Source organism: Manis pentadactyla, chromosome X (genome assembly GCF_030020395.1).
Source record: "Manis pentadactyla isolate mManPen7 chromosome X, mManPen7.hap1, whole genome shotgun sequence".
Taxonomy (NCBI): Eukaryota; Metazoa; Chordata; class Mammalia; order Pholidota; family Manidae; genus Manis; species Manis pentadactyla.
Genome location: NC_080038.1, coordinates 58000179 through 58144357, shown reverse-complemented (window position 1 = coordinate 58144357; position 144179 = coordinate 58000179). Strand labels below are relative to the sequence as shown.

At 37.8% G+C, this 144179-nt stretch overlaps 1 protein-coding gene across 1 annotated transcript; it reads right to left on the bottom strand.

Moving 5' to 3' along the window:
- Positions 1-91233: 91233 nt before the first annotated feature.
- Positions 91234-129981, bottom strand: EDA2R (ectodysplasin A2 receptor). Its single transcript, XM_036892715.2, is given in 8 exon segments — positions 91234-91567; positions 91569-91617; positions 116260-116424; positions 117979-118064; positions 118594-118642; positions 118645-118771; positions 120582-120779; positions 129910-129981. Coding segments are annotated over 8 exon segments (1080 nt in total).
- Positions 129982-144179: the final 14198 nt, after the last annotated feature.

Here is a 144179-nt window from a genome sequence, read left to right as displayed (position 1 = left end):
TGGCATTATCTTTGTAGAAAAATCTCAGAGAATTGCCGGAAACTGCTTAGAATTAATATGTGATTATAGCAAGGTTTCAAAATACAAGGTTAATATATAAATGCCAATCACTTTGCTATATACTAGCAATGAACAAGTGGAAATTTAACTTAAAAACTGATTACCATTAGAATCCTCCAAAATGAAATACTTTGGTATAAATTTCATGAAATATGTATGAGGTCAATATAAAGACAACAAAACTCAAAAAAAAATAAAATAAATAAATGAGGAGAAATCCCATGTACATGGATAGGAAGACTCAATATTGTCAAGATGTCAGTTCTTTCTATCTATACATTGCAACTCCAGTCAAAATTTTAGCAAATAATTTGTAGATACTGATAAATTGATTATAAAACTTAAATGGAGAGTCAAAAAGCCAAGAAAAGCCAATGCAATATTGAAAATAACAAAGTTATGGGACTGACATTATTTGAATTCAAGACTTACTATAAAATTACAGTAATCAAGACAGTACAGTATTGGTGAAAGAATAGACAAGTTAGTGGAACAGGAAGTAGAGCCCCAAAATAAACCCTCACAAATATAGTCAACTGATCATTAACAAAGGAGCAAAAGAAATACAAAGGAAAAATGACAGATTTTTTAGCAAATGATGCTAGAACAACTGGACATCTGCATTCAAGAATTTTAATCTATACAGAACTTAAACCCTACACAAAAATTAATTGGATCAACAGAAATTTAAAATGCAAAGCCACATATGCCAACACACTGGATAACATAAAGGAAATGGGTAAATTCCTAGAAACACACAGCATATGAAGACTGAATCGTTAACAAATAGAAAATCTGCACAGACCAATTACTAGTAAGGAGAATGAAATAGTAATCAAAGACCTCACATCAATTAAAAGTCCAGGGACAGATGGCTTTACTGGTGAATTCTAACACAAAATTGAACAATAATTAATACTAATGCTTCTTTAACTCTTTGAAAAAAATTTGAGAGGGAACACTTCCAAACTCAATTTATAATGTCAATATTACCTTAATACAAAAACCTAAGAAACCATAAGAAAAAAAAGTACATGACAATATCCCTGGTGCATATAGACACAAAAATCCTCAGTAAAATATTAGCAAACTGAATACAATAACATATAAAAGAATCAAACACCATGATTAAGTAGGAATTATTGCAGGGATGCAAGGATAGTCCGACATTCACAAATCAGTGTAACATAACAAGTTAATAATGACATGAAGGATACAAATCATATAATCATCTCAAAAGATGCAGAATAAAACATTTGGCAAAACTCAACATTCACTTATGATAAAAATTATCTGTATAAAGTGGGTATAGATGGAATGTATTTCAATATAGTAAAGGCATATACGAAAAGCCCACAGCTAAAATCATACTCAATAGTAAAAAGCTGAAAGTTTTTCCTCTAAGATCAGGAACAAGACAAGGATGCTCACTTTCATTGTTTTTATTCAAGAAGGTATTGGAAGTCCTATCTTGAACAATTAAACAAGAAAAATAAACAAAAGACATTCAAATTGGAAAATAGTGAAACTGTCACTATTTGCAGATGGCATGCTACTATAAAAAACCCTAAACACTCCTCCAAAACCTATTACATCTAGAAAGTGAATTCAGTAAGTTTCAGGATACAAAACCAAAATAAAAATTCTGTTGTATTTCTACACATTGATAACAAATTATAAAATAGAATAATTAAGAAACGAATCCCATTTACAATTGCATCTAAAGAATGAAATATCTAAGAATAAATTTAGCAAAAGAGATGAGAGATCTGTACACTCAAAACTATAAGACATTAAGGAAAAAATTGAGGAAGTCACATATAAATGGAAGTTAATATCATTAAAATGTCCATAATACCCAAAGCAATCTACAAATTAAATGAAATCTCTCAAAATTCCAAAGGCATTTGTCACATAAATAGAAAAAATGACCTTAAAATTTATAAGGAACCATGAAAGACTCCCAAATAGCCAAAGCAATTTTGAGGAAGAAGAACAAACCTGGAGGCATGACACTTCCTGATTTCAAGCTATATTACAGAGCTATGGTAATCAAGAGTAGGTATATTGGCATAAGAAAAAGGCACATAGATTAATGGAACAGAATGTAGAGTTCAGAAATAATCCCATGTATTTATGGTCGACCAATATAATACAAAGAAGGCAAGAATATACAATGGAGGAAAGAGAGTCTCTTCCATAAATGGTGCTGGAAAAACTGGGCAGTGTCACATAAAATAATGAAATTGGACAACTATTTTATACCATACAAAAAATTAACTCATAGTGGATCATAGATTTGAATGTAAGAACTGAAACCATAAAACGCCTCAAAGAAAATAGTAAACTTCTTCACAGTGATCATGGCAATGTTTTATTTAGTTGTTTTTTTTTTTGGATGTTACACTTAAAGCAAAGACAACAAAATTAAAAATAAGCAATTGGGACCATATCAATGCTCATGCCCCATCCAAGTGGGGTAACCTACCAATCTTGGAATTAATCCTTTCTGCCTCATGATGTTGTTTCAAACAGCATTATTCATCAGTCTCCATCTCCTTTGTTTTGGTCTGGGTTCTTGGTTGCAAGCAACGGAAACTTTTATCTTGTTAACATCATAACATAATTTATTCACAGGATACTGGATAGCTCAAAGTATCAATGAAAAGTGTTGCTTTATGCACGTAACTAGATGTTATTTTTGCTACCACCTATGGAATGAATTACTATTTCCTGCTTCTTTGCCATCTTTCCATTTTTATATTCTTGGGTATGAAGATCCAATTAGTCAATCCTTCCTACTTTCCACCAAGACCCACACAATGATGGATTATCTACACATAGGAAAGAAGTTTTGACGCTATGCAGTTAAAAAAGTAAAATAAAGATGAATATCTATACAAACTTCCTAATGCTTTCCCTACTGTTTCTCAATATTTTCATGCTTCTTTTTTATTGTGTTCTCTCCTAAAGTGCCCCACATTTCAAATGCACTCTGTCCTGTTCATTAGATTTTTCCAAAAAGTTTTAAAAAGATCTCAGATCTGTTTAAACAAACCAAATTAAGAAAAAAAATTTTGGTACCAACAATGTATGGAATACATTTTTCTACAAAAGAAGTTGTATTTCTTGTTATTAGAAAAATATGATTACAAATAAAATTCACCAAAAACGATTTCATGATTGTATTAGACTTTGTTTCACATAATAAAATACAACTGTCAGAAAGTTTAATGTACCAGGAATTTTATGTTCTTTATCAGAAATTGACAAATGTTAAGGAACAAAAGCCCAATATTATCTACATCTGTAAACATTACAGAGGTGATTTTTATTCACAATGTCACATATGATTCTGCCTTCTGAACTTTGAATTATGTTGCTTAAAATTTAGTCCAATGTATCTTGAAGTATTATGGGCAATTTGTCATCTTTGAATGTGTACCATCTTTGAAAGTATATCTTTAGAATTCTTATTACTTCAAGACATTAATCTTTCCTATAAGATTAATAATTCACAATTTACAACTAATGACTGTTGGTAGCTGAAGGCTTAATCTGATTCAAAATTCCAATGGCACTTTTCGCAATAACAGAAAAAAATCCTAAAATTTATATGGAGTCACTAAAGACCCCAAATGGCTAATTCGAATTTGAGAAATAATAACAAAGTTGGAGGCATCACATTTCATGATTTCAAATATATTACAAAATTATAGTAATCAAAACATTATGGTGCTGACACAAAAATGGACACCTAGACCAATGAAATAGAACATAGAGCCCAGAAATAAACCCATGCATATAATATTTGACAAAGATGCTGGGAATACACAATGTGGAAAACTATCTATCCACAAGCAAAGAAAGAAACTAGACCCCTATCTTATGCCACTCACAAAAATTAACTCAAAATGAAGTAAAAGACCTGAAACCATAAAATTTTAAGAGTTATCAGTAACATTTTGGATATGGCACCAAAGTACGGGCAAAAAAAGCTAAAATGAACAAGTGGAACTATATGAAATTATTTGTACACGCAAAAGGCACAATCAGTAAATTAAAAGAAGACCTATGAACTGACAGGAAATATTTGTAAACCATACATCTGATAAAGGGTTAATATCTAAAATATGTAAGGAACTCATACAAATCAATAAAAACAAACAAATGCCCCCAATTAAGTCCTGAGCAAAGGAACTGAATAGACATTTCACCAATGAAGATATACAAATGGTGAATAGGTACATAAAAAGGTGCTCAGTATCACTAATCATCAGGGAAATTGACATCCAATCCATGAGATATCACCTCACACCATGTAGGATGGTTATTACAAAAAAGATAATAAATAACAAGTGATAGAAAGGATGTGGAGAAAGGTGAACCCTTGTGCATTGATGGTGGGGTTAAATATTGGAACATTCATTATGGAGGACATTATGGTGGATCCTAAAAAATAAAAATAGAGATACCATGTGATTCAACAATCCCATTACTGGGTATATAGCCAAAGGAAATGAAATCAGTGTCTTAACTAAATATCTGCACCCCAATGTCCATTTTAACATTACTCTCCATAGCCAAGATGTAGAAATAATTGAAGTTTCCATTGATGGATGAATAAAGAAGACTATATAAAATATATATATTATATATAATCTCGAGAGAGAGAGAGATAAAGAAACCATGAGAAATAAGGAAATCCTAACATTAGTGAGATCGTGTATGGACCTGGACAGTATAATGCTAAGTGGAATAAGCCAGATAGAGAAAGACAAATACTCTGTAATATCACTTACATGTTGAATCTGAAAAGAAAAAGCTTATTTCATAGAAAGAGAATAGAATGGTGGTATTTGTCAGGAGCTGGTGGGTGGGGGAAATGGAGTAATGAAGGCTAAAGTGTGTACATTTTCAGTTATAAGGTGAAAAATTTCTGAGAATCTAATATCTAGTACGAATTTTATATTGTTGTATACTTGAAACAGAGTAGATCTTAAGCATTCTTTTCAAAGAAAGAAAAAAGTTAACTATGTGATGTGATAAATATGTTAATTAATTTCATCATGCTAATCATTTTACACTGTATATGTATATCAAATCACCAGTTTCTACAACCTGATGTGTCAATATAAATGATTTTGTAATTTATTCTTCAATAAAGCAGGAAAAAATTAGTATTTGCTATTTTGAAAATTTATAGCTTGGTTTCATAATATTATAATCTAAAGGAATGGAATACTAAAAATGACACGGAAGTGGCATAAAAATATTTTTTTCTTTTATTTATTTATTTTATTTTATTTTGGGATCATTAATCTACAATTACATAAAGAACATTATGTTTACTAGGCTCCCCCCTTCACCAAGTCCCCCCAAAATACCCTTTCAAAGTCACTGTCCATCTGTGTAGTAAGATGCTGTAAAATCACTACTTGTCTTCTCTGTGTTGCACAGCCCTCCATGTGCCCCCCACACACTATACATGCTAATCGTAAAGCCACCTTTCTTTTTCCCCAGCCTTATCCCTCCCTTCCCACCCTTCCATCCTCCCCAGTTCCTTTCCCTTTGGTACCTGTTAGTCCATTCTTGGGTTCTGTGATTCTGCTGCTTTGTTCCTTCAGTTTTCCTTTATTCTTATACTCCACATATGAGTGAAATCATTTGGTACTTGTCTTTCTCCTCCTGGCTTATTTCACTGAGCATAATAACCTCTAGCTCCATCCATGTTGTTGCGAATGGTAGGATCTGTTTTTTTATGGCTGAGTAATATTACATTGTGTATATGTACCACATCTTCTTTATCCATTCATCTACTGATGGACATTTAGGTTGCTTCCATATCTTGGCTATTTCAAACAGTGCAGTGATAAACATAGGGGTGCATCTGTCTTTTTCAAACTCGAGTGCTGCATTCTTAGGGTAAATTCCTAGAAGTGGAATTCCTGGGTCAAATGGTATTTCTATTTTAAGCATTCTGAGAATCTCCATACTGCTTTCCACAATGGTTGAACTAATTTACATTCCCACCAGCAGTGTAGGAGGGTTCCGCTTTCTCCACAACCTTGCCAACATTTCTTGTTGTTTGTCTTTTGGATGATGGCGATCCTTACTGGTGTGAGGTGATATCATATTGTTGTTTTAATTTGCATTTCTCTGATGATTAGTGATGTGGAGCATCTTTTCATGTGCCTGTTGGCCATCTGGATTTCTTCTTTAGAGAACTGTCTATTCAGGTCCTCTGCCCATTTTTTAATTGGATTATTTGCTTTTTGTTTGTTGAGGCATGTGAGCTCTTTGTATATTTTGGATGTCAATCCTTTATAGGATCTGTCATTTATGAATATGTTCTCCCATACTGTAGGATACCTTTTTGTTCTATTGATGGTGTCCTTTGCTGTAAAGAAACTTTTTAGCTTGATATAGTCCCACTTGTTCATTTTTGCCTTTTTTTCACTTGCCCGGGGAGATATGTTCATGAAGAAGTCACTCATGTTTATGTCCATGAGATTTTTGCATACATTTTTCTCTAAGAGTTTAATGGTTTCATGACTTACATTCAGGTCTTTGATACATTTGGAGTTTACTTTTGTGCAGGGGGTTAGACAGTGATCCAGTTTCATTCTCTTACATGTAGCTGTTCAGTTTTGCCGGCACCATCTGCTGAAGAGACTGTCATTTCCCCATTGTATGTCCATGACTTTTTACCGTATATTAATTGGCCATTTTTTTTTCAGTTAATGTCTGGAGTCTGTATTATGTTCCACAGGTCTGTGGCTCTATACTTGTGCCAGTACCAAACTGTCCTGATTACTGTGGCTTGTAGTAGTGCTTGAAGTTGGGGAGCGAGATGCCCCCCACTTTATTCTTCCTTCTCAGGATTGCTTTGGCTATTCGGGGTGTTTGGCGGTTCCATATGAACTTTTGTACTATTTGTTCCAGTTCATTGAAGAATGCTGTTGGTAATTTGATAGGGATTGCATCAAATCTGTGTATTGCTTTGGGCAGGATGGCCAGTTTGATGATATTAATTCTTCCTAGCCAGGAGCATTGGATGATTTTCCATTTGTTAGTGACATCTTTAATTTTTCTTATGAGTTTCTTGCAGTTTTCAGTGTATAGGTTTCTCACTTCCTTGGTTAGGTTTATTCCTAGGTATTTTATACTTTATGATGTTATTGTAAATGGAATTGTTTTCCTGATTTCTCTTTCCATTAGATCTTTGTTAGTGTATAGGAAAGCCACAGATTTCTGTGTGATAATTTTGTATCCTGTAACATTGCTAATTTCTGATACTAGTTCTAGTAGTTTTGCAGTGGAGTCTTTAGGGTTTTTAAGTACAATATCATGTCATCTGCAAATAGTGACATTTTGAATTCTTCTTTACCTATCTGGATTCCTTGTATTTCTTTGTTTTGTCTGACAGCCCTGGCTAGGACCTCTAGTACTACGTTGAATAGCAGTGGGGAGAGTGGGCATCCCTGCCTTGTTCCTTATCTCAGATGAAATGTTTCAGCCTCTCGCTGTTCCGTATGATGTTAGTTGTGGGTTTATCATATATGGTCTTTATTATGTTGAGGTACTTGCCCTCTATGCCCATTTTGTTGTGAGTTCTTATCATGAATGGATGTTGAGTTTTATCAAATGCTTTTTCACCATCTATGAAGATGATAATGTGGTTTTAGTCTTTCTTTTTGTAAATGTGGTAGATGATGTTGATGGATTTTCAAATGTTATACCATCCTCGCATCCCTGGGGTGAATCCCACTTGGTCATGGTGTATGATCCTCTTGATGTAGTTTTGAATTGGTTTTGCTAATATTTTTTGTGTAGTTTGCATCTACGTTCATGAGAGATATTTGACTGTAGTTTTCTTTTTTTGGAGGGGTCTTTGCCTGATTTTGGTATTAGGGTGATGTTGGCCCATAGAATGAGTTTGGGAGTATTCCCTGGTCTTCTATTTTTTGGGAAACTTTAAGGAGAATGGGTGTTATGTCTTCTCTGTATGTCTGAAAAAATTCCAAGGTAAATCCATTTGGCCTGGGGGTTTTGTTTTTGCATAGTTTTTTGACTACCAATTCAATTTCATTACTGGTAATTGGTCTGTTCAGATTTTCTGTTTCTTTCTGGGTCTTGGAAGGTTGTATTTTTCTAGGAAGTTGTCCATTTCTCCTAGGTTTTCCAGCTTGTTAGCATATAGGTTTTCATAGTATTCTCTAATAATTCTTTGTATTTCTGTGGGGTCTGTCGTGATTTTTCCTTTCCCGTTTCTGATTCTGTTGATGTGTGTTGACTCTCTTTTTCTCTTAATAAGTCTGGCTAGAGGCTTATCTATTTTGTTTACTTTCTCAAAGAACCAGCTCTGGGTTTCATTGATTTTTTCTATTGTTTTATACTTCACAATTTTATTTATTTCTTCTCTGATCTTTATTATGTCCCTCTGTCTGCTAACCTTAGGCCTCATTTGTTCTTCTTTTTCCAATTTCGATTATTGTGACATTAGACTATTCATTTGGGATTGTTCTTCCTTCTTTTAATATGCCTGGATTGCTATATACTTTCCTCTTAAGACTGCTTTCGCTGCGTCCCACAGAAGTTGGGGTTTTGGGTTGTTGTCATTTGTTTCCATATATTGCTGGATCTCCATTTTAATTTGGTCATTGATCCATTGATTATTTTGGAACATGTTGTTAAGCCTCCATATGTTTGTGAGTATTTTTGCTTTCTTCGTACAATTTATTTCTAGTTTTATACCTTTGTGGTCTGAAAAGTGGGTTGGCAGGATTTCAATCTTTTGGAATTTACTGAGGCTCTTTTTGTGGCCTAGTGTGTGGTCTATTCTGGAGAATGTTCCACGTGCACTTGAGAAGAATGTGTATCCTTTTGGTTTTGGATGTAGAGCTCTATACGTGTCTATTAGGTCCATCTGTTCTAGTGTGTTGTCCAGTGCATCTGTGTCCTTACTTATTTTCTGTCTGTTGGATCTGTCCTTTGGAGTGAGTGGTGTGTTGAAGTCTCCCAAAAGGAATGCGTTGCATTCTATTTCCTCCTTTAATTCTGTTAGTAGTTGTTTAACATATGCTGGTGCTCCTGTATTGTGTGCATATATGTTTATAATGGTTATATCTTCTTGTTGGACTGAGCCTTTTATCATTATGTAGTGTCTTTCTTTATCTCTTGTTACTTTCTTTGTTTTAAAGTCTATTTTGTCTGACACTATTATTGCAACACCTGCTTTTTTTCTCTCTGTTGTTTGCATGAAGTATCTTTCTCCATCCCATGACTTTTAATCTGTGCATGTCTTTGGGTTTGAGGTGAGTCTCTTGTAAGCAGCATATAGATGGCTCTTGCTTTTTTATCCATTCTATTATTCTGTGTCTTTTGATTGGTGCATTCAGTCCATTTACATTTAGGGTAATTATTGAATGACATATACTTATTGCCATTGCAGGCTTTTGGTTTCTGGTTACCAAAGGTTTAAGGTTAGCTTCTTTACTACCTTACTGTCTGACCTCACTCGCTTATTGAGCTGTTATAAACACAGTCTGATGATTATTTCTTTCCTTTCTTTTTCCTCCTCCTCCATTCTTCATATGTTGAGTGTTTTGTTATGTGCTGTTTTTAGGAGTGCTCCTATCTAGAGCATTCCCTCTAAGATACCCTGTAGAGGTGGTTTATGGGAGGCAAATTCCCTCAACTTTTGCTTGTCTGGAAATTGTTTAATACCTCCTTCATATTTAAATTATTATCATGCTGGATACAGTATCCTTGCTTCCAGGCCCTTCTGTTTCATTGCATTAAATATATCATGCCATTCTCTTCTGGCCTGTAAGGTTTCTGTTGAGAAGTCTGATGATAGCCTGATGGGTTTTCTTTTGTAGCGGACCTTTTTTCACTCTCTCCCTGCCTTTAATGCTCTGTCCTTGTCCTTGATCTTTGCCATTTTAATTATTATGTGTCTTGGTGTTGTCCTCTTTGGTTCCCGTCTCTCGGGAGTTCTGTGTGCCTCCATAGTCTGAGCAACTATTTCCTCCCACAGTTTGGGGATATTCTCAGCAATTATTTCTTCAAGGACACTTTCTATCCCTTTTTCTTTTCTTCCTCTGGTACCCCTATAATGCTGATATTGTTCATTTTTGATTGGTCACACAGTTCTCTTAATATTGTTTCATTTCGGGAGATCCTTTTATCTCTCTCTGCATCTGCTTCTATGTATTCCTGTTCTCTGGTTTCTATTCCATCAATGGCCTCTTGCATCTAATCCATTCTGCTTATAAATCCTTCCAGAGTTTGTTTCATTTCTGTAATCTCCCTCCAGACATCTGTAATCTCCCCTGGATGTCTGTAATCTCCCTCCAGACTTCATCCCTTAGCTCTTGCATATTTCTCTGCAGCTCTGTCAGCATGTTTATGTTTTTTATTTTGAATTCTTTTTCAGGGAGACTGGTTAGGTCTACCTCTGCAGATCCTTTCACAGGTGTTGTTTGATATCTTGAACTGGACTAAATTTGTTTGCCTTTTCATGGTGATAGTGGTGGTTGTAGGCAGGTTGCAGGTGTGTCAGCTGGGAGAGGAAAATCCTTTCCTGCTTGCTGGATGCCTTGCCCTTCTCCACTGCCTGTGATGGTTATCCGCACTACTTTAGCAGCCACTGGGTTAGTCCCCTAAGCTGCTGTGGGCGGGGTCTCTATCAGAGCAGCACAAAGCCCTGCCGGGAGTGGCAGCAATGCCATGTGTGCTCCTCCGGGCTAGCGGCGCCCCTGCTGGGAAGCTCTGTGCCATCAGCAGCCTTTGGGTCTGGCCCCCACAGCTGTGCCTTGGGCTGGGATTCCGGTCGGCCGCTGGGAGTGCTCCTGCTCCCTATGGCTCCACTGCAGATGCACGTGGGCCTCTACTGGGCTCCTCTGTCTCCACTGCCACCGGTGCACCCGAGCCATGCCCGGGCTGTTTGGTCACGCCGCTGTGGGTTCGCACAATCCTCTACTGGTCCCCTCCTGTGCCATTGGTGCACAGATCTCCTCCCGGTCCCTTCCGTCGCTGCCATCCCCGACATGCGCTTCCACTCTCCCACTACTGGGCTGGTGTGTCGGGGTCCATGCCAGTTGGAGGAATGACTGGCAGGCTGCTTAGGGCCATGAGATGCTTCAGAGCTGCACTGCCTCCCTGGGGTTTAGGGTGCCTAAGTTTCCCCATAATTCCCAGTTGCTGGCTAAGTGTGCTGTGACAACTTTGTCCAGCTATGGGGTCCCTGTCTCTTTAAGACTTTCAAAAATCACTCACTTTTCTTTTGTCTCAGGGGCACCAGTTATGGGGAACTTCCCAAAGGTTTTGCTTTTCCTTTTCTCTAATATCCAGCACCCCTTGCACCTTGTGTCTGCATTCCAGGTGCAGATTTCTACAGCTGGTTATTTAGCAGTCCTGGGCTTTCACTCCCTCCCCATTCTGACTCCTTTTTTCCAGCTGGGTTTTGGGGTGGGAAAGCGTTTGGGTCCTACCAGACTGTGGCTTGTATATTACCCCCTTCATGTGATGTTGAGTTCTCACAGATGTAGATGTATTCTGGCTGCTGTACTGCATCCACTGGTGTCTCTTTTAGGAATAGTTGTATTTATTGTATTTTCATAAATATATATGTTTTGGGGAGGAGATTTCCTCTTCACTACTCATGCCGCCATCTTCCTGTGATTCCCCCTTTTGTTATTTTCTATTATCTCACTTCCCCATGACTCCCTGCTCTTCTATATCCTGAAATAGGGGTATTGTGTCTTAGTATGGGTCTAAGGGTTGAGATTGAGCCAGAGTATATGAAGTTTTGGGAATGGTAATATGAGACAAGGCTGAGAATCATAAAATAATGCCAGGCCCTATGATTTGACAGCGGTGCAGGCCAGATGGACAAATTGAGGAATTCTAGCCCCAGTATGACTATGAGTATTTTTAGAGAGAATTTATAACAGCAATGTCCACAACAATCAATGAACTTTTTCCATATATGCAAGATTTTGATCCCTGCCCAGAGAATTTCAAAAAGAATGATTGTATTGCCTTTTTAAAAATGTTTTCAGTTTTTTTATTTTGGTAGTATTATTGTACATTTACATGAGCAACATTATAGTTACTAGACTTCCCCAACATCAAGTCTCCACCACATACCCCATTACAGTCACTGTCCATCAGATTAGTAAGATGCTATGGGATCACTACTTGTCTTCTCTGTGTTGCACTACCCTCCCCATGCACACACAGCTACACCATGTGTGCTAATCATAATGCCCCTTTTCCCTCTTATCCCTCCCATCCCACATATCCTACCCAGTGCCCCTCCCTTTGATAACTGTAAGTCTATTCTTGCGTTCTGTGACTCTGCTGCTTTTTTGTTCCTTCAGTTTTTTCTTTGTTCTTATGCTCCACAGATGAGTGAAATTATTTGATACTTGTCTTTCTCCATCTGGCTTATTTCACTGAGCATAATACCCTCTAGCTCCATCCATGTTGCAAATGGTAGGATTTGTTTTCTTCTTATGGCTGAATAATATTCCATTGCGTATATGTACCACATCTTCTTTAACCATTCATCTACTGATGGACACTTAGATTGTTTCCATTTTATGACTATTGTAAATAGTGCTGTGATAAACATAGGGGGCATCTGTCCTCCTTGGGTCTCTTTTGTTGTTAGTTCTGTGCACTTCCATGGTCTGAGAGACTATTTCCTCCCCCAGTTTGGGGAAGTTCTCAGCAATTATTTCTTCAAAGACACTTTCTATCCCTTTTTCTCTCTCTTCTTCTTCTGGTACCTCTATTATGTGAATATTGTTCCATTTGGTTTGGTCACACAGTTCTCCTAATAATGTTTCATTCCTGGAAATCCTTTTATCTCTCTCCACCTCAGCTTCTCTGTGTTCCTGTTCTCTGATTTCTATTGCATTAACAGTTTCTTGCACCTCATCGAGTCTGCTCTTAAGTCTTTCCATTGATTGTTTCATTTCTGTTATCTACCTCTGGACTTCATCCCTTAGCTATTGTGTATTTCGCTGCAGTCCATCAGCATAATTATGACTTTTATTTTTAATTCTTTTTCAGGAATATTGCTTATATGTACCTCACCAGACCTTTTCTGGCATTGTTTGAGTGATTTTGGACTGGACCAGGTTCTTCTGCCTTTTCATGGTGATATAAATGATCACTGGCAAGTGCTGTGTGTGTCAGCTGGGAGAACAAAGTCCCTTCCTGCTTACTGGTCTCCTTGCCCTTCTCAGAAGCCTATACCAGTTAACCACCCACAAGGAGCAGCCTCTGGGTTAATCCCCTGAGCTTCTGTGAGTGGGACAACTCTCAGGAGAGCCTTAGGCACTGCCAGGGGTTGCAGGCCCACAGAGGGTGTTCTCCTGTGAGAATGGCACCCCTTTGTGCCTTCTGGATTTTGCGTTGGCTTCCTCTGTCTGTGCTGGGCAGCTGTGTGCTGACAGCAGCCTCTGGGTGTGGCCCAGTTAGCTGTGTGCTGGAAGAAGACTCTGTGTGGTTGCTGTGTGTAGGGCTGCTCCCCATATGGTCCACAGTAAAGGCGGGTCATCTGGCTTGCTTGCAGTGCTGGCAGGGGGAATTAACTACAGGGTGCTTATCACCATGAAGGCCTTCAGAGCTGCATTGCCACCCAGGAGGTTAGGGCCCATGAAGTCCCAGCCTGCTGGGCTGAGTGTGCCCAGACAATTTTGTCCAACTGTTAAACCCTTGTCCCTTTAAGACTTTTAAAGCGCCACTTTTCTTTTGTCCCAGGGGAGCTGGCTTTGGGGACCAGATTGCAGTGTCAGTCTCAGATTTTACTTTTCCATTTCTCTAATATCCAGTACACTGAGCAATGTGTGTCTGTGCTCCTGGTGCTGATTACTATGGCTGTTTGTTTATCAGTCCTGTGCTTCCACTGCCTTCTCACTCTCATTCTTTTCCTCCTGCCAGTGAGCTGGGGTGGTGGGAGTGCTTGGTTCCCACCAGGTCATTGCTGTGTATCTTACCCTTTTCCTGGAATGCTGAGCTCTCACAGATATAGATGTATCCTGGGTGTTGTACTATATCTTCTGGTCTCTCTTTTAGGAATAGTTGTATTTGCTGTATTTTCAAAATATATATGGTTTTGGGAGGAGATTTCTACTGCCCTACTCATTAGGCCATCTTGAGTGCTTCCTTCATTGCCTTTTGCTATATGGAATATACCAGGTCTAACACTAATGTTCCTTTAGTGTTAATAGTAGGCTTTTATTTAGTTATTAGTTGAAAATCAGATATTTGGTTTCATGGAACTAAGGGATAAGGGCTTCTTTGAGAAATGATTGGGACCCATGAAAGAGCGTTGGCCTGAGGACAGAAGCTAATCATGCCTATTTTGTTAATGCACCTTCTATCACATGAAATGCCCTGTTATTATCTTTTGCCTATGAGCATCACACCGTCCTTGGAAGAGCCTTTTCTGATAACACCATCCTTTACCTATCTTTCTCTTCCTTACTACAAGGAATCTGTACCATGTCACATATTACTTAGTCTACAGTATTGTGTACTATTTATAAATTGCATCCAGATGTTATAGAATAATGGTCAAGATTGTGAGAGTTATATTCAGGCTGATGTGTATGAATTCCTACCATACATTAACCAGTAGTTTCAGTTAGGGTTGCATTTGGATGTAAGATAAAATTCATCTATATAGTAGCTTAAACAAATAGAAGTTTTTCTCAAATAACAAGAAACACGAAATGGTTGCTAGTAGCTTAGTAACTCAATAACATCAGTGTGAACTTACTATGATACTCTTGACTTTTTCCTCATAATCACAAAATGGTTACTGCTGCTCCAACCATTATAACTATTTAAGGCAGGAAGAAGTGGAACGTGGCAGTACTTATCCATCTGTTTTTTTTTAAATAAGCAAATGCATAAGTTTTTCCAGAATCCTCAGAACTCTTTCTTTCAGGTCCCATTAGTCAGAACTATAACACATAGCACCTTTAGTTGACAGAGAGCCTTAGAAATTAGGTTTATATTTCTAGCCTCTACATAGAGAGAAAGGAGTGGAGAATGGGTGTGTTCACCTTTATGTTCACCACAGTTGACTTTTTTCCAGCCCAGCCTTCTCCCTATTTTTCTCTATATCTCCATCTTTCAAACATACATAAGCAATGAGCTAGAATTACCTTTCCTAATCCTTCATTTCTCAGGTGGGCCCTGATGACTCATCTAAGAAACTGCCTGTTTACATGCCTATAACAAACTGACTGGAAAGCCCAGATTATACTCAATTTTTATTAAACCTTCAGACGAATGATGTCCCAAAGTCTCTCCTGATGCCACATGCATTAGGCTTGCAGTGGTCTAAATACCTTGAGGCACTTAGTGTTTTTATTATCAATCCTCTTCCCTTTTCTCTGTTTAGGTCATTCCTTGCCACCTTTTTCCTGAAGTTTCAGTTTTCATGAAGTTTCTTGTAGTCTCAGTTTTGAGAATGAAATCAATATTGAACTCTGAAAATAGATAATGATAAGACAATGGGTTTTTATTTTTGCTTTATTGTGAAAAATTACAGGAGGTTTGCAGCACAGAATGAATGGCAGAAAAAAGAAGATGGAGTAAAATATCTTTCCATTGAAATATAAGATTTATATAAACAAATTTTTATTTGATATCTCTATATAGGTCTAATATACATTACAAAACAAAACAAAACTATGTATTCCTTTACCAATCTTACCCATCTTAATGAAATCTCCATCATAACCTCACTTGTTTAGGCCAGATACCTAGGGGACATACTACTACTTAATTTACCAAACTTACTTAAAAATCACTCATTTGCACAGTATATCTATATTCAGCCTCTTTCTTCAATCTTTAACACTGCTGCAATTATTTCTCCCTTGGACTATTGCAATAGCCTCTAAACTTGTGTTTTGTTGCTGTTTTTGCCACTATTACACAACAGTAAAAGCCATTGCAAAAATGGAAGCAGATTAAAAAATCACATTCCTGCTTAATATACTCCAACAACTTTCCATTATATTTATTGCCTTGGTTTACAATACGGTGCATGAATTGTTCTATGCCAATATCTCCAACTTCACATCCTAACTCTTTTACCCTCACTTAGTCTTCTCCAATATCACTGGCCTTTTTTTTTCCTTCAACATGCCAAGCTCATTATTGCTTTGGGCTTTGCATTATTTATTCCCTTTGATTAGAATCATCTGCCCTCCAATATCCACATGGATGTTTCATTGAAATGCTCAGGTCTCAGGTAAAATATCAGCTACACAGAGAAGCCTTCTTCAATGATTTATTCTCTAGTGGAATTCTCAGGCTGGCAAAACAATATATCGCACTCTGAGAAGTTCAATATCAGGATGCTAGCATTGTTGGTTTCTGATGAGAGCTCTCTTCCTGGCTTGCAGATGTTTAACATCTAATTGTGTCTTCACACGACCTTTCTCTGACCATACTTGGAGAGAGAAAGAAGAACATCTAGTATTTCGTCTTTTAAGAGCACTAATCCCATTGAATGAGGGCCCCACTCTTGTGACCTCATCTAACACTAGTTATCTCATAAAGGACCTATCTCCAAACATGATCATATTATGAGTTAGGGTTTCAACATAGGGATTTGGGGGGAACACAAACATTTAGTCCATGGTACTCCAAGGTAGCTCCTGTGTTACCAGCCTACTTTTTCTCATATATGCCATATTGTTCATAGTACTTCATGTTATTTCTTCAATGATCTAGCTTCCATATTTGGTTACTTGTTAATTATGTTTTCCTCTACTAGAATGCAAGTTATGTTAGAGTAGGAAATATCACTGTTTTCTTATATCAGTGACATACCCCCAGCACTGTGAATACTACTTGATACATGGTAAGGCATAAAAAATAATTGTTGAAAAATGAATAAATGACTTGTCTCTAAGCTCCATCTCCATTGTTACATACCTTCCATTATGATGACCATAAGTCCAGCAAAGGGAACTGAATACATTTCAAAGTGTCTTTTTTCAGTGTTTGGGCTTAGGGACACAAACAAAAGTATCCTCAGAAACCCAAATACACTCTATTCCTTCCAGGCATCCTGGTGTTCTCAAACTTCTATTATAGTTATTTGGGAATTAATCTTACCCTGCTGCACCTCCTGCTCAGGCTAACCCTACTCCTCTAATTCATTTTTAAAAATATGTAGAACCCACTAGAGAGGGGGGAAAAGATGGTGTCATTGAGAAGTGATGCAAAAACATCCTCCCAAACCACATATAACACAAAACTACAGCAAATACAATTAATCATGAAAGCGACCAGAAGACTGCAGAACAGAATGTATACATCTGGGGAAAAGAGAAGACCTCACAGAAAAGGGTGGGAGGAAGAGAAACAGAGTGGGAAAGGAGTAGAATCCAAGGACTGCTAAATACTCAGCCCTGGCGATCTACTCCAGGAGCATGAACCCACATTGCATGGTGCTCTGGAGATTAGAGGGGTTGGAAAGTAAAGACAGGCGGAATACTCAGAGAGACTGAGATTCCAGTTGCTTGTGGAGAACAGGTACACAATTGGCTGCTCCAGTACAAAAGAAAGGCAGGCACTTTGGAAGACTTCCCAGGCATGGGAAAAATCAACATGGCACACTCAGCTCAGCAGGTTGGGAAATTTCAAGAGATTCAGATATTCCATACACCTGGCTGGCAATGCAGCACTGAGGACCCCCACTGTGATATGCAGCATGCTGCTACTGCTTCCCAGCTGACAGAAGTCTGCACACCTGCTGCCCCACCCACCATATTCCCAGGCCAGGTGGAGGGGGGCCCCACCTATGACAGCTACAGGGGAATAATGCAAAGTCTCCTCTTGCTCACTCAGCTCACTGGACCTGGCAGTGTAGACAGGCACTGAATCCAGGAAGTAGGAAAGAGCTCTTTCCTCTCATCAGATGATGGTGGCATGTGCTTTTGAACCCCTGCCATCACTCCAGGATCTGGGAAGCTCCAGAGAGTACAACTTCTGGGCACTCACTTGAAGTCACTGTCTACACAAAGTTATTATTCCATAGTAATCATTAGAACTATGAAATGGCAAAAGAATTGTGCACAAACAAAAACACCACAAACACCAGAAGGAGGGCTAGCTGAAACTAAAATAACCAATCTTTTCAATAAAGATTTCAAAATAAAACTCATAAGCATGCTTGTTACAGAAAAAATATTGACGATCTCAGGGAAAAATTCACGAAAGAGACAGAAACTTTGAAAAATACAGTATCTGACATTAAACATACAATGGAGGGACTTAAAAACAGATAACATGAGGTAGAGGAGGCAGTAAATGAAATAGAAATTGGAGAACATGTAAACAAAGAAACTGAAGCACATAGAAAAAAGGACCTCTAGAAATGAAAAAAAAAAAACAGAACTGTGCTGCCAATTCTCATTATAGGGACACCAAAAAACGAAGACAATAAAAGGGATAGAAAGTCTCTTTGAGGATATAAATGCTGAAAACTATCCCAATCTGGGAAAGGAAATAGTCTCCCGGGCCATGGAAGTGCACAGATCTCCCAACACGAGGAAACCAAGGAAGACAAAAAGAAGACATATAATAATTAAAATGGCAAAGATCAAGGACAAGGAGAGACTATTAAAAGCAGCCAGGGAGAGAAAAAATATCACATACAAAGGAAAGCCCATCAAGCTACCAGCTGACTCTCAGCAGAACCTTACATGCCAGAAAGGAGTGGTATGGTATATATTTAATGCAATGAAACAGAAGGGCCTCCAACCAAGAGTACACTACCTGGCAAGATTATCATTTTAATATTGAGCAGGGGTTAAATAATTTCAAAATAAGCAAAAGTTGATGGAATTTACTTACAACAAACCATCTGTACAATGTATTTTAAAGGGATTTCTATAGATAGAAGTGCTCCTAAGCTACATAGCTGTTACCATAGAAAATAAAACCACAGTAAATTAAGTAAACTATAGTAAAATTAACCACACTAAACCACAATTAATTACTAATAAAATGCAAAATTAAATCAACTACCCACAAAGTCAGTCAAGGGATACACAAGGAGTACAGAATATGACACCTAATATACGAAGAGTGGAAGAGGAATAAAAATAATGGACAAGGAAAGAACATTTAGATTGTGCTTGAAATAGTGTACTAAGCTATTTAAGTTAGGCTGTTAGATAGTAAAGCACCTGCCCTTGCTCCTTTGGTAAAATGAATCTAAAGCCTACAATGACAATAAGTACATATCTACAGATAATCACTGTAAATGTAAATGAACTGAATGCACCAATCAAAAGACAAAGAGTTACAGAACGGATTAAAAAAAGACCCATATATATAATGCCTGCAAGAGACTCACTTCAAACCCAAAAACATACAAAGACTGAAAGTGAAGGGATAGAAAAAGACATTTCATACAAATAATGGGGAGAAAAAAGGAGGAGTTGCAGTACTTGTATCAGACCAAATAAATATCAAAACAAAGAAAGTAATAAGAAGCAAAGAAGGACATTACATAATGATAAAGGAGTAACTCCAACAAGAGGATATAACCAGTACAAATATATATGCAAAAAATATAGGAGCACCGAAATAAGTGAAACAAATACTAACAGAATTAAGGGAAGATATAGAATACAATGCACTCATTTTAGGAGACTTCAAGACACCACTCACTCCAGAGGACGTTGGAGAAAATACAAAAAATAGATAAACCCCAAGCCAGACTTATCAAGAAAAGAGTGTACACACATAAACAGAATCAGAAATGAGAAAGGAAAATCGCTACATCAACCACCAAAATACAAAGAATTAGTAGAGATTACTATGAAAAATCATATGCAAGCAAACTAGATAACCTAGAAGAAATGGACAACTTTCTAGAAAAATACAACCTTCCAAGGCTAACCTAGGAAGAAACAGAAAGTATGAACAGAACAATTAGCAAAAATGAAATTGAACTGGTAATCAAAAACCTCCTGGGCCAGATGGTTTCACTGCTGAATTTATCAAACATTTTGTGAAGAACTAATACCCATCCTCCTTAAAGTTCTATAAAAAGTAGAAGAGGAGGCATCAGCAAGGGGCGGAGCCAAGATGGCGAAATGAGTAGGACAGTGGGAACCTCCTCCCAAAAACATATATATTTTTGAAAATACAACAAATACAACTAATCCTAAAAGAGAGACCAGAAGACACAGGACAACAGCCAGACTACAGCCACACCTGTGAGAACCCAGTGACTGGTGAAAGGGGTAAGATACAAGCCTGGCGGGACCCGAGTCCCTCACCCCAGCACCCAGCGGGAGGAGAGGAGTCAGAGCGGGGGGGAAGAGGGAGCCCAGGACTGCTAAACACCCAGCCACAGCCATCCGCACCAGAGCATACACGCAGGGAATGCGTGGGGTGCTGGATTCTAGGAAAACAGGACAGTAAGACCTTTGAGTAGGTCCTGAAGCCAGAGCCCCTGTGACAAAGAAAAGCGAGTGCTTCTTGAAAGTCTTAAAGGGACAGGGACCCCACAACTGGATGGAAGCATCCCGGGTCACAGTCCAGCATATGGAAATTCCAGGGAACTCCGGGTCCACTAACCCCCTGGGCAACAGCTCTGAGACCCCTCATGGAGGTAAACAGTCAAACAGGTCCCTCATCCATTAACCCTCTGGGGCCCCACCATAGCAGAGGAGCAGCATGAGGCTGGCCACGCCCACAGCAAGGGAGCTTCTTCCATACAGGCTGGGCAAGATACAGAGAACCAATGTACACACAATTGCCCAACACAAGCCACTAGGGGTCGCAGTTGTCCCAATAAAGAAAGGCCAGGAGCAAATGGAAAGTCTTGGCTCTCCCAGCAGACAGACAAGTCAATAGCTCACCATTGCACCTATCAACATGAAAAGGCAAAAATATTTGATCCAGACAAGACTAACCCAGACAGCTTTGGCATCCACTACATCTTCCTCTGAGAAGGAACTTGGGGAGATAGATTTAACCAGTCCTCCTGAAAAAGAATTCAAAACAAAACTCATAACCATGCTGATGGACATGCAGAGAAATGTGCAAAAACTAAGGAGGGAGAATAGAAAAATAGAACAAGCTCTGGAAGGATTTCAAAACAGAATGGAAGAGATGCAAGAGACCATTAATGAACTAGAAAACAGAGAACAGGAACGCAGAGAAGCTGATGCAGAGAGAGATAAAAGGATATCCAGGAATGAAAGAATTTTAAGAGAACTGTGGGACCAATCGAAACAGAACAATATCCACATTATATGGGTACCAGAAGAAGAGGAGAGATAAAAAGGCATAGAAAGTGTCTTTGAAAAAATAATTGCTGAAAACTTCCCCAAAATAGGGGAGGAAATGACCTCTCAGACCACAGAGGTACAAAGAACTCCCATGACAAGGGATCCAAGGAGGGCAACACCAAGACACATAATAATTAAAATGTAAAAGATCAAAGACAAGGACAAAGTATTAAAGGCAGCCAGAGAGAAAAAAAGGTCACCTACAAAGGAAAACCCATCAGGCTATTATCAGACTTCTCAACAGAAACCCTAAAGTTAAGAAGAGAATGGCATGATATACTTAATGCAATGAAACAGAAGGGCCTCGAACCAAGAATTCTGTATCCAGCATGATTATCATTTAAATATGAAGGAGGTATAAAATAATTCCCAGACAAGCAAAGGTTGAGAGAATTTGCCTCCCACAAACCACCTCTACAGGGCATCTTACAGGGACTACTCTAGATGGGAGCACTCCTAAAAAGAGCACAGAACAAAACACCAAACATATGAAAAGGGAGGAGGAGGAATAAGAAGAGAGAGAAATAAAGAATCATCAGACCATGTTTATAATAGATCAATAAGCGAGTTAAGTTACACAGTAAGATAGTAAAGAAGCTAACGCTGAACCTTTGGTAACCACAAACTTAAAGCCTGCAATGGCAATAAGTACATACACTTCAAAAATCCCCCTAAATGTAAATGGACTGAATGCACCAATCCCAAGACACAGAGTAATAGAAGGATGAAAAAGCAAGACCCATCCATATGCTGCTTAAAAGAGACTCACCTCAAACCAAAAGACATGCACAGACATAAAGTCAAGGGATGGAAAAGATATTTCATGCAAACAACAGACAGAAAAAAAGCAGGTGTTGCAATACTACTATCACACAAAAGAGACTTCAAAATAAAGAAATTAACAAAATATAAAGAAGGACATTACATAATGATAATGGGCTCAGTCCAACAAGAAGATATAACCATTATAAATATATATGCACCCAATACATGAGTACCAACACATGTGCAACAAATACTAACAGAATTAAAGGAGTAAATAGAATGCAATGCATTCATTTTGGGAGACTTCAACACACCACTCACCCCAAAGGACAGATCCAACAGACAGAAAATAAGTAAGGACACAGAGGCACTGAACAACACACTAGAACAGATGGACCTAATAGACATCTACAGAACTCTACATCCAAAAGCAACAGGATACACATTCTTCTCAAGTGCACATGGAACATTCTCCAGAATAGACAACATACTAGGCCACGAAAAGAGACTCAGTAAATTCCAAAAGATTGAAATCGTACCAACCAACTCTTCAGACCACAAAGGCATAAAACTAGAAATAAACAGAACAAAGAAAGCAGAAAGGCTCACAAACACATGGAGGCTTAACAACATGCTCCTATATAATCATGGATCAATGACAAAATTAAAATGGAGATCCAGCAATATATGGAAACAAACTACAACAACAACACAAAGCCCCAACTACTGTGGGATACAGCAAAAGTAGTCTTAAGAGGAAAGTATATAGCAATCCAGGCATATTTAAAGAAGGAAGAACAATACCAAATGAATGGTCTAATGTCACAATTATCGAAACTGGAGAAAGAAGAACAAATGAGGCCTATGGCCAGCAGAAGGAGGGACATAATAAAGATCAGAGAAGAAATAAATAAAATTGAGAAGAATAAAACAACAGCAAAAATCAATGAATCCAAGAGTTGGGTATATGAGAAAATAAACAAACTAGGTAAGCCTCTGGCCAGACTTATTAAAGGAAAAAGAGAGTCAACACATCAACAGAATCTGAAATGATAAAGGAAGAGTCATGACGGACCCCGCAGAAATACAAAGAATTATTAGAGAGTACTATGAAAACCTACATGCTAACAAGCTTGGAAACCTAGGAGAAATGGACAACTTCCTAGAAAAATACAACCTTCCAAGAGTGACCCAGAAAGAAACAGTAAAATCTAAGCCGATGAAGTACCAGCAATGAAATTGAAGCAGTAATTAAAAAACTAACAAAAAACAAAACCCCCGTGCCAGATGGATTTACTTTGGAATTTTATCAGACATACAGAGAAGACATAATAACCATTCTCCTTAAAGTTATCCAAAAAATAGAAGAGGAGGGAATACTCCCAAACTAATTTTATGGAGCCAACATCACCCTAATACCAAAACCAGGCAAAGACCCCACCAAAAAAGAAAACTATAGACCAATATCCATGATGAATGTAGATGCAAAAATACTCAACAAAATTTTAGCAAACCGAATTCAAAACTACACCAAGAGGATCATACACCATGACCAAGTTGGATTCATCCCAGGGATGCAAGGATGGTACAACATTCGAAAATCCATCAACATCATCCACCACATCAACAAAAAGGAAGACAAAAACCACATGACCATCTCCATAGATGCTGAAAAAGCATTCGATAAAATTCAACATCCATTCATGATAAAAACTCTCAACAAAATGGGTATAGAGGGCAAGTACCTCAACACAATAAAGACCATATATGATAAACCCACAGCCAACATCATACTGAACAGTGAGAAGCTGAAAACTTTACCTCTACGATCATTAACAAGACAGGGATGCCCTCTCCCCACTGTTATTCAACATAGTACTGGAGGTCCTAGCCACAGCAATTAGACAAAACAAAGAAATATAAGGAATCCAGATTGGTAAAGAATAAGTTAAACTGTCACTATTTGCAGATGACATAATATTTTACATAAAAAACCCTAAAGACTCCAGTCTGAAACTACTAGAGCTAATATCGGAATTCAGCAAAGTTGCAGGATACAAAATTAACACACAGAAATCTGTGGCTTTCCTATACATTAACAATAAACTAATAGAAAGAGAAATCAGGAAGACAATTCCATTCACAATAGCATCAGAAAGAATAAAATACCTAGGAATAAACCTAACCAAGGAAGTGAAAGACCTATACACTGAAAACTATAAGACATTCTTAAGAGAAATTAAAGAGGTCACTAACAAATGGAAACTCATCACATGCTCCTGGCTAGGAAGAATTATTATCGTCAAAATGGCCATCCTGTCCAAAGCAATATACAGATTCGATGCAATCCCTATCAAACTACCAACAGCATTCTTTAATGAACTGGAACAAATAGTTCTAAAATTCATATGGAAACACCAAAGACCCTGAATAGCTAAAGCAAACCTGAGAAGGAAGGATAAAGTGGGGGGGATCTCACTCCCCAACTTCAAGCTGTACTACAAAGCCACAGTAATCAAGACAATTTGGTACTGGCACAAGAACAGAGCCAAAGGCCAATTTAACAGAATAGAGACTCCAAACATTAACCCAAACATATATCGTCAACTTATATTTGATAAAGGGGCCATGAACATAAAGTAGGGAAATGACAGTCTCTTCAAAAGATAGTGCTGGAAAAACTGTACAGCTACATGTAAGAGAATGAAACTGGATCACTGTCTAACCCCATACACAAAAGTAAATTCGAAATGGATCAAAGACTTGAATGTAAGTCATGAAACCATAGAACTCTTAGAAAAAAACATAGGAAAAAAATCTCTTAGACATAAACATGAGTGACCTCTTCTTGAGCATATCTCCCTGGGCAAGGGAAACAAATGCAAAAATGAACAAATGGGACTATATCAAGCTGAGAAGCTTCTATACAGCAAAGGCACCAATAGAACAAAAACGTATCCTACAGTATGGGAGAATATATTCGTAATTGCAGATCCGATAAAGGGTTGACATCCAAAATATATAAAGAGCTCACACACCTCAACAAACCAAAAGAAAATAATCCAATTAATGAATGGGCAGAGGAGCTGAATAAACAGTTCTCTAAAGAAGAAATACAGATGGCCAGCAGACACATGAAAAGATGCCCCACATCACTTGTCATCAGAGAAATTCAAATTATAGCCACAATGAGATATCATCTCACACCAGTGTGGATGGCTCCCATCCAAAGGACAAACAACAACAAATGTTGGCGAGGTTGTGGAGAAAGGGGAACCCTCCTCCACTGCTGGTGGGAGTGTAAATTAGTTCAACCATTGTGGAAAGCAGTATGGAGGTTCTCAGAATGCTCAAAATAGAAATACCATTTGACCCAGGAATTCCACTTCTAGGAATTTACCCTAAGAATGCAGCACTCCAGATTGAAAAAGACAGATGCACCCCTATGTTATCGCTGCACTGTTTACAATAGCCAAGATATGGAAGCAACCTAAATGTCCATCAGTAGATGAATGGATAAAGAAGATGTGGTATATATACACAATGGAATAAGGAAAAACAGATCCTACCTTTCTCAAAAACATGGATGGAGCTAGAGGGAATTATGCTCAGTGAAATAAGCCAGGCAGAGAAAGAGAAATACCAAATGATTTCACTTATATGTGGAGTATAAGATTATAGGAAAACTGAAGGAACAAAACAGCAGCAGTATCACAGAACCCAAGAATGGACTAATAGTTACCAAAGGGAAAGGGACCGGGGACAATGGGTGGGAAGGGAGGGATAAGGGCGGGAAAAAAAGGAAGGGGGCATTACGATTAGCATGATAGTGTTGGGGGGTCACGGGGAGGGCTGTGCAACACAGAGAAGACAAGTAGTGATTTTACAGCATCTTACTATGTTGATGGACAGTGACTGTGAATGGGGATGTTGGAGGGACTTGGTGCAGGGGGTAGCCTAGTGAACATAATGTCCTTCATGTAATTGTAGATTAATGATACCAAAATAAAATAAAAAATAATAATTATCAGCATCTTGAGCATACATTTACTCATAAATACATGCTTATGTATGTTTGAATTTTTTTATTACTTAGCCCAGTTGTTATGAAAGTGTGATCCTTGCCCAGCAGCAATAGCATCAACCAGGAACTTGCTAGAAGTACAAATTCTTGTTACAAATTGAAATCAGAGACTCTGGGGGTGGAGCTCAGCAGGTAGTTTTAATAGGCCCTCCAGGTAATTCTGATTCTTGCTCAAGTTTGAGAACCACTGACTTCGTATATTACATACAACTTTCCTTTGTCATTAAATATACTCTTTGACATCTCACGTTTAAAAAAAAAAAGCAGAAGAGGAGGGAGTACTTCCAAACTCATTCTATGAGGCCAGCATCACTCTAATACCAAAATCACACAGACACCACAAACAAAAGAAAATTACAGACCAATATCCTTCATGAACATAGATGCTTAACAACATATTAGCAAACTAAATTCAAAAATACATAAAAAAGATCATCCATCATGATCAAGTGGGATTTATTCCAGGGATGCAAGGATGCTACAATATTGAAAAATCCATCAGCATCATATACCACATCAACAAAGACAACTAAAATCAAATCATATGACCATATCAGTAGATGCTGAATAAACATTTGACAAAATTAAACACCCCTACATGATAAAATCTCCCAACAGAATGGGTACAGAGGGCAAGTACCTCAACATGATAAAGGCTGCATATGACAAACCTGCAAAGAACATCATACTTAATAGTGAAAATCTGAAAGCTTTTCCTTTAAGATCTGGAACAGGACAAGGATGCTCACTCTCCCCATTTTATTCAACACAGTACTGGAGGTCTTAACCATAGCAATCAGACAAAGAAATAAAAGGTATCAAGATTGGTACAGAAGAAGTTAAACTGGCACTGTTTGCTAATGACATGATATTGTACATTTCATGAAAAATTTGTACATAAAAAAATCTAAAGAATCCACCCCAAAACTATTCTAACTAATAACTGAATTCAGCAAAGTTGCAGGATACACAATTACTACACAGAAATCTGTTGCATTCCTATAAACTAATGATGAACTAGAAAATAAATCAGGAAAATAATTCCATTTACAATTGAATCAAAAAGAATAAAATACTTAGGAATAAGCCTAACCAAGGAGGTGAAAGATCTATACCCTGAAAACTACAAAACACTCATGAGAGAAATTAAAGAAAACACCAGTAAATGGAAAAACATCCCATGCTTATGGATAGGAAGAATTAATATTGTCAATATGGCCATCCTGCTTAAATCAATTTACATATTCATTGCAATCCCTATCAAAATACCAACACCATTCATCAATGAACTAGAACAAAGAGTTCTAAAATTCATATGGAACCACAAAATACCCCAAATAGCGAACGCAATCCTGAGAAAGAAAAGTAAAGCTGGCAGATTATGCTCTCTAACTTCAAGCTCTATTACAAAGCCACAGTACTCAAAACAATTTGATACTGGCACAAGAACAGACATAGATCAATGGAACAGAATAGAGAGCCATGATATAAACCCACACATATATAGCCAATTAATATATGATAAAAGAGCCATGGATATACAATGGGTAAGTGACAGTCTCTTCAACAACTGGTGTTGGCAAAACTGGACAGCTACATGCAAGAGAATGAAACTGGATTATTGTCTTTCTCCATACACAAAAGTAAATTCAAAATGGATCGAAGACCTGATGTAAGTCATGAAACCACAAAACTTAGAAGAAACATAGTAAAAAATCTCTTGAATAAAAACAAGAGCAACTTTTTCCTGAACATATCTCCTCAGGCAAGGAAAACAAATACAAAAATGAACAAATTTTATTCCTTCAAACTAAAAAGCTTCTGTACAGCAAAGGACACCACAAGTATAACAAAAAGGCATCCTACATGATGGGAAAATATATTTGTACATGAAATATCTTCTAAGGGGTTAACATACAAAATATATAAATAACTTACATGTCTTAACACCCAAAAATCAAATAACCCCGTTAAAACATGGGAAGAGGATATGAACAGACTCTACTCCAACAAAATTCATATGGCCAACAGGCACATGAGAAAATGCTCCACATTGCTAATTATCTTTGAAATACAAAGTAAAACCACAGTGAGATATCATGTTACACCAGTTAGCATAGCCAACATACAAAAGAGAAGGAATAACAAATGTTGGTGAGGATGTGGAGAAAGGGGAACCGCCCTACACTGCTGGTGGGAACGTAAATTAGTTCAACCCTTGTGGAAAACAATATGGAGTTTCCTCAAAAAAAAAATAGAAATACCATTTTTCCCAGGAATACCACTCCTAGGAATTTACCCAAAGAAACCGAGACCTCACATTCAGAAAGATATGCACCCGTAAGTTTATTGCAGCACTATTTACCATCGCCAAGGTATGATGCAACCTAAATGGCCATCAGTAGATGAATGGATAAAGAAGAGGTGGTACAAATACACAATGGAATATTATTCAGCCATAAGAAGAAAACAAATCCTACCATTTGCAGCAACATGGGTGGAGCTCGAGGGTATCATGCTGAGCGAAATAAGCCAGGCAGAGAAAGGCAAGTACCAAATGATTTCACTCATTTGTGGAGTATAACAACAAAGCAAAACGAAAGGTACAAAACAGCAGCAGACTCACAGGCTCTAAAAAGGGACTAGCAGTCACCAGAGGGAAGCGGTTGGGGAGAGTGGATGGAGTTGGAGGGAGATGGGGATTAAGGGGCATTATGATTAAAACACATAAGTAGGTGGCTCACAGGGAAGGCAGTATAGCACAGAGAAGACATGTACTGACTCTATAGCAACTTACTATGCTGATGGACAGTAACTGCAATGGGTTGTGGGGGTACTTCATAATATGGGTGAATGTGGTTGCTCATGTGAAACCTTCATAATATTGTATGTTAATGAAATCTTAATTTAAAAAAGAATATATAGAACCCTACCAAAAAGTGGATTAATCTTTTATTAATACAGTATCTCTTCAAGGTGATGGCAATGCCCCTTAGAAAGAAGAGTCAAATGGTTAATAAAGATGATAAGAAAGTAGTCAGAGGTGGGGGAGATAACAGGGTATTAGAAATAACCTCCTGGAGTAAAAGAGAATTCAATTCAGCCTTAAAGGCTGATAAAAATTCAGGTAGGACAGGATGGGGAGGTGGGAGGATTATCCATCACTAGAAATGGGAAAACAGCATAAGAAGAGGCCTGGCAGTGTGTGGGCACAATTAATTTCTATTTTCAAGGAACACTGCAATGACTGGCCCTGACTGTCAACCTGCTACTCAAGAGTTCCATTGATGGCTGCAACCACAGAACTAGCTTGAGGATATTCTACTGGGTATCCTCTGCTGTAAGAAGCCAATAACTGACTGGGAAAAATATGCTGTTTTTTTCTTAATTTTTTTATTTTCCTATTATTAAGGTACAATTACAAGAACATTATGGTTAACAGACTCCCCCCATTATCAAGTCCTCCCCACATACCCCATTAGAGTCCTTGTCCGTCAGCATAGTAAGATGCTATAGAATCACTACTTGTCTTCTCTGTATATACTGCCTTTCCCGTGCACCGCCCTACATTATGTGGCTAATAGTAATGCCCCATTTTCCCCTTATCCCTCCCTTCCCACCCACCCTCCCCAGTCCCTTTCCCTTTGGTAACTGTTAGTCCATAGTCCATTCTTGTGTTCTGTGAGACAGTTGCTTTTTTGTTCCTTCAGTTTTGCTTTCTTGTTATACTCTATAGACAAGTGAAATCATTTGATACCCATCTTTCTCTACCTGGCTTATTTCACTGAGCATAATACCCTCTAGCTCCATCCATGTTATTGCAAATGGTAGGATTTGTTTTCTTCTTATGGCTGAATAATTCTCCATTGTGTATATGTACCACATCTTCTTTATCTATTCATCTACTGATGGACACTTAGGTTGCTTCCATTTCTTGGCTATTGTAGATAGTGCTGTGGTAAACATAGGGGTGCATATGTCTTTTTCAAACTGGGCTGCTGCATTCTTAGGGTAAATTCCTAGGAGTGGAATTCCTGGGTCAAATGGTATTTCTATTCTGAGTTTTTTGAGGAACCTCCATACTGCTTTCCACAATGGCTGAACTAGTTTACATTCCTACCAGTAGTGTAGGAGGGTTCCCCTTTCTCCACATCCTCTCCAACATTTGCTGTTGTTTGTCACTTGGATGTTGGCCATCCTAACTGGTGTGAGGTGATATCTCATTGTGGTTTTAGTTTGCATTTCTCTGATGATTAGCGATGTGGAGCACCTAATCATGTGCCTGTTGGCCATCTGAATTTCTTCTTTGGAGAAGTGTCTGTTCAGATCTTCTGACCATTGTTTAATTGGCTTATTTGTGTTTTGTTTGTTGAGGTGCATGAGCTCTTTATAAAATTTGAAAGTCAACCCCTTTTCAGATACATCATTTATGAATATATTCTCCCATACTGTAGGATTTCTTTTCTACTGATGGTATCCTTTGTTGTACAGAAGCTTTTTACTTTAATATAGTCCCACTTGTTCATTTTTGCTTTTGTTTCCCTTGCCTGGGGACATATGCTCATGAAGAATTTTCTCATGTTTATGTCCAAGAGATTTTTGCCTATATTATTTTCTGAAAGTTTTATGGTTTCATGACTTACATTCAGTTCTTTGATCCATTTTGAGTTTACTTTTGTGTATGGGGTTAGACAATGAGCCAGTTTCATTCTCTTACATACAGCTGTCCAGTTTTGCCAACACCAGCTGTTGAAGAGGCTGTCATTTCTCCATTGTATATCCTTGGCTCCTTTATCATATATTAACTGATCATATATGCTTGAGTTTATGTCTGGACTCTCTATTCTGTTCCCCTGGTCTATGGGTCTATTCTTGTGCCAATACCAAATTGTCTTGATTACTGTGGCTTTGTAGTAGAGCTTGAAGTCAGGGAGTGTAATTTCCCCTGCTTTATTCTTCATTTTCAGGATTGCTTTGGTTATTTGGGGTCTTTTGTTATTCCATATGAATTTTAGAACTATTTGCTCCAGTTCATTGAAGAATGCTGCTGGTATTTTGATAGACATTGCATTGAATCTGTAAATTGATTTAGGCAGGATGGCCATTTTGACAATATTAATTCTTCCTAGCCAAGATGGAGATCATATGGAGATGATCATGTGGTTTTTGTCCTTCTTTTGGTTGATGTGGTGGATGATGTTGATCGATTTTTGAATGTTGTACCATCCTTTCATCTCTGGGATGAATCCAATTTGATCATGATGGATGATCTTTTCAATGTATTTTTGAATTCGGTTTGCTAATATTTTGTTGAGTATTTTTGCATTGATGGGATATTGGTCTGTAATTTTCTTTTTTTGTGGTGTTTTTGCCTGGTTTTGATATTAGAGTGATGTTGCCTCGTAGAAAGAGTTTGGAAGTATTCCCTCCGCTTCTACTTTTTGGGAACTTTAAGGAGGATGGGTGTTAGGTCTTCACTAAATGTTTGATAAAATTCAGTGGTGAAACCATCTGGTCCAGAAGTTTTGTTCTTAGGTAGTTTTTTCATTACCAGTTCAATTTCTTTGCTTGTAATTGGTCTATTCAGATTTTCTATGTCTTCCTAGGTCAGCCTTGGAAGGTTGTATCTTTCTAGGAAGTTTTCCATTTCTTCTAGATTATCCAGTTTGTTAGCATATAATTTTTCATAGTATTCTATTGTAATTCTTTGTATTTCTGTGGTGTCCCTAGTGATTTTTCCTTTCTCATTTCTGATTCTAGTTATGTGTATAGACTCTCTTTTTCTCCTGATACTTCTCGCTAGGGGTTTATCTATTTTGTTTATTTTCTCAAAGAACCAGCTCCTGCTTTTATTAATTCTTTCTATTGTTTTATCTTCTCAATTTTATTTAATTCTGCTTTAATCTTTTTATGTCCATCCTTGTATTGACTTTGGACCTCATTTGTTCTTCTTTTTCTAGTTTCATTAATTGTGAGTTTCGACTGTTCATTTTTTATTGTTCTTCTTTCCTGAGGTGGGCCTGCATTGCAATATATTTCCCTCTTAGCACGGCCTTCACTGTGTCCCACAGATTTTTTGTGTCATTGAATCATTGCTGTCATTTGTCTCCATATATTGTTTGATCTCTGTTTGTATTTGATCATTGATCCACTGATTATTTAAGAGCATGTTATTAAGCCTCCATGTGTTTGTGGGCTTTTTCATTTTCCTTGTGTAATTTATTTCTACTTTCAAACCTTTGTGATCTGAGAAGCTGGTTGGTACAGTTTCAATCTTTTTGAATTTACTGAGGTTCTTTTTTTGGCGTGGTATATGATCTATTCTTGAAAATGTTCCATGTGCACTTGAGAATAATGTGCATCCTGTTACTTTTGGATGTAGTATTCTGTAGATGTCTGTTAGGTCCATCTGTTCTAATACATTGTTCAGTGCCTGTCTCTTTACTTATTTTATGTCTGGTTGATCTGTTCTTTGGGGTGAGTTGTGTGTTGAAGTCTCCTAAAATGACTGCATTGCATTCCATTTCACCCTTTAATTCTGTTAGTATTTGTTTTGCATATGTAGGTGATCCTGCATAGTGTGCATAGATATTTATAACCATGCTATCCTCTTGTTGGAGTGACCCCTTTATCATTATGTAATGTCCTTCTTTGTCTCTTGTTACTTTCTTTGCTCTGAAGCATATTTTGTCTGGTAGAAATACTGCAAATCCTGCTTTTTTCTCCCTGTTAGTTGTATGAAATATCGTTTTGCATCCCTTTACTTTCAGTCTGTGTATGTCTTTGGGTTTGAAGTGCGTGTCTTGTAGGCAGCATATAGACGGATCTTGTTTTTCATTCCATTCAGTGACTCTATGTCTTTTGATTGGTGCATTCAGACCATTTACATTTAGGGCTATTATCAATAGGTATGTACTTATTGCCATTGCAGGCTTTAGATTTGTGGTTACCAAAGGTTCAAGGGTAATTCCCTTACTATCTAACAGTCTAATTTAACTCACTTTGTGTGCTATTACAAACACAACCTAAAGGTTCTCTTTTTTATTTTTCCTCATTTTTCTTCCTCCTCCATTCTTTGTATGTTATGAATCATATTCTGTACTCTGTCTATCCCTTTGGTGGCATCTATTTAGTCTCAGGAATACTTCCGTCTATAGGAGTCCCACCAAAATGAACTGTAGAGGTGGTTTGTGGGAGATAAATTCTCTCAACTTTTGCTTATCTGAAAATTGTTTAATCCCTCCTTCAAATTTAAATGATAACCTTGCTATGTATAGTATTCTCGGTTCAAGACCTTTCTGCTTCATTGCATTAAATATATCTAGCCACTCCCTTCTGGCCTGTAATGTTTCTGTTGAGAAGTCTGATGATAGCCTGATGGGTTTTCCTTTGTATGTGATCTTTTATCGTTCTAGCTGCATTTAAAAGTCTGTCTTTATCCTTGATCTTTGTCATTTTAATCATTATATGTCTTGATGTTGTCTTCCTTGGGTCCCTTTCGTTGGGAGATCTGTGCACCTCCATGGCTTGAGAGACTATTTCCTTCCCCAGATTGGGGAAGTTTTCAGCAATTACCTCCTCAATGACACTTTCTATCACTTTTCTCTATCTTCTTCTGGTACCCCTATAATACGAATATTGTTCTGTTTGGATTCATCACACAGTTCTCTCAATATTCTTTCATTCTTAGAGATTCTTTTTTCTCCCTGTGCCTCAGCTTCTTCGTATTCCTATTTTCTAATTTCTATTCTATTTACAGTCTTTTCTACTATAACTAATCTGCTTTTAAATCCCTCCATTGTATGTTTCATTTCAGGTATGGAATTTCTTAATGATTGAATCTCCAACTTAAATTCATTCCTGAGTTCTTGAATATTTTTTCTACCTCCATAAGCATGTTTATGATTTTTATTTTGAACTCTTGTTCAGGTAGATTGGTGAGTTGAGTTTGATTTGACCCTTTTTCTGGTGTTTGTGAGATTTTGGTCTGAACCATGTTCTTTTGATATTTCATATTTTTGTGTGGTGCCTGCTAGTGCCCAGAAGCTCCAGTCTCTATAGCTGCTCAGCCCCTAGAGTGAGGTTGAAGGTCATAGGGGAGTAGAGCTTGTGCCTGGAGGGAGGAAAGATCTGTTTTCTGATTCCTGTCTGAGGTGCCTTTCTCCAGTGTCAGAGCCAGTGGGCCAAGCACACAGGTGTAAGCCTCTGTGCTTTGCGTCTCTAGCTGTTGCAGGTGGGGCCTCCCTCTGGCTGGCCTGATGCCAGCACAGTGACTGCAGCTTTGTGAACTGGTGTTGTAAGGCTAGGAGGAAGGTGCAGCAGGCTTCATATCACAGTGGGGTCCTCAGAGCTGAGTAGGCAGTCAGGGGGATGGCGCACCTGAAGCTAGTCAAAGTTCCCAACCAGCTGGGCAGAGCGCACCCAGACAACCTTGCCCAACTCTCCCTTCCCCCACACAGCAAGCTCCATGCAAATCCTGCCCCTTCAGCAGCCCTCTCACTGCTAGGAATCCTCTCAGACTGCCTGCCTTTCCCTTTACCCAGAGTGGCCATGTGTGGATCCCCTCCTCCACAAATGGCCGGAATCTGTCTCTCAAGCACTCCACCTGGCTGAGCTCCCTAACATTCAGAGCACCACACAGTGTAAGTTTCTGCTCCCAAAGCAGACCTCCAGGGCTGGGTGTTCAGCCGTTATAGGGTTCCACCCTCTCCCCTGCTCTGTTTCTCTTCCTCCTGCCAGTGAGCTGGAGTGGGGGAAGGCTTAGGTCCAGCCTGATTAAGGCTTTCATACATTACCCTGTTTCGTGAGGTCTGTATGCAGTCAGGTTCAGCCTTCTTTCTTGTTGTTGTTATAGGGTTAGTTGTATCAATTAACTACATTTTCATACTATCTGTGGTTTTAGGAGGAATTCTCCATCTCACCTCTCATGCTCCATCTTGAATCTCCTAGAAGTTGTTTTTTATTTTGATGTGTAGGGACCTGATTTTTCCTCAGCTTTATGACAAGATTGGTAACTTTGAAACTTCACACACTAAGGAACAGAAAATCTGAATGGTATGGTTATTATATTTGAAGCTCTGTTCAATATTAGTAAGTAGTGGAAGAACTCAAATGTTATCCTCATTTACTCCAATCCTCTGAACATCCCTCTTATTTGTACCAACTCCACCAGTCTACTCTTCCTCTACTCACCAATCTCTTTTCTCATTTTACAGCCTTCAATTCCCAGTCCTTAGAAAACACCAGAGTACCCCTGCCAATACTCTAAGTAGAATAGGAGGGAGGTGTCTACCTCCCTAGTGTCCTGCCTTCCCTTAGGACCTAGGCAGTCAGGGTTGTAGTAATTTTCATGGCTAGGTGAAGCTTCTTTATGTGGCATGCTGTTAAATATATCTACCTTTCTGGCTACATTTATTGAATGGGACATTAAGCTGACTCATTTTGCAAAATATATGGCTGCCAAATTCAACTAGTATGTGTGTGCATGTGCACTTCTCCCCCCACACACATCCACATACTCATTCATGTTCATATTAGTGTTCTGTCAAATGCCTTAAGTAAAAATCACAATTAAACAGCATACTACTACAAGACCTGAGTTTGCATTTCTTTCAGCCTCCTGCATGTCTGGCTGTTACCTCACTTCTATGGAGGAGACAAGCTTAACAGTTTTCATTGCCTTTGGACTTGAGAAAACGAAGCTGGTTCAATCAGTATCTCCTGATAATCTACTAAATGCAAAACACAGCTTCAGGGATTTCAAGTACTAGGAGGAGGGCAAGGATGGTGTGAGGACTAAGATGTTCAAGAACACCATTCCTATTCAAGGATTTCAGTCACATGGAAAGGTGGAGAATGCTTGGGATTGTCATATAGATTTGGGACGAGATCACAACCATGTGGTAATTAAGACAAGTTTGTTATAGAAGGTGGCATTTGGATGGGCATTGCATTTGGTGAGCACTTTTTAAATTTTATTTTTATGCATAGGTGATATATTTGCATGGTTCAATATTCTAAAGCAACAAAAGTGTAAATAGCAAAAATGATCTCGCTCCATCCCCCAAATGTGTAATTCCACTCAATTCCATAAGGGCAAAAAATGTGTATAGCTTTCTAAATATCTGTCCAAAGATATGATATAAATATATAGATAAACATCTATATATAAATATATAATTATATCTCTATGTTGTCCCTCCAGTTTTCTCAATATAAATGACAGTATACATACCATAAAAACTCTTCTATAACACTGCTTTTTTCCCACTTAATTTAGCTTGGAGATTGTTTCACTTCAGTACAAACAGAGAATCCTCATTCATTTTTGCACTTGCCAAACCCATATGTGAAAAATGTAGTTATAAATGTAAATTATAATGAGTAAGATTGAACATTTTTTGTATTCTTTAACCATTTGTGTTTCTTTTCTTGTGGACCATTGAGTAAGATTTTTCACCCATGGTGTAGTATGATGGAACTGAAATGGTAATAGCTTGGGAGTCAGGAGATTTTCCTGAGCACCAGTAACAAATCTATTGGAATAAATTCCCTCTAAGGATCTTTAGTTGCTGAAATATTATAGAAGTATAGGAGGAAGTACTGAAGGAGTTATTCAATGCAAAGGGAGCAGTAGGTGAGCAATATCTTATAGGTAAGGAAATGCAGGACAATTTCAAAGACCAACCAACTGTCCAGGCTGGTTGGAGCTCAAGGTTTGTAGGATAGAGCAAGGTAGGAAGGGACCTGGACATGAAAAGCCATGGATATAGGCTAAAGGGCTGGGATTCTATGTCCTCAGCAATGTGAAAGCATTGAAAGATATTTTGAACAGGGAGAGGCATGATGATGTTAGCATTTTGTAAAGATTATACATGCTGTTGGGTAGAGGAATTGGAGGGAAGCAGAGTTGGAAAGGGAAATACCTTTAAAAGGCTAATATAGGCAGAAAATTTGCTACCCATTCAGGTTGAGAAAGTCCCCTAAACCTAACTTTTCAGTTTGATAGACAGACAGTTGCCCCTAAACTTTGTGTTGTTTTTTAAAATAAGCACATATATAATAAATGGTTATAGTTCATGATTGGTCCATTTGATGGCAGAAATCCATTACCATAATGATTTGGTATCATTTTGGACTAAGTCCTACTTCTAGGAAAAATGTGTGGATGCTCATATGGGGATTAGGAGATACCAGTAAGGCTCTTCTGAAACAAATAACATCCAAAGTACATGTTACAGTTTACCATCAGGGAGACATTTCCAACATAGTAGAATTTCATAATTGGAAGGAACCTTAAAGGTCATTTAGTCTAACTCTAATCCAATGTCTGCATCTCATTTACAACATCATGGCAATCATACATGAAGTCTTAACTCACACACTTCCAGTAATGGTGAACTTAGAACCCCATATGTCTGCAGCTCAACTGTAGGCTCTCTCATTGTTTGAAAGGTTTAATTTGTGTTGAACATGAATATGTTGTCTGCACATTCATTCAACAAATCTCTTTCAAGCCCTTATAATGCCAGACATTGTATACTGCACTAGCATCTGTTACACACTAGTCACTCAATAGATCTACTTGTATTTCTAGTTATAGGAATTATTTGAAACACTTTTTCATAAATAATTTATATGACATTTTAAGAAAACATCCAGGTCTTTTCTCTCCTTCACTCCAACAAGTTCAAGTAAAAATTCTTCAAAATTGAGTTATGAGTGTCCTCACCACTTCTATTGACTCTCCTCTCAACAAGCTCTCATTTATGTGTGTTGCAGAATTGAACAGATTAGAGATATGGACTGAGGCAGAGATTACAGAGGAGCTATTACCACCTACGATGACAATAATCTTCCTCATTAATATATTTGTAGAGCTATATTAGCTTTTTTAGAAAATGTGTCACTCCTGGCTCATAGAAGGCTTTGCAGCAAACTTAATTCACAAGGTCTTTTTCACATGAGTATCTTGACCATAAACCACATTTTGACCATCCTGTACTTAGCTGATTTTTTGAAGTATATGATTTTACATTTATTCCTATTAAATTTCATCGTGTAAGAATTGGTCTTTTGTCTCAGTCAAGATCTTTTTTTGATCCCAATTTTGCCATTACTTAGATTAGCTCTCCCTTCTAGATTTGTGTCAGAGGAAAATTTGACAGGCAAGATTTCAATGCCTTCCTCCAAATCATTGATAGAAATTGTCAATAGATTGGGCCAAAGTCTAAAATTGTGTGCCACTTGGAAAATCCTCAATCAAACCCTTTTGTGTTCATCAGTCATAATAATCTGCCCACTTTACCCTAGCCTGCAATAAACAAATTTGTTAAATGTTTTCCTGAATTCAGGAGGCCCTAAATTATTCATTATTCCTCTCATTTACCAGTATATGTACCCCATCAAAAAAAAATGTGATTGTTTTGGCATGACTTATTTCTAGTGAAATCATTTGAATCTCCATTGATCACTGATTTTCCAACTGCTCACAAACCATCTGTTTAATAATCATTTCTAAGAATTTACAAGCAATTGACATCAAGCTCACTGGTCATTACCTTCTGGAATTATCATTTCCCCCCTTTTGGAAAACAGAAACAACAGTTGCCCAGCTACAGTTATTTGGCACATATCCCACTCTCTGCAGTTTCTCAAAGATGACATTGTGGAGACAAGATTATTTCTTTAAAGTTCATTGACTGCCATGATGACGTGACTTACAAAGTACTTGAATATTTGAGGTGAAAGGCATGTAAAATATTATCTAGTTCAAGTTCCTAATTGTATATTAGAAGAAACTGAGAAGGTATAACTTGTATTAGATAAGCAAGTTAGAGACAAAGCATTATTCCTGTTCCACTAAAAGATGTGGAGGGGATAATGGAAGACATATTTCTCTAAAGTCACAATTTTGCTATTGGACAACTATGCCTAGGGCATTTATTCAACACTTTGAGTAAAGCCTCACTGAAATTCAGGCCCAGAGATGGGAGGAAAGATTGGAATGTAGGAAGAAATTTGGACCAAGCATGAGTCTTTCACTTTTTCCTGTTGTGTAGTGTAGTAAAAAGAGCACCAGATTGAGATTCAAGAGACCATGATATTAATCCCTTCTTTGTAAGAAACCTGATGTGTGAAATTAAGCAGGTCATTTTCCCCTCATATTGCTCTACTCATGTGAAAAAGACCTTGAATAACCCCCGGGGCTAATTATTCTAATCTCTTTAAGGGTTTTTCAGATTATGTTTTGTCCATCATTCTCCCAACAAATATTTATTGAACACATACTTTGTGTTACAGTCTATGCTAGGTCATGTCAGCACAGATGAATTTCTCAGATGAGTTTCACCAGTGAATAAGGGAGGTAAATTTTGATGGATGAAACAAGGATGGGAAGAGATGGGAGGAAAGCAGGTCCTCTTCACAACAGTTTGATCTCAGACTTATAGGCTTTAATAAGGCCTAAATGGAATTGATACAAAAACACGCCAGCAGAGGAGGTAAAATTAAGGAAGGTACTGTGGAAGATAGAACAAATATCAAGGGGTTCACTTGGCACTTCCACACTTTCAAAGCCTCAAAGCTCTAAGTGAATAGGTCTTTTCATATTTTCTTCATTTTTCTCTCTTCCCTTCCCTTATTTCTGATATGTCTCAGCTGTTTATATTTAGTTACCTCCATTGGGATTCAGATCCATATTCCACAATTAGAACCATGCTTTGGTTCTGTGGCTCCAGTTGCTCTTCTTTCCTATCAGAAAACCCAGGAAGATTACACTTCCCAGTGGCATAAATGATATGCATCCATTTTCTTTTTTCTGAAGTAAGGTATCTAAAAATAACAATGATTTCAAGGTGAAAGGTATGAAGCCAAATGGAAGGCAGAACAGCCCAGACAGTAACATTATTGACCTTAGGAATAGGCAGCACAAAGGATATCTGCATCCTCTCTTTCTGTATGTAATCTCCATCAAAAGCAGCTAAGGCTACTTGGGCAGGATTCCTCAACCAGAACTAACAAGAAATGGTCCTTCTTATCCTTCTTAGGTGATCTAAACAGTATAGCCTCTAGAAAAAGAAGTGTATAGTAATTTGCAACTTATAAAGCCCCTCAGGTCTGTTATTTCATTCTTCTAATATCTCTGGAAGGGAAGCAAGACAGAGATTTTCAGATCATTTTTCTCAATGAATGAGCAAGTCTCAAAAAGGGGAAGTGATTTGACAAAGGTCACATAGCTGTGAGTTAGTCCCATAGAATCAAGTCTCCTGAGATTGATCTAGTGTCCTTAACTTTATGCTATGCTCCAACATGCTTTGGGGAGGCTGTGAAGCCATGTTTTCCAGCTGTGAGGATTCATATTCTTCCATTGGTAGTGAAAATTATAGGAATACAAACTCTGGAACCACCTGTTCACTGACATATTCCAACAACTAGAAAAATATCCATCAATACAATCTGAAGAATTAACTCACTTAATGGATGTTCAGCAAAAAGGTGAAAGCATATATGCATGAGGGTTTTACAAAGACTAAATGAGATAGAAACACAGAAGCTCTTGTAAGTGCACATAGCAGTTCTTATACACAGAAAACACTGTGCATATTTTAGGGGTATTTTAACATTTTTTTTCTATTTTGGTATCATTAATCTACAATTACAGAAAGAACATTATGTTTACTAGGTTCCCCACTTCACCAAGTCCCCCCCCACATACCACTTCACAGTCACTGTCTGTCTGTGTAGTAAGATGCTGTAAAATCACTACTTGTCTTCTCTGTGTTGCACAGCCCTCCCCATGCCCCCCACGCAGTACACATGCTAATCATAATGCCCTCTTACTTTTTCCCCGCTCTTATCCCTCCCTTCCACCCATCGACCCCAGTCCCATTCCCTTTGGTAACTATTAGTCCATTCTTGGGTTCTGTGATTCTGCTCCAGTTTTGTTCCTTCAGTTTTCCTTTGTTCTTACACTCCACATATGAGTGAAATCATTTGGTACTTGTCCTTCTCCACCTGGCTTATTCAACTGAGCATAATACCCTCTAGCTCCATCCATGTTGTTGCGAATGTTAGGATCTGTTTTTTTGTATGGCTGCGTAATATTCCATTGTATATATGTACCACATCTTCTTTATCCATTCATCTACTGATGGATATTTAAATTGCTTCCATATCTTGGCTATTGTGAACAGTGAAGCGATAAACATAGGGGTGCATCTGTCTTTTTCAAACTGGAGTGCTGCATTCTTAGGGTAAATTCCTTGAAGTGGAATTCCTGGGTCAAATGGTATTTCTATTTTGAGCATCCTGAGGAACCTCCATACTGCTTTCCACAATGGTTGAACTAGTTTACATTCCCACCAGCAGTGTAGAAGGGTTCCCCTATCTTCATAACCTCACCAACACTTCTTGTTGTTTGTCTTTTGGATGATGGCGATCCTTACTGGTGTGAGGTGATATCTCATTGTGGTTTTAATTTGCATTTCTCTGATGATTAGCGATGTGGAGCATCTTTTCATGTGCCTGTTGGCCATCTGGATTTCTTCTTTAGAGAACTGTCTATTCAGCTCCTCTGCCCATTTTTTAATTGGATTATTTGCTTTTTCTTTGTTGAGGTGTGTGAGCTCTTTATATATTTTGGATGTCAACCCTTTATCGGACCTGTCCTTTATGAATATATTCTCCCATACTGTAGGATACCTTTTTGTTCTATTGATGGTGTCCTTTGCTGTACAGAAGCTTTTTAGCTTGATATAGTCCCACTTGTTCATTTTTGCCTTTGTTTCCCTTGCCCAGGGAGATATGTTCATGAAGAAGTCACTCATGTTTATGTCCATGAGATTTTTGCCTATGTTTTTTTCTAAGAGTTTTATGGTTTTATGACTTACAATCACGTCTTTGATCCATTTCGAATTTATTTTTGTGTATGGGGTTAGATAGTGATCCAGTTTCATTCTCTAACATGTAGCTGTCCAGTTTTGCCAGCACCATCTGATGAAGAGACTGTTATTGCCCCATTGTATGTCCATGGCTCCTTTATCATATATTAATTGACCATATATGTTTGTGTTAATGTTTGGAGTCTCTATTCTGTTCCACTGGTCTGTGGCTCTGTTCTTGTGCCAGTACCAAATTTTCTTAATTACTGTAACTTTGTAGTAGAGCTTGAAGTTGGGGAACGAGATCCCCCCCCCTGACTTTATTCTTCCTTCTCATGATTGCTTTGGCTACGCGGGGTCTTTGGTGGTTCCATATGAAGTTTTGAACTATTTGTTCCAGTTCATTAAAGAATGCTTTTGGTAATTTGATAGGGATTTCATCAAATCTGTATATTGCTTTGGCACGATGGCCGTTTTGACGATGTTAATTCTTCCTACCCAGGAGCATGGGATGAATTTCCATTTGTTAGTGACCTCTTTAATTTCTCTTAAGAGTTTCTTATAGTTTTCAGGGTATAGGCCTTTCACTTCCTTGGTTAGGTTTATTTCTAGGTATTTTATTCTTTTTTATGCTATTGTGAATGGAATTGTTTTCCTGATTTCTTTTTCTATTAGTTCATTGTTAGTTTATAGGAAAGCTACAGAATTCTGTGTGTTAATTTTGTTTCCAGCAACTTGGCTGAATTCCGATATTAGTTCTAGTAGTTTTACAGTGGAGTCTTTAGGGTTTTTTATGTACAATATCATGTCATCTCCAAATAGTGACAGTTTGACTTTTTCTCCACCAATCTGGATTCCTTGTATTTCTTTGTTTTGTCTAATTGCCATGGTTAGGTCCTCTAGTACTATGTTGAATAACAGTTGGGAGAGTGGGCATCCCTGTCTTGTTCCTGATCTCAGAGGAAAAGCTTTCAGCCTCTCTGTTCAGTATGATGTTAGCCGCGGGTTTATCATATATGGCCTTTATTATGTTGAGGTACTTGCCCTCTATACACATTTTGTTGAGATTTTTCATCATTAATGGATGTTGAGATTTTTCAAATGCTTTTTCAGCATCTATGGAGATGATCATGCGTTTTTGTCTTTTTCTTTGTTGATGGGATGGATGATGTTGATGGATTTTCTAATGTTGTACCATCCTTGCATCCCTGGATGAATCCCACTTGGTCATGGTGCATGATCCACTTGATGTATTTTTGAATTCGGTTTGCTAATATTTTTTTGAGTATTTTTGCATCTATGTTCTTCAGGGATATTGGTATTTAGTTTTCTTTTTTGGTGGGGTGCTTGCCTGGTTTTGGTATTAGGGTGATGTTGGCTAAATAGAATGAGTTTGAGAGTATTCCATCCTCTTCTATTTCTTGGAAAACTTTATGGAGAATTGGTATTATTTCTTCCCTGTATGTCTGATAAAATTCTGAGGTAAATCCATCTTGCCTGGGGTTTTTTTCTTGGGTAATTTTTTGATTACCACTTCAATTTTGTTGCTGGTAATTGGTCTGTTTAGATTTTCTTACATTCTCATTTTTTGATGGTTAACTTTGCTGTGCATAAACTTTTTAGCTTGATGTAGTCTCACTTATTTATTTTTCCTTTTATTTCCTTTGCTTTTGGATTTAGATCCAATGTCTCATGTCCACGACCAATATCAAGTGGGCCCATGTTTTCTTTGGGGAGTTTTATGATATCATATCTTATGTTCAAACATTTTGAGTTAATTTTTATGTATGGTAAATGATAGTGTACTTTCATTATGTGGCCTGTGGCTGTCTAGTTTTATGAACATTTATCGAAGAGACTGTGTTTTCCACACTGTATATTCTTGCCTTCTTTGTAGTAAATTAGCTGACCATATATGTGTGGGTTGATTTCTGGGCTCTCTAATCTGTTCTACTGTTCTGTGTGTCTGTTTTTATGCCAATATCATAATATCTTTTGATTGCTATAGCTGTGTGATATAGTCTGAGGTCTGGGTGTGTTATGCTTCCTTAGATTGTATTGGCTATTTGGGGTCTTGGAGTTCCATTCAAATTTTGGTATCATTTGTTATGTTTCTCTGAAAACTGCCATTGAAATTTTGATAGGGATTGCATTTAACCTGAAGATTGCTTTGGGTAGTATGAACAATTTTTTTCCACACAACTTATTTTAATTTATATTTTATTGTATTTTAATTTATTGTATTTTAATTTAATTTGATTAATTTAATTAATTTTATTTTGGCATAGACGATTATTTTTTATTTTGCTATCATCAGTGTACAATTGCATGAACAATATTATGGTTACTAGACATCCCGTATTATCAAGTCCACACCATATACCCCATTACAGTACTGTAAATCACCATAGTAAGATGCTAGAGAATCACTACTTGTCTTCTCTGTGTTATACTGTCTTCCCCATGTACACCCCCTACATTATACATGCTAATCGGAATAACTGTTTTTCCCCCTTATCCCACCCTTCCCACCCTTCCTCCCCAATCCTTTTCCCTTTGGGAACTGTTAGTCCATTCTTTGGTTCTGAGAGTCTGCTGCTATTTTGTTCCTTCAGATTTTTCTTTGTTCTTATATTCCACATATGAGTGAAATCATTTGGTACTTGTCTTTCTCTGCATGGCTTATTTCACTGAGCGTAATACCCTCTAGCTCCATCCATGTTGTTGCAAATGGTAGGAATGGTTTTCTTCTTATGGCTGAATAATATTCCATTGTGTATATGTACCACATCTTCTTTATCCATTCATCTACTGATGGACACTTAGATTGCTTCCATTTCTTGGCTATTGTAAATAGTGCTGCAATAAACATAGGGGTGCACATGTCTTTTTCAAACTGTGCTGCTGCATTATTAGGGTAAATTCCTAGGTGTGGAATTCCTGGGTCAAATGGTATTAATATTAGAGGTTTTTGATGAACCTCCATACTGCTTTTCACAATGGTTGAACTAATTTGCATTCCCACCAGCAGGGTAGGAGGGTTCCCCTTTCTCTTCAACCATACCAACATTTGTTGTTGTTTGTCTTTTGATATTGACCACCTTAACAGGTGTGAGGTGATATCTCAATGCAGTTTTAAGTTTCATTTTGCTGATGATTAGGGATGTGTAACATTTTTTCATGTGCCTGTTAGCCAACTGAATTTCTTCTTGGGGAAATGTCTGTTCAACTCCTCTGTCCATTTTTTAATTGGCTTATTTGCTCTTTGTTTTTTGACTTTCGTGAGCTCTTTATGTAATTTGGAAGTCAACCACTTTATCGGATATGTTATTTATGAATATATTCCCCCATACTGTAGGATGTCTTTTTGTTCTACTGCTTGTGCCCTTTGCTGTACAGAAGGATTTGGTCATATTTTATTTTGTTTCCCTTGCCCAGGGAGATATGTTCATGAAGAAGTTGCCCATGTTTATGTCCAAGAGATTTTTGCCTATATTTTTTTCTAAGGGTTTCATGGTTTTGTGACTTACATTCAGGTCTTTAATCCATTTTGAGTTTACTTTGTTGTATGGGGTTAGACAATGATCCAGTTTCATTCTCTAACATGTAGCTGTCCAGTTTTGCCAACACAAGCTGTTGAAGCAGCTGTAATTTCCCCGTTGTATATCCATGGCTCCTTTATCATATAATAATTGGCCATATATGCTTGGGTTTATGTCTGGGCTCTCTAGTCTGTTCCATTGGTCTATGGGTCTGTTCTTATGGCAGTACCGAATTGTCTTGGTTACTGTGGCTTTGTAGTAGAGCTTGAAGTCAGGGAGCACAATTCCCCCTGCTTTATTCCTCCTTATCAGGATTTCTTTGGCTATTTTGGGTATTTTGTTGTTCCATATGAATTTTAGACGTATTTGATCTGGTTCATTGAAAAATGCTTTTGGTATTTTGATAGAGATTGTATAGAATCTGTAGATTGCTTTAGGCAAGATGGCCATTTTGACAATATTAATTCTTCCTATCCATGAGCACAGGATGTGTTTCCATTTATGGGTTTCTTTTTTAATTTTTCTCATGAGTGTCTTATAGTTTTCAGATATATGTCTTTCACTTCCTTGATTTGGCTTATTCCTAGGTATTTTATTCTTTTTGATGCAATTGTGAATGGAATTGTTTCTGTGATTTCTCTTTCTGCTAGTTCATCATTAGTGTATAGCAATACAACAGATTTCTGTGTATTAATTTTGTATCCCAAAACTTTGCTGAATTCATATATTAGATCTAGTAGTTTTAGAGTGAATTCTTTAGGGTATTTTTATATTCAAAATCATGTCATCTGCAAACAGGGACAGTTTGACTCCTTCCTTGCCAATCTGGATGCCTTTTATTTCTTTGTGTTGTCTGATTGCTGTGGCTACAACCTGCAGAACTATGTTGAAGAAACGTGGGGAGAGTGTGTATCCTTGCCTTGTTCCTGATCTTAAAGGAAAAGGTTTTTTCTTCTTGTGGTTAAGTATAATGTTTACTGTGGTTTTGTCATATATGGCCTTTATTATGTTGAGGTATTTGCCTTCTATACCCATTTTGTTAAGAGTTTTTATCATGAATGGATGTGGAATATTGTCAAATGCTTTTTCAGCATCTACGGAGATGATCATGTGGTTTTTGACCTTCTTTTGGTTGATGTGGTGGATGATGTTGATCGATTTTTGAATGTTGTACTATCCTCGCATCCTCAGGATGAATCCCACTTGATCATGATGGATGATCTTTTTGATGTGTTTTTGAATTTTGTTTGCTAATATTTTGTTGAGTACTTTTGCACTGATGTTCATCAGGGATATTGGTCTGTAATTTTCTTTTTTGATGGTGTCTTTGCCTGGTTTTGGTATTAGAGTGATGTTGGGCTCATAGAATGAGTTTGGGAGTATTCCCTCCTCTTCTACTTTTTGGAAAACTTTAAGGAGGATGGGTATTATGTCTTCACTAAATGTTTGATAAAATTCAGCAGTTAAGCTATCTGGTCCAGGAGCTATGTTCTTAGGTAGTTTTTTGATTACCAGTTCAATTTATTTGCTTGTAATTGGTCTATTCAGATTTTCTCTTTCTTCCTGGGTCAGTCTTTGAAGGTTGTATTTTTTTAGAAAGTTGTCCATTTCTTCTAAGTTATCCAGTTGTTGCCATATAAATTTTCATAGTATTCTCTCATAATTTTTTGTATTTCTGTGGTGTTTGTAGTGACTTTTCCTTTCTCATTTCTGATTCTGTTTATGTGTGTAGACTCTCCTTTTTTCTTGATATGTCTGGCTAGGGGTTTATCTATTTTGTTTATTTTCTTGGAGAACCAGCTTGGGTAGTATGGACATTTTAACAATATTAATTCTTCCAATCCATGAGCATGGTATATATTTCATTTATGTATATTATAAGATTCTTTTATCAGTGTCATAGTTTTCAGTGTACAGGTCTTTAACCTCTTTGGTTAAATTTACTCCTAAGTATTTTATTCTTTTTGATGCAATTATAACTGGGTTTGTTTTATTAACTTCTATGTCTGATTATTCATTACTAGTGTTTAAAAATGTAACAGACTATTGTATGTTGATTTTTGTATCCTGCAACTTTACTGAATTTGTATATTAGTTTTGACATATTTTTTGCCGGATTGTTTATGATTTTCCGTATGTATATGTCATCTGCAAATAGTGACATATTTACTTCTTCCTTTCCAATACGGATGCCTTTTACTTCTTTTTTCTTGGCTTGACCTCCAATCCTAGGTTGAATAAAAGTGATTAGAGTTGGCAACTTTGCTTTGTTCCTGATATTAGAGGAAGAGATTTCAGCTTTTCACCATTATGATGTTACCTTTGGCCTTGTCGTATGTGGCCTCTATTTGTTGAGGTACATTCCCTCTGTGTTTTCTGTATTTCCATCATGAAAATCACCAAAATGTATTTGAAGTGAGTTTCTTATTGACTTCATATTACTGGATTATGCTTTATTTTTAAACTCTGACAACCTCTGTCTTTGAATTGGTGTATTTAGATACTTACATTAAGGTAATTATTGATATAGTAGGGCTTCACTCTAACAGTTTAGTTTTTGTTTTCTGATTATACTCTGTTTTAATTTTGTTTCTCTTTTCTTATGGTTTGCATCATTTAAAATATTTTTATGATTACATCTAGGTATATTCATAGTATTTTTGAGTATAATATTTTGTATATTTTTCTAACTGATTGCCTAAATATTAAAATATACATACATGAGTTATCAAAATCTCTTTTCATTTTATTGATTGAACTGTAGAAGCCTTACTTCCATTTAGGTTCTTTTACCTTCCCTCTTTGAAAAAAATATTTTAAATATTTCCTCTGTATACAATGAATGCTGCATCAGATGGTATGATAATTTTTGCTTCTTCTATCAAATTTTATTTCAGAAATTAATGAAAATAACATTATTCTACTATAATTACCATTACTTTTAACCTATTCAGATGTTCTTTCTTTTCTGGAACTTCAAATCTTCTCTTTTCTCTCCTTTAAGGTAAACCTTCTTATTATTTTAGCAACAAATTATCTTAGTTTTCCCTCATATGAGAATGCCTGAATCCCCCTTCACCCCAAAAGATATTTTCATCAGATAACAAATCACAGTTGACAGTTATATTATTTCAGCACTTGGAGAAGGTTGTGCCACTTCCTTTTGGTCTCCCTGTTTTCAGATGTGAAATCCACTGTTATTCCAATTGGTGTTTTTATGTAAAGAATATATATTTATTTAAGGAATATATCTTTGTTTGCTTTCAAGATGTTTAAGTGTATTTTTAAGTTTAATTATGGTATACATTGGTGTGGATTTCTTTGACCTTATTGTGTCTAATACTCATTCAGCTTCTTGAATATATGGGCTTAATGTAGTTCCCCAAATTTGGGAATTTTCCGTCATTTCTTGTACAAATAGTTTCTCAGTCCTTCTTTGTTTACTGTTTTTGGACACTGATTCTACAAAAGTTTGCTTTTTTTATTGTCCTAAAGGTGCTTAAGGCTCTGCTCATTTATTTTCAACCTACTTACTATTGATCACTGTATAAATTCTATTGTTATAACCTCAGTTTCTCTGATTTTATGCCATGGTATTTATACTCTCCTGTCTGGCTCATCCATTGAATTTCTAATTAATTTTTTTTTCTATTTTGTATTTTTCATTTGTACTATTTTCTGACTACTATACCTTTGCAGAGATTTTCTATTTTTTCTTTTGTGTCAAGAGAGTTCATAATTGCTGGTTGGAAAATTTTTTATGATGGTTGCTTTAGAATCCTTTCCTGATAATTCCAACAACTGAGTTATCTTGGTGCTGGCATCTGTGGATTGCCTTTTCTCAATCAGAAGGTGATATTTTTTTCTTTTTATGAATGAATTTCAATTATAACCATAATTATTTAGATATGATATCTTAAGACTTTTGATTCTACTTAGTCTTTTTTAGCCAGCAGTTCCCCTGTTGAGATACAGCCCAAGGTGTGAATTGTTGTGAATGCTAATTTATTGCTGAACCCCACTGACACTGCATTTGCAAAGTAGGCCCCTGACTTGTATTGCCTTTATGCAGTTAAATTAAATATAAGTTCAACTGCCCCCCATATCTGCTAATAGTTTCTCAGTGAAAATGGGCCACCACTTTGCACTTTCTCCCTGCCTCTATTTGAAGTTGTAACATCAGCTACTTCCTTGGCCTCATGACAATATGGGAAGGAGAAATAGAGGATTATCACTGCTTTTCTGTGGAATGATAGGGGCAGAAGTTCAGCTAACCACTGACTGCTGCACCAGGAAAAGAAGGTAGTTGAGTGTTCACTGCATAGTTCTGAACTGCCTGTTTCTTTCCCTTTGATGCTTGGTGGGATTGAAGGCTCAGCTCCCCTCTGGGATACATTTTCTTTAGAGGAAGGAGGAAGTAGAATTTCAACTACTCTTCTGGCACCACCATTTTTACCTCCTTCATGTACTAGGTGTGGAGGTTCAACTACACAATTGGTTTTGCTGAAATCAGAATTATGGGGAAAGGGCAACGCTTTCTAAAACAAACTTACAGTATCTTATTGTAAGTGATGCTGAGTGAGAGTAGAGGCTTCTTTCCATTGGGTGCAACTGAAACAAGGGTAGGGGCTGAAGTCTAGAGGTGAAAAGCCACACTTCACATGCCTTAATTAAATCTAGTTGATTCTGTGTGGGCATGTAGGCTCAATTTGACACTGAATTCCACTGACACTAACTTAAGAAAGTACTCATAGAACTACCTGTTTCTTCCCACTGGGGAATGGAAGTTCAATTCCCCACTTAGCCCTACTGGAACCACTCAGGAGGGAGAATCAGAGAACTCCTTTGTTCTGCCTTGTAGGTGATTGGAGAGCAGATTCTCTCTTGGTCATGCTGACACTACTTAGCAAGGGACTCTGATGACTGCTGCCAACTTCTACTATGCAGCGATTAAAAATAATATATCCAACAAGCCATTCTAATAAAAGCTGAAAAAGGAATCAGAAAGTTAGAACTGGAGGAAGTTCTGGCTCAAGATGGTGGTATGGGAAGATCTTGAACTCACATCCCTTAGACACACGGAATCTACAGCTACATATGGAACAATTTCTTCTGAAAGAAACCGAAAAACTACCTGAGTGACACCTACACATTGAGTGAATGAGGAAAAAAATCCCACATTGAAAGGGGTTTTAAAGGTGAGATAGAATCTGACCATAAAGCACACCACTAGTGTAGTGATTCACAGTTAGTAGGGAAGGCACAACCTCAATCTTCTTGAGGAATGAAGGATTTGAATCCCAAATATGATATCCAAACTTTTAAAACCTACACATGAGGGAGATTTCCTCAAAACACCAAGCTTTGAATACCAAAGAGGCATGCATCCACAAGGTCCACAAGGTTATAGTGGCCTCAAAAAACAGTTCTTAAAGGGCCCATGCAGACTGATCCAACCTAGGGCCCCACACAGAGGCAGTCAAATGAAAAGTGTACAGTCTCTGTGTAAAAGAAATCTATTTGCTCATCTCTTTTTAATTTAATTTATTTAATTTATTTATTTCCCTATTTTATTTTCTGTTTTTTGTTAAGGAATCACTGAAATACACTCTTATGAACACTTCACATGAAAAACGTCATGGTTACTACATTCATCCATATTATCAAGTCCCCTCATACCCCACTGAAGTCACTGTCAATCAGCATAAGTAAGATACCATAGAGTCACTACTTGTCTTCCCTGTGAACCCCCACATATGTGTACCAATCATAATAGCCCTCAATCCCCTTCTCCCTCAATCCTAACCCACGTCCCCCACCTCTTCCATTTGGTAACCACTATTTCCTTCTTGGAGCCTGCTGCTGTTATGTTCCTTCAGTTTTTGCTTCGTTGTTATACTCCACAAATGAGGGAAATCATTTGGTACTTGTCTTTCTCTCCCTGTATTATTTCACTGAGCATAATACTCCCTAGATCCATCCATGTTGTTGCAAATGGTATGATTTGTTTTCTTCTTATGGCTGAATAATATTCCACTGTGTATATGTACTCCCTCTTCTTCATCCATTCATCAACTAATGGACACTTAGGTTGCTTCCATATCTTGGCTACTGTAAATAGTACTGTGCTAAACTTAGGGGTGCATACATCTTCTTGAATCTGAGATCGTGTTTACTCTGGATAAATTCCTAGGAGTGGATTTCCTGGGTCAAATTATATTTCTTATTTTTAGTTTTTTGAGGAACATCCATATTGCTTTCAAAATGGTTGAACTAATTTATATTCCCAGCAGCAGTGTAGGAAGGTTCCCTTTTTTCCATATACTCACCAGTATTTGTTGTTCCTTGTCTTTTGGATGTTGGCAAACCTAACTGGTGTGAGGTGATATCTCATTGTGGTTTTAATTTGCTTTTCCCTGATAATTAGCAATGTGGAGCATCTTCTCAGGTGGCTGTTGCCATCTGAACTTCTTCTTTGGAAAAGTGTCTGTTCATAACCTTCGCCCAATTTGTAATTGGGTTATTTTCTTTTTGAGTTTTAAGGCATGTGAGTTCTTTATATATTTTGGATGTTAACCCCTTATCAGATATATCACTCACAAATATATTCTCCCATACTGTAGAATGCCTTTTTGTTCTGTGGGTGGTGTCCTTTGCCATAAAGAAGCTTTATAGTTTGATGTACTGTCATTTGCTCATTTTTGTTTTTGTTTCCCTTGTCTAAACAGATGTGTTAAGAAAAAAGTTGCTCATTATATTCAGGAGATTTTTGCCTATGTTTTATTATAAGACTTCTATGGTTTCATGACTTACATTCAGGTCTTTGATTCAATTTGAAGTTACTCTTATGTACGGAGTTAGACAATAATCCAGTTACATTCTCTTACATGTAGCTGTCCAGTTTTACCAATACCAGTTGTTGAAGAGGCTGTCATTTCCCCAGTGTATATCCTTGACTCCTTTATCATGTATTAATTGACCATATGTGCTTGGATTTATATCTGGGCTCTGTGTTCTATTCCACTGATCTATAGGTGTGTTCAGGTGCCAGTACCAAACTTTCCTGATTATTGTGGCTTTGTAGTACAGCTTGAAGTCAGGGAGCATAATCCTCCCAGTTTTATTCTTCCTTCTCAGAATTGCTTTGGCTATTCATGGTCTTTTGTGGTTGCATATGAATTTTAGAACTACTTGCTCTAGTTTGTTGAAGAATGCCATTGATATTTTGTTAGGGATTGCATTGAATCTGTAGATTGCTATAGAAAGTATGGCCATTTTACAATATTAATTCTTCCTATACATGAGCACAGGATGTATTTACATATATTGTTGTCTTTAATTTCTCTCATGAGTGTCTTGTAGTTTTCAGGGTATAGGTCTTTCACTTGATTGGTTAGGTTTATTCCTAGGTATTTTATTCTTTTTATCTTTTTATTTATCTTTTTATTTATTTTTTAGTATTTTATTCTTTTTGATGCAATTGTGAATGGAATTGATTTCCTGATTTCTTTTTCTGCTAGCTCATCATGAGTGTATAGTAATGCAACAGTTTTCTGTGTATTAATTTGGTATCCTGCAACTTTGCTGAATTCAGCTATTAGTTATAGTAGTTTGTGAGTCTTTTTCATGTACAATATCCTGTCATCTGCAAACAATAACAGTTTAACTTCTTTACCAATCTGGATGCCTTTTATTTCTTTGTGTTGTCTGAATGCCATGGCTAGGACCTGCAGAACTATGTTGAATAAAAGTGGGGAGAGTGGTCATCCTTGTCTTGTTCCTGACCTTAAAGGAAAAGTTTTCAGCTTCTTGCTGTTAAGTATGATGTTGGCTGTGAGTTTGTCATATATGGCCTTTATTATGTTGAGCTACTTGCCCACTATAGCCATTCTGTTGAGAGTTTTTATTAAGAATGAATGTTTAATTTTGTCGAATGCTTTTTCAGCATCTATGGAGATGATCATGTGGATTTTGGCCTTCTTTTTGATGATGTAGTGGAAGACATTGATGGATTTTTTAATATTGTACCATCCTTGTGTCCCTGGAATAAATCCTGCTTCATCATGAGTAATGACCTTTCTGATGTGTTTTTGAATTTAGTTTGCTAATATTTTGTTGAATATTTTTGCACCTATGTTCATCAGGGATATTGGTCCATAATTGTCTTTTTTTGTAGTGTCTGCCTGGTTTTGGTAGTAGAGTGATGCTGGAATCATAGCATGATTTGGAAGTATTCCCTTCTCTTCTACTTTCTGGAAAACTTTAAGGTGGATAGTTATTAAGTCCTCTCGAAATGTTTGATAAAATTCAGTGGTGAAGCCATCTGGTCCATGGGTTTTGTTCTTAGGTATTTTTTTGAATTACCAGTTCAATTTAATTGCTGGTAATTGTTCTGTTCAGATTTTCTGTTTCTTTCTGGGTCAGCCATGGAAAGTTCTATTTTTCTATAATGTCCATTTCTTCTAACTTATTCAATTTTTTAGCATATAATTCTTTGTAGAATTCTCTAATAATTCTTTGTATTTTGTAGAATACCCTAGTAACACCATTTGTAGCCTGGCTCTAGTGGCCAGGAAGACTTATTTTCATCAATCATGTAAGACTGTAACAAAAATAAGAAACTGTTCATTACCAGCCATATTCCCCGTGCACAATACAGGACAGCAAATTGAAAAGCATCCCCAGTCTTTCTGTGAAATAAGTCTATTATCATATCTTTACATCTATGCTCTGAGTGGCAAGTTTCTAATTAAACACACATCTAGGTGTTGACTAAAATCATGTCCAGAGACAGTGTAAGCTGGCAGAAATCATATTTGTTTGCCCCCACTATCTTATACCATGAAATCAGTATCTTTAAGAAAGGAGCTTCTGTACTTGTCTGGCACACTGGCTTTTGTGGCTGATGACCCAGTAGATACATACCTTGGTAGCCTGATTTTGACCAGCAGGACTTGTGATGTACATTCAATGGGAATATAGAAAACAAGGAAAGAGTTGTTAAATAGCTACCATATCAGAGCTCAGAGCAGAGGAAGCAAATAAAGCATGATCTCCCAGTATTTCCCAAAAAAGGATATATTTTCATACTTTAAAAGCTGCTGCTTGAGAGTCTAGCTTCCATTCAGCCTGAATCTAGGGGCTAAGACCTCCTTGGGACACTGGCAGGACTTGGCACACCCTCAACTACTGGGAGTCACTAAAATAAAATAGGCTACTTAGACAATCACAAATGTTGGAGAAATAACTAAGAGCTAGAGTAGGATTGAATGATAAAATTAATATGCTAAGTGAGGCCACTCCTTCAAGATGGAGAGGTGGCTGTTTTATCTAATGCATAGAAACAGAGAGTCAAGGAAAATAAACAAATAAACAAGTATGCTTCAAATGAAAGAACAAGATAAAACCTCAGAAAGAGACATTAATGAAATGGAGATAATTGATTTACTTTATAAAGAATTCAAAATAATAGTCATAAAGATTCTCATAAAAAGCAGAACGAGCAAAGAGAGAATTTCAACACAGAGAGAGAAAACAATAAAGTACCAATAACTGCACTGAAATATATGATAGACATGTTCAACAGAAGACTTAATAAAGCACAATAAAATATCAGTGAATTTAAAGACAGGAAAATGGAACCCATCTAATGAGTGAAACAAAAAGAAAAAAAGAATGAAATAACATACAGAATTTATATTAAAATAACAAATGGACCAATATTTGCATTATACGAGGAGTCTTAGAAGAAAAGTGAGGAAAAGTGTAAGAAATCATATATGAAGGAGTAATGGCTGAAAACTTCAATAAACTTCAGAAGGAAACAGATATCCAGATTCAGGAATTCCAGCATATTCCAAATAAATAAACTCAAGGAGAATGACACCAAGACACATTGCAATTAAATGTCAAAAGTTAAAATACAAGGAGATAATCTTAAAAGCAATAGGAGAAAAACAAATTTTATATACATGTGGGCCCCCATAGGACAATCAACAGATTTTTTTCAAAGATAATTTAAAGGCCAGAAGGGAGAAGCACAATATATTCAAAGTGTTGAAAGAAGGAAAAGCTGCTAACCAAGAATATTCTACCTAGCAATGTTGTCCATCATAATTGAAGGAAAGACAGACTTTTCTAGACACACAAAAGCAGAAGAGCTTCGTTACCAATAGACTAGCCTTATGAGAATTTTTAAAGTGCCTTCTTGAAAGTGAGATGAAGGGGTACTACATAGCAATAGGAAAGCATATGAAAGTATAAATCTCATTAGTAAAGGTAAATACTTAGTAAAATTAAAAGTAATCAAATATACAGCTGGTTGGTTAATCATTTAAAAATGGTATGAAGGATAAAGGCAGAAGTAATAAAAATAACAGTAACTACAATAATTTGTTAATAGAACATAAAAATATATAAATTGTGACATTAAAAGCATAAAACATTGAAGAGTAATTAAAATGTAGAGCATTATAATGCATTTGAATTTACATTGTTATCAACTTAAAATAGGCTGTAATGAATAAAAGATGTCTTTTGTAAGCCTCGTGAAATTGCAAAGTAAAAATAAATAACAGACACAAAAAAAGACAAAAAGAAATGAATCTAAGTGTATGACTAAACAGAAATTCATCAAGTCACAAAGGAAAGAATAAGAAAAGAAGAAAGTACAAAAGAAACAGCCAGAAAACAATTTAAAAATTGCAATGTTATGTATTTATCAATAATTATTTTAAATATAGATGGAATAACTCCAGGGAAACCCAGGCACACTAACCCCCTGGGCAACAGCTCTGAGAACCCTCACGGAGGTAAACAGCCAAACAGCCCCTGTCCATTACCCCTCCGGGGCACGGCCATAGAAGAGAAGCAGCCTGAGCCTGGTCACGCCCTCAGCACGGGAGCATCCTCCATAGCGGCAGGGCAAGACACAAAGACCCAGTCTACACACAATTGCCCAACACAAGCCACTAGGGGTCGCAGTTGTCCCAGTAAAGAAAGGCCAGTAGCAAGTGGAAAGTTTGGCTCTCCCAGCTGACAGTCAATAGCACCTATCAACATGAAAAGGCAAAAAAATTTGATCCAGACAAGACTAACCCAGACAGCTTTGGCATCCGCTACATCTTCCCCTGAGAAGGAACATGGGGAGATAGATTTAACCAGTCTTCCTGAAAAAGAATTCAAAACAAAAGTCATAACCATGCTGACGGACTTGCAGAGAAATATGCAAGAACTAAGGAAGGAGAATTCAGAAATAAAACAAGCTCTGGAAGGATTTCAAAACAGAATGGACAAAATGCAAGAGACCATTAATGGACTAGAAAACAGAGAACAGGAACGCAGAGAAGCTGATGCAGAGAGAGATAAAACGATCTCCAGGAATGAAAGAATTCTTAGACAGCTGAGTGACCGATTGAAATGCAACAATATCCGCATTATAGGGGTAACAGAAGAAGAAGAGAGAGGAAAAGGGATAGAAAGTGTCTTTGAAGAAATAATTGCTGAAAACTTCCCCAAACTAGGGGAGGAAATGGCCTCTCAGACCACAGAGGTACACAGAACTCCCATGACAAAGGAATCCAAGGAGGGCAACACCAAGACACATAATAATTAAAATGGCAAAGATCAAAGACAAGGACAAAATATTAAAGGCAGCCAGAGAGAAAAAAAAGGTCACCTACAAAGGAAAACCCATCAGGCTATCATCAGAATTCTCAACAGAAACACTACAGGCCAGAAGAGAATGGCATGATATACTTAATGCAATGAAACAGAAGGGCCTCGAACCAAGACTACTGTATCCAGCACGATTATCATTTAAATATGAAGGAGGGATTAAACAATTTCCAGAGAAGCAAAAGTTGAGGGAATTTGCCTCCCACAAACCCCTCTACAGGGCATCTTATAGGGACTGCTCTAGATGGGAGCACTCCTAAAAAGAGCACAGAACAAAACACCCAACATATGAAGAAGGGAGGAGGAGGAATAAGAAGGGAGAGAAATAAAGAATCATCAGACTGTGTTTATAATAGCTCAACAAGTGAGTTAAGTTAGACAGTAAGATAGTGAAGAAGCTAACCCTGAACCTTTGGTAACCACAAACTTAAAGCCTGCAATGGCAATAAGTACATACCTTTCAATAATCACCCTAAATGTAAATGGACTGAATGAACCAATCAAAAGACACAGAGTAAGATAATGCATAAAAAGTGAGAACCATCCATATGCTGCTTACAAGAGACTCACCTCAAACCCAAAGACATGCACAGATTTAAAGTCAAAGGATGGAAAAAGATATTTCATGCAAACAATAGAGAGAAAAAAGCAGGTGTTGCAATACTAGTATCAGACAAAACAGACTTCAAAATAAAGAAAGTAATAAAAGATAAAGAAGGATATTACATAATGATAAAGGGCTCAGTCCAGCAAGAGGATATAACCATTATAAATATATATGCACCCAATAAAGGAGCACCAACATATCTGAAACAAATACTAACAGAACTAAAGGAGGAAATAGAATGCAACGCATTCATTTTGGGAGACTTCAACACACCACTCACTCCAAAGGACAGATCCGCCAGACAGAAAATAAGTAAGGACACAGAGGCACTGAACAACACACTAGAACAGATGGACCTAATAGACATCTATAGAACGCTACATCCAAAAGCAACAGGATACACATTCTTCTCAAGTGCACATGGAACATTCTCCAGAATAGACAATATACTATGCCAAAAAAAGAGCCTCAGTAAATTCAAAAAATTAAAAACCTACCAACCAAATTTTCGGACCACAAAGGTATAAAACTATATATAAATTGTACAAAGAAAGCAAATAGGCTCACAGACACATGGAGGCTTAACAACATGCTCCTAAATAATCAATGGATCAACTACCAAATTAAAGTAGGGATCCAGCAATATATGGAAAGAAATGACAACAACAACACAAAGCCCCGACTTCTGTGTGACACAGCAAAAGCAGTCTTAAGAGGAAATTATATAGCAATCTATCCATATTTAAAGAAGGAAGAACAATCCCAAATGAATAGTGTAATGTCACAGTTATAGAAAATGGAAAAGGAAGAACAAAATAGGCCTAAGGTCAGCAGAAGGAGAGACATAATAAAGATCAGAGAAGAAATAAATAAAATTGAGAAGGATAAAACAGTGGAAAAAATCAATGAAACCAAGAGATGGCTCATTGAGAAAATAAACAAACTTGATAAGCCTCTAGCCAGACTTACTAACAGAAAAAGAGAATCAACACACATCAACAGAATCAGAAACGAGAAAGGAAAAATCATGATGGACCCCACAGAAATACAAAGAATTATTAGAGAATTTTATGAAAACCTATATGCTAACATGCTGGAAAACCTAGAAGAAATGGACAACTTCCTGGAAAAACACAACCTTCCAAGACTGACCCAGAAAGAAACAGAAAATCTAAACTGACCAATTACCAGGAATGAAATTGAAGTGGTAATAAAAATCTATCCAAGAACAAATCCCCCAGGCCAGATGGATTTGCCAAGGAATTTAATCAGACATACAGAGAAGACATAGTACCCATTCTCCTTAAAGTTTTCCAAAAAATGCAAGAGGAGGGAATACTCCCAAACTAATTCTATGAAGCCAACATCACCTTAATACCAAAACCAGGCAAAGACCCAACCATAAAAGAAAAATACAGACCAATATCCCTGATGAATGTAGATGCAAAAATACTCAACAAAATATTAGTAAACCGAATTCAAAAATACATCAAAAGGATCATACACCATCAAAAAGTGGGATTCATTCCAGGGATGCAAGAATGGTACAACATTCAAAAATGCACCAGCATCATCCACAACATCAACAAAAAGGACAAAAACCACATGATCATCCCCATAGATGCTGAAAAAACATTTGAGAAAGTTCAACATCCATTCATGATAAAAACTCTCAACAAAATGGTTATAGAGGCCAAGTACCTCAACATAATGAAGGCCATATATGATAAACCCACAGCTAACATCATACTGAACAGTGAGAGGCTTAAAGCTTTTCCTCTGAGATCAGGAACAAGACAGGGATGCCCACACTCTACACTGTTATTCAAAATAGTATTGGAGGTCCTAGCCACGGCAATCAGACAAAACAAAGAAATACAAGAAATCCAGATTGGTAGAGGAAGTCAAACTGTCATAATTTGCAGATGACCATGTAATGTACATAAAATACCCTAAAGACTCCTCTCCCAAACTACTAGAATTAATATCGGAATTCTGCAAAGTTTCAGGATACAAAATTAGCACACAGAAATCTGTGTCTTTCCTATATACTAACAGTGAGCTAATAGAAGGAGAAATCAGGAAAACAATTCCATTCACAATACATCAAAAATAATAAAATACTAGGAATAAACCTAACCAGAGAAGTGAAAGACCTATACCCTGAAAACCACAAGATACTCTTAAGAGAAATTAAAGAGGACACTAACTAATGGAAACTCATCTAACACTCCTGGCTAGGAAGAATTAATATCATCAAAATGGCCATCCTGCCTAAAGCAATATACATATTCGATGCAATCCCTATCAAATTTCTAACAGCATTCCTCAATGAACTGGAACAAATAGTTCTAAAATTCATATGGAAACACCAAAGACCCTGAATAGCCAAAGCAAACCTGAGAAGGAAGAATAAAGTTGGGAGGATCTCGCTCCCCAACTTCAAGCTCCAGTACAAAGCCACAGTAATCAAGACAATTTGGTACTGGCACAGGAACAGACCCACAGACCAGTGGAACACAATAGAGACTCCAAACATTAACCCAAACATAAGTGGTCAACTTATATTCAATAAAGGGGCCATGGACATACAATGGGGAAATAACAGTCTCTTCAACAGATGGTGCTGGCAAAATTGGACAGCTACATGTAAGAGAATGAAACTGGATCACTGTCTAACCCCACACACAGAAGTAAATTCAAAGTATATCAAAGATCTGAATGTAAGTCATGAAACCATAAAACTCTTAGAAAAAACCATAGGCAAATATCTCTTAGACTTAAACATGAGTGACTTCTTCATGAACATATCTCCCTGGGCAAGGGAAACAAAAGTAAAAATGAACAGGTGGGACTATATCAAGCTGAAAAGCTTCTGTACAGCAAAGGACACCATTAATAGAACAAAAAGGTATCCTACCGTATGGGAGAATATATTCATAAATGGCAAATCCGATAAAGGGCTGACATCTAAAATATATAAAGAGCTCATGCACCTCAACAAACATAAAGCAAATAATCCAATTAAAAATGGGCAGAGGAGCTGAGTAGACAGTTCTCTAAAGAAGAAATTCAGATGGCCAACAGGCACATGAAAAGATGCTCCACATCTCTAGTCATCAGAGAAATGCAAATTAAAACCACAATGAGATATCACCTCACACCAGTAAAAATGGCAACCATCCAAAAGACAAACAACAAATGATGGTAAGGTTGCGTAGAAAGGGGAACCCTCCTACACTGCTGGTGGGAAGGTAAACTAGTTTAACCATTGTGGAAAGCAGTATGGAGGTTCCTCAAAAAGCTCAAAATAGACTTACCATTTGACCCAGGAATTCCACTCCTAGGAATTTACCCTGAGAATCCAGCAGCCCAGTTTGAAAAAGACAGGTGCACCCCTATGTTTATTGCAACACTATTTACAATAGCCAAGAAATGGAAGCAACCTAAGTGTCCATCAGTAGATGAATGGATAAAGAAGATGTGGTACATATACACAATGGAATATTATTCAGCCATAAGAAGAAGACAAATCCTACCATTTGCAACAACATGGATGGAGCTAGAGGGTATTTTGCTCAGTGAAATAAGCCAGGTGGAGTAAAATAAGTGCCAAATGGTTTCACTCATATGTGGAGTATAAGAGCAAAGCAAAACTGAGGTAACAAAACAGCAGCAGACTCATAGTACCCAATAATGGACCAACAGTTACCAAAGGGACAGGAACTGAGGAGGATGGGTGGGAAGGAAGGGATAAGTGCGGGGAAAAAGAAAGGGTGCATTATGGTTAGCATGTGTAGTAGGGGGGCCATGGAGAGGGATGTACAACACAGAGAATATGAGTAGGGATTCTGCAGCATCTTACTACGCTGTTGGACAGTGACTCTAATGGGGTTTGTGCGGGTGACTTGGTGAAGGCATGAGCATAGTAAACGTAATGTTCTTCATGTAATTGTACAGTAATACCAAAATAAAAAATAATAATAATAAAATAATAAATAAATAAATAGGTGGTACATATACACAATGAAATATTATTTAGCCATCAGAAGAAAATAAATCCTACCCTTCACAACACGGATGGAGGTGGAGGATATTATGATCAGTGAAATATGCCAGGCAGAGAATGAAAAGTACCAAATGATTTCACTCATCTGTGGAGCATAAGAACAAATCTAAAACTGAAGGAACAAAACGGCAGCAGAATCATATAACCCAAGAATGGACTAAACGTTACTAAAGGGAAAGGGACTGGGCTGGATGGGTGGTAAGTGTGGGAGAAGGGGAGTAAAGGGGCATTATGATGAGCACACATAATGTAGGATTGGCATGGGGAAGGCAGTATAGCACAGAGAAGACAAATAATGTCTCTATAGCATCTTACTATGCTGATAATGACTGTAATGGTGTATGTGGTGTGGCCTTTTTAATGGGGGTATTCTATTAAACAGTGTTGCTCATGTAATTGTATATTAATGATACCAGAATAAAAATATAAAAGAAAGTCAATGTGTAACAGATTTCTTTACTGCACATCTTCTCAGAGCCTTTATATTCTTTGTTATGTCTATTGGAATCCTGTAAGAGGATTAAGGAATATGCAGTGGGTTTGTCCCACACACTTTTCCCACTGAATCTTTTTTTTTTTCACCAGGAACATGTCTCAGAAATAATATTCCTCAGTATACAATTTGGGAATGTTTCTCCTGGACTTCTGGCATTCAGATCATCCCCAGGCCCTGTTCTCAGAGAATTCACAGAATAAGTAAGTACCCCTTTCCCCATCCTACTTTCCCCTTTAGGAGTGGTTATTGTTTAGAGTGTCCTCATGTAGTTCTTCAAGTTATGCTCTGCATGAGGAGATCTGGCCAAGTAAGCCAAGTGGTTTTGAAATTCAGCTAGAGCTCTATTCATCCACCTGTGTACCCAGCAGTTGGCTGATTTTTCATACTAGTGTACCCACCCCCAAGGGGGCACATTTACATGGTAGCTCAAGGCACCATTTGTACTAGCAGCCACTCTGCTGCTGGCTAGGTTCTCAGCACTTATTATTGTTTCACTGTGTAATCTCAGGGAAATCATTTCCTTTAACCATGCCTCAGCTTGTGTATTTGTAAAATATGGACAATAATAACTTTCTTCCTCCAATTTTGACTAAATAACAGTAGGTTAAGGGAATTTTGTCCTCCCTGTTAATCTCTGTTTTTCTACAGATGTGTGTGTGCTCAGATATTGAAATAGAACCTACTCACACAGCATGGACATAGACCTTTTGCAATAGGGCTTTGAGTGTGACTCCATGTATATGCAGTCTCCATATTGGAAGGGGTCTTGATGATCCAACCACTCATTTTTTAGTAAACCCTTCTCTTGAGTGCCAAGCCCTTTGCCAAAGTTTGAATATTTCAAATTTTAGGGGAAATTTGAGCAAGACTTTGAAGGATGAGTAATGTTTATAGGGGCAAAAGGACATTTTGGAAAGAGAGAAGAACATGAGCAACATCAAAGAAGAACGGCAAGCCTGAGAGAGCGCAAAGGTTGAGAAAAGATAGAAAGGTGAATGAAGGTGAAGAATTTCTATACTGTGTGTGGAGGGGAAGCACTGATGATTTTTAGCAGCAAATTAATGGTCAGAACTGTGATTTACAAAGCTACCTCTAGGGTATCTTTAGGGAATGGATTTAGTATGGAAGTTCTAGGGCGAGAACTGAAGAAGAAAATACTCTATAAGAGACCCCTTGGGATAAGCTGGTTGTCCCTAAATCAGGTTCAATCATAGAAATGATTAGGAGGTAGATCTAATGATAGAGAAGAATCAAGACTGATTCACAAGTTTCTTGATACAGAGAACAGCATTAAGAATGTTTCAGAGAAGAGAAATTTTCTGCATCTCTGGATGTTTTGTTGCCCTTGTCTAGCTTGGACTAATACTTAGTCTATAGGCACAAACCTGATCATCTACATTTGCCCTCTTACAGCACTAAATTATGTTTTCTACCTTTATCTTGCATCTACCTACCACTTCAGCATTTTTTTTTTAAAAATAATAATAATAAGGGAGAAAGGTGGGATTCACATATAACTCAAGTATAAAAATCAAACGAATAATCATATCTGACTTGATTGTTTATAGTTCATAATGCATGATCAAAACTGAAAGTTTCTGTGATATGACTGCCCTTGCACTGTTCACCATGTAAGAACGTATTCACTATGTAAGACCTTGTTCACCATGTAAGAACTTGTTTGTTATGCTTCAGAAGATTGGAGACTGTTGAGATATAGGCTTGGGGTTGATTAATGACTGCATTGAGTCCCCTGTACAGAATTTTATTGTTGTTAACAACCATATGATCAATAAATATGAGAGATGCCCTCTCAAAAAAAAAAAAAGAATGTTTCAGAGAGAGGCTATGGAGAAAAATGCAGGTTAAGTGAATAATGATAATGACTATAATAGGCTGCATGTTGGCCTACAAAAGATCTTCACATCCTTATCCCTGTGACCTGCGAGTATATTACATTACATGATGAAGGGAAATTAAGGTTGAAGATGGAATTAGGGTTGCTCATCAACTTGCCATAAGATAGGGATATTACCCAGTTGGGCTCCAAGTAATCAGAAGGGTCCTAAATGTGGAAAAAGCAACAAAAAAAAAACACAACCCAAATAAAAATTGGGTAAAGGACTTGAATAGACATTCCTTCAAAGAAAATACACAAATGGCCAATAAGCACATGAAAAGATATCCATCATCATTGGCCATCAGAGATATGCAAAATCAGGATCACAAAGAAATATCACTGTACACACATTAGAATAACTATTATCAAAAACAAAAGAGAAAATAACAAGTGTTGGTGAGTATGTGGGTAAATTAGATCTCTTGTGCATTGCCAGTGGGAATATAAAACAGTGCAGCCAGTATGGAAAACAGTATGAAAGTTTCTCAAAAAATTAAACAGCAGATAGTAACTGCATTTATTGCGGTGAACATTTTGTAATGTATATAACTGTTGAATCATTATTTTGTATACCTGATACTGATATAATATCATATGTCAATACAATAACTATAATTCAATAAAATAATTAAACACAGAATTACTATATGATCCAGGAATTCCACTTCTGGGTATATACCTCAAAGAATTGCAATCAGGGACTGGAATTGATACTTGCACACCCATGTTTATAGCATCATTATTCATAGTAACCAACAGTAGAAAGGACCCAAATGTGGTATATGCATAATGGAATATCATTCATTGAAATTCTGACACATGCTACAACATGGAGGAGCATTGAAGACATTATGCTAAATGAGATAAGACACGAAAGGACAAATGAGCAGATTCATATGATTCCACTTATGTGAGGTACCTAGAATAGTCAATAGGATGGGGGGATATGAAGTTATTATTTAATTTGCACAGAGTTTCTTTTTGGGAAGATGGAGAAATTGTTTAGAGATGGATAATGATGATGGTTGTACAACAATGTCTATGAAACTAATGTCACTGAACTGTACACTTAAAATTGTTAAAATGGTAAATCTTATCTTACAATAAAAAATGTAAAAAGTGGAAAAGGGAAGCAGCAGAATCAGCCAGAGTGCTGAGGTGTAAGAAGGACTCCACTCATTGTTGCTCACTTTGAAGATCAAAGAAGGAACCATAAGACAAGGAATGAAGGAGGCCTCTAGAAGCTGGTAAAGGGAAGGAAATTGTCTATCCTCTAAAAATTTTAGAAAGAAATGCAACTTTTCAGCACCTTCATTTTAGCCCAGTAATATCTGTATCAGACTTGAAAAATTATAAATTTGCATTATTTTAAGCTGTTGGGAAAGTAGCTATTATGCAGCTTGCTTCCCCTCTTTAGTATTGTCCAGTCAGTACTCTGGGCCTGGAAAATTCTCCTATATGGAAGCCAGGTGGCTGAACTGTCTTGGCTCCAAATTAATTTTCCTTATTAGAAGAAATCTTTCCACTTTTCTGAGTATAAAGTGAACTTCCTTATATTGCTTAATTGTATATATCATATGGCATTTGGCCAGCTTCACCAGTATTTCTGTTCCTCACAGGAAGGGAACAGGTCTTTGCTTGCAGCATGACATGATTGCATGCATCCCATTACCCTGAATTATCTTATCAGTAGGGACTCACTGGCAATGGAAGATCAATGCACAACACAAACACAGATCTTGCTGTGTCTTTTCCTTTCTGTGAGGAAAGCATTTTTTTCTCCATTAAGAAATACTGAGCTGGACCCTTGACTCTTTGGCCTATCCCCCAGCCAACCTATCTCTACAGCCCCTGGAAAGTCCTGGTTCAGAAATCTTTAGTAGTCCTTCTTCATAGAGAAAGTGTCCAGGAGAAACAAGCATAAGGCAGAAAGAAGCAAAGATGAATCCAGGGCAATCAGTTAATAGCTCAGTCCCTGGAGACTCTGACCTGGAAAGGAGAGGCCAGAGAGGTGGTGTTGGGAAGATAGAGTAAGGGGCCTCAGGAAGATAAGAAACAAAATGGAAGCAAAAGTCCCAGGTAACTAAGCAAGTACAAGTTGGCAGCCTGGCAAAAAGTCATATTGAGTTGGTTGGAAGACCAGCCAATCAGTCTCTCTGGTCCTGGAGGTATGGCAAGCCTGAGGTCATAACCTCAAGCTGATTTGAGTTTTTTCAGTCTCCCAGACGTAGAATCTCTTCCTCTACCCCAGATATGAGTTGCCCTAAGGCAGAGGAAGGGGAAAGAATAAGGGAATAAAAGACAGGGAGCAGAAAGTATATGGTATCTATCCCCAAAAGTATCTCATGCATACTTTTATATTCTTATCCTACCTGCCATGTGCTATCAGGCATATAGTGGATTTTCTATTGGGAAAAAGTTATCACTATAACAATTATTATTACAAACATTAATATAGCATATATGATATGAAAGTTACTGTGCTAAGTAGTTAACATGTATCATCTCATTCACAACTATTATTATCCTTGTTTCACTGGTGAGGGAATGAGGCACAGAGAGATGAAATGACTTGCCCAAGTTTACATCTAAGAGACAGGCCTGGGATTCATACCCAAGCCATTGGGCTTGAAAGTCTGTGCTCTTAGATACTCTACTCAAGATACTCTACTCCTGATTGGTGAATAATTACTCTATTGCTAGATACTGGAGATTAATATGGTGAAATGAAGGTAGAATGGCAGTGTACATGAAGAGCTTCATAGTGATGGATTGGAAATCTGTTGTGATCCTTCTATTCCTGTCACTGACATACTGTATGACCCAAGAGCAGTTGTTTAACCATTCTGCTTCAGGGTGATCAAATCTATTATGCAGACAGTTCTTTCTGTCCTCTTTGTGGTAGGGTTGAGGGGGAACAAGGAAGATGATTTAAGAGGATAAATGAGATGATTATGAAAATAAAGACTCTAGATAAATAATTCAAGGTAAGGCTAATCTTGTGGTGTTTTGGTTGTATAATGTAATTCATTTGTATCCAGGATGGTTCTTTGCCAAAACTGTTTTCATTAAGAAACAAGTTCTCCTGTTTAAAGTGGTTCTATTTCAGTGACAGACACTCATGTCTTGAATGATGCAAAATAGTCATTTCTCTTGCCTGAAAAGGATCTGGTGGACAAATTCAGGGCCTATTTGTATTCTTTCCACTCTCAGCTGCGAAAATTTGGTTGTTGACTAACCAAGATATGTTCTGAAATTCTACTATTTTGTCAGCTTCTCTGACAAAAAGTGCAAAGCTTATAACATCTCATCAAGTTCATTTTAACTTCTAGAAATCAGACTTGGTGCCCAAGCAAAAATGTCCCTCAAAAACACTCTGCAACAGTTAGCCTCTATGGCAAATGCTTGTGTGTATTTCAAGAGATAAGAATTCTATGTTGGGACTGTAATAGACTTATTGCAGATGCTGAGGCAAGCCCTATTTCTTTGTTTTCCTCCTTAAACTAATCTACTCAATGGACTTAATGTGAACTTCCCTGGGTAACCATCTGAAATTCTACAAGCCTACTGCAGCCATCATCAATGAAGATGTTGCTGATTATACACTCAACAAATATTAATTGAGGAAGAACTTTGTGCTAGGTACTTTTCTGGGTGCTGGGGCTATAGCAGTGAACAAATCATTCAAAACCTCTGCCCTCATAATGTTTAGATGTATTAATGGAGGAAGGAAATGGTAAATATACATAAAAAATAAAACAGGTAGTAACAAGTACTATAAAGAAATATAATATAGAGGAAGAGGATAGAGTGTAACCAAAAGAGAGTTGTTATTTTAGATAGGATAGTCGTGGAAAGGCCTGTCTGAGAAGATGACATTTAAGCAGAGACCTGAAAGAAGTGTGAATGTGAGTCAGAGTCACAGTGATGTCTGGATAAAAATCATGCTATGCAGAGGGAATGATAAGGTCCTGAATGCAAAGGGTTTGAAGTCATAGCATACCTGGATATTCAGTAAACAGCCAAGAGGAGGCCAGGACACTTGGTACAGAGTGAGTAGGGGCAGGAGAAATGTAGTTGATGGGGCAAGAGGGGTTGCCAGGGACCATATCATGCAGAGACTTATAGACCATGGTAAAGGGTTCAGATTTACTACTGAGGGAAATGGGAGCCACTAGAGCTTTCTAAACAAAGGAGTAATCTGATTACATCTTTAAAAGCCACTCTAGTAGCCATGTGGGAAATAGATTTAGGTAAGTAAGAGTGAAAGAAGAAAGACAAGTTATTAGACTATTACTATAGTCCAGGTGAGAGAAAATGATGATTTAGTGTAGGATGATAGCAGTGGAAGTAGAAAAAAGTGCCATGATCCAGGATATATTTTGAAGAAATAGGTGATAGGATTTGCTGATGGAGTGTATAAGAGATATATTAGGACTTTTTGTCTACAACTGCATGAATTATGTTTCTAAATGAAGAAAAGTCCAACCTTATTAGAAGTCAAATGAATAGAAAGTTATAAGAAACTATTTTGGACTATCAAATTAGCCAAGATGAAATTAATATATGTTAATTAAGCTAAGAGATGGGTACTCTGTTCTCCTGAAGATTTTGTTCCTTAGGCTCCTGGAATGAAGACAGTGTGTCACTACTTTCCTATCACTGGATCCCCTTCCCTCTGGTGTGCATCCTGCTAGTATGGGCTGATAGGTCACCAAGCCTGGGGGGTCTAGTCCAGACTTTTCTGCTAAGCAGTGTGGAACCTTGAGCTAGTCTCTTTCTATCTCTGAGCTTAGTCTCCCCAAGTATTAACTAAGAAGTGTAGGGTAAGTGTCTTAGCAGCTGACATTCTCTGACAGTGTCCAACTAAAATATATTTTGATTCTTTGAAAAATATTGGACAGTATAGAACTGACTCCTCCAAGATACGATAATGAAACTAATGTTATATGCAATTAAAATGAGTGCAATCTCAGGTCATTTGAATAAGTAGGAAAAATCTTGAAAGTGGAAAAACAAATGGAAAGGATTTGAATAGGAAGAAAAGAAGGCCTTCCAGGCATTAACCATTAACAAGAGCCACGCAAGCAGAAATAGGCTGTCTACTGAGTAGAAAGAACAAGTGGCTACCTGTTTCTCTTGGAAAACAAAACTTAAGGTCTTACTGGGAAACACAATGGCTTTGGAATTGGCCAGACCTAGAATCCTAGAGTGATCCTTATCTCAATATTATAGCTCTCTAATTATGTAAAGCAATGTTACTTGACCCATGGTGGATCCTGACTAGATGGTAGTTTCTTTCCCTTTCCCTGTCTTCCTTCTTTTTACTATCATCCATCCTCCCCCTAACAACTAACACAGTGACTACTAGTACATGGTAGAAACAGCTGAGGGAGTGGACTGGAAAAATACATACATATATATTACATATCATCAATTGCATATTAACCATTTCTGAAGTCTTCTTTGTAAAAGTGATCTTACCCTCCCATCTTCAATACTGATAAAAACCATGTAACTCTGGGCATTAGGCCAAGCAATATGAAGTCAAAGAAATGAGGAAAATAAACAGAGTACTTGCCTAGGAGCCCCCTGCAGCTCTTCATATTTATAAATTTTGGATTCATCTTCTTAATGGGAAGATCTTTTAATTAGAGAGACAACCCATTGTGTTAAATAGCATGTGTGTAGTCCCAGAAACATTCCAATCTTGCTGGGTCTAATTACCAGTTTGTCTAGCTGGTTGGGGAGGAATGAAGGGGATGGCAAGGGCACTTTAGAGGACAGTCATCACTTAAAATTGAATTTAAATGATATTTTTATCATTATAGTCTTAGATTAGAATGAGACTGGAGATAGACTTTAGATTACTAGAGCTAGGAAGTTTGATGGAAATTTTTGAGTTCAAAACCTCTATTTCCCATCTTCTATCTCTTCCATCTCAATGAAACAAAGAATCTGACAAAGAGACCTGTCCAAAGGCACCCTCTGGGAATAGATTTCAAACTAGACCACAAGTCAGATTCCCAGTCCAGGATGTTTTCAACTCCACTTCTTCTGATGTCATGTAAACTATTCTCCTGCCTTCAGTGAGAAATAAGTGTATGGAGAATTTCAAACAAAGAGAAGTTACTATCTTCAGCCACTCTTATTTCTTACTGTGATGCTTAATCATTAACTGTAAGTGATCCTTTAGGATGCCAATTCAGCACATTTTCAGCCGATAGTGAACAACCAGGAGCATCTCTTAAACTATTCTACAAAGGAACTAAAGTCAGTCTCCTCCAATAAAAGGGTACCTTTGAAGGATAAGAAAATTGTGACTCAGATAGTGACTTACTCAAGATCACAGTGCTAAACTATTACTTGGCAGTTAAAATTTGAATCAAAGTCCTCTAACTCCAAATTTAGTGCTATTTCTACCCCTACTGGGCTGCAATCAACCTTCTCTGACAAATTTCTATTGAGAATCAAGTACATATGGAGTAGTTATTAGAATAAATGTTCATGTATGTGTGACCACAAGTCCAATTGCATGCCCAACAGGGCCAGTTGCAATGGGAAAGGGCTCAAAAGATCGAAGAAAGACCCAGAGATACTATATAAGACATGAAGGTTTATTGGGACTTATGTACAGGGGTTCCAGGAGAGGCTGGCTGGGCAAAGTTGCCTCTGCTGTCATGAACAGAGAGTGTACTGCTTTTATGGGGTGAGAAGACAAAGACTACATGTGTGTGTAAGAGGCCAGGGGACAAAGAGTGTGCATACTGGTAGAAGATATCATTCTTGTGTGACCAGAGCCCCAAGGAACAAACCTTGGTCACAGTGGTCTGCCTCCCAATAGGATGTTTTCATTGATAAAACAGGGACTGGATTTGGCCAGCCCTGGGCCATCAAATACCTGGCATAGCACTCAAAGAAGGGGGCCATGTGGACAAATGGTTATTCTGGGACAAAAGTTTACAAGCTGGCAGTGACTGGCCCTACAATGTGTATATGCGAGTTCACATATATGTGCACTGTTTTGTGGACAGGAAAAAAAACAACTCAAATATCTGGTAATTGAGAACAACATAGGGAGGTGTCTCTATCTAGAATCCAAGTCAAATGACAAACATACTGGTTCTGAATTAACTCTAATTCTTTAAGTACCCATTGTGTGTTGGGCACTGGGCTAGGAATCTTCATATATACAAACATCTCATTTAATGGGCATAATAAGAATCTAGGATGGAGGGTAGAGGACTGGTTATTCCATTTTTACACATAAGGAAATTGAGATCCATGATAACAAAAGGCTTAACCAAGGTTATACAGTCAGTTTACACTCTACTAGCCTGCATCAGCTTTAAGGAACTAGATATAGAGAAAGTCTAGAAGAAAACCCACAAGAATAAATGCCCACATGTCTCTGTAGTGCAGGCCTTCTGGGAAAGCTACTCAGTTGTTGGTACTCAGCTGAGCTAGAGGGTAGAAAAAACAGCTCTGAATTCATAGTGGGGAGAATCAGAAGAAAGAACAATGGTCAGTTAGTCCATCTGCCAAAAAATCTGCTTGGAGATGTTGTTGTGGGTCCAGATCAAGACTTGGCTCTGCTTGGGAGACAGAAGAAGACCTTCTATCTTGAGTAGCTGGAATACAGGAAATTCTTGAACCTCTAAAATATCATAAACTGTTCTCTCTCTCTGATATTCTGGGGAAATAGAAGCTGTGGAGATTCCACAGGTGAAAGGGAAAGAGAGGATAGTCCCAGCCTAAAAGAAGAGCCCCTGGAAGATCCCCAAAATGGTAAAGGCAGAATAGTTGATTGTGCTTAGGAAAGAGCTTTGAAACAGTGGCCTGAGACTCAAAGTAGTCTGGGGCCTTAGGTAAGTAAGGAAGGGACACTGTGGTTCTCAGGGAGCTGAACCCACATAGAAGAAATAGTCAGCCTTTGAAGAGAACATGTCAGTAGGAACAAAAAGAAATGCAGGACTGTAGTCCAAATTTGGCATTTTCCTCACCTGGACCATGGGGCTACTCATAACACTTTTGCAGGGCTGCTGAGAGGTTGCAATAAGATTATATTTAAGAGAGTTCTTACTAACAGATAAAGTACTATCTAAGTATAAAGGATGATTGTTAATTTATAAGCTGCATAAATGGGGTGGCATGTTTCATTTTCAATAAACTCTAAGGAGCTGCTTCATTTATTTATTTTTGTTTTGATTTAATTTTCATTGAAGTATAGTTTATATACAATATTATTTTTTCAAGTATGCAACATAGTAATTTGGGAGCTGTATACATTATTAAATCCTCACCCCAACTAGTGTGGTTACTACATGTCAACATAGATGTTATGGAACTATTGACTATATTCTTTATGCTGTACTTTTATCACCATGACCAATTTGTATTATAATAGAGATTTTGTGCCTCTGTGCCTTCTTCACCTATTTCACATGCTCACCCCAACCTCTCCCCATGGTACCAGTCACCTCTCATTGTCTATGTATCTATTGGTGTTTTGTTTATTTTGTTTAGTTTTGATTTGCAATTCCACCAATAAGTGAAATCATAAAGTATTTGTCTTTCTTCACCTACCTATCTTTATTTAACTTAGCATAATATAAGTACATCTATATTGCCACAAATGTCATAATTTATTTCCTTTTTATGGCTGGATAATATTCATGTGTGTGTGTGTGTGTGTGTGTGTGTTCCATATCTTATACATTCATCAACTGACTGGCATTTAAGTTACTTCCATATCTTGGCTATTTATATAATATGGAAATAAACATAAGGATGTTTATATCTTTTTGAATCACACATTTGTTTTCTTCATGTAAATTCCTACAAGTAGAATTACTGGATCCTATGGTATTTCTATCTTTAGTTCTTTAAGGAGCTTCCTACTGCTTTCCGTAGTGGCTGCACAAATTTGCATTCCCAGCAACAATGTAGGAGTGTTTCCTTTTGTCCATATCCTAGCCAACACTTGTTATTTCTTGTCTTTTGGACAAGAAATTTATTTGCTTTCCAACTGGTGTGAGGTGATAATCTCATTGTGGTTTTGATTTGCATTTCCCTGATGATTCGTGACATGGAGCATCTTTTCATGTCTTTGGCTAACTGTATGCTCTCTTTGGAAAAAGTCTATTCTCTATTCAGGTCATCTGCCCTGAACAGACATTTTTTAATTAAAGTATCTTTGATATACAATCTTATGAAGGTTTCACATGAACAACATTGTGGTTTCAACATTCACCCATATTACCAAGTCCTCACCCCCAACTGCAGCCTACCAGTGTAGTAAGACACTAGTCATGACTTGTCTTCTGCATGCTGTACTGCCTTTCCCATGACCTACATATATTATGATTGTGAATTATAGGGCTCCTTAATCCCCTTCTCAATCCCTCATCACCCACCCTCCCCAATCCCTTCCTTTGGTAACCACTAGTCACTTTTTGGACTCTGTGAGTCTGCTGCTATTTTTTTGTTCCTTCAGTTTTTCTTTGTTCTCTTTGTTCTTATACTCCATAAGTGAGTGAAATCATTTGGTACTTGTCTTTCTCCACCTGACTTATTTCACTGAGCATAATACCCTCTAGCTCCATCCATGTTATTGCAAATGGTAGGATTTATTTTCTTCTTGTGGATGAATAATATTCCATTGTGTATATGTACCACATCTTCTTTATCCATTCATCTACTGATGGATACTTAGGTTGTTTCCATTTCTTGGCTATTGGAAATAGTGCTGCAATAAACATAAGGGTGCATATGTCTTTTTTAAACTGGGCTGCTGCATTCTTAGGGTAAATTCCTAACAGTGGAATTCCTGGGTCAAATGGTATTTCTATTTTTGATTTTGGGGGAACCTCCATACTGCTTTCCACAGTGGCTGCACCAATTTACTTTCCCACTAACAGTGTAGGTTCCCATTTCTCTGCATCCTCGCCAACATTTGCTGTTGCTTATCTTTTGGATGTTGGCCATCCTAACTGGCATGAGGAGATATCTCATTGTGGTTTTAATTTGCATTTCCCTGATAATTAGCGATGTGGAGCATATTTTCATGTGCCTGTTGGCCATCTGAATTTCTTCTTTGGAGAAGTGTCTGTTCAGATCATTTGTCCATTTCTTAATCAGGTTATTTGCTTTTAAGGTGGTGAGGTATGTGAATTCTTTATATGTTTTGGATGTTAACCCCTTATTTGTTATGTTAGTTTGATGTAGTCCCATTTACCCATTTTTGCTTTTGATGCCCTGGCCTGAGGAGAGTGTTCAGGAAAAAGTTGCTCATGTTTATATTAATGAGATTTTTGCCTATGTTTTCTTCTAAGAGTTTTATGGTCTCATGGCTTGCATTCAGGTATTTCATCCATTTCAAGTTTACTTTTATGTTTGGAGTTAGACAACAATCCAGTTTCATTCTCTTGCATGTAGCTGTACAGTTCTGCCAACACCAGTTGTTGAAAGGCTATCATTTCACTAGTGTATATCCATGGTTCCTTTATCATATATTAATTGGCCACATATGCTTGGGTTTATATCTGGGTTCTCTATTCTGTTTCATTGATCTATGGGTCTGTTTTTGTGCCAGTACCAAATTGCCTTGATTACTGTGGCTTTGTAGTAATGCTTGAAGTTTGGGAGTGCAATCACCCCCAACTTTTTTCTTCCTTGTCAGGATTGCTATGGCTTTTCGGGGTCTTTTGTAGTTCCATATTAATTTTGTAGCTATTTTTTCTAACTCATTGAATAATGCTGTTGGTATTTTGATAGGGATTGCATTGAATCTGTAGATTGCTTTAGGCAGAAAGCCATTTTGACAATATTAATTCTTCCTATCCATAAGCATGGGATGTATTTCCTTTTATTGGTGTCTTCTTTAATTTTTTCTCATGAGTGTCTTGTAGTTTTCAAGGTATAGGTCTTTCACCTTCTTGGTTAGGTTTATTCCCAGGCATTTTATTCTTTTTGATGCAGTTGTGAATGTAATTGTTTTCCTGATTTCTCTTTATCCTAGTTCATTGTTAGTACATAAGAATGCAAAAGATTTCTGCATATTAACTTTGTATCCTGAAACTTTCCTGAATTCAGTCATTAGTTCTAGTAGTTTTGAGGTGGATTCTTTAAGATTTTTCATGTACAATATCACGTCATCTGCAAACAATGACAGTTTAACTTCTTCCTAGCCATCTGGATGTCTTTTACTTCTTTGTGCTGCCTAATTGCCATGGCTAGGACCTCCAGTACTATGCTGAATAAAAGTGGGCATGCTTGTTTTTTTCCTGATCTTAGAGGAAAAACTTTCAGGTTTTCATTGTTAAGTATGATGTTAGCTATGGATTTTTCATGTATGGCCTTTATTATGTTGATGTACTTGCCCTCTGTGCCCATTTTGTTGAGAGTTTTTATCATGAATGGATGTTGAATTTTGTCAAATCCTTTTTGAGCATCTATTAAGATGATCATGTGATTTTTGTCCTTTCTGTTGATGTGGTGGATGATATTGATGGATTTTTTAATATTGTGGCATCCTTGCATCCCTGGAATAAATCCCATTTGGTCATGAGGGATGATCTTTTAGAAGTATTTTTGAATTCGGTTTGCTAATATTTTGTTAAGTATTTTTGCATCTGTGTTCATCAGGGATACTGGTTTGTAATTTTCTTTTTTGTGGTGTCTTTGGACATATGTTTTCAATTATCTTGGGGTATATACCTAGGAGTGGAATTCCTGTATCTTATCTTAACCCTATTCTTAACATTTCAAGGAAATGTCAGACTGTTTTTAAAGTGGGTATGCCATTTTACAATCCTACTAGCAATGTATGAGGGTTCACATTTCTCTACATCCTTGCCAACATTTATTGTTTTTGGGGTCATAGAAATTAAAAATGGGAAGAAACTTGATTTATCTATCTTTTAAATAAGATTGTTGTAATAGTGTCTCTCTATGTCATTCCTTGAATCAAGTAAGATTGAAACACAAATACAGACTCTGAAATGGCAGGGCAATACTCTTAGGTAATCATCCAGATGGTCCAGTAGATAGAATATGCTCATATTTAAAAAATATTTTAATGAAGATGAACACACACACACATTCATTCATAGAAATTTTCCAGACCTCAGAAGTCATGTACATAGTCCTCTTAGGGCTATGAATTCCTATTTAAGTAATATCAGTTTAAAAGATAATAATATCTAGAAGATCTGCAGCCCAGCTGAGAAGATAAATGTCATAAGCAATTCAAAATATAGCAGGAGAGCTTGGATAACTCAGATCTCTTGGGAGACAAGTCAGAGGATTTTACTATCCCTGGTGCTGCATCCATTGAGAAGAAACACATTTCCTTGCTGTATTAGAAGAGCAAAAATACACCAACCAAATAAATCTCCTTGATTCTTTGAAAGTAGAAGAATAAACAAGGTTTTTGGATGTATTTTTGTTTATTGGCTAATATAAAATATTTCCAGAGCATCAGAAAGAAAACACAATCCTGCCAGTAGCCACTCATGTATATGTATCAACATTTAACAAAAATCTCTATAAATAACCAATTTATGAGGGTAAATAATTTACATTTACATACATTTAATATAAAATACCTAAGACCTTGGTACTGAGGCAGGCATGGGGTTAGAGGCATGAGACATTATCTTGCCAGTATAGTTGGGCTATGTGTTGGAGACAGGGTATGCAGAACTGACACTCTTACCTAGCCATGTCTGAGAACTTTGGAAGGGTAAATTGCTTTCCCAGATTTCTTCCTGTCAAAATCCAAATCCAAGTGTAGAAAGAGGAAAACAGTAAACCAAAAACAAAAACAAAAAAACAAATTCATCTCTAGCAAATAGCACCTCTCCCTTACAAGCAAAAGCAACTTTCTTTAGCTAGTTCAAATGCAGACAACTCAACTATTACCTATGCTCAAGGGCATGTTGAAAACATTTCTATCAAGAGTCCTTTGTGCTTTGATTGACCAGTAACTCCCAAGCAGAAAAAAAGAATACTTGAAAGCAAGGTGCTCAGACAAAGATGCCTACACTTTAAGAACAATAAAAAGGAAATCTTTGAAAGTTCTCACCAGAAGAAAACTCCTGAGTGTGACATTTGCCATGGACAAATAGAAAACATAAAGAAGAAACTGCCAACTCCAATTTTTGAACTTTAGAAAACAGTTAAGACTAAGGTGATTCTGGGTATGGCTTAGGATGGTCACACAATTATTCATACCATGAGGACCTGGATCCTTGCTGACATATGTGTGCATTAAGGTAGCCCCAGCAAATAAGGCTGGTGTCTTCATTGCCTCAGAAAAAGTAAGTTTTGAGAAGCTATCTGGCTTGAGTATTACAGCCAGGAAGTTTGTTGTTTTGTGTGGGCTCACAGTGAACTTTGTAGTGATTTTGTGTATAGACACACCATCGGCGGATTTTGCTACATGGATGTTGGCTTTTCTTTAATGTTGCCCCTAGTGCCACTAACTATACCATCCTAAAGCAGATGGAAGAAGAAGCCTTGAAGCAGTGCAGAAAGTCTTGGTCTGGGAATCAGTAGATGGACTAGATTGAGCTCTGGCTTGACAAGCCATGTATCCAATAAAAGCTGGTTTTCTTTTCTTTAAAAGGGACATATAGGCATATCTCATTTTATTAGGCTTCACATTATTGTGCTTCACACCCTGAATTTTTTTTTTATAAATTGAAGGTTTGTGAAAACCCTGCATTGTATAAGTCTATAGCACCATTTTTCTAAGAGTGTTTTCTCACTTTGTGTCACATTTTGGTAATTCTCATAATGTTTCAAAATTTTTCATTTTTATTGTATTTATTATGATGATCTGTGATCACTGAAAACTCAGATAATGGTTAGCATTTTTCTAGCAATGAAGTATTTTTAATATGGCATGTACTTTGGTTTTTTAGACATAATAGTATTATACACTGAAGTATACAGCAAATACAACTTTTAAATGTACTAGGAAACCAAAAACTTCATTTGTCTTGCTTTATTGGAATATTTTCTTTATTGTAGTGGTCTGGAACTGAACCTGCACTATTTCTGAGGTATACTGTAGTATCACCCAATTCAAGGGTTGTGAGGATTAAATGAGACCATGGGTGTAGAAGAACTTTTTAAATTATGGGGTCTAGAGAAGGCACAGGACTAGAAGAGAGATGACTATGTCATTTTATCATTATATTATTGTTGTTATTGCTGTGTTACAATCACTATCCTTTCCATAGAGCAACAGTGTTAGAGTCGGGCTTGAACAAATGCTAGGCACATGGTGACCTTGAACACCTAGGGTCTGTTCAAGCTGCGTCATCTTCTATTTGGGTAGTAGTTCTTACCCAACCATAAGGTGTAGAAGTGACTAATTACAGCAAGTGAGATAAGAATAAACTGTCACGGAAATAAAAGAACAGAGAACCTAAAGGTCAAGGCCTAAACCCTTGACTCACACATATTTGCTAATGTCTGTGTGAGGCCAGGCTTGTGAGCATGTTTGGTACGGGCTTGTAATTCCATTATTTCCAGTCCCCCAAACAATGCGGTCCTTTAACTTTTTCCCAGGTGCTTTTAGCATCTTGATCAATGGGTTGCTCCCGATGCCCTTGATCAGTGTTTGTAGATGTACTATTGCCAAAAATGCATCTAATAAAATCCTGAAAGCAGAGGTCTTTATGTAAAGAGTTTTCCTTTGCCAGAGCTAAGACCTTATGAAGAAGTGCACATGCTGCCTTATGTATTTAATTAACCACCGAGTATTTGTGGGACAGCAACACACTGTATAGGCTTTAGAAAAATAAGGAGGTAACAAAGACAAATACAGACTCCAAATAGCTTGTTCCTCCATGGTCATGGTATGTATAGGTAGGAGCTAAAACATAAACATACTTCAGAAAGAATCAAATGGGAAGGGGTGGTGGGAGAACTGGGAACCAATAGGCATGTCATTAGAAAGAGGTAGTAGGGCACCTTTCATCTTCCCACTCAGCTGTTCTTAAATTATTTGGAGGTATGTATGGTGTACCTATGGTCAGTAGTTTGGGGAAATCAGGCTCCAGAGGGAAATTCACTTTGGCTCAGGAATTTCCTGAAAGGTACTAAGAGAGCAACCCCCAGCAGTGTTCCCTGCTGGAGAGTTAGCTATAGCACTTTTAATATAGGGTGAGGCCCAGGAGATCAATAAGGAAAATTGCTTGTCCTGCCATCTACTACAATGCAGGACCATTGCCCTTTGAATATGTGTAAGACCTTCCAGCTGACCCAGGAAACACAAGTGAGACTAGAGGGACCTGGAAGAGGGCAGAGGAAACCTTATAGTCAATAGGAAGTAGGAACTACAAGGAGAGAGAAGCAAAAACAAAACAAAAATCAATACCAACAACAAAAACAAAAACCCTGTTAACCCTGGATGCAGGTGAAGTTACATGCTATTTTTCACCACAAGACTGCATTGTTTTCTCAGCAGCACTTAAGAGACTATGGGGCCAACTGTTTACCCTGGTGGTGGGGATGAGCTATCTTAATCAATCTTCTAGATTTCTTCTTTACACTGCTTAGAGATCTTTTAAGAGCTATTTAGGTAGTGTTTAGTGGAGAGAAATGACCAGTACCCTCCAATACCCCTGCCTGTTCTGCCAGAACCAAGAACAGTTTCTTCTCTACTTGCCCTTGCCTTGCTTCTACTCTCAGCCATGGGATCCACATTTGGGTCTAGGGGTAGGCGTTTGGGGCATGCAGCCTTTCTCAAATATTAATTGCTTTGGGTAAGTTACTACTCCTGTCTAGGCCTCAGTTTACTCATCTTAAAAATAGGCATAATTTATGAATAATTTTCTTAGACCATAAAACATTAAAATGTTATAACTGACAGATTTGCTCAAATATCTTAAATCTACCTGGAGGAGCCTTTTAAGATGAGATAGTTGTCCCCCAGCTCCAACCTCTAAATGAAATCTTCACCCAAACTAAGATCAGAGACACGTAAATTGAACGGAGGAATGTAGTGGGGAGAGAAAATAGGACACACACCCTTACTGGCTCAAGACGTTTTATTTTATTTTTTTTCTGAGAGGACATCTTTCATATTTATTGATCAAATGGTTGTTAACAACAATAAAATTCTGTATAGGGTAGTCAATGCTCAATGCACAATCATTAATCCACCCCAAGCCTAATTCTCATCAGTTTCCAATCTTCTGAAGCATAACGAACAAGTTCTTACATGGTGAACAAATTCTTACATAGTGAATAAGTTCTTACATGGTGAATAGTACAAGGGGAGTCATCACATAAACTTTTGGTTTTGATCACGCATTATGAACTATAAACAATCAGGTCAAATATGAATATTCGTTTGATTTTTATACTTGATTTATATGTGAATCACAAATTTCTCCATTTATTATTATTATTATTAATAATAAAATGCTGAAGTGGTACGTAGATGCAAGATAAAGGTAGAAAACACAGTTTAGTGTTGTAAGAGAGCAAAGGTAGATGATCAGGTGTGTGCCTGTAGACTAAGTATTAATCCAAGCTAGACAAGGGCAATAAAACATCCACGGATGCAGAAGATTTCTCTCAAAACAGGGGGGGTGAGGTTCTAAGCCTCACCTCTGTTGATCCCCAATTTCTCACCTGATGGCCCCCCTGCGACTGTGCCTGTCTTAGGTTGTTCCTCCCTTGAGGAATCTTACCCGTCTCTGGCTAACCAGTCATCTTCCTGGGCCATACAGGGAAATGTAAAGTTGGTAAGTGAGAGAGAAGCCTTATTGTTTAAAAAGGTTAGCTTTTTACTTCTTTGCAGATTTATGCCCTGTGGCTTCTATGCCCAGCATTTGTCTTGAGGTGTCTTTACCACTTGGAAGAATTATGATACTCGGTAAATTCGATATGAGGCAAGAATTCTATTTAAGGGTTGTAATTAGGAAGGAAGAAGAAAAGCAATAGAGGTAGCAGACGGAAGAAAACATGGGAAGATTGATTATTTCTTTGACATATCTTCTTGTAGAGTAACTTCAGCATGTATAGGTTTTAAACTACTAATTAAATTGCATACACACATTAACATAATAGGAATACAGTTACATAACCAAAGCAGATCTATATTACCAGCCATCTCCAGTGAAGCCAAGAAAACCAGTTAGGCACCCTAGGCATTTGAGAAAATTTGTCTATGATATAATGGATATTGTCCAACTGTACTTGAACAGTCTGAGAGAAATCAGACAAATTAAAACAACTCATTCCTGGGAAGTGTTCACATCCCATATGTTCTTTTAACAGTAGATAGTCTGTAGTTGTAAGATTTTGGAGCGCTACAACTTGCACTTCTCCTAATTCTTGGTTGAGTTCCAACAGTACAGATACAGTCAAATTTGTTGTTTTACTGTATGCACAGGCCAGCTTAGATATCTCCTTCTTCATTCCAACGGCAAGTCCAGGAACTGGTGGGATGAATGCAGCTACAACTGCAGCATTTCCTGGATCTTTGTTGTGGATTTTTGATGATTATCTTCTGATATGACTCTTCCAGAGAGTGCTGATGTTGGAAGTTCTTCTTCATATCGTATCTTAGTTCATTTTCTGGGTAGCCAAATTATGCTTTGATCCTCTGTATAAACACAAACAGACCCTTTGCCAACAATTTATATGCCCTTTATACCATTGTGTGGAACTCTTTTGATGTGACCACACAGGAACTGCTTTTTTTTTTTTAAAGAGAAAGGAATATTATTAGAAAAGTGTACCTCCATAGCCAATCATCTGACACCCTTTAAATGATCAAAATTAAGCATATTTAAATCATGCCTTAATCATAGATTTACAGTTAGTTTTATCCTATCAGGGAATAATCCCCTTTTTCTTTCTTTCTTTTTTTTGTTATCATTAATCTACACTTACAAGAAGAATATTATGTTTAGTAGGCTCTCTCCTATATCAGGACTCCCCTATAAACCGCTTTACAGTCACTGTCCATCAGCATAGCAAAATGTTGTTGAATCACTACTTGTCTTCTCTGTGTTGTACAGCCCTCCCCTTTCTCCTACCCCCCCATGCATACTACTCTTAATAGCCCCCTTCATCTTCCCCCCACCTTATCCCTTCCTACCCACCCATCCTCCCCAGTCCCTTTCCCTTTGGTACATATTAGTCCATTCTTGGGTTCTGTGATTCTGCTGCTGTTTTGTTCCTTCAGTTTTTCCTTTGTTCTTTTAATCCACAGTTGAGTGAAATCATTCGGTATTTCTCTTTCTCTGCTTGGCTTATTTCACTGATCATAATACCCTCCAGCTCCATCCATGTTGCTGCAAATGGTAGGATTTGATCTTTTCTTATGGCTGAGTAGTATTCCATTGTGTATATGTACCACCTCTTCTTTACCCATTCATCTACTGATGGACATTTAGATTGCTTCCAATTCTTGGCTATTGTAAATAGTGCTGTGGTAAACACAGGGGTGTATCTGTCTTTCGCAAACTTGATTTCAGCGTTCTTAGGTTAAATTCCTAGGAGTGGAATTCCTGGGTCAAATGGTAAGTCTGTTTTGAGCATTTTGATGAACCTCCATACTGCTTTCCACAACGGCTGAACTAATTTACATTTCCGCCAGCAGTGTAGGCGGGTTCCCCCTTCTCCACAGCCTCACCAACATTTGTTGTTGTTTGTCTTTTGGATGGCAGCCATCCTTACTGGTGTGAGGTGATACCTCATTGTAGTTTTAATTTGCATTTCTCTGATGATTAGTGATGTGGAGCACCTTTTCATGTGTCTGTTGGCCATTTGTATTTCTTTTTTGGAGAACTGTCTGTTCAGTTCCTCTGCCCATTTTTTAATTGGATTATTTGATATTTGTTTGTTGAGGCATGTGAGCTCATTATATCTTTTGGACTTCAAGCCTTTATCGGATCTGTCATTTACAAATATATTCTCCCATACTGTAGGATTCCTTTTTGTTCTATTGATGGTGTCTTTTGCTGTACAGAAGCTTTTCAGCTTAATATAGTCCCACTTGTTCATTTTTGCTGTTGTTTTCCTTGCCCGGGGAGATATGTTCAAGAAAAGGTCACTCATGTTTATGTCTAAGAGGTTTTTGCCTATGTTTTTTTCCAAGAGTTTAATGGTTTCGTGACTTACATTCAGGTCATTGATCCAGTTTGAGTTAACTTTTGTATATGGGGTTAGACAATGGTCCAGTTTCATTCTCCTACATGTAGCTGTCCAGTTTTGCCAGCACCATCTGTTGAAGAGACTATTTCCCCATTGTATGTCCATGGCTACTTCATCAAATACTAATTGACCATATATGTTTGGATTAATGTCTGGAGTCTCTAGTATGTTACACTGGTCTGTGGCTCTGTTCTTGTGCCAGTACCAAATTGTCTTGATTACTATGGCTTTATAGTAGAGCTTGAAGTTGGGGAGTGAGATCCCCCCTACTTTATTTTTCTTTCTCAGGATTGCTTTGGCTATTCGGGGTCTTTGGTGTTTCCATATGAATTTTTGAATTATTTGTTCCTGTTCATTGAAGAATGTTGCTGGTAATTTGATAGGGATTGCACCAAATCTGTATATTGCTTTGGGCAGGATGGCCAATTTGAGGATATTGATTCTTCCTAGCCACGAGCATGGGATGATTTTCCACTTGTTTGTGTTCCCTTTAATTTCTCTTAAGAGTGACTTGTAGTTTTCAGAGTATAGGTCATTCACTTCTTTGGTTAGATTTGTTCCTAGGCATTTTTTTCTTTTTGATGCAATTGTGAGTGGAATTGTTTTCCTGATTTCTCTTTCTATTACTTCATTTTTAGGGTATAGGAAAGCTACAGATTTCTGTGTGTTAATTTTGTATCCTGCAGCTTTGCTGTATTCTGATATCAGTTCTAGTAGTATTGGGGTGGAGTCTTTAGGGTTTTTTATGTACACTATCATGTCATCTGCAAATAGTGACAGTTTAACTTCTTCTTTACCAGTCTGGATTCCTTGTATTTCTTTGTTTTGTCTGATTTCCATGGCTAGGACCTCCAGTACTATGTTAAATAGCAGTGGGGAGAGTGGGCAACCCTGTCTAGTTCCCGATCTCAGAGGAAAAGTTTTCAGCTTCTTGCTGTTTAGTATAATGTTGGCTGTGGGTTTATGATATATGGCCTTTATTATGTTGAGATACTTGCCCTCTATTCCCATTTTGCTGAGAGTTTTTATCATAAATGGATGTTGAATTTTGTCAAATGTTTTTCAGCATTTATGGAGATGGTCATGTGCCTTTTTTCCTTTTGTTAATGTGGTGGATGATGTTGATGGATTTTCAAATGTTGTACCATCCTTTTGTCCCTGGGATGAATCCCACTTGATCATGGTGTATGATCCTTTTGATATACTTTTGAATTCGGTTTGCTTATATTTTATTAAGTATTTTTGCATCTACATTCATCAGGGATGTTGATCTGTAATTTTCTTTTTTGGTGGGGTCTTTGCCTGGTTTTGGTATTAGGGTGATGTTGGCTTCATAGAATGAGTTTGGGAGTGTTCCCTCCTCTTCGATTTTTTGGAAAACTTTAAAGAGAATGGGTATTATGTCTTCTCTGTGTGTCTGATAAAATTCTGAGGTACATCCGTCCAGCCCGGGTGTTTTGTTCTTGGGTAGTTTTTTGATTACCGTTTCAATTTCTTTGCTCGTAATTGGTTTGTTTAACTTTTGTGTTTCTTCCTTGGTCAGTCTTGGAAGGTTGTATTTTTCTAGGAAGTTGTCCATTTCTTCTAGATTTTCCAGCTTGTTGGCATATAGGTTTCCATAGTAGTCTTTAATAATTCTTTGTATTTCTGTGGAGTCTGTTGTGATTTTTCCGTTCTCATTTCTGATTCTGTTGATTTGTGTTGTTTCTCTTTTTCTCTTAATATGTTTGGCTAGGGGCTTATCTATTTTGTTTATTTTCTCAAAGAACCAACTCTTGGTTTCATTGATTTTTGCTATTGTTTTATTCTTCTCAATTCTGTTTATTTCATCTCTGATCTTTATTATGTCCCTCCTTCTGCTGACTTTAGGCCTCATTTATTCTTCTTTTTCCAATTTCGATAACTGTGATATTAGACTATTCATTTGGGATTGTTATTCCTTCTTCTAGTGTCCCTGGATCGCTATATACCTTTCTCTTAAGTCTGCTTTCGCTGCATCCCACAGAAGGTGGGGCTTTGTGTTGTTGTTGTCATTTGTTTCTATATATACCTTCATCTCTATTTTAATTTGTTCGTTGATCCATTGATTATTTAGGAGCATGTTGTTAAGGCTCCATGTGTTTGTGAGCCTTTTTGTTTTCTTTGTTTATTCCTACTTTTATACATTTGTGGTCTGAAAAATTGGTCGGTAGAATTTCAATATTTTGGATTTTGCTGAGGCTCTTTTTGTGGGCTAGTATGTGTTCTATTTCGGAGAATGTTCCATGTGCTCTTGAGAAGAATGCATATCCTGTTGCTTTTGGACATAGAGTTCTATAAATGTCTATTAGGTCCATCTGCTCTACTGTGTTGTTCAGTGCTTCCGTGTCCTTTCTTATTTTCTGCCCGGTGGATCTATCCTTTGGGGTGAGTGGTGTGTTGAAGTCTCCTAAAATGAATGCATTGCAGTCTATTTCCCCCTTTAGTTCTGTTCTTATTTGTTTCAAATATGCTGGTGCTCCTGTGTTGGGTGCATATATATTTAGAATGGTTATATCCTCTTGTTGGACTGAGCCCATTATCATTATGTAGTGTCCTTCTTTATCTCTTGTTACTTTCTTTGTTTTGAAGTCTATTTTGTCTGATAATAGTACTGCATCCCCTGCTTTCTTTTCGCTGTTGTTTGCCTGAAATATGTTTTTCCATCCCTTGACTTTTAGTCTGTACATGTCTTTGGGTTTGAGGTGAGTTTCTTGTAAGCAGCATAAAGATGGGTCTTGCTTTTTTATCCATTCTATTATTCTGTGTCTTTTGATTGGTGCATTCATTGCATTAACATTTAGGGTGACTATTGAAAGATATGTACTTATTGCCATTGCAGGTTTTAAATTCGTGGTTACCAAAGGTTCAAGTTTAGCCTCTTTAGTATCTTACTGCCTAACTTAGCTCGCTTATTGAGCTGTTATAAACACTGTCTGGAGATTCTTTTCTTCTCTCCCTTCTTATTCCTCCTCCTCCATTCTTCATATGTTGGGTGTTTTGTTCTGTGCTCTTTCTAGGAGTGCTCCCATCTAGAGAAGTCCCTGTAAGATGCCCTATAGAGGTGGTTTGTGGGAAGCAAATTCCCTCAGCTTTTGCTTGTCTGGGAATTGTTTAATCCCGCCATCATATTTAAATGATAATCGTGCTGGATACAGGATCCTTGGTTCAAGGCCCTTCTGTTTCATTGCATTAAATATATCATGCCATTCTCTTCTGGCCTGTAAGGTTTCTGTTGAGAAGTCTGACGTTAGCCTGATGGGTTTTCCTTTATAGGTGACCTTTTTATCTCTAGCTGCCTTTAAAATTGTTTCTTTGTCCTTTATCTTTGCCATTTTAATTATTATGTGTCTTGGTGTTGTCCTCCTTTTTTCCTTTCTGCTGGGGTTCTGTGTATTTCCGTGTTCTGTTCGATTATTTCCTCCCCCAGTTTGGGGAAGTTTTCAGCAATTATTTCTTCCAAGATACTTTCCATCCCTTTTCCTTACTCTTCTTCTTCTGGTACCCCTATAATACGGATATTGTTCCTTTTGGATTGGTCACACAGTTCTCTTAATATTGTTTCATTCCTGGAGATCCTTTTATCTCTCTCTCTGTCAGCTTCTATGCGTTCCTGTTCTCTGGTTTCAATTCCATCAATGGCTTCTTGCATCTTATCCATTCTGCTTATAAATCCTTCCAGAGTTTGTTTAATTTCTGTAATCTCCTTCCTGGCATCTGTGATCTCCCTCCGGACTTCATCCCATTTCTCTTGTGTATATCTCTGCTTCTCTGTCAGCATGTTTATGATTTTTTTTAAAATTCTTTCTCAGGAAGACTGGTTAGGTCTGTCTCCTTCTCTGGTGTCTCTGTGATCTTGATTTGCCTGTAATTTTGTCTTTTCATGGTGATAAGAATAGTTTGCAGAGCTGGGACAAGTGACGACTGGAAGAACTTCCCTTCTTGTTGGTTTGTGGCCTTCCTCTTCCCCTTTGCAAGTCGCTGGTTCTCGCAGGTGTGGATGTGGTCTGAATGTTGTCCTGTGTCCTCTGGTCTTTATTCTAGGAAGAGTTGTCTTTGTTATGTTTTCATAGATATATGTGGTTTGGGGAGGAGATTTCCGCTGCTCTACTCACGCCACCATCTTGTGTGACCTCCTGGCTCCAGATTTTATCATTATTTTTACACACCAAAAGAAAAATGCAGTAAGATAGATTGGTAGAGTCTTGTCTGACCTTGCAGCTTTTCTAATTTTTTTGTTTTCTTGAATAACACTCCAGTGTCGAATGGAAAGTTTCTTAGTTTCCCTTTGGGGTCAGATCTGACAGACAATGTATATTCAGGTTGACTGTGGGATGGGGGTAGGAGAGTTGGTAGAAAAAGGAGAGGATAGGCTTGGATGATAAGCAAGGACATTACCTCATTCACATACACTCATAAAGGAGATTAATAGTCTCTTCATTCTTTTTCCTCCCAAAGAGAGTTGTGTTTTGTAGCAGATACACCAGAAAACCCAAATCTTCCTACTGTAAAACACTGTCTTCCAGAAAAATGAAGACTTCAAAATATTAGGGAGGCACCTAACTTGTTAGTTACCCCTATATCACTGAGTAACTTAAGGCAAGTCATTTTCTATTTCAGGGTCTGTTTCCTCATCTGAAAACTAGGGATGACAACCTTGCCTTGCCCACATCAATGTCTGTGTAAAGATCCAGTGAGATGAAGTCTGTGAGCACACATTGCAAACTGTAAAGTACTGCACCCACATATTTATGAAATTTCAGCATTCCCATCCCATGATAAGTGTAGCCTATCTCTAGTCTTGGTTTTTACAGATTAAGTCACATCCAGTATTCTGGACTATACAGGCTGCTACCAAAGGAGACAATTGCTTCACTCATCTCAGCACTTTTTTCTTCCAAATATGACACACTGTGAAGGTGTGGGCATTAGCCCACGTAGCCTATTATTGACATAGGGAGACTTAAAACTAATCCCTGTTAGAACATCTGAGCCTGAGGTTCTCATATGTTCTATGTCATCAGACATGAAGAGAGTTCCACTTCGTTCTGAGAAAGATGTCAACTCTTGGTGAGGCCTCCAAATTGAATGTTTTTTCTCTAAACAAGAAAGCACCAGTGGTCCCTTAGCTGACCTAGAACCAGGCCTTAGTGAAAATCTTAGATCCTCAATGCCCCCTCTTGATCTCAGATCTTCACTGTTAGTCCAAAGACAAAGGTCTGAGCACTGAGTGTGCTACTGGTAAAGACTCAGCCTTGGACTCTAGAAGACCAGGAACCTAGAAGGGAAATACAAATAAGGGAACTTTAGGAAGTACCATTTTAAAGATCAAAAAGACACTGAGTTGAATCCTAAGGAAAGAAGAGTAGAGATCTATATGTGGGAAGGAAGACTATGGCAAATGGGCTAGCTCCAAAGGTGTTGCATCAACATAAGTTGAGGAGATTAATAGTGAATCAAGGTGCCAGGCCTCAACCAAGATGTGTGTAGGGGTGTGTGTGTGTGTGTGTGTGTGTGTGTGTGTGTGTGTGTGTGTGTGTTTGTGTGTATTGGGAAGGGATGAAGTAAAAAGGAGCTAAAGAAGGAAGGGTTTATTTTGTCCTTAAAGTGTTAGGTAGATGTATCAATAAAGTACTGGGAAGCCCCTTCACAATGTCCACTTAACCAAAGATTCAGACAGTAAAACGCTACCCCATTCACTGACATCACCTCCCTTTTTCTCCATAATCAAGCTGAGTTAAGGACATGTCTGGTAGTCCTATAGCTGGAAAATATGGCTATCCAGGCTAATTGGTGTAGGGAAGCAAGAAATCCTGCAGGTCAGTTTTAGAAAAATGGTGAATAAATCCTCTGGTAGGGTACAATATTATGTGTCCCATCCATAGCATACTGTCTGTTGTGGACACCACATCCCAGGACTCTGCTGCTGTCATGGTATAGGAACAAGCCAGGAGAGCCCAGGGATAATGACTGAGCAAGGCTGCCAGGAGCCCAAGAGACCTATGGAGGGAGCACAGAAAGTTAGAAATCTTAGGCCAATCTCACTGGCTTCCTCATCACCCCATCCTTAAAACCAAACCAAATAAAACAAACAAAAAACATGGTTTAGGCCAGTGGTTTAGGATGTAATAGCAAGAATGAATCACAAGCTAGGATGGTGACAGTTCTACTTATTCTATACTAGTAAGATCATTCCTCATGAAACTGGGTTCAGTTCTAACCCCCACATACTTTACCATAACCGCAAAATAGTACTTTCCAGAGAAGAAAATCTCTTCAGAGCTATCACAAGGCAGAAGAAGCAGATGAGGTCTGTGTGGCCCAAGGAAAAGAACCAGAACTCAGGGTGGGTACTCTATGGAGACAGAAAGCTTATATTTACATTGAGCTCAAATCCACCAGTCATAGCTGGACTACATACTGGGCAGTAGAGAGCTCTCTGATACTGCAAGTATGTGAACAGGGATGACACAAACACGTGGTGGGGATATTATAAAAGGGACTCAGGCATGGATTAGAGAACTTGGAGGGCTAAGCAGACTGGTTTGTTATGAGTCTTGGCTTTCATCCACACACTGTTCACATTCACTCAGAGTATTAAAAGGGGGTAATCACAGGAGAACATGGATAATATCTTAGCTGGAAAAATATGTAAATGGGTGGTGAAAGGTAGTTGGTTAGTTAAAAAGTATGAACGTACCCACCTTCTTGACCTATGCTGCCTCATGTTACTTAATCCTTTGAGGAAATAACGTTGGATTTGGAATAGTCACATTGATAGAGTTGGCCAACCTCTGGTTTGGAGTCCAAAAACCTGATCTTTAATTTAGTTATGCCACTATTTTCTCTATGAGTTTGAGGAAATCACTTTCCTTTTCTGTGTCATAGTTTCTGCCTCTTTAAAAAAAGGCTAAAAATCTCTGACCTGCTTACCACAAAGGTGTGTTAAGAAGATCAGATGAGTATAGTGGGTACAGAGAGATGTGTGAATTGTGACTAGGGGCATAGAAGGGAAAGAAAAATTAACATGGTTTAAACATTTCTAATGTATCAGGTATTGTAAAAGGCACTTGTACATGCATTTCTCATTCAACCCTCACAAGAACATATGAAGTGAGTAGTACTTTATACTTTTTAAAGTGTAAGTACATGAGGCTCAGATAGGTGAAAGTAATTACACAAGGTTCACAGTTATTAAGGAATGGAGGTAGATTTGAAATATAGGACTGCCAGACGCCAAGGTTTTCATATATTTCCACTGTGCCATGGTGCTTATACACATGACAGGATATAACAGAATAGGACTATTAGACAGTGAGACCCTAAGAGAGCTTGCAAAAAGCCATAATAGGGATACTTGTGTCATGTCAACTGGCCACTTCCCTGACAATGTAGGCCCAGATGTGTGATGTTTGACTGACTAACTCAAAACGTTAGCATCACCACTGTTGTCCTTCCATCCACCAGTGTTCTGAGCTTGTTGCTCCTCTTCCTCTAGCCCTATTGAACAACAGCATTCCAGAGAGGAATTCTTTGGAGACAGTTTCCAATTTCTGGTCTTTCTGCCCTACCTTTCTAGCTCACCTCAGTAGAGTTAAAGGCTGGGTACTTCAAAGGGTACACTGAGATCCTCCAACCTGTTTTCAGAGCTTTTGACTGCATTACCCACAAAGGTTTCAGATTTAGTATAGGAGGAAGAGCTGGAAAACTTTTGAAGGTCCAGCTCTGTGCATTCGATGGGAGTGTGAACCCAATGAAAATGGATCTCTGAGGCACAGGAGGCCATGGTAAACGACACCTGTGTGGGGAAGCCATGAGTTGAGTTGCAGTTGTCATCCAAGATGGGGTTAAATAGCTGGGTCTCAAAGATGCTTTCACTCAGTGGAAACTCAGGACTGGTCTCCTGGCCACGTGTCATGGGGAAGAGACTCCTCCTCCACAGCCTTGTCAGCCTCAAACTTCAGTGAATCTCCTTCAACTTGAATCAGAAAGCCACTGGGTCACCCAAAGGCATGGGGTCTTCTCAGAAAGACACCTGGTTCTAGCACAAGATGGGGAAGGGTCTGGGAGCTATCACTCCCCTTCCTCTTGCTGGGTAGAAGAACACCTAGCACCAGGCTGAGGTGACACAGTTGAGAGACACATTAACTTTGGATACCAGATTGAGGTTGCCTAGTGCTGGTCCTGGGAAAGAGTCCATTTATTCAAAGAAAGAGAAACCCTTTGTGGAAACCAAATTTTCTTTGGTATCATTAATCTACAATTAGATTAGGAGCATTATGTTTACTAGACTCCCACCATCACCAAGTTTCCCCAACATACCGCATTGCAGTCACTGCCCATCAGCATAGTAAGATGCTGTAGAATCACTACTTGTCTTCTCTGTGATGTATAGCCCTCCCCATGCCCCCATAACATTATTCATGATAATTTTAATGCCCCCTTTCTCCCCCCGCCCCTTATCCCTCCTTTCCCACCCATCCTCCCTGGTCCCTCTCCCTTTGGTAACTGTTAGTCCATTCTTGTGTTCTGTGAGTCACTGCTGTTTTGCTCCTTCAGTTTTTTTTTTTTGTTCTTATACTCCACAGATGAGTGAAATCATTTGATACTTGTCTTTTACCACCTGGATTATTTCACTGCGATTAATACCCTCTAGCTCCATGCGTGTTGCTGCAAATGGTACAATTTGTTTCCTTCTTATGGCTGAATAATATTCCATTGTGTATATATAACACGTCTTCTTTTTTTTAAATTAATTAATTTATTTATTTTGTTTTCATTAATCTACAATTACATGAAGAGTATTATGTTTACTAGGGTCCCCCCTTCACCAAATCCCCCCCACAAACCCCATTACAGTACTGTCCATCAGCGTAGTAAGATGCTGTAGAATCACTACTTGTCTTCTCTGTGCTGCACAGCCCTCCCCATGCCCCCCCACATTATACATGCTAATCGTAATGTCCCCTTTCTTTTTCCCCACCTTTATCCCTCTCTTCCCTCCCTTTCTCCCCAGTCTCTTTGGTAACTGTTAGGCCATTCTTAGGTTCTATGATTCTGCTGCTGTTTTGTATCTTCAGTCTTTCTTTGTTCCTATAGTCTTTGGGTTTGAGGTGAGTCTCTTGTAAGCAGCATGGAGATGGGTCTTGCTTTTTTATCCATTCTATTATTCTGTGTCTTTTGATTGGTCTGTTCAGTCCATTTACATTTAGGGTGATTATTGAAAGATATGTAGTTATTGCCATTGCAGGCTTTAGATTTGTGTTTGCCAAAGGTTCAAGGTTAGCTTCTTTAGTATCTTACTGTCTAAATTAACCCACTTATTGAGCTATTTTAAACACTGTCTGGTCATTCTTTATTTTTATCCCTTCTTATTCCTCCTCCTCCATTCTTTATATGTTGGTTGTTTTATTCTGTGCTCGTTTGTGCTTCCTTTAACTGCTTTTGTGGGTAGTTGATTTTATTTTTTGCCTTCAGTTAGTATTTGGTTGGTCTGCTTTCTTTGCTGTGATTTTATTTTCTCTGGTGACATCTATTTAGTCTTAGAAGTGCTCCCATCTAGAGCAGTCCCTCTAAAATACCCTGTAGAGGTGGTTTGTGGGAGGCAAATTCCCTCAACTTTTGCTTATCTGGGAATTGTTTCATCCCTCCTTCACATTTAATGATAGTCGTTCTGGATACAGTATCCTTGGTTCAAGGCCCATCTCTTTCATTGCATTAAATATATCATGCCATTCTCTTCTGGCCTGTAAGGTTTCTGTTGAGAAGTCTGATGATAGCCTGATGGGTTTTCCTTCGTAGGTGACCTTTTTCCTCTCTAGCTGCCTTTAAAACTCTGTCCTTCCAGAGACTGTTTCATTTCTGTAATCTCCCTCCAGACTTCATCCCTTAGCTCTTGCATATTTCTCTGCAGCTCCATCAGCATGGTTATGAGCTTTATTTTTAATTCTTTTTCAGGAAGACTGGTTAGGTCTATCTTCTTCTCAGGGTTTGCCTCTGTGATCCTGGTCTGTATCAATTTCTTCTGCCTTTTCATGGCAATAGATATATTTTTGGGGAGCTGGCGTGTGTGTTGGGTAAGAGAAAGTCACTTTTTGCCAGTTTATGGCCTTCCTCTCCTGGGAGAACAACGGCCTCTAGCGACTTGTGCAGGGCAGCTGTGTGCAGATGGGTGCATTGGAGTTTATTTAGCTCTGCAGTTGCTGTGGGCATGGCCTGCTAAAGGCTGATGCTCTAATATGACGGAGCTGGGTCGGAGGGGGAACAGGCGGGAGGCTGTTTATCATGGTGAGGGGCCTCTGAGCAGCACCGCGGGGGTTCGGGAGACCAGAGTTCCCCGGAATTCACAGCTGCTGGGCTGTGTCCCAGGGTGCTTCCATCCAGCTGTGGAGTCCCTGTCCCTTAAAGCCTTTCAAAAAGTACTCGCTTTTCTTTGTCCCCAGTACACTGGCTGTGGGGACCCACTCACAGGTCTTACTGTCCTGTTTCCCTCGTTTCCAGCACCCCACGCACGCACTGTGTGTCTGCGCTTTGGTGCGGATGGCTAGGGCTGGGTGATTAGCAGTCCGGGGCTCCCTTTCCCTCCCTGCTCCGACTCCTCTCATCCCACCGGGAGCTGGGGTGAGGGGCACTTGGGTCCCGCTGGGCTGGGGCTTGTATCTTACCCCCTTTGCGAGGCACTGGGTTCTCGCAGGTGTGGATGTAGTCTGGCTGTGGTCCTGTGTCTCCTGGTCTCTCTTTCAGGATTAGTAGTATTTATTGTATTTTCAAAAATATATATGGTTTTGGGAGGAGATTTCCGCTGCTCTACTCATGACGCCATCTTGGTTCTCCTATACCACATCTTCTTTATCCATTCATCTACTGATGGACACTTAGGTGGCTTCCATTTCATGGCTATTGTAAATAGTGCTGCAATAAACATAGTGGTGGATAAGCATTTTTCAAACTGGGCTGCTGCATTCTTAGGGTAAATTCCTGGAAGTGGAACTCCTGGGTCAAATGGTATTTCTATTTTCAGTTTTTTTGAGGAATCTCCACACAGCTTTCCACAATGGTTGAACTAATAATTTACATTCCCAACAGCAGTGTAGGAGGGTACCCTTTCTCCCAAACCTGGCCAACATTTGTTGTTGTTTGTCTTTTGGATGGTGGTGATCCTTACTGGTGTGGGATGAAATCTCACTGTAGTTTTAATTTGCATTTCTCTGATGACTAGTGATGTGGAGCATCTTTTCTTGTGTATATTGGCCATCTGAATTTCTTCTTAGGAGAACTGTCTGTTCAGTTCCTCTGACCATTTTTTGATTGGATTATTTGCTTTTGTTTGTTGAGGAGCATGAGCTCTTCATACATTTTGGATGTCAACACTTTAACGGATGTGTCATTTATGAATATATTATCCCATACTGTAGAATGTTCTATTGGTGGTGACCTTTGCTGTACAGAAGCTTTTCAGTTTGATGTAGGCCCACTTGTACATTTTTGCTTTTGTTTCCTTTGCCCAGGGAGATACGTTCATGAAGAAGTTGCTCATGTTTATGTCCAAGAGATTTTTGCCTATGTTTTTTTTCTAAGTGTTTTATGGTTTCTTGCCTTATATTCAGGTCTTTGATCCATTTTGAATTTACTTCTGTGTACAGAGCTAGACAATGATCTAATTTCATTCTCTTACATATAGCTGTCCAGTTTTGTCAACACAAGCTGTTGAAGAGGCTATCATTTCCCCCATTGTATGTCCATGGCTCCTTTATCATATATTAATTGACCGTATATGTTTAGGTTAATGATTGGACTCTCTGTTCTTTTCCACTGGTCTGTGCGTCTGTTCTTGTGCCAGTACCAAATTGTCTTGATTATTGTGGCTTTATAGTGTAGCTTGAAGTTGGGAAATGAGATCCCCGCTGCTTTATTCTTCCTTCTCAGGATTGCTTTGGCTATTCGGGGTATTTTGTGCTACCATATGATTTTTAAAACTTTTTGTTCCAGTACGTTGAAGAATGCTGTTGGTATTTTGATAGGCATTGCATTGAATCTGTAGATTGCTTTAGGCAGGATGGCCATTTTCACAATATTAATTCTTCCTAGCCAAAAACATGGGATAAGTTTGCATTTATTAGTGTCCTCCTAAATTTCTCTTAATAGCGTCTTGTAATTTTCAGGGAATAGGTCTTTCATTTCCTTAGGTAGGTTTATTCCTAGGTATTTTATTTTTTTGATTCATTTGTGAAAGGAATTTCTTTCCTGATTTCTCTTTCTGTTAGTTCATCGTTAGTCTATAGGAAAGCTACAGATTTCTGTGTACTAATTTTGTATCCTGCAACTTTGCTGAATTCAGATATTAGTACCAGTAGTTTTGGCATGGAGTCTTTAGGGTTTTTTATCTACAATATCATGTCATCTGCAAATAGGGACAGTTTGACTTCTTCTTTACCAATCTGGAAGCCTTGAATTACTTTGTTTTGTCTGATTGTCGTGGCTATGACCTCCAGTACTTTGTCAAATAACAATGGGGAGAGTGGGCATCCCTGACTTGTTCCCGATATTAGAGGAAATGCTATCAGCTTCTCACTGTTAAGTATAATGTTCGCTGTGGGTTTATCATAAATGGCATTTATTACGTTGAGGTACTTGCCCTCTATGCCCATTTTATTGAGAGTTTTCATTATGAATGGATGTTGAATTTTGTCAAATGCCTTTTCAGTGTCTATGGAAACGATCATGTGGTTTTTGTCCTTCTTTTTGTTGATGTGGTGGATGGTGTTGATGGATTTTTGAATGTTGTAACATCTTTGCATCCCTGAGATGAATCCCATTTGATCATGGTGTATGATTTTCTTGATGTATTTTTGAATTCGGTTTGCTAATATTTTGTTGAGTACTTTTGCATCTATGTTCATCAGGGATATTGGTCTGTAATTTTCTCTTTTGGTGGGGTGTTTGCCTGGTTTTGGTAATAGAGTGATGCAGGCTTCTAGAATGAGTTTGGAAGTATTCCCTCCTCTTCTATTTTTTGGAAAACTGGAAGGAGAATGGGTATTATGTCTTTTCTGTATGTCTGATTAAATTCAGCCGTGAAACCATCTGGTCCAGGGTTTTTTTTTTTCTTGTGTAGTTTATTCATTACTGATTCAATTTCTTTGCTGTTAATCAGTCTGTTTGGATTTTCTATTTGTTCCTTGTTCAGTCTTGGAAGGTTGTATTTTTCTAGGAAGTTTTCCATTTCTTCTAGGTTTCCAGCTTGTTTGCATATAGATTTTCATAGTATTATCTAATAATTCTTTGTATTTCTGTGAGGTCGTCATGATTTTACCTTTCTCATTTCTGATTCTGTTGATGTGTGTAGATTCTCTTTTTCTCTTATTAAGTCTGGCTAGGGGCTTATCTATTTTGTTTATTTTTTCAAAGAACCACTGCTTGGTTTCATTTTTTTTTTCTACTGTTTTATTCTTCTCAATTTTATTTATTTCCTCTCTGGTCTTTATTATGTCCCTCCTTCTGCTGACTTTGGGCCTCATTTGTTCTTCTTTTCCATTTTCAATAATTGTGACTTTAGACTATTTATTTGGGAATGTTCTTTCTTCTTTAAATAGGCTTGGATTCCAATATATTTTCTTTTTAGAACAGCCTTCACTGTGTCCCACAGAAGTTGGGGATTTATGCTGTTATCATTTGTCTCCATATATTGCTTGATCTCTGTTTTAATTTTGTCATTGATCCATTCATTATTTAGGAACATATTTTTAAGCCTCCATGTGTTTTTGTGACTTTTTGCTTTCTTTGTACAATTTATTTCTAGTTTTATGCCTTTATGGTCTGAGAAGTTAGTTGGTAGAAATTCAATCTTTTTTAATTTACTGATGCTGTTTTTGTGGCTTACTATGTGGTCTATTTTGGAAAATGTTCCACGGGCACTTGAGAAGAATGAGTATCCTGCTGCTTTTGGGTGTAGAGTTCTGTAGATGTCTGTAACGTCCATCTGTTCTAGTGTGTTGTTCAGTGCTTCTGTGTCCTTACTTATTTTCTGTCTGGTGCACATCTGCCCTTTGGAGTGAGTAGTGTGTTGAAGTCTCCTAGAATGATTGCATTGCATTCTATTTCCTCCTTTAATTCTCTTAGTATTTGTTTCACATAAGTTGGTGCTCTTGTATTGGGTGCATGTATATTTATAACGATTATATCCTCTTGTTGGACTGACCCCTTTATCATTATGTAATGTCCTTCTTTATCTCTTGTTACTTTCTTTGTTTTGAAGTCTATTTTGTCTGATACAAGTACTGCAACACCTGCTTTTTTCTCCCTATTGTTTGAATGAAATATGTTTTTCCATCCCTTGACTTTTAGTCTGTGCATGTCTTTGGGTTTGAGGTGAGTCTCTTGTAAGCAGCATATGGATCGGTCTTGGTTTTTTGTCCATTCTGTTACTCTGTGTCTTTTGATTGGTGCATTCAGTCCATTTACATTCAGGGTGATTATTGAAATATATTCACTTATTGCCATTGCAGGCTTTAGATTTGTGGTTACTGAAGTTTCAAGGGTAGCTTCTTTACTATCTAATCATCTAACTTAACTCTCTTATTAAGCTATTTTAGTCACAGTCTGATGATTCTTTATTTCTCTCCCTTTTTATTCCTCCTCTTCCTTTCTTTATATGTTAGGTGTTTTATTCTATACTCTTTTGTGTTTTCTTTGGCTGCTTTTGTGATTAGTTCATTTTATTTTTTGCCTTTAGTTAGTATTTGGTTGGTCTTCTTTCTTTGCTGTGATTTTATTTTCTCTGGTGACATCTATTTAGCCTTAGGAGAGCTTCCATCTAGAGCAGTCCTTTTAAAATATCTTGTAGAGGTGGTTTGTGGGAGGCAAATTCCCTCAACTTTTGCTTATCTGAGAATTGTTTAATCTCTCCTTCATATTTATATGATAGTTGTGCTGGGTACAGTATTCTTGGTTCAAGTCCCTTCTGTTTCATTGCTTCAAATGTATCATGCCATTCTCTTCTAGCCTGTAATGTTTCTGTTGAGAAGTCTGATGATAGCCTGATGTGTTTTACTTTGTAGGTGATGTTCCTCTCTCTCTGGCTGCCTTTAATAGTCTGCTCTTTTCTTTGATCTTTGCCATTTAAATTGTTATGTGTCTTGGTGTTGTCCTCCTTTGGTCCCTTGTGTTGGGAGTTCTGTGGGCTTCCATGGTCTGAGAGAGTATTTCAAGCCTCAGTTTGGTAAAATTTTCAGCAATTATTTCTCCAAAGACACATTCTATCCCTTTCTCTCTTTCTTCTTCAGGTACTCCTATAATGCAAATATTGTTCCATTTTGATTGGTCACACAGTTCTCTTATTATTCTTTCATTTCTGGAGGTCTTTTTATCTCTCTCTTCCTCAGCTTCTCTGTATTCCTGTTCTCTGATTTTATTCCATTAATGGCCTCTTGCACCTCATCCTGTCCACTCTTACATCCTTCCAGAGATTGTTTTATTCCTGTATTCTCTCTCCCTACTTGCTCCTTTAGTTCTTGCATATTTCTATGCAGGTCCATCATCATGATTATGACCTTTCTTTTGAATTCTTTTTCAGGAAGATTGGTTAAGTGTATCTCCCCAGGCCCTCTCTCTGGGGTTGTCTGAGTAATTCTGGACTGGACCAAATTCTTCTGCATTTTCATGGCGATAAAGGTAGCTGTAGTCAGGTAGCACATGTGTCAGCTGGGAGAACAAGTTCCTTTCCTGCTTGCTAGGAGCCTTGCCCTTCTCCTCTGCCTGTGTTTGGTACTGCACTCCTGGAGCAGCCTCCTGATTAATCCCCTAAGCTTCTGTGGGTGGGGTAGCCATCAGGGTAGCCCAGAGCCCTGTGGGAAGTGGTAGGCATGTCTGGTGTGCTCTCCTGCAAGAACAGCGCCCCTTCACTCCTTGCCCCAGTTTCCTCTGCCTGCACCAGGCAGCTGCCCCCTGGCTGCAGCCTTTGGGTCTGGCCCAAGCGGCTACCCAAAAGGAGGAAAATCTGGGCAGCTGCTGTGGGAATGGCCACTCCCTGGCAGGTCCGCTGCCACTGTGGGCGCATGTGGCCACAGCTGGGTTGCTTCGCCACTGCCGCAGGCATGCTCGGCCGCTCCCCAGCTACTTAACCACTGTTTCGGGGGCTGCACCAGCCGCGCAAATGACTGGCAGGCTGTTTATCACTGTGAGGGGCTTCAGGGCTCTGCTGCCACCCAGGGGGCTGGGGTGTCTGACGTTCCTCAGGATTTCCAGACTGATGGGCTGAGTGTGCTGGTTCACTTCCATCCAGCTATGAGGCCCCTGTCCCTTTAAGACTTTCATAAAGTACTTGCTTTTCTTTTCTTCCAGGGGAGCCGGTTGTGCAGACTCTCTTGCAGATTTTCCTTTTCCATTTCTCTAATATCCAGCACACCATGCAGTCTGTGTCTGTGCTCCTGGTGTTGATTATTAGAGCTGGTTATTTAGCAATCCTGGACTTCTACTCACTCCTTTCCTCCCACTGCGTAGCTGGGGTGGTGGGAGCACTCAGGTCCTGCCAGGCTGTGGCTTGTATTTTACTCTCTTCATGAGATGCTGAGTTCTTGCAGATGTAGATGTAGCCTTGCTGTTGTACTGTATCCACTGATCTCCCTTTTAGGAATAGTTGTATTTGTTGTATTTTCAAAAATATATATGTTTTTGGGAGGAGATTTCTACTGCCCTACTCACACCACCATCTTGGTCCTTCTCATGTGGAAACCAGATTTTTTACCCTCTTCATTTCTCATGATCTTTATCCTGTGTGTTATGCCTGTGTGTATATGATGCTATATGGCAAAAAGTACTTTGCAGATGGAATTAAGTTCATGGACCTTAAAATGGTAAGATCATCCTGGATTACCCAGGTTGGCCCAATGTGATCATATGTGACCTTAAAAGTGTAAGAATGAGAAAGAAGTGTCATTAATGAGTATCAGAGAGATGTCATATGAAAAGGACTTAAACCACCATTGCCAGTTTTAAAATTGGAAAGGGGTAATGAGCTAAAGAATGTGGGTGGTCTCTAGAAATTGGAAATGGTCATCAGCTGAAAGTAAGGAAGTAAATGTGACCTCAGACTTATAACTGCAAGGAACTGAACTCTTCCATCTTCCTGAATGATCAAGGAAATGGATTCTCCATTGGGTCTTCCATAAAGGGCTGCAACTCTGCCAGCACATAGATTTCAGCATTTTGAAACTCTAAGCAGAGATCTAGCTGAGCCTGCAAAGCTTCTGATCTATGAAAATGGTAAGATAATAAAATAGGTTTTTAAGCGATTAAATTTGCAGTAATTTGTTATGATAATGATAGAAAAATAATATACCCCTTATACATAAGTCTTATATAACATCAGGGTTAAAAGTGGGAGCCTATGCTATGGGGTGTGTGTTTGTCCTCTACATTATGGTTGTGGTTTTTTTTCATACTTAATTCATATTCGTCCTTGATGGAGACGAGTTTACAGTGGAATGAATTTTATTACATATTTCCTCGAATTTCCACATTCACTCTAACTCCATTATTGCCACAACCTGGGCTGTGAGCTCGAGGCGAGTCTTTTCCTCTCCCCCTTGTATTTCCTTTTTTATTTTTATTAATTTTATTAATTTTTAATTTTTTTAAATCTTTTTATTTTGGTATTATTAATCTACAATTACATGAAGAACATTATGTTCACTAGGCTCCCCCCTTCACCAAGTCCCCCCTCAACATATGCCTTCAGTGTCACTGTCCATCAGCGTAGTAAGATGCTGTAAAATCACAACCTGTCTGCTCTGTGTTGCACAGACCTCCCTGTGCCCCACACGCACTATACATGCTAACCATAATGCTCCCTTCCTTTTTCCCCACCCTTGTCCTTCCCTTTCCACCCACCCTACCCAGTCCCTTTCCCTTTGGTAACTATTAGTCCATTTGTGGGTTCTCTGATACTGCTGCTGTTTTGTTCCTACAGCTTTCCTTTGTTCTTATACTCCACATATGAGTGAAATCATTTGGTACTTGTCTTTCTCTGCCTGGCTTATTTCACTGAACATAATACCCTCTGGCTCCACCCATGTTGCTGCAAATGGTAGGATCTGTTTTTTTCTTATGGCAGAGTAATATTTAATTGTGTATATGTACCACCTCTCCTTTATCCATTCATCTACTGATGGACATTTAGGTGGCTTCCATATCTTAGCTACTGCAAAAAGTGCAGCTACAAACATAGGGGTGCATCTGTCTTTTTCAAACTGGAGTGCCGCATTCTTAGGGTAAATTCCTAGAAGTGGAGTTCCTGGGTCAAATGGTATTTCTATTTTGAGCATTTTGGGGAATCTCCATACTGCTTTCCACAATGGTTGAACTAATTTACATTCCCATCAGCAGTGTAGGAGGGTTCCCCTTTCTCCACAACCTCGCCAACATTTGTTGTTGTTTGTCTTATCGATGATGGCGATCCTTACTGGTGTGAGGTGATATCTCATTGTGGTTTCAATTTGCATTTCTCTGATGACAAACGATGTGGTGAATCTTTTCATGTGTCTGTTGGCCATCTGAATTTCTTCTTCGGAGAACTGTCTATTCAGGTCCTCTGCCCACTTTATAATTGGATTATTTGATTTTTGTTTATTGAGGTGTGTGAGCTCTTTATATATTTTGGATGTCAATCCTTTATCGGATCTGTCATTTATGAATATATTCTCCCATACTGTAGGATAACTTTTTGTTCTATTGATGGTGTCCTTTGCTGTACAGAAGGTTTTTAGCTTGATATAGTCCCACTTGTTCATTTTTGCTTTTGTTTCCCTTGTCTGGGGAGACATGTTCATGAAGAAGTCACTCATGTTTGTGCCTATGAGATTTTTGCCTATGTTTTTTTCTAAGAGTTTTATGCTTACATGACTTACATTCAGGTCTTTGATCCATTTCGAATTTACTTTTGAGTATGGGGTTAGACAGTGATCTAGTTTCATTCTCTTACATGTAGCTGTCCAGTTTTTCCAGCACCATCTGTTGAAGAGACTGTCATTTCCCCATTTTATGTCCATGGCTCCTTTATCATATATTAACTGGCCATATATGTTAGGGTTAATGTCTGGAGCCTTATTTTGTTCCACTGGTCTGTGGCCCTGTTCTTGTGCCACTACCAAATTGTCGTGATAACTGTGGCTTTGTAGTAGAGTTTGAAGTTGGGGAGCGAGATTCCCCCACTTTATTGTTCCTTCTCAGGATTGCTTTGGCTATTCGGGGTCTTTGGTGTTTCCATATGAATTTTTGAACTATTTGTTCCAGTTCATTGAAGAATGCTGTTGGTAATTTGATAAGGATTGCATCGAATCTGTATACTGCTTTGGGCACGATGGCCATTTTGATGATATAAATTCTTCCAAGCCAGGAGCTTGGGATGAGTTTCCATTTGTTAGTGTCCTCTTTAATTTCTCTTAGGAGTGTCTTATAGTTTTCAGGGTATAGGTCTTTGACTTCCTTGGTTAGGTTTATTCCTAGGTATTTTATTCTTTTTGATGCTTTTGTGAATGGAATTGTTTTCCTGATTTCTCTTTCTATTACTTCATTGTTAGTGTATAGGAAAGCTACAGATTTCTGTGTGTTAATTTTGTTTCCGGCAACTTTGTTGAATTCCGATATTAGTTCTAGTAGTTTTGCAGTGGAGTCTTTAGGGTTTTTCTTTGTACAATATCATGTCATCTGCAAATAGTGACAGTGTGACTTCTTCTTTACCAGTCTGGATTCCTTGTATTTCTTTGTTTTGTCTGATTGCCATGGCTAGGACCTCCAGTATCATGTTGAATAACAGTGGGGAGAGTGGGCATCCCTGTCTTATTCCCGATCTCAGAGGAAAAGCTTTCAGCCTCTCGCTGTTCAGTATGATGTTAGCTGTGGGTTTATCATAAATGGCATTTATGGTGTAGAGGTACTTGCCCTCATATGCCCATTTTTTTTAGAGTTTTTACCATGAATCCCACTTGGTCATGGTGTATGATCCTCTTGATGTATTTTTGAATTCGGTTTCCTAATATTTTGTTGAGTATTTTTGCATCTACATTCATCAGGGATATTGATCTGTAGTTTTCTTTTTGGTGGGGTCTTTGCCTGGTTTTAGTATTAGGGTGATGTTCCCTCATAGAATGAGTTTGGGAGTACTCCCTTCCCTTCTATTTTTTGGTAAACTTTATGGAGAATTGGTGTTTTGTCTTCTCTGTATATCTGATAAAATTCCAAGATAAATCCATTTGGCCGGGGGTTTTATTCTTGGTTAGTTTTTTGATTACTGCTTCAATTTCGTTTTTGGTAATTGGTCTGTTTAGATTTTCTGTTTCTTTCTGAGTCAGTCAAGGAAGGTTGTATTTTTCTAGGAAGTTGTCCATTTCTCCCAGGTTTTCCAGCTTGTTAGAATATAACTTTTCATTGTATTCTCTAATAATTCTTTAAATTTCTGTGGAGTCCATCGTGATTTTTCCTTTCTCGTTTCTGATTCTCTTGATGTGTGTTAACTTTCTTTTTCTCTTAATAAGTCTGGCTAGAGGCTTTTCTATTTTGTTTATTTTCTCGAAGACCAGATCTTGGTTTCATTGATTTTTTCTATTGTTTTATTCTTCTGAATGTTATTTATTTCTTCTTTGATCTTTATGATGTCCCTCCGTCTGCTGACCTTAGACCTCATTTGTTCTTCTTTTTCCAATTTCGATAATTGTGACATTACACTATTTATTTGGGATTGTTCTTCCTTCTTTAAATATGCCTGGATTGCTATATACTTTCCTCCTAAGACTGTTTTTGCTGCGTCCCTCAGACGTTGGGGCTTTGTGTTGTTGTTGTCATTTGTTTCCATATATTGCTGGGTCTCCTTTTTAATTTGGTCGTTGATCCGTTGATTATTTAGGAGCATGCAGTTAAGCCTCCATGTGTTTGTGAGCCTTTTTGCTTTCTTTGTACAATTTATTTCTAGTTTTATACCCTTGTTGTCTGAAATGTTGGATGGTAGGATTTCAATCTTTTGTAATTTACTGAGGCTGTTTTTGTGGCCTAGTATGTGGTCTATTCTGGAGAATATTCTATGTGTACTTGAGAAGAATGTGTATACTGTTGCTTTTGGATTCAGAGTTCTATAGATGTCTTTTAGGTCCATCTGTTCTAGTGTGTTGTTCAGTGCCTCTGTGTCCTTATTTATTTTCTGTCTGGTGGATCTGTCCTTTGGAGTGAGCAGTCTATTAAAGTCTCCCAAAATGAATGCATTACATTCTATTTCCTCCTTTAATTCTGTTAGTATTTGTTTCACATATATTGGTGCTCCTGTATTGGGTGCATATATGTTTATAATGGTTATATCTTATTTTTGGACTGAGCCCTTCATAATTATGTTGTGTCCTTCTTTATCTCTTGTTACCTTCTTTGTTTTGAAGTCTTTTTTGTCTTATACTAGTATTGCAACACCTGCTTTTTTTTTCTTGGTTGTTTGCATGAAATATCTTTTTCCATCCCTTAACTTTTATTCTGTGCCTGTTGATTATTTAGGAGCATGTTGTTAAGCTTCTTGAGGTGAGTCTCTTGCAAGCAGCATATAAATGGGTCTTGCTTTTTTATCCATTCTATTACTCTGTGTCTTTTGATTGGTGCATTTAGTCCATTTACATTTTGTGTGATTACTGAAAGATATTTACTTATTGCCATTGCAGGTTTAGATTCTTCGTTACCAAAGGTTCAAGTTAGCTTCTTTACTACCTTTCTGTCTAACTTAACTCGCTTATTGAGTTATTATAAACACAGTCTGATGTTCATTTCTCTCCCTTCTTATTCCTCCTCCTCCATTCTTCATATGTTGAGTGTTTTGTTCTGTGCTCTTTTTGGGAGTGCTCCCATCTAGAGCAGTCCCTCTAAAATACCCTGGAGAAGTGGTTTGTGGGATGCAAATTCCCTCAACTTTTGCTTGTCTGGGAATTGTTTAAAGCGTCCTTCATATTTAAATTTTAATCTTGCTGTATACAGCATCCTTGATTCAAGGCCCTTTTGTTTCATTGCATTGAATATATCATGACATTCTCTTCTGACCTGTAAGGTTTCTGTTGAGAAGTCTGATGATAGCCTGATGGGTTTTCCTTTGTAGGTGACCTTTTTTATCTCTCTGGCTGCCTTTAATACTCTGTCCCTGTCCTTGATCTTTACCATTTTAATTATATGTGTCTTGATGTTTTCCTCTTTGGTTCTCATCTTTTGGGAGTTCTTTGTGTCTCTGTAGTCTGAGCAACGATTTCCTCCCCCAGTTTGTGGAAGCTCCCAGCAATTATTTCTTCAAAGAAACTTTCTATCCCTTTTTCTCTCTCTTCTTCTTCTGGTACCCCTGTAATGTGGATATTGTTCCTTTTGGATTGGTCAGACATTTCTTTTAATATTGTTTCATACCTGGAGATCCTCATCTCTCTCTCCATCATCTTCTCTGTGTTCCTGTTCTCTGGTTTCTATTCTATCAATGGCCTCTTGCATCTTATCCATTCTGCTTATAAATCCTTCCAGAGATTGTTTCATTTCTGTAATCTCCCTCCGGACATCTGTATTCTCCCTCTGGACTTCATCCCTTAGCACTTTTATATTTCTCTGCATCTCCGTCCACATGTTTATGATTTTTATTTTGAATTCTCTTTCAGGAAGACTGGTTAGGTCTATCTCCTTCTCAGGTGTTATGATTTTGGTCTGTATCAAATTTTTCTACCTTTTCATGGCGATCGAGGTAGTTTGCGGAGCTGCCACAAGTGATGGCTGGGAGAACGTCCCTTCTTCTTGGTTTTCGGCCATTTTCTCCTGGGAGAACAGCGACCTCTAGCGGTTTATGCTGGGCAGTTGCTCACAGATGGGATTTCTGATTCTTGCCGGACGCTATGGAGTTTAGCTCCATGTTTGCTGTAGGTGTGGACTGCCTCGGTCTGCTATTCTGATATGGTGGAGCCGCATTGGAGGTGAAACTGCTGTGAGGCTTTTTATCTCTGTGAGGGGCCTCCATGCTCCCTGCTACCCAGGGGGTTAGAGTGCCCAGAGTTCCCTGTGATTCCCTGCTGCTGGGCTAAGTGTCCCTGTAAGCTTCCATCCAGCTGTGGGTCCCTGTCCCTTAAAGACTTTCAGAAAGCACTCGATGTTCTTTGCCCCAGGGGCGCCAGCTGCGGGGACATGCTCACCAGTCTTACTCTCCTGTTTCCCTAGTTTCCAGTACCCCACAAATGCCCTGTGTCTGCACTCTGGTGCAGATGGCTGGGGCTGGGTGTTTAGCAGTCCTGGGCTCCCTCTCCCTCCCCGCTCTGACTCCTCTCCTCCCACTGGGAGCTAGGGTGGGGGGTGCTCCGTTCCTGCCAGGCTGTGGCTTGTATCTTACCCCCTTTGTGAGGCGCTGGGTTCTTGCTGGTGTGGATGTGGTCTGGCTGTTTTCCTGTGTCTTCTGGTCTCTCTTTTAGGAACAGTTGTATTGTATTTTCAAAAACATATGTGGTTTTGCGAGGATATTTCTGCTGCTCTACTCACACCGCCATCTTGGCTCCCTCTGGTTTTGTTTTTTATTAGAACTCATTGCAAGAGCTTAAATCTATTTCATGAAAAACCAGATTTTTGCCTTTTCTTGAAAATTCAGGAATCCTTGAAACATTGACTATTTACAAATGGTAAAAAACAGCTGGAGCTGAGTAGTGGATTCTACTTCAGACAGGGGATGAACTCTTCAGTTTGCCACAGTCCCTGGTCCTCTCAACTGCACTTAATAATGGATCTAATTCACATATTAATCTACCCATAAAACCCTAGAATGCATATAAGGCAGTGACTCCTGATAAACACCATCCCCAAATAAGAAAATGTCTAATCTTTTTTTCCCTTATGGAAACCCATAGGGAGCTGCCTGCCTGCATATCCACAAAGAAGTGAGGGCACCATATTATTATTTTGAGGACAAAGGTCGGGCAGAGAAGAGCCACCCATTTTTCCTCCTTGAGGCAGGAAGTGGGAAATAGTCACCTCTCAGATGTTGTCTGAGACATTTTTATGGGCCCTAGGACCCAAATGCTTCATTGTCCATGCCCAAGATCTAGGTGAAAGCTCTTATCTCAGAAAGTGCCCTCCAAAGTCAGAGACAGGACAGGCCTCTCTAAGCCACAATGTTTCAGGAGCCGCTGAAGAGTAGAGGAGAAAGAAGCAGAGTTTGAGAAGGGTCATAAAGGGGCAGCAGTGTTCCCTTTGTGATCCTGAAACCCATAAAATGCTAGATTTGCTACTGCTTAAGCTACATGTATAGCCAAACACATCTGCTACACTTTTTGAAAATCATCTGGCAGGCCCTATAGCCATATTATTCAAGGCAGATCTGTATAAGAAGGATCTTCCCACACAAATAGAGAGAGGTTTAAAAAAATGTGTTTCTTTGGTCCTAGTATCCAGGGGCTGAGGAAGAGTCCTGAGCATCCATTTATCTAATAAATTTATCTTCCCCCTTCCTTGCTAAATCAACTGTGTTCACTAGCCTGGATTCCAGTTTTGATGTCTCTGCCAATTTCTCAGTTCCCTTGATGGGACTGAGCCTCAGTACTCTTGGATGGAGTTCTGACCCCTTGTTATGTCCTGAACAGCCACCATCCTACTTCCTCCATCTTTACCCTCCGTGACCTGGACTTTCTGTCTCACACTCATGGATGATAGCTGTAGTTGCACAAAAAACAGATCACAGTGTTATTTGTGGCTTAAAATATGACCTTCCATCTGCAATTCACATGGCTATCTCTTATGGTTTGGGTTAGGCCTGTCTGGGTTTGTTGTTGGGTGAAAAATATCTAGGTTGTAACTCCTCAGGTTACTGAGCTCTCACTTACCTACATTCGGGATATTACTGTACTGATAACAGTTGTCTCAAGATTTCACCCACTTTTATTACAGTCGTGTCTCAAATCCAGCCAGCCTTCTTCCATTACTGAAAATCTCCAGAATCTATAACTATAAGTAAAATGAAGAATAGGAAACGAACTTAGAAACCAACTTATCCAATTCCATCTCTCATTTTAAAAGAATGGGGAGAAAGAGGATCAAAGAAGTTAGATGACGTCTAAAGTTATACAGTAATTTAGAGGTACACTTAGTACTTAGGTCTCCAGATTCCTTTCCCAAGAGTTTTCCAGTGATGTTGTGTTCCTTTATGAACCCTTGAACCATAATGAACCAAGTCCCATAAAGTTGCATAGTCAGCCTCAGTCATCCCTGAATTCCTGTGCTTCCTAATACTGAGACAGGGACCATGGGTGTAGTCAAGAGTAGGGTGAGGGCCTCTGGAGAAAAAGCAGAGCAAGATAATTACAGTCAGAACAATGAGGCAATGTGCAAAGAAGTCCCTATAGAAACTCTGTGATAAGCATTATGCAAAGTCAGAGTCACAGTAATTCTCTGGGGTAAAGATACCAGACTAGGAATATAGACATCTTCAATGAGATCAATTAAAGCTTAAAAGGCCAGCAGCAATTTAGCCTGGAATGTTTGAGGGTTCTGCAGATAAAGCAAAGTGTCTGAGCATAACCTGCGACTTCCTGTAAAATTTACCTTAGCCTCCTAAAATGCCCAGCTTATTTTTATTTATTTTGGTATCATTAATCTACAATTACAGAAAGAACATTATGTTTACTAGGTTCCCCCCTTCACCAAGTCACCCCCACATACCCCTTCACAATCACTGTCCATCTGTGTAGTAAGATGCTGTAAAATCACTACTTGTCTTCTCTGTGTTTCACAGCCCTCCCCGTGCCCCTCACGCACTATACATGCTAATCGTAATGCCCTCTTTCTTTTTCCCCACCCTTATCCCTCCCTTCCAAACCATCGTACCCAGTCCCTTTCCCTTTGGTAACTATTAGTCCACTCTTGGGTTCTGTGATTCTGCTGCTGTTTTGTTCCTTCAGTTTTCCTTTGTTCTTATACTCCACATATGAGTGAAATCATTTGGTACATGTCCTTCTCCGCTTGGCTTATTTCACTGAGCATAATACCCTCTAGCTCCATCCATGTTGTTGCAAATGGTAGGATCTACTTTTTTCTTATGGCTGCATAATATTCCATTGTGTATATGTACCACTTCTTCAACATCCATTCATCTACTGATGGACATTTAGGTTGTTCCCATATCTTGGCTATTGTAAACAGTGCAGTGATAAACATAGGGGTGCATCTGTCTTTTTCAAACTGGAGTGCTGCATTCTTAGGGTAAATTCCTAGAAGTGTAAATCCTGGGTCAAATGGTATTTCTATTTTGAGCATTGTGGGGAATCTCCATACTGCTTTCCACAATGGTTGAACTAATTTACATTCCCATCAGCAGTGTAGGAGGGTTCCCCTTTCTCCACAACCTTGCCAACATTTGTTGTTGTTTGTCTTTTGGATGATGGCGATCCTTACTGGTGTGAGGTGATATCTCATTGTGGTTTCAATTTGCATTTCTCTGATGACAAACGATGTGGTGCATCTTTTCATGCACCCATTGGCCATCTGAATTTCTTCTTTGGAGAACTGTCTATTCAGGTCCTCTGCCCATTTTTTAAATTGGATTATTTGCTTTTGGTTTGTTGAGGCATGTGAGCTCTTTATATATTTTGGATGTCAATCCTTTATGGGATCTGTCACTTATGAATATGTTCTCCCAAACTGTAGGATAACTTTTTGTTCTATTCATGGTGACCTTTGTTGTACAGAAGCTTTTTGGCTTGATATAGTCCAACTTGTAAATTTTTGCCTTTGTTTCCCTTGTCCGGGGAGAAATGTTCATGAAGAAGTCACTCATGTTTATGTCCATGAGATTTTTGCCTACTTTTTTTCTCAGAGTTTTATGGTTTCATGACTTACATTCAGGTCTTTGATCCATTTGGAGTTTACTTTTGTGTATGGGGTTAGACAGTGATCCAGTTTCATTCTCTTACATGTAGCTGTCCAGTTTTGCCAGCGCCATCTGTTGAAGAGATTGTCATTTCCCCATTGTATATTCATGGGTCCTTTATCAAATATTAATTGACTATATATGTTTGGGTTAATGTCTGGAGCCTCTATTCTGTTCCACTGGTCTGTGGCTCTGTTCTTGTGCCAGTAAAAAATTGTCGTGGTAACTGTGGCTTTGTAGTAGAACTTGAAGTTGGGGAGTGAGATCCGCCCACTTTATTCTTCCTTCTCAGGATTGTTTTGGCTATTCGTTGTCTTTGATGGTTCCAATATGAATTTTTGAACTATATGTTCCAGTTCGTTGAAGAATGCTGTTGGTAATTTGATAGGGATTGCATCGAATCTGTATATTTCTTTGGGCAGGATGGCCATTTTGACGATATTAATTCTTCCTAGCCAGGAGAATGCGATGAGTTTCCATTTGTTAGTGACCTCTTTAATTTCTCTTAAGATTGTCTTGTAGTTTTCAGGATATAGGTCTTTCACTTCCTTGGTTAGGTTTATTCCTAGGTATTTTATTCTTTTTGATGCTATTGTGAATGGAATTGTTTTCCTGATTTCTCTTTCTATTAGTTCATTGTTAGTGTATAGGAAAGCCACAGATTTCTGTGTGTTAATTTTGTATCCTGCAACTTTGCTGAATTCCGATATTAGTTCTAGTAGTTTTGCAGTGGAGTCTTTAGGGTTTTTTATGTACAATGTCATGTCATTTGCAAATAGTGACAGTTTGACTTCTTTACCAATCTGGATTCCTTGTATTTCTTTGTTTTGTCTGATTGTCGTGGCCAGGACCTCTAGTACCACGTTGAATAACAGTGGGGAGAGTGGGCATCCTTGTCTTATTCCCTATCTCAGAGGGAAAGCTTTCAGCCTCTCGCTGTTCAGTATGATGTTAGCTGTGGGTTTATCATGTATGGCCTTTATTATATTGAGGTAGTTGCCCTCTATGCCCATTTTGTTGAGAGTTTTTATCATTAATAGATGTTGAATTTTGTCGAATGCATTTTCAGCATCCATGGAGATGATCATGTGGTTTTTGTCCTTCTTTTTGTTGATGTGGTGGATGATGTTGATAGATTTTTGAATGTTGTATCATCCTTGCATCACTGGGATGAATCCCACTTCGTCATGGTGTATGTTCCTCTTGACGTATATTTGAATTCGGTTTGCTAATATTTTGTTGAGTATTTTTGCATCTATGTTCATCAGGGATATTGCTCTGTAGTTTTCTTTTTTGGTGGGGTCTTTGCCTGGTTTTGGTATTAGGCTGATGTTGGCTTCATATACTGAAATTGGGAGTATTCCCTCCTCTTCTATTTTTTGGAAAACTTTAAGGAGGTTGGGTGTAATGTCTTCTCTGTATGTCTGATAAAATTCTGAGGTAAATCCATCTGGCACAGGGGATTTGTTCTTGGGTAGTTTTTTGATTACTGATTTAATTTCGTTGCTGGTAATTGGACTGTTTAGATTTTCTGGTTCTTTCTGCGTCAGTCTTGGGAAGTTGTATTTTTCTAGTTAGTTGTCCATTTCTCCTAGGTTTTCCAGCTTGTTACCATATAGGTTTTCATAGTATTCTCTAATAAATCTCTGTATTCTGTGGGGTCTGTCGTGATATTTCCCTTCTCTTTTCTAATTCTGTTGATGTGTGTTGACTCTCTTTTTCTCTTAATAAGTCTGGCTAGAGGCTTATCTGTTTTGTTTATTTTTCCAAAGAACCATCTATTGGTTTCATTGATTTTTTTCTATTTTTTCATTCTTATAAATTTTTTTTTCTTCTCAGATCTTTATTATGTCCCTCCATCTGCTCACCTTAGTCTTCATTTGTTCTTCTCTTTCCAATTTAGATAATTGTGACATTAGACTATACATTTGGGATTGTTCTTCCTTCTTTAAATATGCCTGGATTGCTATATACTTTCCTCTTAAGACTGCTTTTGCTGCATCCCACAGAAGTAGGGGCTTTGTGTTATTGTTGCTATTTGTTTCCATATATTGCTGGATCTCCATTTTAATTTGGTAAGTGCTCCATTGATTATTTAGGAGCATGTTGTTCAGCCTCCATGTGTTTGTGAGCCTTTTTGCTTTCTTTGTACAATTTATTTCTAGTTTTATACCTTTGAAATCTGAAAAGTTGGCCGTTAGAATCTCAGTCTTTTGGAATTTACTGAGGTACTTTTTGTGGCCTAGTATGTGGTCTATTCTGGAGAATGTTCCCTGTGCACTTGAGAAGAATGTACCCTGTTGCTTTTGGATGTAGAGTTCTATAGATGACTATTAGGACCATTTGTTCTAGTGTGTTGTTCAGTGTCTGTGTGTCCTTACTTATTTTCTGTCTTGTGGATCTGTCCTTTGTGGTGAGTGGTGTTTTAAACTCTCCTAAAACGAATGCATTGCATTGTATTTCTTCCTTTAGTTCTATTAATATTTGTTTCAGGTATGTTGGTGCTCCTGTATTGGGTGCATATATGTTTATAATGGTTATATCCTCTTGTTGGACTGAGCCCTTTATCATTACGTAATGTCATTCTTTATCTCTTGTTACTTTCTTTATTTTGTGGTCTATTTTGTCTGATACTAGTATTGCAACACCTGCTTTTTTCTCTCTGTTGTTTGCATTAAATGTCTTTCTCCAACCCTTGACTTCTAATCTGTGCATATATTTGGATTTGCGGTGAGTCTCTTGTAAGCAGCATATAGATTTTTTAAACATTCTATTACTCTGTGTCTTTTGATTGGTGCATTCTGTCCATTTACATTTAGGGAGATTATTGAAAGATATGCACTTATTGCCATTTTAGGCTTTAGATTTGTGATTACTGAAGGTTTAAGGTTAGCTTGTTTACTACCTTCCTGTCTGATCTCACTCGCTTATTGAGCTGTTATAAACACAGTCTGATGATTATTTCTTTCCCTTCTTTTTCCTCCTCCTCCATTCTTCATATGTTTGGTGTTTTATTCTGTGCTCTGTTTAGGAGTGCTCCCATCTAGAGCAGTCCCTGTAAGATACCCTGTAGAGGTGGTTTTTGGGAGGCAAATTCCCTCAACTTTTGCTTGTCTGGGAATTGTTTAATCCCTCCTTCATATTTAAATGATAATCGTGCTGGATGCAGTATCCTTGGTTCAAGGCACTTCTGTTTCATTGCATTAAATATATCATGCCAATCTCTTCTGGCCTGTAAGGTTTCTATTGTGATGTCTGATGGTAGCCTGATGGGTTTTCCTTTGTAGGTGACCTTTTTACTCTCTCTGGCTGCCTTTAATACTCTGACCCTGTCCGTGATCTTTGCCATTTTAATTATTATGTGTCTTGGTTTATACCTCTTTGGATCCCTTCTCTCGGGAGTTCTGTGTGCCTCCATAGTCTGAGCAACTATTTCCTCCCCCATTTTGGGGAAGTTCTCAGCAATTATTTCTTCAAAGACATTTTCTATCCGTTTTTCTCTCTTCTTCTTCTTCTTGTACCCCTATAATGCAGATATTTTTCCTTTTGGATTGGTCACACAATTGTCTTAATATTGTTTCATTCCTGGAGATCCTTTTATCTCTCTCTGCATCAGCTTCTTTGCATTCTTGTTCTCTGTTTTCTATTCCATCAATGGCCTCTTGCATCTTTTCCTTTCTGCTTATAAATCCTTCCAGAGTTTGTTTCATTTCTGTAATCTCCCTCCGGACATCTGTAATCTCCCTCCAGACATCTGTAATCTCCCTCCAGTCTTCATCCCTTAGATTTTGCATATTTCTCTGCAGTTCTGTCAGCATTTTTATGATTTTTATTTTGAATTCTTTTTCAGGGAGACTGGTTAGGTTTGCCTCTGCAGATCCTTTCTCAGGAGTAACTATCTTGGTCTGGACTACATGTTTTTGCCTTTTCATGGTGATAGCAGTGGCTGTAGGCAGGTTGTAGGTGTGTCCACTGGGAGAAGAAAGTCCTTTCCTGCTTGCTGGATGACTTGCCCTTCTCCGCTGTCTGTGATGGCTACCTGCACTCCTGGTGCAGCCACCGGGTTAATCTCCTAAGCTGCTGTGGGTGGTGTGTCTGTCAGAGCACCACAGAGCCCTGCAGGGAGTGGCAGGCATGCCAGGTGTTTTCCTCCGTACTAGCAGCAACCCTGATAGGAAGCTGTGTGGCAGCAGCAGCCTTTGGGTCTGGCCCAGGTGGCTGTTCATTGGGCTGGGATTCCAGTCGGCTTCTGGGAGCATGCCTGCTGCTTCTGGCTCCTCTGCCAGTGCGCGTGGGCTTTTCCACACAGGCTTCCACCAGGCTCTGGCTTCACTGCTGCTGGTGCTCACGAGCCACACCCGGGATGTTGGGTCACGCCACTGCGGGCTATCCCAAGCCTCTCCTGCGACATATGGATCTACTCTGGTTTCCTTCCAGCACTTCTTCCCCAGGCCCACGCTCTCATTCTCTTGCTACTGGGCCAGTGTGTCGGGGTCCGTGCCAGTTGGAGGAATGACTGGCAGGCTGCCTATTCCTGTGCAGTGCTTCAGAGCTGCACTGCCTCCATTTAGGGCACCTACATTTCCCTGGTATTCCCAGCTGCTGGGAAAACTTCATCCAGCTATAGGTTCCCTGTCTCTTTAAGACTTGCAGAAAGCACTCGCTTTTCTTTTGTCTCAGGGGTGCCAGTTGCAGGGACCTGCCCACAGGTTTTGATTTTCCATTTCTCTAATATCCAGCACCCCGTGCACCTTGTGTCTGTGTTCAGGGTGCAGATTTCTAGAGCTGGTTGTTTAGCAGTCTTTGACTTTCACTCCCTCCCCATTCTGACTCCTTTATTCCCATGGGGTTTTGGGGTAGGGGAGCATTTGTGTCCCGCCTGGCCACAGCTTTTATCTTACCCTCTTCATGTGATGCTGAGTTCTTGCAGATGTAGATGTATCCTGGCTGTTATACTGCATCCACTGGTGTCTCTCTTAGGAATAGTTGTATTTATTGTATTTTCATAAATATATGTTTTGGGGAGGAGATTTCCTATGAACTACTCATGCCACCATCTTCCCGTGATCCCCCTGCCCAACTTATTTTAACCGTACCTATGTGCTATATTTAATTCTCTGATCCTAACAAAGTAATCTGCAACCTGGAAGAAAGACTAATTTGGTAAGCAAGCCCAACTATAAACAGCCCAAGAAGTTAAGAAGTAAGATTTTCAACTTAGTTCAGCAAACAGGCATCAACTCAGCCCACCTTGGGGGCAGGGTAGGCGGTCTTAATTGACATGTTTCCAGAGGGAAACTGCTATCTTGAGAAAGAATCAGAGCTGAAAATCTCCTCTGTTACTCATCAAGAATGAGCATTCTGGGACCACTCAACAAGTCTGCATCCTCATTCCTGAAAATCCTCAACCATGCATAAAACCCCTATACAATGAGCCAACCACGGGCTCTCTTGTCCCCTCCTGGCGTGAGCCAGGAGCTCTATTCTCTTTATTTCTGAATAAAATCCCGTACCTTGCTCTCTTATGTTGAGTGTTTGTGAAGCTCATTCTTCAGCTTCGTGAACAAGAACCCTGGCATCAATACCATCCATAAAGAGTCCACCCCTGGGGTTTTCCAGCACTGTAGGGAAGGCCCATTAACTCTCAACACCTGAAAATTACTCTCTTCTGCTAATCAGAGCCTTTCTCCTGATTCATGTAATATATGAAGCAGCTACCCTTACCATGCTGGCAATGTCTGTTGAAGAGCCACTAGCAATAGAGGAAGAAGAGCCCAGGAAGGCCAAGGTAAATACCACCAAACAGACTTCCCACCAGTGCAAGAAGTGTGACCTCTTGATGGGGCACTGTGAGTACATTTTCCTTAACTAAGCTCAACTGGAAGGCACCTGTGAGATAAGAAATTTGGGGAGGTCAATAGTCACACTGATACCTCCTCAGGCCATCACCTTCTTCTTTGGGTCTTCCCCAATTAGGCTGCTAAGCTGGGTTTGCTTCTTTGTACAGCAGGCAAAAGTGTAAAGAACAAAGTGAAGAAACTCAGATATAGTTCTCATATAGTATAAATTAGTACAATTATTTGGAAATTCACATATCCTCTGGTCTTTCCACATCACACCCATTATGTAACCTAGAAAAATGGAAATGAACTAAAATATTCATCATAGGACATGGGATAAATAAATAACTATATAATCCTATGATGTAACATTACTACAAAGCTCTTAAAAGATGTGCATGTATTAATATAAATAATCCAGAGGGGAAAGGAAAATTAGAGTATTTAGTTTGATATCATTTATACTAAAATATGAAATCTAAAATAATTTCATAAATTTCCTATGAATATATACATATATTGAAAAATAATACAAATATTAAAACATTGGGTGGAGAATATTGTGCAGTCATGGTGCTCATAATGCTCATATCCACATTCTTCCCAGCATTTTACATACACCCTTGTTGTAAGGCCATCACAATACTTCTGGCCAATGGACTGTGTGTAGAAGTAATGTGTGTCACTTGCAGACTGGAGTAGTTAAGAGCCAGTATGTCTCCTCTATCTCTTCCCCTGTCCCACCAAGCTGGAAGCCACATTGTCTAGATGGTGTAGTCACAAGATGGAGGAAGTCTTTGCATAGTGAAAAATAAAGTTTTATAGTATTAAGTCACTGGGACTTGATAGTTTGCTACTGTGTCATAGCCTACTAATAAGATACATACAATTTAATTACAGTGGCTACTTCTGGGGAGGTAGGGAGAGCACCAAAATGGAATACCATTAAACCTGTGGATTCTTGTTCTTTTAAAAAAAAATCTGAAGCAAATATGTAAAATGTTAATATTTAATAATTATGGATGTTTTGTAACTGAAAATTTTTATTTTTATCTTTTTCTACATTTTAAGTATTTATGCATATTTAAATTCATGATTAAAAAATATGACAATAAATTAAAAAGAATAAGTAAATAGGCATACAGCCGGTAAATACATAAAAATGATAGACAGACAAATGGATAGTGACACATGCACAGACTAAGTTGTAGTACTTCATTCAGTCTTTTATTAGTCCTAAGCACTAAGGATTCCTACAAACCTCATATCACCATCATCATCATCCACAGGTGCACAAATATTAGCATTTATAAATTGCTCTCTAACCCTATAATTCCTTTAGAGCTAGACAGGTATCCCATGAGGTATGAAGAACAATGATTATCATGACTAATATATGTTTTTCAGAGGAGGGAAATGAAGTTCAATCATTTTCAAGGATTTGCAGAGGGGTACACAGATAGTACATTGTGGAACCAGGATCCAAATCTGATTCCCTTGACTATCTACTCTACCGGAAGGAGTAAGTGAAATCTTTTCTACTACATCTTGTTGCCACCCAAAGGACTGGAGAGGAAAGGGAAAAATAGAACTAGATACACACACTGAATCTCAGAGGTGGCAGTCCACTTTGTGCATGGGATGCACTCTTGGTCCTGCAGGCCTCCAATACGTTGTTTTTTGTAGAATCTGTGGTCAGAGCAATAATGGATAGTAAGGTAATCAAGCAAGGAATGTACCTGGACTGGTCCTTCCTGATACCATAGTCTTGCCATCCTGGAAGTCAGTACCCACCCATACCCCTCATGAGTTATCTGCTTCTAGTCTGATTCTGACTCAGAGTCCAAGACACTCCACCTCTTCCCCCATTCACCACACCATATAGCCACAAAGAGGAACTACTGTCATAAGAGAAGGGAGCACTGCTTTGATGCCAACTGCTTCCTGATTTTTAGGTCTACAGTGAGATTTACCTTGAATCTTGGGCCTGGACTAAGCATGTCAGCATGATGTAAAAGCAATTAAGTACTCATCTGTGGCTGACTGTGCTCTAGGTACTTTTTAGAGGGATCTTGGGAAGACAATGCTTCTCATGGGAGTTTAAAGTAATCATGATATGGACAGAATACTTCACCTAGGCTCTGAGAAGTAAGGATGAGGGAGACCTCCAAGGGCTAGAGAAGGCCCAGCAGACCTTGGTCTCATACAGTGGGCTTACCTAGGCAGACAGTATCCACAGACAGCGTTAGAGGTGGCTGTACAGTTACCTTCTGGACACGATTTACGACAGCACAGGTGATGCAAGTCTGACATCCATGGTGGCCCCAGCTGCTTTTATATCTGCAGGGAGGGCAGGCTGTGCAGTATGCATCTCCACCGTCTCCATAACCACAGTCCTGCAGAGAGATAGGAGCTACTAACACTGTTCTACAGGAATTTGGAGAGAAGATCAGCTATGAGACAAGTGGAAACTGTACAGAGTAGTATTTTACAAGCTGCAAGTTGTAACCCATTACCAAGTTCATGAAATCAACTTACTAGGTTACAACTAGCACTGAAAATTGAAACAGGACAAAAGAAAATAACTATTTCAAGTATCGTGCATAACATGCACTAAAACTGGTATTTATATGAGTTAGTATAGTCTAGGTTATGCTATGGCAAAAAGCAAATTCCAAATTTCAGTGTCTCAAAACAACAAAAAGTTTCCACTCACATCATTTGTCTAGCAGAGGTTTCCCAGGGTTCTGCTTTACATTATTCTTACTGAGTTACCCAGGGTGACAAAGGCTTTATCTTTGTGCTTCATGATTGGAACATCACTGAAAAGAAAATATTGTGAACTGTGTACTGGCTTTTAAAGTTTTCCCAGAAAATTTTGATTTTTAACTCTTACTATTTAAGAAATACATTTCATAAAATTAATCTGCCATACTTAGTGATTTTTATCATGGAGAACCAAAGATGCCTGGGACAATAAATTATGCACGAAGATATAATACATGGCCTAAGCCTGGGAGCAAAAGCTGGGTGAGATTCTTTAGGAAATTAGGATATTCAAAACCTCTCATATATATGGAGGGATTTAGAAAGGCACATGCATGCCCAGGGCAAAACACATGCTTAGAAAAGACTGGCAAACCCCAAAGCTTTCACATTGTGCTGTTCCAAAGGCTAAGTGCAAGTTTGACTAAGTGTTGAAGGAATGCTTTAGTACAGAGCGAATATGCAGACTGGAAGAGGTACATGCTTTTGTTTTTGTTTTTGTGGTAGTCATTTGTTCTCTTAAATCCTGGTATTCATAGAAATCTGTCAAAATATTAGCAGAACATGATCTAAATGAATACAGACTTCAGCGACAACATATGGCAAGGGATACCATCTTTGCAAAAATAATTTGGAAAAAAACACCTAATAAATGGACTACTATAGCCTTCAACAAATAACGTTTAAAACACCCACCTAAATGTGGGGAAGGGGTAGAATATGATTTTAAGAGTTACGTTATAACACAAAATGACCAGTTTTCAACAACAAAAAAATTACAAGGCATACAAAGAAAGGAATGTATAACCCATTTAAAGGAACACATAAAACTGACAGAGACTACTTCTGAGGAAGTCCAGACACTGGAATTACTAGACAAAGATTAAAGAGCACAGATGTACCTCAGCGATATTGTGGTTTTAGTTCTAGACCACCATAAACAAAGCAGATACAGCAATAAAGTGAGTCAAATGATATATTCTTGTTTCCCATTGCATATAAAAGTTATGTTTACATTATACTGGAATCTATTAGGTATTCAATAGCATTATGTATAGAAAAAACACTACATATATACTTTAATTAAAATATGTTATTGCTAAAAATGCTAATCATCATCTGAGTTTCCAGTGAATTGTTATCTTTTTGCTGATGGAGGGTCTTGCCTTTCTGTTGATGGCTGCTGACTGATCAAGGTGGTGGTTACTGAAGGTTGTGGTGGCTGTGACAATTTCTTAAAATGAAACAGCAATGATGTTTGCTGCAGTGAATAACTCTTCTTTTCACAATTTCTCTGTATCATGTGGTACTGTTTGATAGCATTTTACCCACAGTAGGACTTCTTAAAAAATTCAAGGCAATCCTCTCAAAACCTTCCCTGCCTTATCAACTAAATTTATGTAATATTCTGTATTTTCTTCTGTCATTTCAACTATTCACAGTAACTCCAGTGGAAATAGATTCTATCTTAATAAACCACATTCTTTGCTCATCCATAGGAAGCAACTTCTCATCCATTAAAGTTTGATTATGAGATTTCAGTAATTCAGTGACATCTTCAGATTCTACTTCTAATTCTAGTTCTTTTGCTGTTTCTACCACATCTGCAGTTGCTTTCTTCACCAAAGTCTTTAACCCCTGAAAGTCATCCATGAGATTTTTATTCACTTTTTCCAAATTCGTATTAACTTTAATATTTTGACTTCTTTCATGTATCACAACTCTTCTTAATGGAATCAAGAATGGTGAATCCTTTCCATAAGGTTTCAATTTACAAAACAATTTCAACTTACTTTGTCCAAATCCATGATAAAAATCACTAAGTATGGCAGATTAATTTTATGAAATGTATTTCTTAAATAGTAAGAGTTAAAAATCAAAATTATTCTTTGATCAATGGGCTGAAGAATGGATGCTATGTTAGAAGGCATGAAAACAACATACATCCTGTTGGACGTCTCCATCAGTGCTCTTGGGTGACCAGGTACATTGTCAGTGAGCAGTCATATTTTGAAAGGAATCTTCTTTTTTTTCTGAGAAAAAGTTTAAAAACTATTCACTAAAACTTGGTGTAAATTCATGTGGTGTTACCTAGGCTTTGTTGTAAATAAACATTTGCTGCTTTATCTTGTGTTTCAATTGAGATGGCTTCTCTCCTTAAACTCTGTAGATCAGCCTTTGCTGGCTTCAAACTTTCCTTCTGCATCTTCCTTACCTCTATCAGCCTTCACAGATTGAAGAGAGTTGGGTCCTTGCTCTAGATTAGGCTTTTGCCTAGGGAATATTGTGGCTGTTTTCATCTTCTATCCAGGCCACTAAAACTTTCTCCCTTCCTATAATAAGGCTGTTTTGTTTTCTTACCATTTGTATGTTCACTAGAGTAGCACTTTTAATTTACTTCAAGAACTTTTCCTTTGCATTTACAATTTGGTTAACAATTTGGCTGAAAAGGCCTAGACTTCAGCCTATCTCAGCTTGCAGCATGCCTTCTTCACTAAATAATTTCTAGCTTCTAATTCAAAGTGAGACAGTTGGCTCTTCTTTTCACTTGAATACTTAGTGGACATTGTAGGGTTAATAGTTGGCCTAATTTCAATATCTTTGTATTTCAAGGAATAGGGGTCAGAGGAGAGGGAGAGAGACTTGGACATGGCTAGTCAGCAGAGTAGTCAGAACACACAAATCTATCAATTAATTTTGCATCTTAATATGGGAAAAGTTTGCAGAACCACCAAACAATTACAATACTAACATTAAAGTTCACTTATCACAGATAACCGTAACAAATACAACAATGAAAATGCTTTAAATATTGTGAGAATTAACAAAATGTGACACATAGACATGAAGTGAGCAAATGTTATTAGAAAATGGTGACAACAGACCTGCTTGACACAGGGATGTAACAAACTTTCAACTTGTAAAACAGCCCAATATTTGAGGTATGTTTGTACTATCTTAAATATGTTTAAAGAAAAAATATACGGACAAAGAATTAAAGGAAATAAAAGTGTAAGCATATGAACAGTGGAAATATCAAATAAAAATGTAGAAAAAAATGAAAGAGAAATATTGGAGTTAAAAAATAAAATAATTGAGATTAAAATTTCACTAGTAGAATTCAACAGCAGATCTGAGCAGGTAGAAGAACGATGAGCACACCTGAAAGTAAGACAGGTGAACCTATCAAGTCTGAGAGGTAGAAATAAAAAAGAATGAAGAATGTAAAGAAAACCTAAGAGACCTTCAAGTGGACTAACATACACATTATGGGAATCTCAAAAGGAAAATAGAGACATAAAGGAACAGAAAGAATATTTGAAGTTATAATGCCTGAAAATTTCCTAAAGTTGACAAATAAACATTTCACAATAATCAATGAACTTCCAAGTAGGATAAATTCAGAGATACATATTGTGTCGTAACCAAATGTGGATAGCCAAAGACAAACAGGAAATCTTGAAGCAGCAAGAGAGAAACATCTTGTCAAGTACAATAGATCTTCAAAAAAATTAAGTCGGTTTTTCTTCAGAAGATGTGGAGGCTGGAAGAATTCTATATCCAGCAAAAATATCCTCTAAAGACAAGGGAGAAATCAAAACATTCCTAGATAAACAAAAGCTGAGGTTTTGATACCACTGGGCCTATACTACAAGAAATGCTACAGGGACTTCTTCAGGCTAAAAAGAAAGGACACTGGATAATAACTGAAAGCCATACAAGGAAACAAATATCTCCGGTAAAGATAAATACATGGACATATGTAGAATGCAGCATTTTTGCAAGTTTTGTTTGTATCTAAACCTTTTATTTCCTATGTGATTTAAAAGTAAAATAAATAATAACAATTAAAAATCCATGCCATTGGGCACGCAATGATTAAGATAACAAAAATGACAACGATAACAGAAATAGAGGTGAGACAAAGCTGTATAGGAGAATAATGTTTGTATGGTATTGAAGTTAAATTGATATCAATTCAAACTACGCTGTTAAAATTTAGAATGTGCATGGGAATCTGCATGATAATCACATATAAAATATCTAAAAATACAGACAAAATAAATTATAAGGGCATTAAAACCTCTCACTGAAAGAAATCAACAGAAAAACAAGCAATGATGTAGAAAATGAGGGACAAAAACTGTTATAAGACATTCATAAAACAACAACAACATGACAAAAGTACTCTCTTATCTGTATACATCCTATGTCAATGGATTAAACTTTACAAATATAGATATTGGTACACTGGATTAAAAAAAACATGATCCACCTATCTATGAGATTCACTTTAGATCTAAAGACACAAATAGATTGTAAGTGAAAGGATATAAAACATATTCCATACAAACAGTACCAAAAAAAGACCTGAGGTGTGTATATTGATGTCAGAGAAAATAGACTTTAAATGAAAAATTCTACAAGAGTCAAGACATTTTATGTTGATAAATGGTCCATACATCAAGAATATGTAACAATTATGAAAATATATGCACCAAACAAGAGAGCCCCAAAATCTACAAAGCAAACATTGACAGAATTTAAATGCTTCATAGCAGTTCTAAAAAAATAGTTAGAGGCTTCAAAGCCCCACTTTCAATAAGAGATTGAATATCTAGAGAGAAGAACAATAATGATAAATGGGGCTTTAACAATGCTATAAACCAAGTAGACTTAATTGACATAGAGCACTACACTGAACAAATGAATAATACACAGTCTTTACAATTACACATGAAACATTCTGCAGGATTGACCATAGGTTATAAAACAAGTATCAATTGGTTTAAAAATGTTGAAATCTTACAAAGTGCCTCTTCTGACCATAGAGAATGAAGTTATAAGTCAGTAACAGAAGGAAAAGTGCAGAATACACAAGTACGTGGAAATTAAATACTACTAACTTAAACAATCAGTGGGTCACAGAAAATATCACAAAGGAAACCAAAAATTACTCAAGAGATCAATGAAAATAAAAACACAACATACCAAAATTTATGAGCTAGAGCAAAGTCAATAGTGCTCAGATGGAAATCTATTACCAGTAAATGCCTATATTAAAAAGGAAAAAAGAGATCTCAAGTCAACAATCTAACTTTACAACTTGAGTAACTAGGAAAGAAGAACAAACTAAACTCAAGACTAGCAGGAAGAAGGGAATAATAAAGATTAAAGTTGAGATTAATAAAACAGAGAGGAGAAAAACAGTAGAATCAATGAAACTAAAATTCAATTATCTGAATATATCAACAAAATTGGCAGTCCTTTAGCTATATTGATAAAGAAAATTAGAGAATATGCAAATTATTAAGTCAGAAATGGAAGTAGAGAGAATATTACCAACATTACAGAAATAAAAAGAAATCATAAAAGAATATTGTGAATAAAAATTTATCCAACAAATTAGATAATCTAGATGAAATGGATATATTCCTAGAAATCCACAAATGAAGCTGACTGAAGAAGAAAAAGATAATATTAGAAGATCTACAACAAGTACACAGAAATCAAATCAGTAATTGAAACCTGTCAATGAAAAGTCCAAGATCAGATTGTGAGTTTTACCAAATACTTAAATTGACACTAATCTTTCTCAAAATCCTCCAGACAATTAAAGAAGAGGGAACACTTCCTAACTCATTTTATGAGGACAGCAATAACCTGATAAAATATAAGATTAAAAACACATCACAGGAAAAGGAAATTATACACCACATGAATATTCATGCAAAAATCCTCAAAAATACACTAGTATAGTGAATGCTATGGTATATTAAAATGATTATACACCAAGTGGAATTTACCACAGGAATAGAAGTGTGATTTAACATAAGAAAATCAATGTTTATACAGCTTATTAATATGAGAATGAAGGAAAAATAAAATAAATGATAATCTTAATTGCCACAGAGACATTTGACAAAATCCAACACTGTTTCATGATAAAAGTTATCAGAAAACTAGGAATAAAGGGGAATATCCTCAACATGATAAAAGACACACATGAAAAACCCTCAGCTAACATCATACTCCATGGTAAATAATACCTTTTCTCCTATGATCAAGAACAAGAAATGGATGGCCACTTTTACCACTGAAATTGAACCTTGTACTGGAAGTCCTAGCCAGAGCTATTAGTCAAAGAAGGAAGAGAAATAACATGCATCCAAATTGGAAATGAAGATGTGAATTTATTTTTGGAAATGACAAGATTCTACACAGAGAAAATCCTAACTATACATCCAAAATCTGCTAGAGCTAGTAAATTGTTATGGGCTGAAATGTGTCTCACACTAAAATTCATATGTTTGAGGCCCTAACTCTGGTACCTCAGAAGGTGGCTGTATTTTGGAAATAAGGGCCTTGAAATAAATAATTTAAAATGGTATAGTTAGGGTGGGTGCTAATCCAGTGTGACTGGTGTCCTTATTAAAAGAAGAGATGAAAATATAAAGAGAGACAATAGGCACACACATGCATAGAGAAACAACCATGTGAATACAAGCAGAATCTGCCACCCAAGGAGAGAGGTCTCAGAAGAAACCAAACCTGCCTACACTTTGATCTCAGAATTCTAACCTCAAGGACTATAAGAAAATATATTTCTGTTACCTAAGTGACCCAATCCATAGTATTTGTTATAGCAACTCTATCACAGTAATACATAAAAGAATACAAAGGAAACATAAAGTTTCAAGGCCAATACACAAGAATCAGTTGTGTTTCTATATATCAGCAAGAAAAAATCCACAAAGGAAATTAAAAACCAACTACATTTCATAGCGTCTAAAATGAATAAAATACCTGGAGAAAATATTAACCAATGAGGTGAGAGGCTTGCATACTGAAAACTACAAAACATCTCTGAAAGAAATTACATATGACCTAAATAAATTGAAAGACATCCTGTGTTCATGTATTGGAAGACTTAATATTGCTAAAATGTCAATGCTACTGAAAGTGGTATATACATTCCACACACTCATTTACAGGGAATTGCAAATGGCCCCAAATAGCCAAAAAATCTGGAAAGTGAATAAGAAAAATTGAGGACTCACACTTCCCTAATTAAAAACTTACTACAAAGCTACATTTATCAAATAAGTCTGGTACCAGTATATTGGATATACAGACCAATGGAATAGAATTCAGACTCCAGGAATAAACCCACAAACACCTATAACCAATTAATTTTGGCAAGGGATGCAAGTTCATCAAGTGACAAAAGAACAGTCTCTTTCACAAATGGGGCTGGGATAATGAGATTTCTACATATAAAAGTATGAAGCCAAAATGAATAAATATCCTAAATATAAGACTTAAAACCATAAAACTCAGAAGAAATCAGTAGTAAATCTTCATTAAATTGGATTTTGTAATGGATTTTGAAAGATGACACCAAAAACACAAACAACAATAGAAAATAGATATATTGGATTTTATTGAAAATAAAAACTTTTGTATATCAAAGGACAGTATTGGAATGAAAATGAAATCTACAGAATGGGATTAAATACTTCCAAATCATGTATCTTATAAGGGTTTGGTATCCAAAATATATAAAGATCTCCTAAAACTCAAGAACAAAGATAACCCAATTAAGAAATGGACAAAGAGTTGAATAGACATTTCTCCAAAGAAGATACACAAATGGCCAGCAGGCATATGAAAAGATGCTCAACATAATTAGTCATTAGGAAAATGCTAATCAAAACCACAATGAATACCAATTTAAACCCACCAGGATGGCTTATTAGATGGCTTTTTTAAAGAACAAGAAAAACAGAAAATAATAAGTGTTGATGATAATGTGGAGGACTTAGAATCCTTGTACATTGTAGCTGGGAATCTAAAATTGTACAGCTGTCAAGAAAAATAGTTTTATAATTCCTCAAAAAGCAAAACATAGAAATACCATATAATTCAGGAGTTCTACTTCTAGTTATATACCCAAAAAACTGAAAGCAGGTATTCAAATAGATGCTTGTATGCCAATGTCCATTACAACATTATTCACAATAGCCAGAAGGTGGAAACAATCTGAATGTTCATCAATAGGTGGATACAAAAAAAATGTAGTATATACATCCAATGGAATATTACTCAACCATAAAATGGAAATAATTTCTGATACTTGCTACAACATGAATGAACATTGAAAACATTGTGCTAAGTGCAATACATCAGACACAAATGTAAAGTATTGTTATCATTCCACTTATGTGAGATATCTAGACTAAGCAAATTTATATATACAGAAAGTAGAATAGAGATTACCAGGAGCTGGGGGAAGAGGTGACTGTGGGAGTTATTTATTTATGGGTACAGACTTTCTGTTTGGGGTGAGGAAAAAGTCTTAGAACTATGTAGTGGTGATGGTTGTAAAAGAGTGTAAATGTAATTAATGCCATTGAATTTAAAATGGTTTTAAAAAACCCAAAATTTTGCATTTCATATTTACCACATTTAAAAAAATTAATAACTCAATGTACCAAAACCCACTGAATTCTACATATTAAATGAGTGAATTATATATGTGAACTATAGTTTAAAAACCTTAATAAAATTACAGAGCCTCCCCCATAAGTCTGGGTCCCTGAATGACAAAGAATACTTCCATTTGCCATTACCAATTGGAGTTTACTAGAGTCAGAAATAAACCTTTAATCTTTTATATCACTAAAATATTACAATTTATTTGTAACTTTAGAATTTAAATAACTGAAGCAATATCAGATAAGCCATACCTTCCAAAGGGTTGGAAAAACAGAGCATCAACCAAGCATTAAATACTCCTGCCATTCTGTCCATTTGCTTGCCCATTTCAGCCTTACTCAATCAATGACTGACAGCTCCACTTGCAGTTACCCATCCACCAAAACCAAACTCTGCTGGATACCAGGGACCTGACAGAAACCATGGATGTGGGAGATCTGACATGAGTACTGACCATTATTTTCACAATCTGTGTTTCCAAGAAAGGCAAGGGGCTTCCTAGAGCTGCCGCTACCTTATATGAAACACTGAAATGGTGATGAATGCCATATCTGTTTACAGAGTGGACTGAAGAAAAAAGTAATAGAAAATACAGTATAGTGATAAAAAGCCCCATTTCTAGGGTCAAGGTGACTTAGCTTTAACTGCCATCCCTACCACTGATCAGCTATGGGACCTCAGGCAAGTAACTGGGATTGAATTTTCTTGTCAATATAATTGGAGATGATCCTACCTAAATTATAGGTTTGTTAAGATTAAATGAGATGACCAAATGAACAAAGGGAGAATCTCAAATCAATGGGGAAAAGCTGTTCTTTTAATGGGATGTCTTGGATAACTGGATAGCCATGTGAAAAAACAATAAAATTTTATCTCTTTTGCATACTATACACCAGAATAAATTACAAATGGATCAAAAATTTATATACATAAAATATGAAAACCTACAAGTACTGAAAGGAAATATAGGTGAATTCCTCTTTAACTTTGAAGTAGAGAAATCTTTCTTAACTATAGCTTAAAGACCAGAAGCAATAAGGGAAAGATAGATGAATTTACTTACATAAAAATAAAAAAAAGAGTTGTGCAGGGTAAAAGATTCATAAGCAAAATCAAAAGATAAATGACTGGGAAAATATATACATCTTGTATTACAAACAAAATATTAATATTCCTAATATATAGAACTGCTAAAATTAAGAAAATAAAAACCCTATAGAAAACTAAACATATACCTTACAGGAAAAGAAATAAAAATGCTTCTTATCAGCTGAAAGATACTTGACTTCACTCATAATGAGGGAAATAAAATATAACACTATATTGAAGGAGCATTTTTCACTCATTAGATTGACAAAAATTCAGAAATTTCGCAACAAGCTCTGCTGGAAAGGCTGTAGGTAAACAGACATATTGGTGGTGGTGATGAAAAATGTCACAGACACTATGAAGTGGAACTTGGCAATATCTAAAACAATTGCTTAAGCATTTATTCTTTAACCCAACAACTGTACACTTAGAAATCTATCCCACAGATACAGTTACAAAAATACAAACAGGTACATGCATAAGATACCCATTGCAACACTATCTTTAATAGCAAAATGTTTATCAAGAGGAGGCTGGTTGAATAAACTGTGGAAGATATACAATGGAGTATTTTGCACATATAAAAAAGAATGAGGGATGCTGGGAGAAGATGGCAGTGTGAGTAGGGAAGTGGAAATCTCCTCCCAAAACCATCCATATTTTTGAAAATGCAACAAATACAACTATCCCTACAAGAGAGACCAGAAGATACAGTACAACAGCCAGGCAACATCTACACCAGCGAGAACCCAGCACCTCATGAAGGGAGTAAGATACAAGTACAAGCCACGGCCTGGTGGGATCCGAGCACACCCACGACTCCAGCTCCCTGGTGGGAGGAGAGGAGTCAGAGCATGGAGGGAGTGGGAGGCCAGGACTGCTAAATACCCAGCCTTAGTCATCTGCACTGGGAGCACAGACACACAGTACGTGGTGTGCTGGATATTAGTGAAATGGAACAGTAAAATCTGTGAGTGGGTCCCCACAGCCAGGGCACCTGGGACAAAAGAAAAGTGAGTGCCTTTTTAAAGTCCTAAAGGGACAGGAGCCTCACAGCTGGATGGAAGCATCATGGCACACTCAGCTCAGTAGCTGGGAATCTTGGGGAACTCCAGGCACCCTAACCCTATGGAAGGCAGCACAGCTCTGAGGGCCGTCATGGTGGTAAAGAGCTTCGCACCTTTTCCCCATCTGGAGCAGCACAGCCATAGCAGAGCAGCAGCCTGAGTCCAGCCACACTGACAGCAGCCATGTGGAGCCTACACCGCAGCCACCCAGGCCAGACTTAGAGACCCTGCTAGGGCTCAGCTACCAAGCACAAGCCTCTAGGGGTCGCCATTCTTGCAGGACAGGAAGACAACAAGCAAGCAGGAAGGGACTTTGTTCTCCAAGCTGACACACTCGCCAACTGCCCATGAATAACTCTATCGCCATGAAAAGGCAGAAGAATTTGATACAGACAAGAATAACCCAGACATTGCCTTAGAGGGAACCTGGGAGATAGATTGAACCAATCTTCCTGGAAAATAATTCAAAATAAAGGTCATAACCATCCTGATGGAGCTTCAGAGAAAAATGCAAGAGTTAAAGGATAAAGGTGGGAGGAAGAATATAGAAATAAAACAATCTCTGGAAGGAATTAAAAGCAGAATGGATGAGATGCAAGAGGCCGTTAATGCATTAGAAATAAGAGAACAGGAATACAGAGAAGCTGACACAGAGAGAGATAAAAGGATCTCCAGGAATGAAAGAATATTAAGAGAACTGTGTGACCAATCCAAATGGAAAAATATCTGCATTATAGGAGTACGAGAAGAAGAAGAGAGAGAAAAACGGATAGAAAGTGTCTTTGAAGAAATAATTGCTGAAAACTTCCCCAAACTGGGGGAGGAAATAGGAGCTCAGACAACAGAAACACACAGAACTCCCAACAGAATGGATCCAAGGAGGACAATACCAAGACACATAATAATGAAAATGACAAAGATCAAGCACAAGGACAGAGTATTAAAGGCAGCCAGAGAGAGAAAAAAGGACACCTACAAAGGAGAAACCATCAGGCTATCATCAGACTTTTCAAAAGAAACCTCAAAGGCCAGAAGAGAATGGCATGATATATTTAATGCAATGAAACAGAAGGGCCTTGAACCAAGACTACTATATCCAGCACGATTATTATTTAAATATGAAGGAGAGATTAAATAATTCCCAGAGAAGCAAAAGTTGAGGGAATTTGTCTCGCACAAAACACCTCTACAGGGTATTGTAGAGGGACTACTCTAGATGGGAGCACTCCTATGGCTAAATAGATGGCATCAGAGAAAACAAAATCATGGCAAAGAAAGCAGACCAACCAAATACTATCTAAAGGAAAAATGTATAATCAACTACAGACAAAAGCAGTCAAAGGAAACACAAATGAGCACAAAATAAAACACCTAACATATAAAGAATGGAGGTGGAGGAATAAGAAGGGAGAGAAATAAAGAATCATCAGACTGTGTTTACAATAGCTCAATAAGCCAGCTAAGTTAGATGGTAAGACAGTAAAGAATCTAACCTTGAACCTCTGGTAATCAGGAATCTAAAGCCTGCAATGGCAATAAGTACATATCTTTCAATAATCACCCAAAATGTAAATGGACTGAATGCATTAATCAAAAGGCACAGAGTAATAGAATGGATAAAAAAGCAAGACACATCTATATGCTGCTTCAAAGAGACTCACCTCAAACCCGAAGACATGCACAGACTAAAAGTCAAGAGATGGAAAAATATATTTCATGCAAATAACAGAGAGAAAAATGCAGGTGTGGCAGTACTAGTATCAGACAAAATAGACTTCAAAACAAGGAAAGTAACAAGGTATAAAGTAGGACACTACATAATGATAAAGGGCTCAGTTCAACAAGAGGATATAACCATTATAAATATGTATGCACCCAGCACAGGAACACATACATATGTGAAACAAACACTAACAGAATTAAAGGAGGAAATACAATGCAATGCATTAATTTTAGGAGACTTCAACACACTGCTCACTCCAAAGGACAGATCCACCAGACAAAAAATAAGTAAGGACAGAGAGGCACTGAAAAACACCCTTGAACACATGGACGTAATACACATCTATAGAACTCTACACCCAAAAGCAGCAGGATACACATTCTTCCCAAATGCACGTAGAACATTCTCCAGAATAGACCACTTACTATGCCACAGAAAGAGCCTCAGTAAATTAGAATAGATTGAAATTCTACCAACCAAATTCTGAGATCACAAACTAGAAACCAATTATACAAAGAAAGCAAAAAGACTCACAAACATATGGAGGCTTAACAACATGCTCCTAAATAATCAATGTATCAATCACCAAATTAAAATTGAGAAAAAGCAATATATGAAAACAAATGACAACAACAACACAAAGCCCCAACTTCTGTGGGATGCAGTGAAAGCAGTTCTAAGAGGAAAGTATACAGCAATCCAGGCATATTTAAAGAAGGAAGAACAATCCCAAATGAATAGTCTGAAGTCACAACTATCGAAAATGGAAAAAGAACAAATGAGGCTTAAAGTCAGCAGAAGGAGGGACCTAATAAAGATCAGAGAAGAAATAATTAAAATTGAGAAGAATAAAACAATAGAAAAAATCAATGAGACCAAGAAATTGTTCTTTGAGAAAATAAACAAAATAGATAAGCCTCTAGCCAGAATTATTAAGAGAAAAAGAGAATCAGCACACATCAACAGAATCAGAAACAAGAAAGGAAAAATCATGACAGACCCCACAGTAATACAAAGATTTATTAGAGAATACTATGAAAACCTGTATGCTAAAAAGCTGGAAAACATAGAGGAAATGAACAAATTCCTAGAAAAATACAACTTTTCAAGACAGACCAAGGAAGAAACAGAAAATCTAAACAGATCAATTACCAGCAATGAAATTGAAGCGGTCATCACAAAATTACCCAAGAACAAAACCCCCTGGCCAGATGGATTTTACTGCAGAATTTTATCGGACATACAGAGTAGACGTAGTACCCATTCTCCTTAAGGATTTCCAAAAAATAAAAGAGGAGGTAGTACTCCAAAACTCATTCTATGAAGCCAGCATCTCCCTAACACCAAAACCAGACAAAGACACCACCAAAAATGAAAGCTACAGAACAAAAACACTGATGAAAATAGATGCAAAAATACTCAACAAAATATTAGCAAACTGAATTTAAAAATACAACAAGAGGATCATACACCATGACCAAGTGGGACTCATCTCAGGGATGAAAGGATGGTGCAACATTTGAAAATCCATCAACATCATCCACCACATAAACAAAAAGGACAAAAATCACATAATCATCTCCAAAGACGTTGAAAAAGCATTTGACAGAATTCAACATTCATTCATGATAAAATCTCTCAACAAAATGGGTATAGAGGGCAAGTACCTCAACATAATAAAGGCCATATATGATAAACCCACAGCCAACATCATCCTGAACAGCGGAAAGCTGAAAGCTTTTCCTTAAGATCGGGAACAAGACAGGGATGCCCACTCTCCCCCCTGTTATTCAACATAGTACTGGAGGTCCTAGCCACAGCAATTAGAAAAAACAAGGAAATACAAGGCATTCAGATAAGTAAAGAAGAAGGCAAACTGTCACTATTTGCAGATGACATGATACTGTACTTAAAAAACCCTAAAGACTCTACTCCAAAACTACTAAAATTAATATCAGAATTCAGCAAAGTTGCAGGTTACAAAATTAATACACAGAAATCTTTGGCTTTCCTATACACTAAGAATGAACTAATAGGAACTGAAATTAGGAAAACAATTCCATTCACAATTGCATCAAAAGGAATAAAATACCTAGGAATGAACCTAACCAAGGAAGTGAAAGACCTATACCCTGAAAACTACAAGACACTCTTAAGAGAAGTTAAAGAGAACACTAACAAAAGGAAACTCATCCCATGCTCTTAGATAAAAAGAGTTAATATCGCCAAAATGGCCATCCTGCCCAAATCAATCCACAGATTCAATGCAATCCCTATCAGATTACCAACAGCATTCTTCAACAAACTGGAAAAAATATTTCTAAAATTCATATGGAACCACCAAAGACCCCGAATAGCCAAATCAATCCTGATAAGGAAGAATAAAGTGGGGGGGGGGGATCTCGCTGTCCAACTTCAAGCTCTACTACAAAGCCACAGTAATCAAGACAATTTATTATTGGCACAAGAACAGACCCACAGACCAGTGGAACAGAACAGAGACTCCAGACATTAACCCAAACATATATGGTCAATTAATATACCATAAAGGAGCCATGGACATACAATGGAGAAATGACAGCCTCTTCAACACTTGGTGTTGGCAAAACTGGGCAGCTACATGTAAGAGTATGAAACTGGATCATTGTCTAACCCCATACACAAAAGTAAATTTGTAATGGATCAAAGGCCTGAATGTAAGTCATGAAACCATAAAAGTCTTAGAAAAAAACACAGGCAAGAATCTCTTGGACATAAACCTGAGTGACTTCTTCATGAACATATCTCCTTGGGCAAGGGAAACAAAAGCAAATATGAACAAGTGGGACTAAAGCAAGACGAAAAGCTTCTCTACAGCAAAGGACACCATCAATAGAACAAAAAATTATCCTACATTATGGGAGAGTATATTCATAAATGACAGATTTGTTACAGGTTTGACATCCAAAATATATAAAGAGCTCACGCACCTCAACAAACAAAAAGCAAATAATCTAATTAAAAAATGGTTAGAGGAGCTGAACAGACAGTTCTCCAAAGAAGAAATTCAGATGGCCAACAGACACATGAAAAGATGCTCCACATTGTTAGTCATGAGAGAAATGCAAATTAAAACCACAATGAGATATCACCTCACACTAGTATGGATTGCTGCCATACAAAAGACAAACAACAACAAATGTTGGCAAGGTTGTGGAGAAAGGGAAATCCTCCTACACTGCTTGTGGGAATGTAAATTAGTTCAACCTTTGTGGAAAGCAGTATGGCGGTTCCTAAAAAAGCTCAAAATAGAAATACAATTTGACCCAGGAATTCCACTTCTAGGCGTTTACTCTAAGAAAACAGCAGCCCAGTTTGAAAAAGATAGATGCACCCCTATGTTTATTGCAGCACTGTTTACAATAGCCACAAATTAAAAGCAACCTAAGTGTCCATCAGTAGATGAATGGATTAAGAAGAAGTGATACATATACACAATGGAATATTATTCAGCCATAAGAAGAAAAGAAATCCTACCATTTGCAACAACATGGATGGAAATAGAGGGTATTATGCTCAGTGAAATAAGCCAGGTGGAGAAAGACAAGTATCAAATGATTTCACTCATCTGTGGAGTATAAGAACAAAGAAAAACTGAAGAAACAAAACAGCGGCAGAATCACAGAACCCAAGAATGGACTAACAGTTACCAAAGGGAAAGGGACTGGGGAAGACGGTTGGGAAGGGAGGGATAAGGGAGGGGGAAAGAAAGGGGCATTATGATTAGCATGTATTATTTGGGGGGAACACGGGGTGGGATGTGCAACACAGAGAAGACAAGTAGTGATTCTACAGCATCTTACTACGCTGATGGACAGTGACTGTAATGGGGTTTTTTGGGGGGACTTGGTGAAGGGGGGAGCCTAGTAAACATAATGTTCCTCATGTAGTTGTAGATTAATGATACCAAAAAAAAAAAAACGGAATGAGGACTATCTATATATAATGCAATGGAATGATCTCCTAAACATATTGTCAAGTGAAAAAAATCAAGGTACAGAAAAGTATGCTATCATTTATATAAAAAGGAAGTTTAGGTACGCTTGGTCCAATACACACACACACACACACACACACAGACACACACACACACACACATTTTTCTGTTTATATTAAAAAAAGAAACAATAGAAGGATAATCTGTAAAAGTTTTTTTTAATGAGGAAGTGTGGAATTACTTATAAGGAGAAGGAAGCAATTAGTTTAGTGGTACAAGTATAGAAGCGTGAATTTGTGATTATGTTTTGTTTAATAGATTTTACTTTAGAAGAATGTAATATTTTAAATGTAGAACAAAATTAAATTGAAAATAAAGTAATATCTAAAAATTTAAATGAAACAAATTAACCTAAAATGAATGAGAGTGTGTATGAGAGTGTGTGTATTTGTGTGTGTGTGTGTGTGCATATATAACCTGCTGCCAATATGCCTGGCACATAATAAGTTCTCAATGAACATTAGGTATTGTCTTATGGCAGTAAGTTTTTACAATACCAAGAGCACTGAAATTGGAAGACCTAAGCCTGACTGCCCACTTGTTCACCTGCTAGAGAAAATAATGATGGCAGCTAGCTAGGATTTCTTGAGAATCAACCATGTGTCAGGCACTCTTTATTTTATTCATTAATTCAGAAATACTTACTGAGAAACTCCTGAGAGTTTTCATCTACAACCAGAGACAGCAGGCTACAGGGGTTACTGGCCAAGGGGATGCTGAAACAATGACCCTGTCCAAGAAGCCTTTTTGTCCTGTGGGTCTTAGACTCAGCCACACCACTTAGAGACAGGTAGCCATGGTGTGCTGGCAAGTAGTACCATACCACAACAAGCACTCTGGCCTTGGAAGTGCTTTTCCTCCCACAACTCAGAGGCTTCTTTCCTCCAATCTAGACCTACCAGTGACCTGGGCTAGGGAAATTCCTTCCACCCCTTAAGCAGTACCTAGCAAAGTGTACTGAGAGCCACAGTAGCAGCAATAATCCATTCAGACAAAAATGCTTACACAAAGCCCCTGAAAATTAAATCAACTTTAGAATCAATCTCATAAAAGTAGGCCAGGACCTCTGAGCTAAACCTAAACAAGTGACAGCATAGTAAAATAAAATAATTACATAAGACCCTGAGTCGCCTTAACACAGTTGATAAAATTTCCCAGACATAAAAAATAATCAGTCATAATAAAGAAAATCATAATATGAATGAGAAAATGCAATTAACTGACAACAATACTGAGATGAGTCAGGTGTTGTAGTTATTTGTGATTTTTTAAAAAGAATTTTGAAAAGCAGCACTCATAAAACACTTCAACAAACAATAAAGTTATCTTGAAACAAAAGAAAAATTAGAAAATCACAGGAAAGGAATACAAGTTGCAGAAATATATAATTTCAGATAGAATTTATACAATTATTAAAAAGAAATAAAAAACTCACTAGATTTTTTTTAATATTACGGAGGAGAAGTCAGATGACAGAATCACTTGAGGCCAGAAAAATAGAATTATTATTATTTTTTACATTATTTTTTATTGAAGGGTAGTTGACACACAGTATTACATTAGTTTCAGGTGTACAACACAGTGATTCAACATTTATATACATGATAATTCTAGGTAAAAGCTATCACCATACCAAGTTGTTACAATATTTTGACTATATTCCTTATGCTATACATTACATCCAGTTACTTGTTTATTTTACAATTAGAAGAGTATATTTTCTTTTGTGAGGGCATCTCTCATATTTATTGATCAAATGGTTGTTAACAACAATAAAATACTGTATAGGGGGGTCAATGCTCAATGCACAATCATTAATCCACCCCAAGCCTAATTTTCAGCAGTCTCCAATCTTCTGAAGCACAACGAACAAGTTCGTACATTGAGAACAAATTCTTACATAGTGATTAAGTTACATGGTGAACATTACAAGGGCAGTCATCACAGAAGATTTCGGTTTTGCTCATGCATTATGAACTATAAACAGTCAGTTCAAATATGAATACTCATTTGATTTTTATACTTGATTTATATGTGGATACCACATTTCTCTCTTTATTATTATTATTTTTAATAAAATGCTGAAGTGGTAGGTAGATACAAGATTAAGGTAGAAAATATAGTTTAGTGTTGTAAGAGAGCAAATGTAGATGATCAGGTGTGTGCCTGTAGACTATGTGTTAATCCAAGCTAGACAAGGGCAATAAAACATCCACGTATGCAGAAGATTTCTCTCACAACAGGGTGGGGAGAGGTTCTAAGCCTCACCACTGTTGATCACCATTTTCTCACCTGATGGCCACCCTGTCACTGTGCCTGCCTTAGGTTTTTCCTCCCTTGAGGAATCTTACCCGTCTCTGGCTAACCAGTCATCTACCGGGGCCATACAGGGAAATGTAAAGTTGGTCAGTGAGAGAGAAGCCTTATTGTTTGAAAAGGTTAGCTTTTTACTTCTTTGCATATTTATGCCCTGTGGCTTCTATGCCAAGCATTTGTCCTGAGGTGTCTTTACCACTTGGAACAATTATGATACTCGGTAAATTTGATATGAGGCACAAATTCTATTTAAGGCTTGTAATTAGGAAGGTAGAAGAAAAGCTATAGAAGTAGCAGGTGGAAGAAAACATGGGAAGATTGATTATTTCTTTGACATATCTTCTTGTAGAGTAACTTCAGCATGTATACGTTTTAAACTACTAATTAAATCACGCACACACATTAACATAATAGGAGTACAGTTACATAACCAAAGCAGACCTATAATTACCAGCCATTTCCAGTGAAACCAAGAAAACCAGTTTGGCACCTTAGGCATTTGTGAAAACTTATCTATGATATGGTGGATATTGTCCAACTGAACTTGAACATTCTGAGAGAAAACAGACAAATTAAAACAACCCATTCCTGGGGACTGTTCACATCCCATATGTTCTTTTAACAGTAAATAGTCTGTAGTTGTAAGATTTTGGAGTGCTATAATTTGCACTTCTCCTAATTCTTGGTTGAGTTCAAACAGTATAGATCCAGTCCAATTTTTGTTTTACTGTATGCACAGGCCAGCTTAGATATCTCCTTCATCATTCCCATGGCAAGTCCAGGAACTGGTGGGATGAATGCATCTACACCTGTGACAGTGCGTGGATCTTTGTCAGAGTTTTTTTTTTTTTTTTGCTGATCATCTTCTGTCATGAGTCTTCCCGAGAGTGCTGATGTTGGAAGTTCTTTTTCATATCGTATCTTAGTTCATTTTCGGGGTAGCCAAATTAGGCTTTGATCCTCTGTATAAACACAAACAGACCCTTTGCCTACACTTTTATATGCCCTTTATATCATTGTGTAGAACTCATTAGAGGTCACCATATAGGAACTGCTTTTTTTTTTTTTTAATCATTAATCTACACTTACATGATGAATACTTTGTTTACTAGGCTCTCCCCTATACCAGGTCCCCCCTATATACTCCTTTACAGTCACTGTCCATCAGCGTAGCAAACTGTTGTAGAATCACTACTTGTCTTCTCTGTGTTGTACAGCCCTCCCCTTTCTCCCACCCCGCTATGGATGTTAATCTTAATACCCCTCTTTTTCTGCCCCCCCTTATCCCTCCCTACCCACCCATCCTCCCCAGTCCCTTTCCCTTTGGTAATGTTAGTCCATTCTTGAGTTCTGTGATTCTGTTGCTGTTTTGTTCCTTCAGTTTTTCCTTTGTTCTTATATTCCACAGATGAGTGAAATCATTTGGTATTTCTCTTTCTCTGCTTGGCTTGTTTCACTGAGCATAATACCCTCCAGCTCCATCCATGTTGCTGCAAATGGTTTAATTTGCCCTTTTCTAATGGCTGAGTAGTATTCCATTGTGTATATGTACCACATCTTCTTTATCCATTCATCTATCGATGGACATTTAGGTTGCTTCCAATTCTTGACTATTGTAAATAGTGCTGCGATGAACATAGGGGTACATTGGTCTTTCTCATACTTGATTGCTGCGTTCTTAGGGTAAATTCCTAGGAGTGCAATTCCTGGGTCAAATGGTATGTCTGTTTTGAGCATTTTGATGTACCTCCATACTGCTTTCCACAATGGTTGAACAAGTTTACATTCCCACCAGCAGTGTAGGAGGGTTCCCCTTTCTCCACAGCCTCACCAACATTTGTTGTTGTTTGTCTTTTGGATGCAGCCATCCTTACTGGTGTGAGGTGATACCTCATTGTAGTTTTAATTTGCATTTCTCTGATAATTAGCGATGTGGAGCATCTTTTCATGTGGCTGTTGGCCATCTGTATTTCTTTTTTGTGGAACCGTCTGTTTAGTTCCTTTGCCCATTTTTTAATTGGGTTATTTGTTTTTTGTTTGTTGAGGCGTGTGAGCTCTTTATATATTCTGGACGTCAAGCCTTTATCGGATCTGTCATTTTCAAAGATATTCTTCCATACTGTAGGGTTCCTTTTTGTTCTATTGATGGTGTCTTTTGCTGTACAGAAGCTTTTCAGCTTAATATAGTCCCACTTGTTCATTTTTGCTGTTGTTTTCCTTGCCCGGGGAGATACGTTCAAGAAGAGGTCACTCATGTTTATGTCTAAGAGGTTTGTGACTAAGTTTTCTTCCAAGAGTTTAATGGTTTCGTGACTTACTTTCAGGTCTTTGATCCATTTTGAGTTTACTTTTGTATACGGGGTTAGACAATGGTCCAGTTTCATTCTCCTACATGTAGCTGTCCAGTTTTGCCAGCACCATCTGTTGAAGAGACTGTCATTTCACCATTGTATGTCCATGGCTCCTTTATCAAATATTAATTGACCATATATGTCTGGGTTAATGTCTGGATTGTCTAGTCTGTTCCATTGGTCTGTGGCTCTGTTCTTGTGCCAGTACCAAATTGTCTTGATTACTATGGCTTTATAATAGAGCTTGAAGTTGGGGAGTGAGATCCCCCCTACTTTATTCTTCTTTCTCAGGATTGCTTTGGCTATTCGGGGTCTTTGGTGTTTCCATATGAATTTTTGAATTATTTGTTCCAGTTCATTGAAGAATGTTGCTGGTAGTTTCATAGGGATTGCATCAAATCTGTATATTGTTTTGGGCAGGATGGCCATTTTGACGATATTAACTCTTCCTAGCCATGAGCATGGGATGCGTTTCCATCTGTTAGTGTCCCCTTTAATTTCTTTTAAGAGTGACTTGTAGTTTTCAGAATATAAGTCTTTCACTTCTTTGGTTAGGTTTATTCCTAGGTATTTTATTTTTTTTTGATGCAATTGTGAATGGAGTTGTTTTCCTGATTTCTCTTTCTGTTGGTTCATTGTTGGTATATAGGAAAGCCACAGATTTCTGTGTGTTGATTTTGTATCCTGCAACTTTGCTGTATTCCGATATCAGTTCTAGTAGTTCTGGGGTGGAGTCTTTAGGGTTTTTTATGTACAGTATCATGTCATCTGCAAATAGTGACAGTTTGACTTCTTCTTTGCCAATCTGGATTCCTTGTATTTTTTTGTTTTGTCTGATTGCCGTGGCTAGGACCTCCAGTACTATGTTAAATAACAGTGGGGAGAGTGGGCATCCCTGTCTAGTTCCCGATCTCAGCGGAAATGCTTTCAGCTTCTCGCTATTCAATATAATGTTGGCTGTGGGTTTTTCATAGATGGCCTTTATTATGTTGAGGTACTTGCCCTCTATTCCCATTTTGCTGAGAGATTTTATCATGAATGGATGTTGAACTTTGTCAAATGCTTTTTCAGCATCTATGGAGATGATCATGTGGTTTTTGTCTTTCTTTTTGTTGATGTGGTGGATGATATTGATGGACTTTCGAATGTTGTGGATCCTTGCATCCCTGGGATGAATCCCACTTGGTCATGGTGTACGATGGTTTTGATGTATTTTTGAATTCGGTTTGCTAAAATTTTGTTGAGTATTTTTGCGTCTACGTTCATCAGGGTTATTGGTCTGTAGTTTTCTTTTTTGGTGGTGTCTTTGCCTGGTTTTGGTATTAGGGTGATGTTGCCTTCATAGAATGAGTTTGGGAGTATCCCCTCCTCTTCTATTCCTTGGAAAACTTTAAGGAGAATGGGTATTATGTCTTCCAGGTATGTCTGATAAAATCCCGATAATAATCCATCTGGCCCGGGTGTTTTGTTCTTTGGTAGTTTTTTGATTACCGCTTCAATTTCGTTGCTGGTAATTGGTCTGTTTAGATTTTCTGTTTCTTTTTGGGTCAGTCTTGGAAGGTTGTATTTTTCTAGGAAGTTGTCCATTTCTCCTAGGTTTCCCAGCTTGTTAGCATATAGGTTTTCATAGTATTCTCTAATAATTCTTTGTATTTCTGCGGGGTCCGTCGTGATTTTTCCTTTCTCATTTCTGATACTGTTGATATGTGTTGACTCTCTTTTCCTCTTAATAAGTCTGGCTAGAGGCTTATGTATTTTGTTTATTTTCTCGAAGAACCAGCTCTTTGTTTCATTGATTTTTGCTATTGTTTTATTCTTCTCAATTTTATTTATTTCTTCTCTGATCTTTATTATGTCCCTCCTTCTGCTGACCTTAGGCCTCATTTGTTCTTCTTTTTTTAATTTCGATAGTTGTGACATTAGACCGTTCATTTTGGATTGCTCTTCCTTTTTTAAATGTGCTTGGATTGCTATATACTTTCCTCTTAAGACTGCTTTTGCTGTGTCCCACAGAAGTTGGGGCTTAGTGTTGTTGTTATTTGTTTCCATATATTGCTGGATCTCCATTTTGATTTGGTCATTGATCCATTGATTATTTAGGAGAGTGTTGTTTAGCCTCCATGTGTTTGTGAGCCTTTTTGCTTTCTTTGAACAGTTTATTTCTAGTTTAATGCCTTTGTGGTCTGAAAAGTTGGTTGGTAGGATTTCAATCTTTTGGAATTTACTGAGGCTCTTTTTGTGTCCTAGTATGTGGTTTATTCTGTAGAATGTTCCATGTGCACTTGAGAAGAATGTGTATCCTGTTGCTTTTGGATGTAGAGTTCTGTAGATGTCTATTAGGTCCATCTGTTCTAGTGTGTTGTTCAGTGCCTCTTTGTCCTTACTTATTTTCTGTCTGGTGGATCTGTCCTTTGGAGTGAGTGGTGTGTTGAAGTCTCCAGAATAAATGCATTGCATTCTATTTCCTCCTTTAGCTCTGTTAGTATTTGTTTCAAGTATTTTGGTGCTCCTGTATTGGGTGCATATATATTTATATTGGCTATATCCTCTTGTTGGACTGTGACCTTTATCATTATATTATGTCCTTCTTTGTCTTTTGTTACTTTCTTTGTTTTGAAGTCTGTTTTGTCTGATACCAGAATTGCAACACCTGCTTTCTTCTCTTTCTGGTTTGCATGAAATATCTTTTTCCATCCCTTGACTTTAAGTCTGTGCATGTCTTTGGGTTTGAGGTGAGTCTCTTGTAAGCAGCATATGGATGGATCTTGCTTTTTTATCCATTCTATTACTTTGTGTCTTTTGATTGGTGCATTCAGTCCATTTACATTTAGGGTGATTATTGAAAAGTATTAATTTATTGCCATTGCAGGCTTTAAGTTTGTGGTTACCAAAGGTTTATGGTTAGCTTCTTTACTATCTTACTGTCTAACTTAACTCGCTTTTTGAGCTATTATAAACACAGTCTGATGATTCTTTATTTCTCTCCCTTCTTATTCCTCCTCCTCCCTTCTTCATATGTTGGGTGTTTGGTTGTGTGCTCTTTTTAGGTGTGCTCCCATCTAGAGCAGTCCCTGTAGGATGCCCGTAGAGGTGGTTTGTGGGAGGCAAATTCCCTCAACTTTTGCTTGTCTTGGAATTGTTTAATCCCTCCTTCATATTTAAATGATATTCGTGCTGGATACAGTAGTCTTGGTTCGAGGCCCTTCTGTTTCATTGCATTAAGTATATCATGCCATTCTCTACTGGCCTGTAGGGTTTCTGTTGAGAAGTCTGATGATAGCCTGATTGGTTTTCCTTTGTAGGTAACCTTTTTTTTCTCTCTGGCTGCTTGTAATACTTTGTCCTTGTCTTTGATCTTTGCCATTTTAATTATTATGTGTCTTGGTGTTGCCCTCCTTGGATCCCTTGTCATGGGAGTTCTGTGTACCTCTGTGGTCTGAGAGGCCATTTCTTCCCCTAGTTTGGGGAAATTTTCAGCAATTATTTCTTCAAAGACATTTTCTATCCCCTTTTCTCTCTCTACTTCTTCTGGAATGCCTATGATTCTTATATTTTTCCTTTTATATTGATCACTCAGCTCTCTTAAAATTCTTTCATTCCTGGAGATCCTTTTATCTCTCTCTGCATCAGCTTCTCTGCGTTCCTGTTCTCTGTTTTCTAGTCCATTAATGGTCTCTTGCATCTCATCCATTCTGTTTTGAAGTCCTTCCAGAGCTTGTTTTATTTCTGAATTCTCCTTCCTTAGTTCTTGCATATTTCTCTGCAAGTCCATCAGCATGGTTATGACTTTTGTTTTGAATTCTTTTTTAGGAAGACTGGCTAAATCTATCTCCCCAGATTCCTTCTCAGGGGAAGGTGTAGCAGATGCCGAAGCTGTCTGGGTTAGTCTTGTCTGGATCATATTTTTTTACCTTTTGATGTTGACAGGTGCTATTGACTGTCAGCTGGGAGGGCCAA